Raw genomic sequence first — 144179 nt, forward strand, 5'->3', positions numbered from 1 at the left:
TTTATAAAATTGAAGTTTAGTTGCTGATGCTGTCCTAATGGTCTTTCAGTAAACAAAGCGCTAATCATGTTTTTTGCTTTGCAATCATCACAATAATATAGTTTTAATGCTCTCTAAAGATCGTTACTGTGTGATGGAAGGTAGGCTTCTCATTTAACCTCTTTGTGTCTTTTTAAAGTGGCGGCACATGATTATCAGCTGGACCAGCGTTGGCTAAACTGTGCTCGAATGATGAAATGTTGCAATCATGACTCCTTACGCTGTAAAATTTATCAAACAGTATATATGAGTCCCTTTGGGATTTACATGCTGTGTAATGACGCACTCCCTCCTCGTTCTCCTTTCAGCTTACTTTTGTCAGCAGTTTCATTACTTTGCACTTTTCTACTAAGCAGGTGGAGCTAATCTATCTAGTTTGCCCTTCAGTTATGGTTTACTGTCCGGGGGACTGGACACAAGTGTCTCCAATAATCCCTTAATTAGGCAATGATGGACTATTCATTTAGTATGCAAAGCTGCAAATCTCCCCATCCACTGAGCGGAGCCCTCTGCAGTCATACGGAGGCCAACGCTAATGATCTCAGCAAGTGGCAGCAATCCATTGGAGCGCTGCAGAAAGTGCACATTAATCTTGCGGGTGATCCAGTTGATGAATGACCCTGGCCCAAAAGCCCCGGCAGATCCCACCTTAATTATGCTGAGGGAGCCACACCTGGCAGGCACCGGGGGACATCTTGCTAACTCAGGAACAGCGACTCATGAGAAGGCCTTGCAGTCCACAGGCCGCTTGCCCTACGCAGCTCCAGTCCGAGTGACACTTTAACACCTTGGGAAAAGTGAGCCTTTAGAGCAGCTCCTTAGAGGGCATTATAGCTGGGACTGACTTCTAAAGTTGTGGAAAGGGCAAATGGGTATCATCAATTTAAGACACTCTCCACTGAGAGGTCATTAGAGGAAAATCATTTTTAGGCCAACTTTAAAAGAAACCCATTCAAGACGTTGCTTTTTCTGTGATGATGCTTCCAACAGAACATTTTCACCACTGCTCTAATTGTACGCCATTATTTGGCTATGCCCTGACACGTTTAAAGAAAAAAGCACAGCAGACCAAATGTTGCGTCAGTCTAACATCAACACCCCAAAGATAGCACTCTGACACCGAGGGAGGATGAGTGAAAAAAGAGAATATGATCAAATTGCATGAGTAAACAATAGGAGGAAAAAGGAGAAAAACACCAAATCCTCAGCAAAGTCTTTTATCAGATATTACAAAGACAAGGATACCATCCTCCAACCCAGTGACATCCACACCTACAGTTCTTTATCTTTAAAGGAACATACAAGGTCATGTTAAAATAGTAGATATCTTCACATTTAAGAGTCAAAAACCAGGGAGAGAGCTCATGTCCTTTTAGATATTCATGATGTGAAATACAATAATGCCAGAATTGTTTTTTGTTTACCTTTTTTGGCTTGAGAAGAAGGTGTTTTAGCTGTTGCCACTGAGCAGCAGTGACAACAGATTAAGAAATCTTCTGGGGAGTAGATGAGGTGGAGATTGGAAGAGTCTTGAAATTAGTTTTTGCTCAAAAACAACGGTCATTTTGTGCCGTTTGAGAAATACAGCTTGCTTTTTGCCCTTGTGAGGATGAACTATTTTGCTAGAAGACTACTCTAAATATGCTTCAGATTTAAAAGAACTGCAGGCATGTTGCCAATTACCTTGAAAGTGAAAAAGGCTGTATTAATATATTCTGCAGTTACTGTGGAAGGCAGCCTAGTGGCCTCTCACTGATCCTATGGGGAGTACCCGATCCATGAGAACCCCAAGCTGCCTTGATTTACACCTTCTTAATTTTCCCTCCAGTAATGGTTGACTTGTCCTCATGTCCTCATAGGATGCTATTGAACATATTACCCGTTGATAGAGGTTATTGGATTCTCTGGCACAACAAACTCCTGTCTCTTTTCTTGCAGCAAAACCACTGTGACTTATCTGAGAAGAAAAATGTGTGAAATCTCATTATGTTGTGTTTTGAAATGAGGATCAAATGGAATTTATGCTTTGTCTTATTCATAAAAGTGGGATGTGAAAATTGCACCGTTGTCCCTTTTTTCAAATTTTATTTCTACGTATGTTATCTATCTATCTTCTTTTTTAGTGAATCAATGCGACGCAGGCCAATTGCTGCATCACAAACATCCCACAAATTGAAATAACTGCATCCACATACAATAAAGTTAGGATCCAAAAGGTCAGCTGGAAATGGAACAAAGCCCAAAGGAGTTCTCTTAAGGGCCAGCTGAATTTAATACGCATCCATCACTTTTTATCATCTAATTAGTCCACAGTGTGGCAGCCTGGTAAACATTGGAAGGAAACAGAATTATTGATCAAGTAAAGGATAGTATCTATCATTTCCACCTCTGCATCGACACAACACACTATTTGAAAACAGGGAAGACAATACAGCTGCAGCAAAGTGCGATGAGAATCATGAATGCCATTCAAAATGGAGGCTATTTGTTTGTTCTCCTCTGTTAGGCCATCGACTAATAGACTTGTTCTGTGCAGCAACAACTACTGGGATAATAAACATTATACAAGAACAGAAAAATAGATACTTTCTTTAGAATCTGAATGTGAAATATAATATGTAGTTTTTCATGGTCACAGGTTGTAACCATTTAACAATACTGTGGGTAACTGCAGATAAATACTGTACCTCATTTAAATGAGTCATGATCAGAAATCTGCCAAGAAAAGTTGGATCATGGTTGAATCAGATCATAGTCCAAAACATTCAAATATTTTATCTTACACAGTCTGATAATGTTTATATTAGCAACCCCATGAGATAAAAAATTATGATATGGTGTTTTTGAAGGATGGTTATTGTTTGGGCAACATACGAGTAGTGGTATTAGGTACAATGATTGATTATCTTCCGGAAAAAAAACACCTGGAAACATCTAGCATTTTACATATACAGTAGTAACATACAAATACATACTAGTGCATTTACTACATACAGTATTGGTGCTACATTTATGTTGATGGCAGCAAAGACTGGACTCAAATAAGGTAAAGTCCATCTCAAGCTTTCACTTTTACTTTTATTTTGGAATTTATGATTGCCTACTTCATTACCACTGGGAAAAAAAATCCATGTAATTAGGATCTGTGGTAAGTGTGCGTACTGCCATAACCTAGGGGGGAATGCTCAGAAAACAAAAGCCAAGATGAAACGGTAAATGGATGGGTGGCAATGTTATTAGAAAATATTTTCTTTAAGATAAAGGCCATCGATTACTGCATAAGGATCAACAGAAAATTCGATAATGCCACAACTTCCCTCTTGGGGATGTGACATGATAAAATACACAAACTGTGTTCCAATACATAGGCCTTTAGAGAGCTGAAGGTTGTGGGTTAAATCTTTGTCTGCTCCACAAGTGAGAGGGTCCAGCGCCACAGACATTCAAACTTATGGAGCATTCTGGTGTTATGTTGACACAAGTCCAAACAAATACCTGGTAAACACGACATGTCCGTATGCTATATCCAGACTTTTCAAGGACTGCTTCAGTGTAATGGTACACAATTGGCTGAGTTACAAATGATTGGATAAAACTGGATACTGAGGGCCACAAATGATGTGTCCTCGGAAACTCAGCCAAACAAGGCTACCTTTCTTGGCCACATCTGGAGTAGTCTATAAAATAGGACAGGGCTTTTCGACCCATTGGGATGTCTTTGGTTTTGGAAATGCAAATTTTGAAGAAGGTAGCTCCTGAATTGGGACACAGCTACAATCTTCTCCACTGAGATCTGTAACGTTAGAACAAACAAATCAATACTGTCAATCCCAGCATCAATTAGTCATTCTGACAGTTGACCCTGCTGAGGTATGCCAGCAAGTTCAGCAATTCAAAAACAGCTTTCTAGCAACAGTAATAGGCTAAAGTGACAAATGATTTACTGGGTTTCAAAAAGCCCACTCTGGAATGTTTTGCAGTCTTGCAAGACTCACAACAATCGGACAGTGGATAGTTTAACTATCCAGTCTGGAATATGTGCATGTTCTGCAAGACTTTGCTCCAAAGCAGTTTTTTTAATTAATGCAGGATTAAAGGATTTGTCATTGCATGAATGTTTGTGAAGAATGACCAATGAGGACCAGAGCACACACCAGGGGCACACAGTTTTTCTTAATTTACAAAATTATCTCATCAGTGGAAATGATTGTTGTTATAAATCACAATCATGTGAAATTGTACATTGCATAGGATCAAGCTTAATAGCTAACTAAATCAACAGCTGCCAGCTCCGACAATTAGCATGAAATTGTTATTACTTTATATGCCCCAGTTTTTCCCTGTTTGGCCTTCAATTTCTCTGTCACCTCATTCCACTCTGTCAACAGAATGCACGTAGTGGTTACTCAGAACAGCAGTCCTAACCATTCAAACCTCCGTTGACTGTAAAGCAGATCATATGTAGATCCGATTTGGGTCCTCACAAAAAAGGAACACTGTTCCTGACTTATTCATTTGCTTTGCTGATGCGTCTAAAATGTGTCAAAGCAAAATATTTTGGTCAAAGACTGCAATACTAAATTTGAAGAAGAACCAGGGCCAAAACATCAAGCATGCTGTCTAAATCCATTTTACTTGCCAAATTATGCCAATGTCTAAGTGTGCCAAAGCTGTCACTGCAGCTTATTGCCCATAAATATAAAATAATGACAGTTATCGTTTTGGTTAGTACATGTCCAAGCATGCAGCTGTACTAAAAACAGTGGCAGTATTTTCTTCTTAAATTTTTCCCCCACTGGCATTTTTAATCTCTTTTAGATTAAATTTGTATCAAGACATCTCGATTGATGAAAAGTAAATAATCTCCCTTGGCTTTTACCAATTTTTGGGTTTCTGAATTAAAACCAATCAACAGGATTTTTGCAGCTGACCCTTTTAATTGTATGAAGGCCCATCCAAATTCCTTAGAGTGATATGAGCTCATGCCAGATAGACCAAAACAAGAGAGAGCCTCTTCATAGTGTCAAAAACCATTAGGTCAGGTGACCATTTAATGTTCCAACAGGGTGATGACCTAAGCATACCAGTAAATCCAGGGCTCTAGCTCGGTGTTATGGTCTCAAAGCACTGTGTAACTCTAGTCTACCTCAATTTTCCTGCAATTCCCTCACTACCATTACTCATTACTCACTAAATTATTTACAACAGACATGTTGTATCCCACGATTCAAACAACCCATGCACATTTGTTAACTATTTAATAACTGCAAAAAAAAACAACTGACTCGACCATTATAACCAAACTTCAGCCAGAAATCTGTTAAAAATCTATGAATGAGTATGAATAGAAAAACGTTACAAGAATTGTATTATCTCTATTTGTCCCAGTTTTTCCAGAAATACAAACACAATATATTGTATTTACGCATACACATTTGTGCAACATAAAAACCATTTTAGGTAAGGCATTAATAGTCACGATCTTTTTACTTAACCACTGTATTTCTGAAGATAAAGGGGTTACATAGTTTATAACACTGTAGATATTAACACCAAAAACTCATGCGCTTTAATTTTCAAATGCTTTCATTAACCAAATTCTTTCATTATCGGCATCCAACACAACCAAATACCCATCGAAATGTACAGTACATACCCATGGTGTACAGCTGCAAAAGCAGGAGATATATTTGCAGATTGTTTTTGAGTTTATACATCCCATGTTTTGTTTATATCTCGGGCCCCAGGCTTCAGGTCTCTGGATGAATGGAATTCATGTCTTTGCTTGGCCCATTTTATTGTTAAGATTGCCTTCACATATGCATTAACCAGATTTCTGATTATATTTGGTGTGCTAACAAAAACCAAACGCTTTCCAAAGAGGTTTGTGTGATACAAATCCAAATGCATTTGCCAGCTCCAGAAATAAAGCATGGGAGTCTCACATCCCTAATTGGGCCGTTGAATGTAAATGGGTTGTGTGGGGTGTGTTGTCATAAATATGGGGCTCCTGTTTGGTTTTTTTGAGTTCCTGTGCTCCACAATGTGCATTAAAATTTTTAAAAAAATCTCACATCTTTGAGCAGTCCTTCTACTTGTTTCCCAGTATAAGAAATCTTTCTTTTTCCAATCTTCCTACAGAGAAATTCTTCAAAGAAATTCATGAGGAAAATGCCTTCAAGTATCACTCGAAGGCATTTTCCTCATGAATTTTGTTATCTTCATTAAATATAGACAACAGAACTGTAGAGTTTTGAGTGTTTCAACCGAGTGTTGCCTAGATTCATGTACCCAAATTGTTTTTATTTTTGCTTTATATATTTCTTCATAAAAAAATAAAAATGTAACCTCCCTAAGGTACTTTATTGTGACTTTGTAGTCTATGACTCATTCAGAGGTTGCAATATTGAAATTTATGCAATAGATTACTCGGTCATATAAATATTGATTCACTGTTACTTAGTGTGTTGATTTTACTGCATCTGGGGCCTAAAGAAAAACTGTTCCATTCATGGTACTTTGCACAGTTTCTACTTGTTCGTGGTCCCTCAGTAGTCAATTCTAACTCATGGAGGGATGGTCACTGGTATCCGTTCTGTCATCTTCTGTCTAATTGCAGCCCGATAAACAATCTCTGCTCTTAGCCCCAGTGGAGCAACAGGGTGTGGTACTGGCCACTGCAGTCTGACTTAAATTACACCGAGCACGGTTACAGTCCAGACAGCTGTACCTGCCAAAACCTCCCCACAATGGCCGTTCATCTCAGCGCCAGCAGACAGGCTCAGACTGTGGCAGAGTTCAGAATCAGGTCATTTCATATTAGAGGACCCAGAGCTCAAGGTGATGCAGCATCTCCTGAGCTGTAACTATACTGAGAAAGTTCCAGGAGCCTGATACATATTTTGCATTGACAGCACAGGAGCTTAATGTGTGGTGCATCCTAGATATTTTGGACAGGAATTTCTTTTACAAGCTTTTGGGTTTTAGTGTAAGACAGTCTCTAGCATCCTCTGTGTTGCACCTTGTGATGCTGAATCAGACATTTGTAGGAGCTCTGTGGCCGCATTGGTTCACCACAAACAGTGATGGCAGGGATTGTATGAGATGAAGTTTAGTCCGTAACCTCGTCTGTGTACTGCCTCCGGGCTGTCCAGGCTGCTTCCTCTGCATAACAAGACAAAGAACAATGCATGGACCACCAACAACAGGTGTTGTAACATTTTAAAGGCTAAAAGCCCTGAAAGCTCTTATAATCTGTATCTGATGATGTACAGCACAAGTTAGAGAGATGTTAAAATGATATCAAAAATACATTGTTTTGATATTGTCTATTCACTTGTATTTCTTGTACTTCTCTTCACTTGAATACTGTGGATGAAATTTGACTTCTCTTTGTAATATACAAACAGGGAAATAAGAATAATGACATCTGGGTGTACTGAAACACTGTGGACCAAATGTGTTGTATGAGAATAAAAGATACACACATGTACGGCACAAGAATAAAGTAGACTCGACCTGTGAGATGATATTTGATACGAATTAGATGAATAATTATGCACTGACTGTGAGTGGATATTGTCACGTTTGAAAATCATAATTGCAGTGGAATTGCAGACACATTTGATAGCTGAGGCACATTTTTAATTCCAGGTGTAAATGTAATATGGATAATTCATATCAGAATACAGTCTAGACATGAGGCGAATCTTAAATCGAGCCGCAAAGAGGGCCACTATGCTGCGTGTGGCTCAGAGTCTCATCCCGATGAACACTGAATATGTGCTGGCAGAATGTGATTAGAGTGGTTAGCCTGTGCCATCGTTAGATGAAACAAGGAGATGGGAGATCAATTTTTAACCTCCTGGAGTGAGTAAATTACTGCTGGCTAACTTGAACTGGAAGACTGTAACGTTTTTGATTCTTTAGCTTGACTTAAAACCTGTAAAGACCTTTTGCCGGCAGTTAAGGTAGAAAATGTCATTTGACATTGGCCTTTTGACACAACCAGCAGATTGTCTATTTGACGGAGCAGCTGTCGGGACCTACACTAAACTCCAGTGAGGTCAGATGTCCTGAGTGACTTCTTATTTGTAAATACAGACAGAAGCAATCTGAGCACCCAGCTTCTACAGGGGCGGGCAACGTCTTAGCAATTTATGAATGGCCCAGATAACAGACACAACAAAGGGAAGACGAAATGGGTCAATATGTGCTCTGATAATAGTTTATCATCAGCATTGAGTAGCAGCAGCCATCTTAATACCACTTCACTCGTGCTGTTAACACTGAAACGTTCTGCTGCAACTGCTCCACGGCACAGAGCGTCTGAGCATGCTCAGAAATCTCTCGCAGGCCGACTCTTAGACAGGTAGGAAGTCTGATAACACTGGGAATTTACAAGTGGGGCAGTTTGTGTTAGAGAGCTTTTGCTTCTCCGAGTGGCAATTTACGAATACAACAATTTCAACAAACCCATTGAGCTCTCCTACGCTCTCTTGACTGCCAAACACCCAGTAACCATTTTGCTCCAAACACTCGTCCACGCTTTCCTCCCCCTTCTCCTAGTCACCTGCATTGCTTATGCGCAGGTCTGGTTGCCCGTAACTTGAAATTTCCAACAGAAAGTTGGTTCAGAAATCCGAACTGACAGTCTCTTTACATAATATGATCAATGTAGGCATGCAAACTGTGTTGTGGATCAAGATTCCACCAGGGAAGATAGACATTGAAACTAGTGATGCTGTTTATTAGACATTTACATCTCACTTCTGAAAACATAACTCATATTTTGCCATAGAAATATATATTACTGACTTGATTTGTTTATTTTGTGAGTAAGAAAGTGTATCCGTACATAAAGTAATCATAATTGTCTACTAGCTCGAAGATCAGCATGCAGGGTTAATTGGGATTTTTTTTTTTCCACTGGGTTAAAAACAACAATAAAAAAACTTGACTATATGCAAAGAAAGTCACCATTTGGAAGATGAATTTCCTCTCCATATCGGTAACTCTCACTGGAGGACGTAGATTTTCTGATTCGGTGGGAATACACTGGCCGAATGCAAAAGAGCTCCCGTGCTATATTGTTGCCCTTTCGTGACACTGCAACACATGAAAGGACTTTGTGTCACCCCCTGGTTGGCCTTGCCGAACCTGCTACAGGCGCTTGGAAACGACAGATTTGGTCAAACAGCATATACAATGAAACATATGCCACATTTCAAACACGGGGACTTGAAATATAACAGTGGCTCACTGTTCTGAGAGTGAGGCGTTGCGAATTATTTGTGACCCAGTACTTAGTGTGACAGTGGCTCTCCTGGTGTGTTGGAGGTGTGTGATGAATGTGATTCTCTAATACCGGGAGACATTTCAGTGGCATGCAATTTTTGTATCCTCATACTGCGGCTGCAAAGTGTAGCAGTTAAGGTCTACTGAATATTCTCATCAGATATCATAGTCTGCACCCATGTATACTAAATTCAGTGTATAATACGCCTAAGAAGCAAACCCGTCCTCAGCATAACGCAGAACACAGGATTGTTTTCTGCATGCGCTCTTTTGCCTTGAGAATTGTGTAGAGAATTGACAACCCCACATGACCCCTCATTTTAATTTAAAAACACACTGTTGCTCATTATCCAGTTTGATTCCTATAATGTGCTTTTCGATTAATCAGGGTGAACTTCTTTTTCTGCTCTTTTTTTCCTCAAATAACTTGTGTGATGCTCCACAGAAAAACCAGCAGGGTGCAGACATGAGCTTTCTGTAAAACGCAATCTCAATCAAAATAATCTTTTGAGAAGGAGTTTTATAGTGAAGTTTACACAGTATGAAACATATCACAATGTCATAGGCGCTCACGCATTCGAGCTATGTGATTCCAATCTCCATAAGTGGTCGCGGGAAATGGGCAGAGGCAGCTTTCCACACAACTATCTCAGATTCGGAAATCTGACGTCCATAGCCCTACTCGTGCATGGACAGAGGGAAAAAAAGTGGGTGTACACACTAGTTGTGCTGTGTGGCTCTACGGTGCTTCAGTTCAGATGAGCTCAACCCAGCCGATGCGCACGTCTTAGGACCCCACCAGTGTGAGAGGGCGCAGGAACGGCGAGCGGGAGCCTGGTAGTCACTGGGAAGAGTGGATGCTCTCTGCGCTGGCCGCCGAGTTTTTACACACACAAAGTAAATAGAGAGACGCGTCCAGGATTGTGCGTCCGTTCGTCTCTCGTTGGATTTCGTGGGTTGCCTGGATGGATGTGAATCCACTCCTGTATCGCCGACCGGACTGGACTTGGGGCTGAGCGGCTGATGAGGAGAGAGACCTCACTTTACACACGCTGCTGACCATTTTCTTCTTCTTTTTGTTTCTTTCCTCCCCCCCCCCCTCCTCATACAATGCCAGGATTTCGCCCATCATACTCTTTCCAGTTCAAGCCGGGCTGCTCATTTGGAAGGACGCCAGACCTCCAGCCTCTCAAATCTGCAAGTTCAGTCCAATAAATTGTGACATTGTCTGTCAGCTTTGGAATAAGAAATCGATAGCCAAGAAAAAAAAGGGACGCGATATTCTTCCGGAATTTTTTAACGATCTATTTACCCCGCTATCCTTATGAATATGCGATTTGGTCGGATTGGGTCGGTGTGGTCCAGCTTCAGGCTTTTGTAGCTGGAGCGGCGGCTGATAGTGACTGATTATTGCCGTTGATTTTTGTCAATGCAAGACTCGGGGTGGAAACATGTCAGGCCACTTCTTTGAGGGGATCACTGCTATCAGAGATGGCATTTTGGTCCAGCACTTCGGTTTTCACGTCTAAAGTGCCCCGGAAAATCTTATTCATGTTCACCCTCTCCCTCTCTGTCACCTACTTGTTCTATAGCTTGATGAGCTGCTACAACTCGCTGCAGTTCCCCCTGCAAGAGAACTACGTGTACCAAGGGAGGCTGGTGACGGAGGAGACAACTTTTGTGACATTGAGGGAGAAACTTTATTCCGCTTCCCAGGGCTTCACCGAATACAGCGAGGCCGAGAGAACCACCGCGGCTGCCACCGCAAGGGATCATGCTGGGGCCGAGCAAAGGACGGTGGGGTGGATTAGGACTCAGGCGTCTCCGACTAAAACGGCGGCGGCGGCGGCGGCGTACCACACCACCGCGCTGGAGCGGGAGCACCCGGAATTCAGCACCACGGACAGCGAACTCAGGATAAACTGCACCTCGGATTACGGAGAGAAGAAACTTCCCCAAGCCATCATCATCGGGGTGAAGAAAGGGGGGACCCGAGCCCTGCTGGAGGCTCTCCGGGTGCACCCGGACGTCAGAGCCGTTGGAAATGAGCCACATTTCTTTGACAGGAACTACGAGAAGGGGCTGGACTGGTACAGGTGAGTTACCATTTCACTCCTATCTGGTGGTTTAAGGACTGCTGTTGTGTGCCCGATTCACTGAGACTTACCACAAATCACGCGTACTTTACTTTTGTCTTTGCCAATTTCCAAGGCATGCCATGGCGTTTTGAATTTTTTTTTTGTTTTGTTTTGAATGCGTTTTCAGAGCATCCCAGCGATGCCACATTTCAGTAAGGTTCGGGGATCCGCTTCCTAGAGACAGAGACTTAAAACGTCTTTCGAGACTGGTAGTCCATCAGAGTGAGCCTCGTTTCGGGCCCTCAAGCTTGTCAAAGTTAACGTATTGTTGCGTGGTCATGCGAACTTTTCAAGTCAAGCTGCGGTACTCAGCCCAAATAAAGAAATACAATGTATTATCCTTGAGTTGAGAGTCTTCTTACCAGAGTGTATGGACCTAGTGGATGAACAGTTTTCATTTGAAGTCGTTTTTTTTTTTCTAGATTGTAAGGTGTGTATTTAATGTATATTTAACCCCGTTTGGAAATGCACAGTGTTCTTAAACAGTAGTTCCTTTCAGTAAAGAGAATGACACTGTACCACGAGTCTGTCTCTTATATACAAGGCGATGTTCTGTAAGTTGAAGTTCAGACCTTTAACGAAGTTGTAGTGGGTGTTGGCACAAACACACACCCAGGAGTGTGAGTACAGTTTTAGAATATTTTTAAAGCTTTTAAAGTTTGATTCTAATCTGTGTTTTTTTTAGCCTTTGTATTAAAATAACTTATTTTTTACATAATTAATTAGAATTTTTGTTTTTTGTTTTTTTTTAAGTATTTTGGCAGAGCCATTGTGTGCTCGAGACTGGTTCCTGTATCCACCTATTGTTCAGCTAATTATTCCTCAGTATCCCTCACACTCCCTCATACACACACACACACACACACACACACACACACACACACACACACACACACACACACACACACACACACACACACACACATGCACAGTCATACTCACAGATTAAAACACAGGGAAAGAGTTCTTTTATAGGAGTACATTTTGTGTTTGTGTGTCACGCATTGGACTACATATATTATGTTGTCAATGTAAGTATTTAAAGTAGAACTAGTAAAGTCTTTTTTTTTCTGGTGTTTACTCTGTCTTGATTTCACAGTCAGTACTCTCCTGCTTTTCAACAAAACTTCCAACCCATCACTTACCAGAGCACCTCCTTTGCATCTAATCTAACATGTAAGACTGCTATTTAGTGTTGTATTTACTGAAATATCTTTTATCTCTGCTTTGCAACTGGTTCTCAAAGGAGTGCGAATTGTTTACGCCACCTTTCATGTGTGTGATGGTTGAAATTCCCTTGAAGTCCAGGTTTATTAGCCAGAGAAGAACCTGTTTATCATTGCCATGTTTATGGGAGGAAAAATCAATTTGAGGGTTCATTCATGGTCAGTTGGTCAAGGCTCAGTTGGGCGTTGTTCTCACATAATGATGTTTGACCAGGGGAATTCAAATTTTTTTAATGGAGGCAATGAGCTGATGAGATGAGGCTGACTCAAAGTCCCTTCTGTTTCTCCAAGGAACCGGCTATGTTACGCCGGTGTTTGGGTTGCGGAGCATCTGCTTTCATCTTGCTGCATAGACTTGGGAGCTCTTGGCTGTTCATTTAGCCTGTGTTAATGCAAGCTGTTTCATTACGCTTATGGTAAAAGGCTCATTAGACAGGAGGATGACATGCCTACATAAATAATAATAAGTGTGCTCGTGTGTTTTAGGGCCCCTTAGCTGAACAAATCCCTAAAGGAGCCTTAATTTTATATCTGTCATTGTCCTACAATGTTCACCTCAGAATGTTGCATTCAGGGAGGTAAGAAACCTACAGGCAACATTTTGCACCAGTGGGGAAGATACACCAATACAAGATTTCTGCTTGTTTTCATGGTCAAAGTGAAAGGTTAAGTGGTTGAAAAATAACCATGAGTTGAGCCACTATTTCTGATACCGGAAACTTGTACAAAAATTAATTCAGACCACATTTGTTGTTGTGTTTGTTTCTAAATGATGCATTTTACTGCATAACCCTCTTCTGTCTGTGATGCTCTGGTTAATGTGCACTTAATGGAAGTGAAATTATGATCTGTGACGGATGTTTGCAACAATTTGACATTGGTTTAGTTGAATGAAACCAGTAATCTAATACAATGCGATCCATAAATTCTTAGTAACACCTGCCTCACGTTTTGGTGGATATGATAGATAAACTATGGGGAATGTAACCCAAAGGCATCATGTAAGTGCTAACATGTACTCAAATACACATGAAGTCTTTTCTCAATACAGTAACCCCAAAGATGTCTTTGTGTTGTTGCACTAAAGGCTTAAAATGACTGGAGATAATTATCATTTATAATCTATTCTACACATATTCAGGTTTAGTGATCTTTGGAAAGAATTGGGATCGCGTGGTTGTGTTTGGGTTGGTATGTGTGTTCAAGTTCACCTGGAGCCTGTGCCACTGCAGTACATTGTGTGTTTCACTGAAGGTCATGGGTAGTAGGGTTTGGTCCTCCAAGGATGTTGCCAGTATCCTGGCGAATGTTTGTTTGCAATGGGCAAACGCCAGTGACAGTAAAGGAAACACGTGCTCTTTTGCGTATGCATCGGTGCATATCTCTCGCTGAAGATAATAAAGGTAGTAACTTTCAGATTTTTATGTGCAAAGGCTGTCTATAGAGCACTAATCCTAATAACTGCACTTTATCAAGTTTGGAGTTATATGAAAAAAAAAAAAATCGGCTGTTGATCTTCTCAAAAATACAACAAAAACATTTTTAATTTTGGGAGGTTTGAATCTCTCTTGCATGATTCTCCTGCCCAGCCGGCTCTACCTACCTGCTACCTGCTGTTTATATGGATGGATACCTTCCTAAAAATGATGGAATGTGTTTAATTTCCAATATTATTAGTAGGGCTCCAACTGATTATTTTAATTATCAATTAATCTTCCAATTATTTTTTGACATTCCATTAATAAATTAACTGAATGTCAAAAATACAAAAGGTATCAAGTTTACAATTATATAAAACAGAAAATCAGACAGACAGAAAATCCTCAGAATTTGTTTTTTCATTTTTAAGATATTTATGCTTGATTATTATTTGATTATCAGAATAGTTTCATTATTTTTCTGTCAATCAACTGATCAGTCAATTAACTAATCATTTCGGCTCTAGTTCTCAGTCTTTAGAGAAGGTTTTTTGATCCTTTTTTTTTCATAAAATCCTTCTGCAACTGCTGTACAATATATTACTTCAAAAAATTAAAATATCCCCAAAGTCCTACTTGTACATGACTTAATTTGCATGTTTTTGTGCAAAAAATAGCACAATGCTGTTTTTAAGGTTACAGTAAGTTAGTCTGTTACACTCCATACTAGAAACTGACCACCCCTGACACCTTTTGCTGCTTTTATCACAAAGTAAGCAAAAGTAACCCAAATTACTAGGACTAAAATACTAAGGAGGTAATCCATCATATACTGTAAGTACATCAGATGACATGCTGAAAGTTTTCCTATTCCTGAAGAGGAATAATGCTTTCAGATTGTGCATTCTGAATGTGGCTTGAATAAGGTTTTAACTTCCTGTATAGACGCAGAGTCCATAAACATTGTTGCACAAATCCAGCACACATCTAATATTCACATCAGGATTCCAGGCGTAGTATGGGTCTAGTACAGTATGAGCCTCCATAGACAGGCCCAGATGGGTGATTGGTGCTGCCTTCCTGTTTTCAGCACTCTTGGACAGTTTCTCCAGTGTGTTTTGGGCTTACTTGAACAAGCAATTAGCAATGTAGTGCCATCATTACCGTACACAGAGGACTGTCATCAGCCAATTGGCGCCTCTAATGTTGCTTCTATTTCTGAGTAAAGAGGATGAACCTCCCCCACAAGGATTTAACTTATCTGTTCTCTTGAGCATGTCTCAACCTGGTGCAAACGCCCATCCTGGAAGAGGAAACATTTGATGTGTGATGACCAATGCTTAAGTGGAAAGATAATGAGCCTCGTAAATTGTGCTAAACAATGTCATTGATTATCGGTCATACATGAAGATTTATGCCTTGTGTGGGTGAGCATTCTCAGCAGGAATTCACGCTAGTTAGGGACCGGTCTAATGAGGGCTTATTAGTGAGGCTGGCTGCTTGGTATTTTTGGCATTTCTGCAAAATGCCAAACAAATGGTGTTTACATTAGCATTAACAAAGTGGGTTTTAACGGAGCGACCAACAGGGCAACAATCTAGAAAGAAAAAAAAAATCATTAAAATGTTGAACTGCTGTCTGAAAAACTTTGTCATGTATTAATAATCCTTTAAGACACGTAGAAAACATGGCGTGATCGATTTACAGTGGAATCATGTTGGCAGAGCAGTTATTTTGCTGATACAAAAAGGGTTAAACTATTACGTTACAAAACGGGAAATTATATATTTTTGTGGCACTTCAAAGTTTGAGTCACCTGGAAGATTAACAGTGGCAGTGTCAGCCTTGTTAAAAATAATGCCATTTTGAAAAGCATCCGACTGTCCATTTTATATTGATTCCGGTTGAAAGGTCTGACCGGATCAAATACTACCGCAGGAGGCATGAGGTTTTTTGTCCACTGAGGCTCTGGACAGTCAGCAAAGCAGGAACAGTTATAACAGTCTTTTCACAGGGAATAAGTAAGGCTTTCTTGACACTGAAAGAAACTGCTATGGTGCAACTGTGTTGATATGTATGTATAATATATAATTATGTCATTTTTTCTGCTGAGGCATGAATGTTTCCTCAAGCGTCTTTGGATTTTATGAGCAAAAGCTAAGATTCAAGGTAAAGAAAAGTACATTTCGGACTATATGTGTTGGTATTCTAACTTTAAGCTTTGGTATGGTCAGTGTCCATACCTGCTAGGGTGTAAAGCTGAGCTGATACCAATCGAAAAATCAATACAGGATGCCGAGATACAGCTGCACTGACACAAAACCACCCAGATCCAAACCAAATTCTGTGTAAAATAATCAAAAATCTATATGGCTGTGAAAGACAGATCTTAAATTTCAGGCAACTCTGTCTCTGTGTTGTTGTGCTTCTGGTGTGTGTGTGTGTGTGTGTGTGTGTGTGTGTGTGTGTGTGTGTGTGTGTGTGCGCACGCATGCAACCCACCCCTCTTGTGCAATGATCACCTGTAACATAGATTACCTACTTTAAGACACCCACTTCCTGAAAACAATCCTACATGGAAGAAAGTCAGACTCCATCGTGTACAACAATCAGCTAAAGAACTGTGTTATGCAGAACATGCAACAGCAACGTAAGACATACAGGAGGTATCATTGACTTTGTCATGGATTTGTAAGGGTGGCATAAAACAGAATAATACAGCACTAATGGAACCGTTATCTGATCAAATCCTGTTGAATCAGCTTTGGATAGCAATGCAATTTATCTGAAATATTTCTGTGTTCAACTGTGCTAAATGCATACTCAATGATCTGAGAGAGGTAGATACACACTAACATATACTTCACTTTAAACACACATACTACATTTTGTGCTTTAAGCGAAACAATCCTTCCTGCTGTACAAATTCACTAAAATGAGTTATCTCTGTGCGCATGAGCAGGCCTTTTAAAAGTTTAACAATCACATCCAGTCCACAATAACTGGCCAAAAGCTATAAATTATACTTCACTCATAAAGTTTCTCAGTATAAGACTTTATCAGGATAAAAAATAGATTTATATACTGTACTTCATCAAATAACTGCCACTAAGAGAATATTGAAGCGATAGGAGAACACTGGTAGCTCTCCTGAATACCTTATCGCTCTGTCAGCCCACTGCTAACACACAACAGCTGCCACCTTCTGTAACACTGGGTTTCACCGCAGACTGTATGAATCTGACCCAGTGTTAAAGGATTTATTGCCAAGCTCACCTGTTTATGGAGTGAATACATCATTTATCTAAATCATAGCCCCACAGTCGGGACTTGGCAGCACTAAATTAAAAGCGTATTTTAGGGAGGAAAAGATGAAGCAACAGCAGGTGATAATCTAATCTTTAGTTTGAAGTAGCTGCACGACTTTCATCCAGCATTAATGAACAAAAAGTGATATGCAAACCGCAGGAAAAAAAATAATCCAAGAGGATTATGATGGTCACCTGAAATTTAGATATCGCTGGTGAACATGTGAGCAAATCCCCGGTTCAGCAAAGGTCTGCATGTGCATACGGTTTACTGTGTGTCCTCTGGAAAATATTTAAACACAAGATAAATCAGATAACTGTGAACCAGAACCAAAGTACTGCTGAGATTTGCAAGCTCTAATATCTCTGTGTTATTAAAATGACACTTTAACCCCCTATGCAATAAAAGCTGAGGGGATATGCCTATAAATCTTTGGGATTGGTGTTTTTAGCTTTTCAGGGCTGCGAGTCAGCAATAGCTTCCGGCTCCATGTTGATCAGTCCCAGCAGACATTGTTTTTCTTCCAGCATACTCTTAAACTATTTTACTTTTGTTGCTGACTGCTTTTCAATCATCGTGATGCATCATAAAATGTGAATGAGCCTTGCCATTTCCAAGGACTTTTCTCTTTGTGCAAATTGTAACGTATTCTAATCAATAGATCTACACAGCTATAGAACTTTTACCGCTACCAAGGCCATACAATAGAATGCATTCATGCCTCACCTCAGCTTATCAAAGCAACAGATCCTTTCTTTGCCCTGAATTGTGAAAAATTCACATCTCTTTTTTTGAATTATTAAAGTCTATTCGTGGAGGAAGTGCCAATGTATCATGTCTGATTCAGCTGCTGGACATCGAAAGAGCAGTGTGTACTGCAGCACAGGCTTTAGTGTATCTGCAACCTCCAATTGTAAGACAGGACCCGGTGACAGGAGGTGTGTAATGGAGACATGGATCCAGTGCCGAGCCCAGCAGCTGAAAGTCTAAATCCAGCGTTTATCCCTTGTTTAGCCCTGCTTTCCCTCTCTCAGCTGCTCCATGGGCAGCTTAGCCTCTGACTCTTGCCACCTGACTCGGAGCCCGTGACTCCACTCAGTGGGGAGATGGGAGAGAGCAAGGTGGGCCAGATCCCTGAGTAGGCAGGATGCCATCCCTTCCAGCTGGGCCTGTGTGCTGCTGCAGTGCCTCCCTGTCCTGCGCCTTCCCAACATGGCAGAATCTGCCTACGCCTGATAAGACGGCGCCAAGACTCACAAGGACGCACCTCTGAGTGCTCTGATGCCAGTGCTGCAGTTGTGGAATTAAACTTTTTAATTAGCAGTATACCTCTGCACTGTCAAGAGAGTGGACTGCTTCGGTTAGGTCTTTCTCATTGCCCACCCTCTTTCCACTTGATTAAAATCCCCAGCATCATGGAGCTCTGAGGCTCCAGTTACCACAGGAGCAATCATGTTTGTTTCTTGTTTGAGAATCTCTTTAGATGCAGCATAGCACAGGAAAATTACTCATTATATCCCGCAGCTAGAAAGGGCAGCCTTTTCCTCCTGCTGTATCTCATACACACACACACACACACGCACGCTCACACATGCAACCTTATAAAATCAATGGAGAGTTGGCCCACTGCATTTCCCTGTTATTCCTGTCCACCCGTTTGACTCAACAATACCATGGAGACATCCACCCAATGAGTAAGAAATGACTTCTTATCGTAAAAAGGCCCTCCCCTGTGAGTATCAAACATACAGCTGGTTGTCATGTGTAATGGCGGAGTACCGGTGAGTACCTCCGCAATCTCAAAGGTAAAACTGCACATTCACATATCTTACACTTGATGTTTTTTTGTTACGTTGTTAGTGGTCTTTTGTATACAAAAATCTATACATGATTGAATGAAGTAACATGGATCATGATTTGTATGGACTGTCTGTATTGTATGTACCGTATGTCTTTATGTGTTTAAATATTCAGTGGAAACTGGTTCAATAATTTGATGTGCAGGGCCCAATTCTGGACATGTTGGTGCCCTGGACCAGACATCCACTAGAAACCCTGTGGGCACCGATATTTTCATTAAAATGTTTTGAAACTGTTGTAATACTTTTTAAATGTTTCATTTTAAATTTAATATCAACTTTACTCAGCTTCTGGTCCGTTCGACATTTTGGGAAATGTTATTCGCTTTCCTGTCGAGAATTAGATGGAAGGACTTAGCACTCTCATGGTCCATAAGAAGCTATAGCCAGCAGCTTAGCTTAGCATAAACACTGGAAACTGTGAAACAGCTAGCCCATCTCTGTCCATGTGTCAACGACAAGTCGTCGTTTTGCAAGGGATTATATGGGTCTATGTCCCAGCCAAGATATAGTCTGTCACATAATCCCCATAAAATAGCGGATCATCATTTTTATACTTTTTTGTATAAAGGGAGCTGGATTTTGTCATGTTTGGAGAGAGTCAGGCTAGCTGTTTCTCCCTGTTTCCAGCCTTTGTGCTAAGGTAAGTTAGCGGGCATGTGGCTCCAGGTACATATTTAGCATGCAGACATGAGAGTGGTATCAATCTTCTCATTTAACACTCAGCAAGAAAGTGAATAAGAGTATTTTTCCCAAAGGGTGAATAATGTTAATTTTGCTGTATAGTTTCTATGATGGGATATTGGAGGAAAAATACATTATCAGTCAACATTTTGCATGAACATTTTTTATGTCAGTATGAACATTTTGTCACTTATGTTCATTTGTTCATTAAAAAATGTTTCCTCAATATGTTACTAAATATTATTAGCTGTCAAAATACATTACTTACTAAATGTATTTGCTGTTGCAAATTAGTAGTATAAATGTAAACTATAGGAGAAAGGGTTGCACTAAAAGTGCCATCCAAGTTATAACCACTCCACCACAGATTTTACAGAATGTATTAACATCATCTGGTTTTGAAATTCTTTAAATCTCAGGTAAAAAACTTTATTGTGTAGTTCTCTGTAGATTAGGATTTCAACAAGTACAGCCACTAAGCTGCAACTATCTCAGCACAGCTAATTAGTCCAACCATTACTACACTTCTCTCCAGGTTTCATGTTTTCTGCAGCAAATTTCCTAATACGTTGGTTCAACACGAGTAGAGCACAGTGCTGAATTACCTTTCAGGAGGTTTTTCCTTTCACTGGTGTTTTGTCTCGGCTGAATAGAGACTCCTTTTTTCATTCCATTTCAAGATTGCAGATTGGTTTGATCTTATTCTAGCAATCTGTAATGTAACATGAGAATTTTGGAAGAAGTGATACTGCTCTATCCTTTTTGCATATGGAGAAAAAAAAAAACCTCTTGAGCAGTTAATGGGTATAGCCAATTTCATCCTGCCTTTGGTCTCGGTCAGAATTCATGTGCATTTCTCTTCTCTCACACACACATTCATCTCTTTCTTTTGCATTGCTGTAGCTACTCTGATGCTTTCAAGTGGAAGTCTATTTTACTTATGGTTAGAATTTAATTCACTGTTTTTTTCCCCTTTCATTGCTATGAAGTGGCCGTGGGTTATGGTTCACCATCAAGGCTCATATCCATTTTATTTTGGTGTCCATCAAAAGAGCCAGATAAAATTCAGAGCAGCCTTCTCCTCCGTTGTGGCTGGGATAGAAAGGAGGACTTCAGCTTGTGTTTTTGTTCCACGACACTGGACAGATTGTCTGAAAATGAAAGACATAGCTTCATCTGTTAAATAATTTATTTTGGACCCAAAATAAAGTATAAGCTGAAGTCATTTTATGCTCAAAGGGATTTGTCTCTCCCAAATGAGTATTTGTATGCAACAGAACTGCCACGATGTGCTTCTAGTCTGGAGGAACAATGATTCTGTTCGGCCGAATGCTGGTTTACAGACGTCTTTAAATCTCTGCAAATAAGACTACCTTGGGAAAAATACGCATGTCAATCATACTTGTCAAGATTCCAATTTTCCTTCCACATCTCCTGGAGCGCTTGCGTTACCCATGCCCCTTATTGGCTGCGAGGGATCTGGTCTCATGACACAAGCTGATGCATTTGTTCAGTCAAAGGGAAAACCACGACAGGAATGGTCATGGAGCCAAGATACAGGGACTGCTGGGAGTATGTTTCAAATGTGTGTCCATGAACTGATTGGTGCTTCTGTAGTACGCTATGCTGTAGGGTGGGGAGAATGAAAATGGTGGCTTTCCCCTCTAGTATACGCAGCATTTTCATCTGGCCATTATGTAGATACATGTATATTCAGCAATATGCACCATATGGCTTTTTTCATCCATCAAGGAAGGCCTTGGCCATTATAAGGATTCTCATTTTTCGCCAACTACCTTCTTTTTCAAGGATTTGATGAAAACAAAAAGTTGGGAACATTTATAGAGGTGATCTTTGGAACCAAACACATCTCATGCTCTTTATATCATCTACAGTTCAGCAACAACCTGACAGACTTAATTCAATTATGGCTGTGTGATGTGTTGAGACTCCGGAGGTGTGAGCTAATTCCTCTGTTTACACCCCTGAGTCACTGTCACAAACAAAGACAAACACATTCATTGGCTTCCAGGATCTTGTTTGCTGTGATTGTCCCATCGCCTTTGAAGTTTCTCATCGCTTTATGTTGTTTACTTATTCATGCTCTTTCTTTCCCTCAAATCACCATGGGGTATTCCGTTAGAATAATTTTAGCACAGTGTGAAACAATGTATGAGCTCAGTATTAGATGTGTAAACTGCACTCAACACACTTCTTACATACAGTACATGAGAGATACTATTGTGCTGGACTGACTGGCACTTTGAGGAGGAACTCTTCGATCAGTGAAATCCTGATTTCATAACTCTGTGATGAAACATATTGCTGACGTCTCTGCCACCAGCACTCTCGGTGCATTTGGTGTGTTGGACCTTATTAACACAAGCTGTGGTGTTTGTCAAACTCCCCCGAGACTTGGATTAAGCCGGTGAAATGCAAAAGGATGGTTTAGGGATTATGCTAATTGCTAATTGCTGTATCAGAAGGTGATTGTTTTTCCTGGATAATTTGGATTATTGGCGTTAGAGATTTAGGAGAGAGTAGACGTGTTCTGCCTTTCTAATAAGGTTGTTACCTGCTCTCTACCATGAAACCAACTCTTCCTTTGTGAGGCCTTTGGTATGTGTGATATATTGTCTGTAATGCCCCACATAAACAAACACAATGAAATTAGCGATGAATTGTGCTTCATACACAGATAAAAAGAGGTAACATTTGAGTTGAAGTAGTTCTCATAATACAGCGTTATTGCTGCCCCAAGGCTGATGGGGAGAATTCAGATTGGGCCTTCACAGCCTCTTTTTATCCTGTTGTTATAGAGCCAACATTCAAATGTTTACCATGTTTACCAAAGTAACACACACCAAAATATATATCCAACACCACTGCAGTATTTCTTGAGGTGACATAAAGTGTGAACAAATATTATCAAAAAATAAAATAACACAGTTGGATTCTTATGTAGATTTACCACTGATAGTAATTTTTCATATCATGTTAACAGCTTTGTGCTTGAGTGCCTTCTTAAGCCCTAGCACCCAATGGATGCGTTTTGTCTCAGATCAAACCTTTCCTTTTAAGTGTTAACATACTGCTGGAAACAGACGCATTTTCTATTTCCAGTATTACCCGTTTCTTCATAGTTCATGTTGGATAAATGTCTAGCAATCTTTTTAGAAACTGACTTTTTTCCTCGTTAACAGAATTTGATAGGTACAGTAGCTGACTGTTGTCTGTAAAGCCATAGCTATGATAAGTATTTGGAAAACTTATGCCAAAACATATCTGTAGCTAGCACCATGAACTATGGTGTGGCAACGCTGTAAGCACAATTACATTACAAGAATCAGAAAGATCATATTGATTGCTCCTTCTACCAACCTCTATAGTCTCCCAACCTTTGGTTAGCCTTTAGCGTTTGTTTGCTAAGGAGCGAAAACTTTCAGACACAAGGTGCTGCTGAAAATCTAATACCAATGAATGAAAACAAAGTCTGTCACTGAGATGGTTATTTTCTATATTCCCAAATGTCTTACTCACAAATACAGACAGATTGCATTGTACACCTTAAAACACAGGACAACATTCAGTATGTGTTTTGAGTTATTTGTGAGGGACAAAACTGAAAAAACATAGCGGTCTGCTTTCAGGGTGGTGGATTAGGATCCTTGTCTTATTTCTGACTCTTTTTTCATAAGGTGTGTAAACTGCATCTGGTTATTCATTCACATGCATTTTAAGTACGCTCAGGGTGAATCTCCCAATGGTCGCTTTCTTCTCTAATCGACCTCTAGTTTGTTTCATGTCTACATGACAGGAGGAGGCAGAATCCTAAGTATGAATTGATTTTTGAATAAGCATACATTTACTTTTTAACACCTGCAGAACACACTGAGCTGTGCTGAGCAGCAAACAGACTGTCTTAATTGATATGAGTAATGAACAAGGACATGCTTTCTGTCTTTTGACTCAAGGTCACTTTCCATCACAGTCTTAAGCTGTGTCCTCGGGTCTTCATAAAGGACCAACTTACCATGAAAGTGTATCTGGGCCGAGGTGAGAAGGTAGCCGCTGTAACTAATGGGTTTATTTAATTCAATTTATTGCTTCAGCCGCTGCATCATATGAGACATGCTGGTCATTGTAAGATTGAGGTTTCTTCATGAAAGAAAGAGAGATTAACCCCCTTTTCAAAAGGGCAGAATACACTCTAATGTCATGCTGGATTTTCGTGCCTAGATAGCTGGATGTATAAATCTGCAGAACTAAATGAATATAGGTTTGTGGTGAAATGGGGCTCTCAAGCTTATTTCGTACAAGCCTTCTCATCAGCGTCACGCTGGGGCTATGCTCGCTGGGCTGGGAATCTAATAAATGAGGGCTTTGTCAACATGTCCACTGTTGGATGCAGGGAAGCAGTGTCTTTTGATTTCAATGTGTCAGCTGAAAGGCACTCCAGCCTATTTTTCCAAGCAAATATTTAGCATTCATTGCTGTCTTTTCCACCCATTAAGGATTTCTATGCATTGAGGATGGCATTGGGTTTTCAACCTCGGTATATTATAAGAATTAATTCATCGTTAATACTATTATGTTGGCGACATGTCAGACCATATCTGCCTGTTAACACATTGTCTCCAGTTAACATTTTTCCAAATTTCAGATCCAATCTGTAGAATACAAATGAAGCAGTTCCAGTAGCTAGTGGCTCTGTGTTGTCTCAGCTCAAAGCAAATTGCTTTCTCTTAGATTTGTTTTGTAATACACCTAATTTTTACAGGAATAAACACTTACGCTCTGCACATTGAGTAAACTCAAAAAAAGGCTTCAGGGTTTGGAAAATTAATGTGCCATGATAATTAGTTAAGCAACAGAGCAGTGCCAGAGGAAGGAATTTCACACCTTGAGTTTAATAATATATAGTATAATTTGCCTTGGTTGAATGTGCATATGTTTCTCCATGTTATTTCATGGTCTTGGTGTTGTATTGTCACATCTGAACAGATGGATCATCACATACTGGTGCAGTGTTAGCTAGTTATTTCAAAACAGCTTTGTTTGAGATATTATTTTAGTCAGCATGTTTGTATGTAGGTTTTCTGTGTAGTGCTAGAATGACTGTTCGGGACTCTTACGTCAAATTAAGTGTTATCCAGGATGTTTGCATTCGTCGCGGATTGTCCTTTTACATTTTTTTTTTTTAAGATTTGGCATATAGAGTATCCTCTTTATCATTTTGTTTACTAATGAAGGAATACATGCGGCGTCTTCTTTATGGTCTTTCTGGATTTACACATTTTCAAACAGCAATCAGCATCACAGAGTGCATTCATGTTTTCCCAGAATGCCTAAAAAAGACTACTCAAAATATGAAAATGTTATTCGAAAGCACATTAACAACAAACTCCTTGCAAGAGGATGTTCAACGAACCACTATTTTCCTTGTAAAACTATTTGCTATTCTGATCTTCAGGACCCAGAGCCCTGCTTCTTTCAATCCTGCCAGCTAGTTGATTGCAGGTAATTGCCTTCACCTGGCTTCCCAGGTGTAAACCACTTCCTGATTACATGTTCAGAGTGAAAACCAGCAGGCCTTTAGGTCCACAGGGCTTGGATCGAGAACTACCGCCTTAAACACTCATTTACTTCCAAACCCATCTACTCTAATTGCTCTCCAACAATCTAGCAAATGTTTCCTTTAAAAACATCATTTAGAATTACATTTCTTCATAAATGCATCCTGAACAATGTCAGCAACAATATATATATATATATATATATATATATATATATATATATATATGTTTTAATTCTCTGAGACTTGCCATTCTTTAGTTCACAGAGGAATGCCTCTAGAAGTGCAGTGGCAAATTGTTCTGATTTATATGAGACGGTGGGTTGCACAGACACTTTGACATCACAGAGGCAACCCCCTTGCCCTGGATAAGTGCTAACCCACAGAGTTATGGCTCTTTTTCTCGTCGACTTCATTGCCTTTTGTTTCCTGAGTATTTTTTACAACTTGTGAAAGCTCAAAATCTGAAAAGCACAACAATGTCCACCGCATGTTCTGTCAATTTTTAAAAGGCACCAGAGAAATCCTGCAGTGAAAATTAAAGTAATCTTCCAGCCTCCTGTTGTTTTGATGCAGTTACACAAAAGAATGTCAGATCTTGGAGTTATGAGCATGTAAAACAGGGAATTGATCCCTCTCCACCAACTAATGTATACGGTAGAGTATCCTTGACTGGATGAAGTGTAGGGAATAAGGAGCCTTGTTAAAACAGAAGTGAAGAGTACGGAGAGATTGGGAAGAGTGTGGTTGATATGGAAAAGAGGGACCACCTTCCAATTCACTTGAATGGCATGTACGCATTTAAAAACAGTTTACAGTAGTGGGCGACCTCACAGTCCTCTCCACTACACAGTTAAGTGTGATACCACCACATTAGAAGACAAACACTGCATTTGGTCACATTGTATTTCACATGTAGTCATGTATGGCAGAGTGGATAGAATGATGGTTAGGTTGGTTTCCATTCGAATGTAGCACAAATTTAAAGAAATTCGTCAAAAGACGAATCAATGCATGTGTTCATTCACTGTTATAATGCAAATATTATTAGTTATAATATTTGCATTTATGTTTGTTTTAATGTTTTCAATTAAGGAACATAAGAGTCTTACTATCGGTCCACAGGGATCTGATGTTTTCATTGGCCACTAATTTCAGTCTCTCCGGTGCTTCAGTCAACGTTTAGGTCCCATGCTTCATCTACATCATGATTTGTTTGCGAAGTCCGTTTCCATTGCAGTTTTTCACATTTTGCTTTAGTTGATTACACAAACTTTTCCACCTCAACCAAGCATAAAAACTTTTTTCAAATCTCTAGCGTTTCGACTCAGGTTTCTTTTTTTTTCAACGGGGGGATAAAAACCCACCTATTAACATTCAATTTTTTAATAAATGTGTCTTTAGCCTTTGTAAAGAATGCTTGGCCAACAAAGAGAGAACACCAATTTAATCAATCATACAGGCAATGCTCTTTCTCGGCCGCTGCGTTCCTCCAAGGAACGTCGGTTGGCATTGCCACCCCTTCACACAAGGCAATCTCACTCCACACTCATTCCTCAATGAGCTAGCAAATGCCATCAGAGCAGGGTCATCCCTCTCCATCTTCAAGAGTCTCCTGAAGACTCATCTCTTCTGAGAGCATCTTCTCTCCTAACCCCTCTAAGATGCCATACTCGCACTTTCTGTGCACTTCTGTGCCTGATCTCCTTGTACTTGGTCTTATTGAACAGATTTAGTACGTAGTGCCTACTCCAAAGTCTCCTTACTGTACTGAAGTTTGAGTGTTGTCCCTCACTTGTAAGTCGCTTTGGATAAAAGCATATGCCAAATGAGTAAATCTAAATATAAAATGTTGAAACAATTAAAATAATTGTTTATTATATACTGCAACGATTATTTTTCATCATTTTGCCTGAATTCGAGGCACAGCTTTTTATATAGAATTTTTAAAAAAGTCAGGGTTTGGTCAGCATATGCAACCAAAGTTGAGGAAAAAATATCCTACCAGGATGTGACACATAATTTCTCAAACCCTAAACTCTAGGAAGAAATTCACATTCATTTTTAGCATGGGCAATACTGAAGACCTCCATTTAGTCATGTTCCACTGCTCCTCCATCAGGAAGATTTTTTTTCTCCAAGGAAGTTGACTTTATCTTCACTTTAGTTTACATTGAAATATAGCTGAATTTTCTTACAATGTGCTTTTGTTGTTTTTATTTTTTTATGTCTAAATGCTTGGTCATAATGCACAAAGAGTTCATGGTCAAACAGGAGAGCATCACAATACCACCATTCAACCAAGAAATTTTTTGGATCATTGGCGAAATTTGTTTAGAAGTGACAAATATGTTGATTTAATAAGGTTGCCTAGTTTCGTCAATTGTGTGTGTCTCTGTTATCATGATATTTTTAACTTTTCTTATGGTACTATGAAGAATTTACTTAACTATTATAGTTGCACGTGATTACTGGGATTTTACATATGAGAAATTGGTGCTCTGCCACCAGTCTAAAACTTGTTCAGCCGGCTTAAGATTGTGTCTAAGAACAGAACATGGCTGTAGATTTGTTAAAACTAATTCTACTGATACGCCAACAACACTGATGCAAGTTTGATGAAAAAATGTAAAATGCAATTCAACCGCTACAAAAAAGAAAGCAAGTTGTTTTTGTGATGCAATTTTATTTCATTTAAACAAGAAGAGGAGGGGAAGAAAAAGATGTTTTGTGTGACACGATGCCTAACTCTACAAAATTTTGAGCATGAACAGTGAACAACTGTTTCTGTTGTACTGACACATGATGGTGGACTTCTGTGTTGACCACCCCCTGTCTGAAAGAAGCATCTGGGTGTGATTTCAGACTCCTTTGTGTTAGTGTTGTGGTTTGTTTGTTTTGGAGCAGGTTGGTTGCCTTAGCTGGCCTCTTTATTACTGCATTCCCTAATGCCTTGATTTAATGCACTCTCAGGGGTCAGATATTGTGCTGGCAGCCACAGACCACTTCCTTCAACACCGCCTCATTAATAACAGCAAATAAATCAGGGCACACTATGAATTTCCTCACTTGCATATTGAAGCATTTGGGAGTGCTATGGGGACATCTTTATTACATAGAGGAGGTATATCGCCAAACACTCATCTGTTTACACCTCAATCCCAAGTCCAAAACGTACGGTCCATGTCCAAATTAATTAAATGTACTGTTCCCTGTGGGACACTTACATTTGCATTCCATTAGAAATCCTCAGATGGCCTCAAATAGATTTTTCGAAGATTTATAAGGCCATGTAATGTTCACTCAGTCAGCAGACTCTTCAATAAATGATTATTTCTTCATTTTTAAAGAAGGTAAACAAATGCACACACCATATCAAGCCTTTGATGTAAAGTTTGTATCACATAAAGTAACATCATGGTAAATTTGCACATACTGTTTGTAGCTGAGTATGTGCGATTCAGGTTTGTAACCTTTGCAGATTTGCCTTTGCAGCAGCCTGCTTTCTGCACATATATATATATATATCAGATTTCATTACATCATCCAATGACACGGATGTGGTCAGGCAGAAGAACTGTTATTGTTGTCAGTAGGTGTTTATCTTGATTTGGCCCTGTATAATCCAATTTACCCAGCGAGCACCTTTCGTTTTATTCAAGTGCAAATGTGCCATCAAAACCTTCATGTGTCTTTTGAGATAAAACTTTGAATAACGCCAAAGATCGTCTCCTGTTGCTTGTAACAGTCAGTTTATAGCACAGATACAAACTGTGTTAAAATTGTTATATACAGAAGCCCTGTCCTGCTGTTTCTTTCAAATTAGTGAAATTATTGAAAACTGGGGCCACCTGACAGCTAAATGAGAAATGGCTTAATGACACAGGATGCTCACCATTTCCCAAACCTACATCTGTGTTTGGGTTAGTTCAAGCTATGTTATAAAACCCAACGTGTCCTTCTAGAGGGGATTTTTTTAGGTAGAAATATATAGCAAACGTTGAATCACTGAGCTGAAGATGTACATGTGCAAGTGCGAGATATCTTGCATGTTTCAGTTGTACTTACATTAAGGATGCAATCCTCTCGGCAAAGTTTCTGTCAGGGCTTTTGCTTTACAGAATAGCCTGGGACTAAATAAATAAATAAATAAATGCATGAAAAAAAAAAAAAAAAAAAAAATGCACAGGACACCGGTCCTATGCTTGCACAGTCATCCATATTGTTTATGTACCATTAATCTCCCACAGCATTCTCCCCTTCACTTTTCACATGAAAGCATAAATTGCTCCAGGCTACTCTCATGCAACAACGACTCCTACTGTCTATACTGTAAAAGAGGAAAACAGGAACCAAATTCACAGACTCCCAGGGATTTGAAGAATCACTCTAGAAGAGTAAAAAAAAAAAAAAAATTCATAGAACACCACTGTTCATGGTTGGATAGATTTTATTATACATAATTATGATGTTGTGGAAATAAATTTTGCCTGGGGTAGAATATTAATTTCAACTTCTTCTGGAAATGAAGTATTCAAAGACTCTGCATTAATTACATACATGAACAAAAGAATCTTGTTAATGCTGATAAACATCATCAAACTTACTGGAGGAACTTAATGCAAATAGGATCCTTGGAGAATAATTGTGCACGTGTGTTTGTCTGTGTGTGTGTGCTGTCACAAGGACACTATCCTCTATATGGGAAAACCATGATTCTGTGATGATTCATGCTTTTCTGAGGGAAAACCAAACATGTTGGTCTGTCCAACTGAATAATCAACATCATTAGCCTTTCGTTTTTTTTTTTTTTCCCTTGCCATTAAAAATGAACAAACCCACTATAGCTGCGGAATTTGGCAGCAGGGACTTTGCAAGACATGAAATGTCTTGGTGGAGGCGTGCATTCTCTCAGATGTTAAGATGTATGAATTATGCAGAAAGCAACTATTTCAATATTTATTACTATATGTGATATTCTGTATTCCATAGGTGGAAACAGGCGTGATGTCATATATTTAGATTTCACTGTTACAAGTAGCTCTTGTCGCAAACGTTTGAGTGACAAAAACAGTGTTCAGTTATCAGTTTTCAGTTCTTCACTCACAGTAATCTCATTAGAACTCTGCAGTCAATTTGAGTGGATGCTAAGAATGCAGCTGGGAGAGCGAAGAGTGAATGGATCTTATGTTTTCACTTCCATGCTCAACTAAATTATGCACTGGAGCATTGTTTATCCATCAAACCGGGCCTCGTTCCAGCCATCCACTCACAAAGAATTTCAGAATTAATTGGCACCACCAAAGTAAGACACAGCAAACAGACAACTTTCTTCCTCTGTCCATGATGCAAATCATATCCAATATGGGAAAAAGCAAAGTTCGCTCTCTTTTATGTCTCCTCCCCTTGGTTCTTACGCCAAAACTCGGTTGCTCTGTGGAGTGTTTAACCTCTTCACCCCTGGTTCCCCGAGGCTTTGGCAGGAATATCCTGACTAAAATTAATGCAGTAGTGTGCAGCAATTGAGGAGGTAAATGAAGGATTGTGAATGATGGTCAGATAATTGGGGTCTGCTGCAGCTCTCCGTCCTGCCTGTGATCTGGGGACAGGAAGGAAAGAGGAGTCAGGAAGGTGGAGGGTGGAGGGGCTTACTCAGCAGTGGAAACCATTTGAAGTAGGGACACACTCCCACTTCTACCTTTTTTGCTTTTATAATAGACCCTTCAGTACACTCTTAAGCGACTTGCATAGATATATTGCATGAGGCTTACCTGTTTTGAAAGTTACTCGTCAACTGTGTTATCAGCGGCCCTCATGTAGAGTGTTGTTCGTACTCGAGGGGAAGCGGAGGGGAGGTTGGGGCTGCTAAGTGGTGCACCTTGGCGAGAGCCGTGCTTACCCATGAGCACTCAACACAGTGACACATGCTTTCGCTTTGACTAATAAATCATTGAAGATCTGATGTGCTTCGATGGGAATGCAGTGTCAGTTTTGATACTTGATTAGCATTTCTGTCACTTCGGCTTACGTGTAACATAACTCCAGCTGTGCGACTCAATTCACACTGCCCATGGGCATGACTATGATGAGTCATTCCTCAAACTGACAGCGCGTCGAAGCAACATGTCGACAAATGCGCAATTTCACTGGCTTTTTGAAACAAATAAAATGCGCTGCAAAAGGTATTTGCATACTGTATACAACAAATATTTCATATTTCGAGGAGTGAATTTTACAAGGTCCTTTTTAAAATTGCACAGGAGACGCGATAGCATCGTGGCTTCGAGTTCCACCTCATCTCCAGGGTGCTGTGTTGGGTCTATCTGAAGGATACACAGGCAGTTAGACTGAAATAAAGCCACATTCATGTGTCTGTAATCATTTCAAGACAGTGTGTCATCCTGCATTAAGTACCATTTGAAAATTGTACACTTTGGTCCGGAAGGGATGAATATGGTCCACAACAATGCTCAGGTAAACTGTCGTGTTCAGATGGTCAGTTGATACAGCAGAGCCTGACGTGTTAAGGAAAACATTCCCTGCACCGTTTCATCCATCACGCAGCCCTGACTGCATGTTTATTTTAGTTTATCGTGCCATTCTTAGTTAAGTATAGACACTACAGTCCCAAAATCCCTGAAGATCAGCTGTTTCCAAGAGTCTGGTACCAACAGTCATGACACGTTAAGAGTTGCAATCACATGCCCTGCCCATTCTAGCGTTTCTGTGAACAGTAGCTGAACCTTTTAACCCCGCCTGCATGTTTTACACTCAAGCTTTATTTATATACTGTATGATTCACTGATTAAAGTGAGCTGTTTGCTTACCCAGTAAACGGGAAATTGTGGAGCGCATGATATGAAGTAGCATGCAGTACGTGGTTCACAACCCCCCTTAGAATATTATGTAAACAGTGTGCCTCTATACAGATATGGGAATTACCATCCTGCCCTAGCGTATGTTAACCTACGCTCAGCTCAGTCCTCCCCATCTGTCAGACTCTACTGTTCAAAACAGTGCAGGTGACGAATCCGTCTGTGACACTATAAACTTCAACAGGTCTATTTCAACCATTATGTCCTTAGTAATAATGTCACATCTTATCTAAAGTCACATTCAATCAAACCCTCATCATTTTACATTATTCTGTGTTTAATGTCTGCGAATATTTTACAACAGTTTCAGTCTACAGTGATATCCACCATCTGAGCAAAGTGATCCCTGCCAGCAAAAAGCCCAAGAAAAAAATTATGAAATACATGAAACACCCTCACACTCACACAAAACACTTGCTCACTAAACTGATAAAATAACACCCTCACACTGCTGACCCTCTTTTTTCAGAGTGAATATATATCACATATTGTACTTTGGAAAAACCGATTTATTTAGACTTTTTGAAGGATCAGGATTAACGTAGCAGCGACTTTGGAAGTCAACTGTAGTTTAATTGGGGTAAGTGCTGGGGCCACATTTTCATGCACACCGTTAATATGGTAATGAGGGGATATGTTAATATCCACCTTCATTCTTGTCCTCATTCATCCTGGCTGTACTGATACCTGTCTGTGGTAATGCCCGTTGCATCCCTGATAGAGGCCAGCCTGCCCGGTCACTGTTGACAGTAACAATGTCAAGGCAGAGCCAGATGAACTGAGCCCTTTTTAGACCTCACGGGCTTCTTCTACATAATAATTGTAGAGCAGTGCAATATCATTTCTAGCAAGTATCTAGCCAACAAATCAGTTCCCCAAACCCAAGGTAGAAACTATCTTTAACTGGAAAAAAATACAAACACGATACCATTGTGATATAAACACTAAGTAAGTGTCATTGTAATTTTTTATCATTGCATTGTTTTTTTTTTTTTTTTTTTTAATTAATGTAAATTAAGACAACAGTACAACTGTTGCTTGCTCTTTTTTTTTGCACAGGGCATCTGGTTTATAAGTGTGTTGATCACTGTGATCACTTTGATTCAGGACCGTCTGAACTCTCCTGGAGCAAAAAGTCCCTTTTGAAATGGTGAGATGATCAATGTGTGAAGCACAGTTTTCCATGGCAACAGTAAACTGACTTTTTCACTCTGCTAGCAGGCTAATCAAAATCAGCTCTTGACACTGCACAACAGATTAGCCAAAGAACTACCCTTGAATCAGGGAAAGTAATGAGTCTCCCTGCTCGCGACATTATCCAGCTGAAGAATGTTCGTGTAATTTGCCACTCTGTGATGCAAGGTAAATAGGTCTGGCTGCATATGAATGCAAATGTGCTGAAAATCCAAGGAAATCTTTTCTATTATACACCTAACTGAGTAGATACAGACAAGTCTAAATTGCTGTGTGGTTGAGTGAAATTTTCACATAATAGTGTGAAAAACGAGGGATGACATTCATCAGCAGTTTGGAATCATCATGGAGAGCACTCAGTTGTGTATGTACTTAATACTAATGCCTAAACTGATCCAATAGTTTTAAAATTTTAAAACGTATCTCAAAATAAAACTAGAAACAATTTTTTTAAAAGATTTTGAAGTCTTTGTGGGTACAGACGAAAACCAAGTTCCTATGGCTGTTCACTAAAAGTTCACTAAAAAACCGGATTTTTCCTCTCAAATTATGAATCACCTAGAAAGCTCTACAAACTATTTTAGCAGTGATAACAGCAAAGCAGGAAATGAAAAGTGTGGGTGTGCCTCTTGAAAATGCATAATTATTGTTTTACATATACTATCACTATAGTGCTTAGTAATGAGTAAGTCCTATGAAAAGTATCTATTTTCTAATGACACTGAGACTAAAAATAGTTCCGCTCGAGAATTTCGGTCTCGTTCAATCTTTCAGTCTGTCCACACAGGACACGTTTCAGCCACATTTTCTGTTGTTGTTTCATGCACATTTTAAACCATGAATCTGTCTACACCAAGACTTGAAATCTGTTTTCTTCTGCCTTGCACGTGTAGCTACACTGATTTTGTTTTAGGCTGCAAGCGCTGGTAAATGTGTAGACAAGATGTTAGTCAGGCACAAGCACAGATAGACCCCAGGTGGTACTCAAGTGGATGCCCTTTTGGCCTCTGACTAGATAATGTCTTTTTGCAAGACATTTTTTCATTTCTTTTTCTAATTTCATATTTTCGATTTAAAAATTTGGCCCACGGCATCAATTCACAGTTAAAAGTGAGTTGTAATGTCCATCAGCTACATTTGAGTTCCGATTCTGCGAGACCACACGAGCCCGTACCCTCTTCGACTTCCCTGGTCACAGCCACCGCAGTTAAAACACAGAAATCGAGCTCCCTGCGGGGCAGCAGCATCTGCGTCTCCCTGACCTGCCCTCACTGCTGACAGCCAGGTAACGATAATGTTTGCCCTAAGCCCTGGCATTGTTTTTCACTGTTGTGAAATTAAACCACTTTTAAAAACATCTCAACACAGCCAGCCTAATTTAGGAAATAGCCCACCCCATTAAGGGTCACAACAAGCGAGCTAGTCTGGCGTAAAATAGCGTTGTCAACAAATATGAGTGAACTCCAGTAGGCTAGTTGCTTTGTCAGGCAACTGAAACGAATAAATATGCATTTCGTGTTTAATAATCTATGAATTCATATTTAAACATTGGCGACCTGTCGACCGTCACAAGAAAATGTGCAAATATATGATTAGTCCAATTTACCATAGGCCTAGTAAATTATTGATTCTTACTCCTATTACACAAAATTAACTGGTAGTTGTTGGCAAGTCAAATTATTTTCATTTCAATACAATAGTCCAGGGCCTTTACAAGCTCAGATTTGGAAGTTTAACTCTTCGCCGATTTTGTTTTAAAACCTTATTAACTACACAAAGCGGTTTGGTGATTCTAAACCAGACATGCAGTTACTTTAGCTGAATATCAGTATTTTGTCAGCATTATAGTTACACTAACCTTTATATTCTGTAAGTTAGGTCTACATTACAGCACTTGCAGTAATCTATACATTGTATTTACCTTAAATATTATTTAAAAATTGCCAAATGACAAATAGCCCATTAAAATTTGTCTGCAGAAAAAGTAGCTATGTGGTAGGGTACCCGAAGTTGGGCCACTGACAGTTAAAGTCTGGCGAGGCCTGCTATTGTAATGCATCATATCATACTGTTGGTCATTTTTTTTAAAACCCTTAATTATCATGCACAACATTTATTTTGTTCTTTTAACAATTGCAGCATAATGCCAACAAAGGACAGGCTAAGAAAACAGAAAGGGAGGGAGGGAGCTTCAGCAGGTAGCCCAAGGTAGCAGCTCTCTTTTATCCCGGATGAGGCCGTCCGGCAGTGAGGATGAGGGAGATGTCTTGCCACCTGATACAGAACACATCACCAGATGAAGAAGAAAGGTCAGAGTCCAGAGCAGAGTCATGTTCAGGGACAGCTAGGGAAACAATGCTGTCTGACATCTTAGATCAAGACAAGGGTGAGATGGAGGCAGGATCCTCTATAGCACAGGAAGAGTCTGAGCAAGAACCAACCAGTAATGAAGGAGAGGAGGTAATTGCAAGCATAGCTACAAAGCAAAATGCTACAGATCCCTCCCATGTTGAATCATTTCACATCAGATTCAATGAGAGCCTCATTGCCATGTGCTGCAGTGTGGGCTCCTGTCATATGGTATATCCCAAAAATACTGAGGGGTGGTAATTCCGAAAACAATGGTTCTCTGGATATGTGTGGCTGGAGTGCTCACCTACTGCTGATTCAATGCATTGTTTTAGTTGTCAGCTTTTCCCCTCTGAAGAAAAGTATAAAAGCAGAAAAGCATGGAAGATTGGCATAAGAAAGTGGAACACTGCTCTTGAAAAAAAAATCAAGCAACAGTCAGTCACAGAGATGCACATGACAAGCATGATGAGATGGACCAGTTACCAAAAAAGACACTCGGCACCAAGTAAACGCCCCACATGTCAGTGCTGTCTATATATATATATATATATATATATATATATATATATATATATATATATATATAGTCTGCCCCTGCAGGCTTATTATGAAAGTCAAGATTTGCTGGAAATAATGCTAGAAGTAAAGTGCCTAATAATCTATCTCATAAACTATCTGTATTGCTTGCAATACATGTAAATTTTAGTTTTACAGAAACATGAAACTAAATGTTGCTTCTAATTTTTAACACGGTAAAGGGTGAAACAAGGTTGCATAATCTTTATCTGTCTACAGTAACTGAGTGGTGTTTGGGTTAATGTCAAATTATTCAATGAGGCTTTCACAGTAATTAAGAGTCAGTTTGAAACAATATTTGTTGTACTATTTAAATGTAAACAATGACTGATAAATTATTCATTAGACATTAATCCTGCTGGGATTAGCGCGTTATCGTAGACTATAGGATAAACAATATAGTATTGATTAAGACAATACAATTACTCAGCATGTTTGAATGCATTTACAGACACAGCAACTGGTTACATCTGAATAAATAAAGACTGAAACATGGGTTTCAATGATTCCGTGTACCTTTAGTTCATTTTTATGTTAATCAGCTTCTACAAATGCAGGATCACCAAAACACCGTTCTAGCACTATTCTTTTAGAGACCCGAGAAAGCTTTTATAAACCCTGCTTTTCTGAACATTATTATCATCCAATAGTATTATGTATAATAATGTAAATTGCACGCTCCACATCCATTACAGTCCAGGGCTACTGGCAAGAAAAAGCTAAATACCACAAAAATAACTTGAAATATTTCATTGTATTTAGCAAAAAAATAAGACCACTATCTCCAAAACCTAGAAGAGAGAGGCATCAAAAAGGTGAATCATTTCTTAAATAACAGCATAATGCAATTATTCTTTTTAGCTTATGGTTTTGTTTGTTTTATTACTGTGTGTAATCACTTAGGAGAGTGTGGAAAACCCCACCAGACGAGTCTGGGTCTGGTGGTTTTCTCCATTCCCCTCCAGAGATGGTCGGAGTATTCTCTGACCAACTCTGGGCTTGATCCTTGCTTTAAGGCTTATGGCCTACATTGTATTGAACAGTAAGTAAATCGTCTTTGCCTTCCCCGCTCTGGGCCTCTGAATAAAGACCATGATGTACACGAAAAGAAATGACATTTAAGGAAAAAAATGCTCTTGGGTATGATGTCCTCTTGCGGTAACTTCTGCCTGCATTGTAATGATATCTTAGTATGTCCTTGTTTTGAACAATAGGATGGACATTTTTACACTGAAACACTGTTTGGGGAGACCAGCCTCTGAGGTCAGTCAGTCTGAGATGAAAGTTTGAGATATCTCTCAAATCTTCTCATCTTTAGAACACAGCCACATCATACCGCAACAAAGAAGTCTAACATTTGTGGTAAATCTGACAGTCTTTATATGTAATAGCTGCCGAAATGATTGCAATCAAGCAAAATTACATAATTTATTGAAATTTATGAAGTAAACAATGACAGAACTAAACATTTTCTGATACCAGGCGATAATATAAAATTACTTCTGTCAGATGGTAAAACGATCAACAATGAAAAATGTTTCATGTTAACTGGTTTCTTTTCAACCATTAGGTTTGAGTCTGTATTCGCAGCCATCTCTGTATGGCTGTTGACTGTAGCACCAATAATAGCATTTTAGAGCTAGCAGATGTACATCTGCCCTGCCGTTACAGGCTCTGACAGGTTTAGTGGCACAACTGTATTAACCCAATACTGAGGAAAAGAGCTGAGTGTGCCAGTCCCCAGTCCCATTTTCACAGGCCACTCACACCGGACAAAGCCTCAGACTTTGATCTGCTGAGTGAGTTCTGCCAGAACGTCTTAACTGCCTCTGCCTCTTAACTGACTCTGCTCCTCTGTCTGCTCTGCAGTTCAAATGTGCGCTTGTTTTGAGAGGAACAAAGGAAGAGCTGAAACATTTTGGCTCTTAATGTTTGACTGTCACTGCAGGCAAAACAGTAATTCCCATATAATGGAAGTAAATTCAATAATTTCTTGCCTAGATTAACAATGGGGAAGGTAAAAAAAACATATTTATTAGCTCAGTCGGATCATGATATATGTCTCTGCAAAATGCACTGATAGTATAAAGTCTTTCATAGTGACCACTTCCCCCTAACCTAATGTCACTTTCAAATGTCCTTAAAAATGCAGTTTCAACATTGGAACTTTTGTATACAGTTGTGCACCTCGGCTTCCATCTGTTCTTAAAGTGGCCCATAATGATGTTAATGCCTTTAGAATTAGAGCCTATGCCAAGCTTTGTTGTTACAAATCTCCATTTCAGTGAGGCCGGATCACTCTGTACTATACCTTTACAAAAATCGCACATTTTTTCCTCTTTTTTTAATCAGTGAAAATTAGAGTTTCAAGGTATGATATGATAAAGATTACTCAATACTTTCTTCGAGGACATCAGTCCATCAAAGCTAAGCCGTTGGGGTTTGACCAGCAAATGGAAGCAAAGTCAAAGACGTCCAAACTGAAGGAAAAAATGTTCCATTTCCCCTCATCTTCACACTCTGTCCTTTTATCATTTTTAATGGATTATAATTTCATCAATGAATAATTTCTTTCAAAGGACACCACAGCTATAGAGTTGCAATGCTAAATTGGTTACTGTTAACATAATTGAAGGTCATATATTCGGAGTAATTGTTACTCAAAGTCTGTGTAATTATATCGTTGAATAGCCAATTAAAATCCTTGTTAGAGGTTGAAATATTCCTTTTATTTACCCTCTCTCTGTGGACTTCCTTGCTCTTGTCATTCCTTACAGCTTTGAAAGAGTACACCCCTCTGCGCGCACACACACACTCACACGAGCACAGATATATACATACATACATACATACATACATACATACATACACAAACGCATACACACCAACACCACCACCACCAACGCTGCTCCCACATATGCTCCTGTCATGCTGGTTTAATAAGAGATAGCATAGAATTAGAGAAAAGACAATACTGGGTGTTTGCACTCCCCCATACTGGGGTAATGGCCTGGGGAAGCTGATTAAATACCACGGGAGCTTCTGTCCAACCAGCTTAATCTGGACAATAGAGTATGTGGGTGTGAACACTATTCCATAGTGTTCACACCCGCCTATACTAAGAATGAAATTAGCCACTCGTCCCACGTATTCAAGTGCTTTCTTTCTCTGCAATTTCTTAACATATCTTCTGCCACGCGTGGCAATTATATCAATTGTAGAAAGCTTTACGTGTTAACATTGCACTTGTGTTATTTAGGGAAGCACAGACAAAAAGCAACCAAAGCTACAGGAAGAATCCTCCAAATGTGTCAGTGCCTGCACCTACAATAGTATCAGCGCTGAAAATCCAATCCCCAGGTGGAACTGTGAGAAGGTGGGAGGGGATGTGCAGATCTGAAAAAATCTGTTTTTTATTTGTCGAGCTGTGTTTCAGCACTGAAGTTAGTGGTAGTTTGACATTTAAAGCTACTGAAAAGACTGCTGTAGAACCACTAAAATGCCTCGTAGCAGTACAGGAAAGCACTTTTTGGCTTATTATTACACATTTGTTTGCAGTACAACACAATAGCCCTGCAGTAAATACTCCTTTATATTTAATTTGTGGGGAGTTGTCCCACATTATGAGGCACAACTAGTATTCTAATATGAGGCTGTGAGTGCAAAATAACAGGAATACCTCACAATATTATGCAATTCTATACAACTACACCATTTGACATGAATGTGTGACTTTAGAGGCCTCACATGTGGGCTGCTGTATTGGATTTCATTATATTTAAAGCTACCACTGTGTCCACCTCTGTATACTTTAAAAGGTAAATCTTACCTATTTGCCTAGTTGATGACAACCACATCGTATACGTGTACACTGACCTATACTATACCGACTGTACAGTGACCCAAGGGCTGTTCCGAAGACTCACTCACACTGTGCACGGCTCTCGATGCTATAGAAAGAGCTAGAAAGCTGCAGCTGATCCTCTCTCATTTTAGTGCACTCAGCACGTTGGGCCCATAATGCCTTGAGTGCTTGCCTGAGCTACATGACATCACTCAGTGCAGCCACTCTCCAATTCTAGTTTCTCCTCCACTTTCCGGGGTAACAAGAACAGAAGAACTGGAAGGGAAAAAAGGTGGAAGAAGGGTTTTGGCAGGGGGGAGGCAAAAACAGGCAAAAGCTCGCCCGGGGCAGGACACACCATAGAGGTCTCTCTGGTACACACTAATCTGGCCACCCACTAGTTGTGACCCATGTATTCGCTGTGTGCGCCGCATACTACAGACAAGCCCACCCTTCCATCACTGTCGCACGCTGCACTAATGAGTGCCAGAGGCCACGAGGTCAATGACTAAGCTGATTTGCCTGCTGATAAGTGATCGCCTGGAGGTACTGCAGTGGAGAAACTGAAAAGAAGTCTTCCCTGCATTTGCGAGGAGAGCTCCCTGTTTCCCTTCCCCTTAAAAAAGATGGTAGAAACGATTGCCCCCCCCCCGTCCTCGTTCCATGCTCTCAACAGTAAGATGTCCAGGGAACTAAACAAAGCAAATAACAGAATCACTGTTAATATTAGATTATTCAGAGATCAGGCTGTTACAATTGGTGTCATCACACCCCGGGCATTTTTTAACCTTAAAAAGTGTTTGGTGCGTGAAGACCCCAACTCAGCATGTCATTCACATAGGTACAGTACGTGATAACACGTCCCCATTTGCATGCGATTATGAAGCCGTTACTGTAGAAAAGAGAGCATAGCCGTAATGGTCTAACTTTTAGCATGTAATTACATGGCAATATACTTCCTGTAATCTGAGATGCTATAGTGGGAGCTGTGTGGCAGAATTAATTAAAGAAAAAAGGTGTGTTGACTTGATACACACGGCTGTTCTTTGTTCACATCTCTCCTCCTCTCCTTGTCTTTTTAATGAAGTGTGTTTTTCACCTTTATATAACACACAATAAGTTCTTAAGGGGGGCAGCTATGACTTCCACCTTTCCTTATACGATGTGTTGGACATCGTATAAGGAGGGGGCAATATTTATCCTATACCTGGTAAAGCTGAAAAGATTATTTTCTTGTTGGATTCTGTCGACAGCTCCTTATCATCATGTTTCCAGTTTATCTTGCTCTCTTTTAATTTCACCAAAAGCAGCATCAGGCTGTTGATGACTTTAATCTTCTTAAAATGAAGCCCACAATAAAGACAAAGATGGAGACTGGAGTATATGAAATTTCAGACATCAGGTGGGAATGAGTGTGCGGTCCACTTGTGCAGAGAATCTAAGCTTTGTAATTGTAGTTACAAAATTTTTGCCTTTATTTTGGCAAAGACTTTGGCAGTTCTCAGGAAGACTGTCAGTACCCCTAATCAATAAGGTCATCTGGTGTCAGGGGGAGACAGCCGGGCCCAGAGGCGGCCTGTCCATCAAGGACTAAGGCAGCTATCCCAGGCCACAGGACCATACCTACATCACCTCCATATATATGCATAAATAAAAAGGTTGTTTTAATTAGTTGGTTCCTCCTTGAAGTTTATTCAATTTCCAGACTGCTCAGTGTCATTAGAAGGTGGTTAATGGGGTTAATGGGGAGGGTTAATAATACATCAGGTACACAGAGAAGAGTAGGTTTTTGTGCTCCCACTCAAAGGACTTGCAAATATCTCTGAAAGATTTAATAGTTTGCTCTGAAGCTTTTACATCAGAATGGGTTCAGCCTATTTCACGGGAAACTCGTGCAAAAATCAGTTTCATTAGTTTTACACGGCTTATAAAAGGTTTCTGTTTGGTGGGGTGTTATTTAAGATCCTTAGTAGGGGGAGATCTAATTCAAAATTTAGATGAAAATCAAAAGATAAACTGACAGAATATGTCCAGTGTTTAGTCATGAAGTGCCACTGTGCTGCTTTTATGTAATTATCCAGCAGACTTACTTTTGTAATAGACACTTTAGCTGTGCAGAATATGTATGCAGTAAAAGTTGTGGACTCATTTTGGATTTATTTTGAGCTCTTGATTTATTCTAGCAGGGGGAAGGAGAGAACATATGCCATTGCAGGTGGTGTTTGTTATGAACCTACCAAACAGCAAGTCTATAAAACTAAATCCATCAAAATTTTATGTTTGAATCTGAAAGCATGGCGCAAACACAATTGGAAACATCTTGTAGTTGCAGCTATGAAAAAAAATAAAACAATAAAAATATTAGTTTGTATGATTTTTAAGATTCTGCATCCCTGCCAAATTGATGTACATTCAAAATATAATATTTCCAAATCTGAAAGGAGACATTAGATTTGAGATATATTGTTATTTGTTCCTGCTAAATCTGTTTCTTCACATACACTGGCAACTGGGCCTTTAAAATCCATTTATAGTCAGAGTTTTAACTAATATTTATAGCACAAAAATCCATGTAAAATTCATACTTAGCTCTAAATAAATAATCAAAGTAGAAACATGTATCTTAAGACAATTATTAAATAAGCAGACCAACAGTTCACCACTGGCTGGCAGCATTCAGTTAGGGATTAGGGCCTTAAATTCCTTTAAACTTGAGTCTGTATGAATTTTTACCACCTGTATCGACCAAAAGTGGTTTGACTTGTGTAGGTGTTTGTGCATATTTCTTCTGAAATCTGGCACTCAGTTCCTAAAACTTTAGACAGCTGAAGTTTTCTTGGATTTAGGAACCGGGCCAACATCGAAGGTCCAGGACAGACTGCAGCACCAGGCTCAGGGATCAAAATAATACTGGATTTATTTTTTTTTTCAGTACAAAGCTACCATAGTCTGCATATATTCCTAACATACAGCCATCTTTTCACAAGCTGCTTTAATGTTCCTGTCCATTCAATTATCTTTGGTCTGTGTATATGTTGTTGCCAGCCCATGAATGATACATACACATGTTGAACTGCAGGGGCTTTTTTAATATAGACCCTGCATTTCCTCACTCCCAGGACTGGAAAGGGAAAAAAACCTACAACCGCGTTGACATTTTGGAGTGAGTGATCCACAACAAATGTCCGTTAATGGTGTGTCGCGTTTCATGGAAGTCTGTTGTATTCTTCCAGCCCAACGCAAGTCATCCCGACCATGCCAGCGGACGTGATGCTTCACCAAGCTGCACAAATCAGCTTTCCATTTCTCTCTGCATGGAAGGCGCTGTTTAAGAAATGGTTTCTGGTGGATAAGTGGCTGCTTCTCGTAATGGAAATGCAAAAATATGTCCACGTCCATGAGCAACAAACACATTGTCACAGTCTCACACTGCCAGGATGGTGAATTAATGCCCTGCTAGTGCAAAGTCTACACTGTGCATAGCACCTGCAGAGTGTCTTGTAATCAGTGCTTAGGACTGGAGTCATTAAATGGAGTTTAATAGATTTGAAACAAGACATTACTATGCTCCTTCTGCTGCTCAAGAAAGGACAGTCAATGTGGATTTGACCTCAAGAATCTGTTCCTGATTTTACAGAATATACAGCTTAATTGCTTGAAGAGCAGTGAAAGCTCTACAAATTTGAGGCTTTTGTAGGTAAAACCTCTGGCTGTCAATACGAAAATGGTGGTACTAGATCGCACTGTGTGCGGACCCACCAATGGCCTATTCAGAGCTGGTGACCAAGGACAATAATTGGCAAAATTCTGTTGTACAATTTAACAGGCATTCATAACACAATCATGACAGACCACAAAATTGATATTATACTGTGCAGTCTGACACAGATTGCAATCAAGATTTAGACTGATTTTGCACGATGTGACGTACAATGAACTTGCAACATCACTGTAATTGCACGATGTGTAGGGGCATTTAGATGTGTCCTGCTTATTTAGCCGTGGTCCTCACAGTGGTGGTCCTGGATGCTTCTCTGTACAAGGCAAACTCTCATTTTTGCCCCATTTTTTAGCCTAGATTTGTCAACAGTTTGGCAAATTTGCATGTGGAAAGTCATGCTACATTAACTATTAGCAGTTGTTCTTTGAAATGTATCCATGGATGCACACACACAGCTAGAGCTGAAGCTATTAGTTGATTAACTAAGTAGTCATTTGACCAAAAAAAAGAAAAAAAGAAGAAAGACATAGTCAGGCTTCTTAAATGTTAGGATGTGCGGCTTTTTTTTGTCATATACAATGCTAAAATGAATGTCTTTTGGTTTTTTTGACTGGTTGGTTTGATAAAACAAGACATTTGAAGGTGTCACATTGGGCTCTGGTAAATTTCAATGGGAATTTTTCACTATTTTTCTTTTTAAACCGGATGATTGAAAAAATAATCAGCAGAGTAACTGATATTAAAAATAATTGTCAAAATGCAGCTCTACAAACTGAAGACAATTTCTGATCCCAATGTAATGGGACAAGATCTGAAGTTATATCACCTACTCCATGTACCTCCCCACGCAATGGTGCCCTAGGCAGCTGCCTATGTCGATTATAATACGAACCCCCACTGGGTCCTCACACTGAGACACCTCATGAATATGAAGCCTACCTTCATAGATTATACTTAGTTTGTGTTTGTGTTTACCCTCTGGGAGAAGAAGGATTCATACATTGTATTTTCTTGAAAAACTTCAGGTAAATCATGATAAAGAGAATAATGTTGGCATATCGGAGTAGCATGTAAGAGTATTCTTTCTCAGGTGTCTGGGTACAGCAAAGAAGATTTATTCCATGGAGCACCACTTCCATTATCATGGAAAACTCTGATTCTTTGCAGATTATTAATCTCACTGACTTTAATTGAAAACATGAGTATCTTCCAATTGTACTTTCTGACTCTTAGCACATTTAAAAGGGGAAGATAAAATTGAAGCTTCTGGTAGCAGCTTGCGAGTCTGGTCTCAGTTATCTTGGTGTGTGAAAAGAATTCTTACATGCTCTGCTTTCATGCATTCAAATACAAGCAACACAGGACATTATCCAGCCAAAGGTCCAGAAATACTAATTACCTGCTGTTTACTGGGCTTTGTACACCCCACCTTTCTTGGGATAATCAATAATTACACACAAAAGCTGGGGGAATTAAATCACCCTGATAACCATTAGCATGAAACTGGATGAAGTTCATTAGCAATTCTGGAGGCATAGTGTGTAATATCCAATATCGGAGACAACTAGCTCTGTTATCCCTTTGTCTTTTGTTCTCATCCTGTGTGGAAGGCACACAAGTTGGTCTTCTGTGACAATTCATTACAGCCTTACACAACATGCAGTCTAATATATTGCCTTGTAGGAGCAAGATGAGCTGTTTTTGATGCAATTTTATGCTGTTTGTACATTCTCTCTTTCACAGTATAAAAAAGACAACAAAAAAAAAAAGAGTTGAGAAAACTTCAAATTTCAAGGCAACAGACATCAGCGAATTTTTGAGTCAGGCCATTTTATTTAATTTCAGGCTTTAAGTTCATCCAAGTTAGAATTTTTTCTTATGTTAACTTACTCCAAGATGAGCAATATGTTATTAATTCTTATTAACTGGAAGTTGAATTCACTCTAACTCAAAGTAACTCAAATCTGTATGCTGTATCCACCAGAACTTTCAAGTTTACAATTCCATTTACATCATTTTATTTTATCCTTTATTGTTTTAATATGACGCCCAAGACTCAACTGCCTTACACAAGAAGGATGCAGAAAATGCAGGAAATGTTCACCTACCTTCATCCTGATCTGCACTGTTTTACTTTTGGTCAGAAATAAAAGACCACCTGACTCCTCTGAGACATGTATTTTTACACGCACAACCTCCGCCATCATGTAACTTTTTTCATATGAGAAACAGATTATTTCTGGAGAACTTTAACCTTTATGCAATGCATGCTGGGAAGAATAAGTGAATAAGCAAACAGTGTTTCTAAATAACTTAATTTTATCAGTCCACTGAACAGATTATTGTACAGTAAATTCTGAAAGTGATAATTAAACAATTTCAACTTGAAACGGACAAATTTATACTGTTACAGTGAGTAAATAATAAAAGTTTAATTAATAGAACTTATTATGGGATTTTACAGTGCAAAGGATAAAGTAAACTAAGTAATAAATTAATTTTCCTGTATTCCCCAATGAAAGAAGACAAGATATTAGAATTTTCTTGCTTTGTAATGAATCACAGATTAAGATTTTAAATTATCAGGACTCACACATTTGTTGAATTAAGTGACTAGCTTGATTTTCTGGTATATCATGTGTTTCTTTAATTGCTGATAATTTAGGTTTATACAGCCTAACAACTTGTAATTGTTATTTATGCCAAAGGATATAAGTTGTTGTTTTTTTTTTTACAGTGCAAACATTTCCTGTTTTGAATGGTCACACTGATGCTGCAACGTCTGTGACCTAAAATGACATGATTTGTTTTATGTGTCACATTCTTTCAATTTCGATAAAATGCCAAATGTACTGTAGGGGTGATTTAATGCAAGAAAAAAAAAAAACACTGTAATACCGCACATAAACGGTGAGTCAGATTATTTCTGCACCTCACAATTATCCTGGTGGCTTACAGGTGTCTATATTATCTTTCAATTATTATGTGACAAGTTCCAAGATCCAAGAATTATTACACTTTTCCATCCTTGTCAGAGTGCCTTCAAATGCATTTGCAGTAATTTAAATGGATTAATAACCAGGCCCATTTCACATGTGTAAATTATGGAGCAAACAGGTCTTTTAGCCTAATTTGGCCTAATTTCAACCATTACTTCAATTTTAGCACAATTTAACTAATGGTTTAATAGTTGCGGGCATCTGTTGTGAGATTATTTAAATTAGCTGAACCAAGAGTCATTTGTCTCAGCTTGTGCAGATTTTAGTTGATGATGTCTGAACATCTTACTGTGTGTCACAAAAGCCTGCTCTTATCCGCTGCATGCTCTAACATTACACCGCATGATTGGCTCCCTATGGCGGTGCACGGGAGAGCTCCTTTCAAGCCGTGATGGACGACACAAAGGGGCCGTGCATGCAGAAAATAAATAAATCAGGAGATACGTTAAAAATTAACTATCTCTGCTTTTCCCCCAACTGACCAAGGGCCTTGAAGTAGGCTGGTACCTTGGGATCATCATTTACTTGAGCCTCACTTGTTCTTAGCCAACTGTAATGACAGCAAACAGAGGTGAATACGTACATCAACTATGTGACACTTTATGATTCTCCCTTTCTCCCTTTTCTGGTAAAAAGTAAGCTACTTTATTCTCTATAAAACTGGACCAGATATATTTTCATTATTTTTTATACAGCAGTCTTGTTTATGAGCTGTTTATGCTGCATTTTTATAGTTTGGGCAGTGAACCCCAAATTGTACTCGGTATTACCCACTGTAGTCTTTTAATTAGTTTTGTGGATGCACATTTACATTTAGTGAATATTTATTTTGAATTGCATCCTATTAAATCTTGTCAAAATATCTTATCAAATAGAATAATTATTTGCACATGCTGCTCATTAAATCAAGTAAACTGTGAGGCATAACTGAACGACAGTACAAACACACTTGAAAACACTGGGAAAAACCATACAAAGATTTTGAGCCATGCCAGCAGCATGGTAATGTCAGTCTGCCGGGTAGGTCGGTGCACGACTTTGGCCAAGACTGAAATATCTCTACCACTACCTAATAGGTTCTCATGAAATTTTGTACAGACATTTCATGGTCCCCAGAGGATGAACCCTACCGACTTCCTCTAGCGCCATACTGAGGTTAACATTTGTGGTTCTGAGTGAAATATCTCAAAAACTATTGGATGGATTGCCAGGACATTTGTTATGGACATTCATTTCCCCATAGGATGAATTGTAATCACTTTGGGGATCCTCAACTTTTCACCTAGCGCCACCATCAGGTCAAATTTCTAGTTTGTTCAATATTTTGGTGTATGACCAAATACTTACGATCCCAATAGCCTCAGCAGTAACTTATGGTTTGTGCTAATAAGCAAAGTAAGATGAACACTGTCAACATTATATCTGTTTAGCATCAGCATTAACGTTGTTATTGTGAGCATGTTCACATTCCAGCATTAGGATTTAGCTTAAAGCCCCGCTGTGCCTACGTTCAGGCCATGATTGCCCAGCTGTGCGGAGATGAAAAAAGGATCCAAGGTTCGAACTTCTCCCTGCAGCTCTCTTGTTTTTCGTTTGTTACACAACTATTTGTGGCATTTTTCACGTGTACAACCAAGTGCAACATTATGAATGCCTTTCAGGAGAGAGTGTCTGAAAATGTGCAACATTATCCCCATATTTATACGACAGTGTGGCTGTTTAGAACAATTATAAACACTTTAGATTTCCGGCGCCTTATGAACCCTTAGTCCTGTTTTGTCTCCCGGTTTGTTTATCCTGTACATGACTTGACTGAAGAGAGAATAACTGAAGCATTATTGGTAGACTGTTATAAAGCACCACAACTGATAAGTTTTAACCTTGAATTATTATTTTCTTATCATTTCATTTTTATGTACAAAGGCTCCTGTTTTGTAGTTTCAGAAATATTCAGAACCTGATATTAAGTAGGTTACTACATTCTTAGCTTCATCGGCTCAAGTATATCACCAAACTACACTGATTTGATTTGAATTTAAATTGGATAAAACAGGAGCGTGCACATACTTATCCCACTACTTTCTGTGTGCATAAAGATACAGTCACTGCAGACGTAAGGGATAGAGATATTTGCTCTACCTAGTAAATGCTCGGCTGGTTTTCCTTCTTGTTTTAAATGCCTCTTACTGCTGGTGAACCTATTGGAAACCACCGTCCGTGTAAAGTTTTAAATGTGGAGAACGGTTGCCATATCACCAGGTGTCAGGAGCAGACAGAGGAATCTTAATTTATCACAGGAAAGGCCTGTTCACCTCTTTATCAGCCACTGAGGGGTTATTAAGAACCGGCACTTTATAACAGGAAAGTTAAGGAGAATATATTTCTTGTCATTCATGGTAAATGTTAGTTTTATGTTCACATATGTCTTGCTCACACTGCTCACTCCATTCGACATTTGCGCTGTTCAGCCCTAATTCGTAACCAGGCAGTTTTAAAAACTACCAGAATTGTAAGTACCAACATTTGCACACAAATGGCACTGATCAGTGCACAATTTAGCTGCAGACCTCTTAATCACGGGTTTCTCGCTGCATCTAATCATAGACCTGTGAAATGTAAAAACGAGTTTTTGAAACTTGCTAAATGTCACGACAAACAAGCAACAGTCCTTGTTAAATGTTAAAAATACTGAAGAGATATATTGGAGTTACAACTAAGGGTACACGGTCGTATTAGTAAAAAGTGTCTAGACATATAAAACATAACAAGGTCAACAACGAGAACTGTAAGATAATCAAAGATCTTGGTGATGTGGTGAAGAAATTTGCTCTATGTATGACAACTGTTTAGCTAATAAACTCAAATTGAATGTGTTTCATGTGAGATTTGAAGAATTACAGTACCTACAAAACATAAAACATACACAATATCAAAAATGCAAAACTCTCAACAGATGTCCATCTTTCCCCAAAAGGCCATTTTCCTAGTTGTAGTTCTGCTTCTGAATTTCAAAGCGAAAAAAGATAATTTATTGTGTGCTGGGGGAAGCCTTGCTTCACTCACAGTAAACCTGTGTCTTTCAAGTTTTCTTCTTTGCAGTCTCTGCAGTAAATCAAATGAGCCCACTTCTCTTTTTCGCCTCTCCTGAGACATATTTAGTTTCAGTTTTCTGAAAATCACACAGTTTAGTCAGGGTTCGAGGGTGTTGTTTACCAAGGCAGAAACACGGCTTGGGAGGAAACCTGTCATGAAACAACTATACACTTTTTAAAAAGAATTTTCAAACCAAATGTTTTTATATTTTGCTTTGTATTTTTTGAAAACACCACCATGTCAAGCAGCTACCAATGTTTGCATTGTGCAGCTTCCTCGGCATGTTATCTTCAATGGCGGTATGTGATGACCACAGATAACCTTAAAGCGTGCTTGTCCATGTCTGCTTGGATACTTGATGAGAGACAAAGAGTGTCTCAAGAAGAGAGGGGATGTTAAAGTGGTCACCATACCCTTCCAGTGACACTATCTCAAGTGAGACTAACTGCAAGTGGACAAGAACAGAGTTCAAAAACATCACAGGATAGAAAAGGAGAGATAACATTGATCAAGGAGAAAAATAAGATCCTCCTTCAGAGTCATTCATCATCACCTTGCTGTGCCACTGAAACTCTAGATGGCTCTAAAGGATATAACACTGATTACTATTTAGAATAACAGTATTTCAAATCTGCTTTCTGTATGATACCAGAATGATTAAGTGATTACATCGGTCTATCGCAACATGTCTTTAATTTCTCCATTACCGCAGACCCACTCTAGTCACTAGAATAATGGAAACGCAGCTGGTGCACCACATTCTGGCCCGGACATGCAGTATTATTTTTCACAGCCACAACGTAGGGTATCCGGGTGTAGGGTTTGGTGTTGTCGGAATAAAATCTGATAATTACCCAAATCTTCCTTAAAATATAAGACCTAAGCAACCTCCAATGAAACTTTTTTATATAAAGAGTTGTATCAGGTTCCCTTCTTCATGAATTTTGAAGCAAAAAAATCTACCTCAGCTACCTCCCTAATATATATATATATATATCTCAAAAGTTGTAACTCAAGACACACAAGTAAAAAAATGCACTTGATCCTTTTACCTCATTAATTACTCAAGCACATATCAGTGGAGATGCTTTACCATTACCAACACAAACATAAAAAAAAGCCAGCCCTGACCCTAAGTGTTTCCATGCTATTAAGCATACTGTACATCAGACTCAAGCTTTGAGCAGACCTTAGCTTTTAGCGCCTTTTCACCCCAGGCATATTGCTTACAATGGCAGAACACAGTATTTCTCTTAAAAAAAAAAAAAAAAAATCTTTCTTATTCAAGGGATATTTTGAGCCATTCTATGAAGAAGACTTGTCTGTTAAAAGGTTCCCTGTCCTATAACAACTAAAACAGCGCAATAAATAAATAAAACCACATACTGGTTTGCAGGTTTTTTCCCCCAGTCTGAAGTGAAACCACTGTACTACATCCTCCATTTTGAGGACTGAAAATTTAAGAACACCTCTCATGCTTTGACAGGGCTGTTTACTATAAGACACGCTTTGAGCAGCAGCTAAAATTGTTTGCTTGCTCAGTTCTATTCAGTGTTTATCCATTGAGTCTGCCACCCAGATTAGCTGGAAATCTATGTGCCAGTTTAAAGAGGGGTTAGCCCCACACAACAGTTTTTCCTATTTCACTAAAATGACAAATACCATCGACGGATCTGGAGGCTATAGTAATACGGTTTGGCTTGCACTTTCCCCGGTAATTAAAGTGGCAGGGCAGCTACCTCCCTAATGTCAGAGGGTTTCCGTTATCAGCTTCGCAAGGTGCTATGAAATTAGTCTCTGTGCGCCATAGTCTTAACCGTTCATATCTCCCTCCTCAGACTCTGGCTTGAGTTGCAGTTTTAGACAAGGTTGCCATCCCGGGCCCATGACTCGATCATTAGAAGGTCAGAGCCAAACAAAAAGAGACAGATTGTGCAGCCACCTCTCAACGGGACTCATCTCATCTCGTTTACAGCACAGTAGGTTGCTTTCACAGTGCTATGCTCGGGAATGTGACATGGCTAACACTGACAACTTGAAATGTACATAAAACGCAGCGAGAGCCAGCGTTCCATCCCGCCCAGCGGAAAAAGATTTGTTTTGAGATGCAAATTTTTCATTAAGTGCAATCGCACCTCGGATTTCTGACAGTTTTGTCACATGGCTGAGTACTGCTCCCAAAGCTGCCTAAAGCCTAATGATGCTGCCGTTAATGAGGCAGAGTTTGATGACACACTATTTAACATACAATGAATCTGTCTACTCTACATACAATATGCGCAATATGCAGCAAGCTGGCATGGAAATGGATGATGAAAAGGAGCATTTATCAATACTTTTCAGAGCTTCTCAATATGCATTTTTAAAGCTACACCCAGAGCATATGTTTCGGTTTTTAGATATTTTCAGATGAAGTTAGTAGTAATGAATGTACCATGTAAGCTTCATGTAAAAGGCTTGTTCTCAAAAAAATACAAATTGAAGATATTATATCACTTACCTCTCGTGTTATCTAGTCTAATTTCACTCATGGTGCTCAGAGCACAGAAATTACATTGAAAAAATTCAGCAGCCATGAATTTTTCTAGAAAAAATGTGGGGACCTCATTGTTCACAGGTCTTTATTGCAACGACTATGTGCCAAAGAAAGACTGAGGTTCATCACATCACCTTGTATAAGGGTGGAGGCAAAAACCTCAGAGATGCATATCTCAAAGCCATGAGAAATCAAACTGAACCACCTGCATGGCTAAATACCACAGGGGCTAAGTGAGAAAATGTCTTTTCTGTCATTTTGAGTGAAACCATCGGACACTTGACACAGTGTTCAATGGCCTAGATTCTATGTCAAGTGTCCAGGTCCAAGTATTCTGTAATGTCACCAAATATGACAAAAGTTCATCAGCTCAAAATCTGAGTGTCTGTTTGATATTCCAACTCCATGCCGGATCAGAATGTTGTCAAGTATCTCCCTGACACGGCGGAAGTGAAAGGTCTTCCCAGTTTATCAAACTCTACTTGCTGAGGCAAAGCTGTGATCCCGACATGCGGTGAGCTCCATCCCTCTCATCGCATGTCTACATAATGCTTTCCCACGCCAGACACACTTATTCACACACATGCTGCTCGCTACCAAGAAAACCCACGTACTAACTAATGGCTTGTAACATACTTCTAGCTGACGGCTGGGGTTGCTGTACTTTACACGGCAGGTTTCTGGATCCCGGTTATTCTAAAAGTGACTCTCTGTATGAAGCATACGCATCACACTGTACCATGCCGCATGGTGACTGGGCCCAATACCAAAGCTGGGTGTCATGCTCAAAAGTGCTACATCACAAAAATGAAAAAAAAACAAAAAAATAAATAAAAAGCAGGGTTCCCCCTACAGCTTCGGGGAGTAATTAAACCTGCTGCATATGTAGCAACCGAGTATTTAATTATATCGGTTGTACACTGCGATGCAGTGCTCCTTCTGGCTATGTTGATGTTTAAATAAAATTATCTCTTATTGTCCAGTGTTTTAGCAGTCACTCTGTGTTATTTTTTACGCGTACATGCTGATCCGAGAGATTTAATTGGCATTCAGGAAGCGCTGTCTTTTGTTTCCCATCAATTTTTTAATACTTGTGTCCTAGTCTGCTTTTAACTCAGGAGGGGAATTAGCCCGTTTGTTAGATCTGCCTGACACAAACTGTCCAAAATGAGTGATCCCCTTCGGGTTTTAAAAATAAGAGGTTTTAGAGGTATGGGTGGGGAAAGTGAACAAAAAGGACTACCTCTACCTCCTCCCTATCCAGTTTCTATTCTCTTGACCCTGCTTTTTCTTCCCCCAATTGTCTCTCTAATGTTTCTTTTTTCTCTTGTTTTTGGTTTTATATGACAAACCCCTTCCCTGCCTCTCACTCTCTACACACGTACAAAGCTTTTAAACACTGATAGCGCCTGCAGAGGGCATTGATGCACACACGGGAGGACAGTTGGTGACCTCAGGTGATTTTGAGCACCTGGCTCTCAGAGGGGATGTGCGATGAGCGGCTCCGTAGTTTCTTCTTTGCTTTTAGGCAGACGTGAGCTGCAGACCAACTTCCTCTGACTGCTGATGAATTCTTTTTCTTCTCACCAGTCCCAGATGTGCCTTTGATCACTGTGTCTATTTTTACAGTCATCAAGAAATAAAACTAATAGAGCACATAAGAGACTAGTGTTTTGCAGTATGGAAATCTGGAGGAGAAGTGTCTCTTACTTACTATATCTTAATTCAGATGTTTAACATCAGCCCTATAAATTAGTGATAGTATTTTCATCTGAATTTCTTGTGTCTGGCTGCCTTCAGTGCTTGTTTGAAGCTTAACAGACAGCACATCATAGCGTAATGAAAAAGACAGGCAAACAGCACACAGCTTACTTAGGATATCCATCATAGTCACAGCAGATTTAGGAATCACGGGGTTGTTCCTTGGCACACAGTCTTCTGCTGATTGCTGATTTTATGTATCTGGCATGAAATCATATGCCTCTGCATGCTGCGGTGTTTGACAAAGAATGCAATGACTCTTTGTTTTCCAAAACCTAATGCAGCTTCGTATTTCCACGGATGCATTTAGTCATACCTCATTTGGTTTGAGCAGACTTAACACGCTCAATTAGTTTGTCTGTTTTTGCTGTCATTCATTTTAATAATGATTATTGTCTGCTTCATTCTCAAATAAGATAATTGTGGCTTATACAGCACAACCTTTCAGTGAACTGATAATCACGTTTGATCTCTCCTGGAGAACATTTTCCACTAGACTGTTGTAGCTGTACATTACAACTGACTGTCTCCCCACATGTGCTGATAAACAGTGATTTAGATGTCAAAACTGGCTGTGTTCACTACACTGCCGTGTTAAAGCAGCAAAGGCATATCAGAGCGGTCAAGCATGGCATTAGTTTCCCAAATTCTCTGAATTTGTTAGGTTTTAAAGGATTACCAGGGAGTACATAGCTCATTGCTGGTCTAAAATGTCCAGATTTTGCAGTTGTAATGGTTGATTTTTACAGCCTTTTTTTTTTTTTTTAATCTGTGGCTACTTTTTAATGTCTGTTAATCTATTGAGGTTATATATCACTGCCCAACCCCCATTCCCAAAACTGTTTAGCAGTGCGCTGAAAAAACAACTATGGTTGAAAAACAAATTATGTTGTGGACGGGCAAAGGAAGTCATTTTTTGTAATATTTCTTCTACTTCCTGTCTAGACAAAAATAACATCCAAGACTAATAAAACACTGACAGTAACCATTGGTGATTTTGGCTGAAAAGGGTAAACTATCATTTCATGAATAAGCTTTGTGGCACAATCCTTCCTTTTATGAAGAGACAATATTATTTCCATAATAATTAAGCTTTGGGGGAAAGTATGGTGTATTTCTTTTGGCCACCGTAAAAAAATACTTCCCTGAGACAAAGTAAATACATTTCATAAAGTACATAATGTATATTATCCTTCACAGCCAGACTCATGAAGGTTTATAAGTCAACAGCAACCCATTAAATGCCTTTTCTGAGCTATTGCACATTAATGGTTGTTGAAAAATTCATGGTGTTAGTATTTAAGCAGCAGTTAGCAATTAAGGGCAATGTAGAGACACTGCGAATTAGCTTCAGGCTATCAATGCTATGATATGTGGCCTCAGCCTTATCAATGAACATTCTGTGTCCCCAGTCCCTGTAAAAATAAACAATTTCTCATATTGGTCAGGGCTTCTCATTAACAGGAATAAGTAACATATTGGGATTTTAAAGAACTTTAGGTACTTGTATCAAACTGATACTAAAGGTCTGTTGACTTTATATAACTTTATATGCTAAAACAAAAGAATTCCTTGCCAATAGAGGCATTGTTTGATATTTCATTTTATGGTTTGAAAATTATTAGTGCCTGTTTTTTCTTAAGTCTAGTGGGTCATTACTGCCTTCTCTACCTTTATTTCCATGTATGAAAAAGCAACAAAAAAAAAACTTTACCTAAAACAGCTGTAATATTCTCTCATTTCACTGAGCTATTTTGTTATAAAGAAAGTAATTAAATTCAAGTAATTAAATCATTGATTTGTTACTGATTTGCATTTGTTATGTTCTGAGTATAAGCAGAGAGGCACTAAAATGAGAATATATCAATTTCAAATTGACGCATGCTTCAATGAAATCTTGTTTAAATAAAACTCCAAGTATTGTCCCATTTTCTGTTTCAGGTTTTTTCACCATCTTATGATCCCAAAGGAGGTTCATTTTTTTTTATAGACCTCGATAGGACTCAGTCAGTGACAAGCAACAGCTGAGAGTCTTGTGAGCTAAAAAAAAGTGGAGAATAAATCTTAACCAAAAGTTTTTTGTTTACTTTGTAAATATGTGGACTCATTGTGTAATGAGTCTTTTTAATATGTATTTGTGATATTTACATATAATGCAAGGTATCTGTTTACTCTACACTATATTATTAATATTCTCTATACTATTGAAGAATTCAATCCATGAATATTACTAACGCACATTTTTAAGAATGGTTAACACTTGAATTAAATTACTTTTTTCTTTAAAACGCAAATTTTATTTGTAGCTCATTTTCTTTTGGGGGAAACTTTGGCCCACGTTTGAACTTTACAGGCTGCTGCATTTTTCATGGCCATCATTATACATGTATGTTTGAATCTGTTTTTGTGTTTCTTTCTCTCTCTTAATGCCTTTTTCCTCCAATAAACAGATGGCCCCAGAGTGATCCTTTCTTATTGTTACCATGGCAACCACACAGTGCAGGTGCAAACTTATCCCTCACACAGGTCTTGGTGGATATGAGACTTGAACAGGTTTACACAGGATATGTTATATGAACATACATTGCTCTTTTTTCAAATATTAGCCACACTTTTTTCGAAAAACGGCCACACATGTCAGCAGGCATGTCAGTGCTTTGCATTCACATACCTACTATCGTACGCATGGCTGTCATTATCATTTCACCACACCGTTTCATTTCTCCCCAGATGAAGTGATAAGAGTTTTAAAGTTCATTTGACATGCAGATGATGGACGAGAGGAGTAAATAGGCCCTGCAGCTTTACACTATTTAGACAGGGTCTCACAGTAAAACAGACCAGAGGTAACACCTTCCTCGGAGTCGAAACAGGATATACAGTATAGACTGATTGTTGAACTATTGTTGATCATGAAATTTAGAAATGCAAAAAAAGTAGCACCATTGTTTTCTACCTTTATGTTAAGTGATAAAAGGAAAGAAAGCATATTTAAAAATAATCAGGATAGTTGAGTTGTTATTTTATATTAAAACTGCAACGAGGAAGACAAATATCTCACCTCGTAAATAAGAAAGATTGTTACAGTAACTGAGAGCAGATAAGTCCATATTGATTTCACTGACTTTTGACCCCAGTGGTCTCATGCTTCGACTACTTCACCTTAACTGAACTGCAGTAAGGCTCAGTTGCGACACTGAAGCAGAAAATCCCTTACTAGTTCTTGGAGGCACAAATTCGGTAAGTTTAGTTTTAATTTACAGCAGCCTCAAATACAATGTCTTTTTCTCAATCAAGTGAGCGGATCTTCCATAGATATTCACACCTTTTACTGTCATCACAGTAACTGAAAAATCAATATATTCCCATCTATTAGTGTCATTGGTGCAGTGGATTATTCACTTACGCCAATTAGTGCACTGAGAGGGAAATGGAAGAGGTCCTTTAGAAAAAAGCACACGTCTACCAGGGTACAGCTCAAGGATTGTAAAAGATGATTTTAAGCAGCAGACCTAATGAACACTGGACGTCAAAATAAAACATCAAAGAAACCACACTTCATCACAATTTATCAGCTGTAGACAAACCCTGTCAGACTACCAAAACCTTGTTAGCGTGTGTGCAGTTTAAAGCACTTCCACTATCATCCCACTGCTGTAGTAGTAGTAATGCGTAAGAAATACAGTATTTTTCACCGTGATCATATCCTCTCAGAGGGCCGCATTGTTTTGCTTGAATAGCCTTTGTCTTTGTGTCTCACTTGCTATGTGAACATTCCATTACTTGGTCAAATACACTGTTTTAGAAGAGGAGACAAACATCCATATTTAATGATATTGTTTGTTTCCAACTTTCTTTTCCTCAAGGGCGCCATCGTGGCTAGTGTACTGTATGTATAGCATTAGATCATCCAAATTCAAATGCATTTCTTATGCGTCAACCTGCAAAATTCTGTGCTGTAATGTCACTGAGTGATTAACCTGTTAAACCCCAGGCAGAGTGGAATGACTGCCACACAAAACTGACAAAAGGCATCAATAATTCATTTTCTGGTGAGCTGAATGCTGCAGGCTACAGATTAATGTTGCATTCTTTGTTTAGTTGTAGCTACTACAGTACATAAACTCTGATATTGCACCGGGAACATCAGGTTTTATAACCTAACAGCCACTGGAGCATCAGGGACCCTGATGACTGGTGAAAAGTCGGATTTTGCAGGAGCCAATGCAAAGACAATCATGAATAAAATATCTAGAACTACACAATCATACACATGATAGTTCTCCGTAACATACCTTTTTTTATTAATCAACTCAAGAGAGCAGAAGCTAAGAAAATAAAGCAATCAAGTACACTAACAATGAGAAGCCTATTGAAAAATAGTGTAGGTAGGTGCATTTTAGCAGAACTGTCAAATGAAGCCTAGCACCAGTTCAATCAATAAGAACACTTCAGTTAAATGTCCCGCACTTCCTACCTAATCACTCAAGATTTACCTCTTTTATCCACGTTATTCTTCTAAGCGCCAAATGATACTTATTATCCAGTCAGTTTAAATTTCAAAAGGGCAACATCTCCTCAGTTTAAACCATCTATGCAGTTTAGCTTTAGCAGCTTATTTACAGCCTCTGGTGAACTGATAACAAACTGATAGAATTTTATTTCCGCCATCTGTTTGTCGCTGTCACTCCAGTTGTTGCTTTTCCTTCTTCTCCCCAAAAGCAGTGGCTCCAACTGCAATCCATGCCAGAGTTTTGAATTGTTTGATCAAAAGAAGCTTTTTCAATTAGTCTCTCCTGATTAAATTACCACAGCAGCAGCAGTTGTCACTAATGTAATAATGTCACAGAAGTGTAAATATGTGATCACTTCTATGGCATTCATTATCTGAGAACTGCGCAGAACAGGAACCGAGGGTACGTGTAACACTGGCCTTACTACTCTTTACAAATTGTATAAATTTCATTCACTGTTGCTGTGTCCATATGTTAGCATTGCATTTTAGACTCGAGCAAAGGTTAATGGAGTGCAGAGGAGAGAACAAGCACAAGGTGAAACTGAACGTGCTGCCTGGCTCACATTTTGATCCCTGATAACAAGGTTCATAACACATCATCTTTCTGTAAGAGTCAATGAAATAGTAGCTTCATTGAAAAAGGTTTGAGATCATGTATTTATAAGTGAATCAACCACTGTGCTAATGTTGCTGTTGCTATTGTGCACTAATTGACGTATTGGCCGATCAGTCTCATGTTTTATGCCCTTAAACTGTTATTTTTTCCTGCAGTTGTTTGTTCTGGAGGACCAGGGAGTAAAATAATTGGAACTGCAGGTCAATTTTAAAAGCAATTGTAGAATATTCAAAAGGTCATGAGAGATATTTCTTTATTTTTCTAGTCTACGGAGGCCATGTGTTGTACGGCATCAACAAAAAGTAAGGGGTAAAAAGTGGCCTGCACATCATATCAGCCTAGAGGTCACAACCCTCGCTGTGATACGTACAGGCTACAATCATAGGGAAGCGGCGTACAGAAGACTCGACAATCTTTGAGGCTGCAAAGGTCAGAGACTTTGATTTCGAGCTAAGTGATGTCATGTGCCAGATCTGCAGAGCTGCTCACACTCTGCTGAAGCTCAGCCTTTACAAGAACTCTGACTCTACAGCAGACTAATTGCTATGAAATGGAAGAGACCCGATAACCTAATGCCTCTCATATCAGTCTGTGGCATATTTTTGTCTTTAATTGGCTGCAATGAAGTTTTAGGCCCTGATTCGCTCTGTATTTTGGATGACATTTAACTGCTTTGACTGACATTTTCTTTATATTTTTTTATTCACAAGAATTCACAAGGCCATCCTATCAAGACAGCTATCAAAACACTTCTGCCTATGTGGGTAAGAGCCTCACCATCTCCTTTGTGCAACCTTTGAAATAGCTCTACTCTAGAGGAATGACAGCCGTTTAGACAAGATTTATGCTAATGTGAAAGTACAACAAGTAGTTCATCCAAGTGCAGGGAAGAGCAGAAATGTAGGATAACCTTCTACAAAATAAAGACAGAGAATTCAGACCTATCTCCTCTGTGGCCTCTCAGATATACACGAGAGGCAGACAATGACAGTATGCTAAAAACATGGTTAAAAGACAAAAGCATAAGCATTGTCTTTTTTTTTTTTTTTTTTTACCATCTCTTGACAGATTTAAAAATACTCCGGATGTATAATTGTTATGTAGAGTAAGACGGCTATTTCATCTCATTGTGTGAAGGAGTGCTATTCCCTATAGAAATCCTCAGTTTGCCAATCAGTCTCAGCAGTCTCTAGTTCTAATGACTGCGAGACTCTGACATGTGCAGTCAGTACGATGAAATAACTAAGTGTAGTAAGGAAAGTAATCTGCATAACTCCTTTCTTTGGCATAGCAGACCCTTCCTTCTCTCCGAGAGAAGGCACAGCGAGTAGACTCTGTGAGAGGCTGATTAGTACCACAGTGGTGGCCTTGGTCTGGGATGAGGTTTAAGCGGCTAAATAGACAAAAGATGTACATATGACAATGGATGAAGGCCACAGCCAGTAGCATTGTGTTTGTAATGACGTTTTATCAGTTTTTTGTTTTGTGCGCCAATTTTTTTCCTCAATTCAACTTTAGACATAAATAAAATAAAATGTTTAAATGAATATTCAGGTGTTTTGGGAAAAAAAAAAAAAACTTATTCACTTTCTTGCTGAGAGTTAGAAGAGATTGATACCATTCGTATGTCCACAGCTACAGCCTTGCATCCAGTTATCTTAGCAGAACATTTTGTTACCTTTGGACAGAGCCAGGTTAACTGTTTCCCCCCGTTTCCATTCTTTGTGCTGAGATAAGCTAACAAGCTGCTGGCTGTTCATGGACAGACATGAGAGTGGTATCAATCTTCTCATCTAACTCTCAGTTAAATGCCATAATACCAAGCTACTCTTTTAACTATCTAGGCTTATGATTAGTAACAGATGATGTGACAAGAAAAAGTACAGCATGTTTCAGTCAGTTCATGTGTTGTGAAGTCACATTTTTTTTTTTTTTTTTTAACTGGAGACAAAAACTCCATGTCCAGCCATACGTTCATACTGTGCTATTATTGTTTAATTCACAAGGATAAAATCTAAGAAATCAAGTTACTTATCTTCAAACAGAGTATGCCATTTCAAAGTAGTTAAATGTTTACGATTTCCTGTTTGTTCTCAGTGGACATGACACAGCTAAATGATTTTGACACGGATAATGACAAGAGTCAGCACAGCTGTTAATTATTTTGTTCTCTAAGGCATTGCACCCAGGGTGGTATTGAAGAAGCCTGTTCTTCAGCATTTTCAGAACAGCTTATGTTAATTGAAACAAAACAGTGACAACTAGCTTAGTGCTACGTGCTTGCCAACAGCTGTGAGTGTCTTGGCAAATGATGTATTGAATTCAAATCAAATTTAGAGGTCACTGGAACGAGTTCATTAATGTGCACATGCACTTGGCAAATTCCGGTTTTCTCACACTAAAGCAAATTGTTCATTGTACTCGTGATGAAGTCCAATGGCAGATGATGCAAGAGGAAGATGATTACTATATTTGAGGTTGTTTTTTTATCATGCTATTTTATCTGAAATGGAATGGTCAGGGATATAGATATGTTAGTATGAGGGGGACTGCTTTTCCTTTATGAAAAAATGCGCCAAAAATACACCAAAATGCAATCTGATGAGTCTGTCAGCTGATGGGCAGGGGGATCTTGCTGGGCTTTATGAGCTCCTATTGTGTTTCTCATTTGCTGCTTTAGTCAAAATTGCCAATAGGAACAACAGTGATGTGTCTTGACAGGTATTCAGTTCCACCTCAAAACTACTTCTATTACAGACAGTAGTGTTGGCTTTCAGGGTCTGAACGCTGCTCATTCCAGCTGAGATATAGTGTCGGTGTCATAGGCAGATCCGGCACAGAGAAATGTGTATGCAACCCACAGCCATGTGCTTCTCTTTCATGGTCAGGCCAAATGACAGCCAGACGGGACTCTGTCACTCAGCCTCTAGCGGAGTTAGAGGATTGTCTGGGGCCAAGAAGCACGCACTTGAAAACACGGCGACAGAGAGTGTCATACCACCAAAGCATCACAAAACACTGCGAGTGAAAGTGAAATTTTTAAAGCACAAGAAGCCTTGTGGAGAATTTGGAACACCTTCTGTTATTATTACAAGGAGGAAAGGGAGTTTTTACTTTTACAAATGGGTTGAAGTTCTTAGGGTTAAGACAGAAGGTAATCCATTTGTGGGTAACCCTGCCCCCAAATGGTACTGTCCAGTCATAGCTTACAAATGTAACAATACACAGTAAAACTGTCAAGCTTAAAATTCTGGGAAAAGTACAAAATCAAAAATGTGAGGAATGGATTAAAAAGTGTGTTTATCTGCTCTAATGTAAGCTGCAAATATTAGCACGCCCCGCTAGCTAGCTTACTAGCTACAGTAGTTACTTCCAAAGGTAAGGGTCATGTTAACTAGCTTAATATATTTTTCTGTGGGTTTACAGCCTACATAACGAAAAAGACATCTCTTCAGGACTGACACATCCACTGTGTGGCAGCCAAGATGCTACAATATCAGAATTTACAATAACATTATACAGTATATTTTTTTCTGGTCTTACATCAGATAACATATTCGCCGAACTCATCAGTTATTCTTCATGCTCATATCTTTTTCTCTTGTAAAAGAGAAGCAAACTGTCAAACTCATTCTAAAAATCAGCTGGAAACATTAAAAAGTCAGATGGAGAAGGCGTTTCCAGCCAGCTCATGGAGTTTCAGAATATTAGCATTTGCCTGCTAGCTACAGCTAAAGAATGATCTGCTAGCATCTGTTATCATTTCAGGTAACAAAAGCCATGGTTATTGGAGAAAACTTGCTTTTATTTTTCTTCTTTTTTTTTTTTTTTTACTTTAATTGCAAATCATGGACCCATTGTTTCATTCATTTTATTTTCATGTGGTAAATCTGCCAGTTTTGACTGTGAAGCGCATACGTGTGGTGTGAGAATGGAAAGCCTGACAGGTGTTAAACAACTACATAACTAAGGGGGCTGCTTAGTGAACATTCAGTCTTAAGACCACATAGAAGAGACAACTTTCATTTTTCCTGTCACTATTCCTTGTGATGATACTGTAGCTTTATACTTTATACACTGGACATAGAAAATTGCTGTAATGACAATTACTTCTTTGTTTTGAAACAAATGTCTATTTTTTAACTAACATATTTTTATCGTCCGCAACATATCTGAATATTAAATCGGCAAATATACAGGGTATATAGAGAAGCTGCTTAATATTTGTTTTAACATCTTCTTTTAGATGCCCATGGTGCTCCATCAGATTGCACCAAACAGCTGTTCTGAGAATAACAGGGAAATATCATGGGTACACTCTGTTGCTAAATACTAATCAAAACAACAAAATAAGCGTCTGATTTGATTGCTAGTATGTCAGGGACATCAAAAAACACAGTCTTGGCTAACAAAATGAACCTTTAAGGTAAACAAACACACTAGCTAGAAATTTTAATTACCTCGGAGCAGTTATAGTGTGGCATGGGTCTTTGCCCCACGTTAGCACTTCACTACTTTAAAGACCTCTAGGATGTACCAGCGCCTTGGCTTTTGTCTTAAAAAAGCAGTTTTGAAATGTGTATGGATTTCAACTGCGCTGAAAAGAAAACAAGCCCTATTTCTTTCTAGAAAGCTACCTAGTAAAGTAAATCAAACCCAACACTTTTTTTCTGCTTCGGAGCTCGTATGCTACATGAATAATTACAGGCTTTATTCATGTATAAAGCCTGTAATGTCTGACAACGTGGTCATGAGATTGGATGTGCTTGTCACAAGCTGTGCATTAAGTCATCATGAATACAGAGCTGTCCAAAGGGGACTTGTACCATATCTTTATCAATAATATAAGTTTTTTCTCTCAGACTTCATCATTCTGTCCCAGAAATGTCTTAAGCAGCTGTGTAGAGACCTTTGTTTCCTCTTTCGAGCTACCAGGTTAGACAAAGAAAAATTGCAATGCACATGCAATGTGTAAAAATAAGTACGCCTGTTTGCAAAAATGACATTATCATGATGGTACCTCATCATTCTTGGACATTTGAACGAAATACAAACAGGGGAAAAATGTATGCGGCTTATCTCAACTCCTGACAGGCCTGAGGCTGGTCACTTCAGGGTTTTTGTTTGAGATGTCAACATCCTTAACTGTGAGAAATAATGAACATTCAGAAGAAGAATGAAGCATCTTTTAATAGCCTTCTGTCTTGCTGAGGTAAAAGCCAATGTGGAGACCATTTATAATGAGGCAATCATCAGGTGGACCTTGTGATAATATTGTTTCTCATAATATGCCCTGAAATCTCCTGGCTCACAAACCTTCCCCCAGACAAACAGCAGAACTCCTCTTGTGCTTGTTACAACTGGAAAAAAAAAAAAAAAAAAACAGCAACACATTACATGCTTCTGCAGTGAGTGAATATTAACATGAGTCATGCAGATTGCCAAAGGTTTTGCACAGGACATTCAGCTGGGTTCGTAAAGATTAGTGGTGCCTGTTGACTTGAAAAAGCACATTTGAAATGTGATCATGTGAACAACCTAAGCGGAGGATTAATTGAGGAGAAAATTCTTTCCGACAGGCTTTTAACTGCTATGCTCAGATATAAAAACTGTCCATTAAAAACATTAATAACTCTATACCCATTTCAGTTCATCTGAGATTATCCCTGTGGAAGCCACTCTTAGTTTCATAATTTCTTCAAGATACAAGTGGTGGGAGAGGCCAACAATTTATTTCCAGTTTAAACCATGAAGCATACGTCCTTGTTATGTGAGAGATGACTGTGGTGTGTCATATTAATTATATCAACATCTGCTCAGAGGAACTGCAGGAAGTGGCAAAAATGAATGCACTGGAAATGCAATTCTACTGAAACGGAACAAAAACAACCATATTATGTGCATAATGACAGGGTGAAGAACATCGTGAAATATAATTCAAAGTATTGCCTGCTGCTCTTTTTTTTTTTTTTTTTTTTAAAGATACATTGTAAGGCTAAAAGAAGATATTCATATATCCCATATTTCATTCGAAAAACCATTGCTATTCATCTGCTGCTAAAACAGCCTCCACTCTTCTGGGGAGGCTTTCCACAAGATTTTGAATCCTGGCTGCAGGGATTTGCTCCCATTCAGCCAAAAGAGCATTAGTGAGGTTGGACAGTGATGTTAAGTGATAAGGCCTGGCTCACAGTCGACATTTCAGTTCATCCCAAAGGTGTTGGAAGTGGTTTAGGCCAGGGCTCTGCATGGGCCAGTCAAATTCTACCACATAGACTGGGAAACCATTTCTTTAAGGATCTGTCTATGGCAAACCCCATCTCCAAGAAACTGCTTTCATAATACTAATTTGTTTTTCCTGTTACATTGTGCTAAAAAAATGTACAGTGATTGCTTTGTAAATGTTTTTTCTAAGTGAAGCTAGTACTGTACTGCACTGAAGTCATATGGGAGGTAAATCGGGCTGGATGGTGGAGATTAGGGATGGCATCCTGAGTTCTGCATGTGTGTGTGTGTGTGTGTGTGTGTGTGTGTGTGTGTGTGTGTGTGTGTGTGTGTGTGTGTGTGTGTGTGTGTGTGTGTGTGTGTGTGTGTGTGTGTGTGTGTGTGTGTGTGTGTTTGTTTTCTCCAAAAACATATTTCCATGTTTGCTGGGATTGTCATCTTGAAAAGGGAAAGAGCTTCACCCAGACTGTTGATACAAAGCTGGGTGGACACACACTATGTTGTATCATTGAGTTTACCCTTCACTGGAGATGGCCTAGCCCAAACCCGGTCCAGACTTTAATTAGGCTATACAAAACCAGACCATACTGTGTAGTTAATGGTAAATGTAACATTTATTTCTTAAATGAATAGGAATTTAGAAGGATTTTTTTTATAATCAAATGAGATTAAAGTCCAACATTTGCACGTAGCAATTTACATACAATAAAATACCAAACCTTCTAAACAGAAGGCATTAACCTTGCTTGTTCTTAGTAGTTTTTATGTGCAGAAAATCAAACACACATAATTTAACTGAAGGGATCATTGTCATATTCTGTTGTTCAGGGAGTAAATACATACAGTATGACTGAATTACCGGTATTCACAAAACTATGCTAATAATACAAATAACTCCCACCCGGCAGGTGTAACACTTGATTACTGCTAAATGAAATAGTGGCTGGATATTCCTGCCCTCATTTTCGTACTTCAAACCAAAGCTTCATTTACACTAAATTTCTGACTGGAGGGGGTAATCATACATCACTTCAAGAAACATCTGTTTTCCTTTAACACGTTTTTTGGCATTTGATTGAGGTAGTAAAGTCACTGGAGAGGGCCTTCGTCAGTTGTTCTGAGAAATCCTCATGTATTTATTGCCTAAACAGATTGTTATTGAAGAAAATTTGAAGTCACATTGTGTTGTGAGTGATATCTGAACTGCCATTAGAAGATTACAAGGCACATCTGAAAACAGGGAGCTACAAAGGGCTCTTGTTTGCAGTTTTTGTAAGCCCTCAACTAAAGCATAAGCTTTCAGAAGCCCTCTGTTCTATCACTGCTATCATGAGACTGTACAGTATTGCTTGTATGTGCAAGAGTCATTAGGCAATTAATTTATTGTATAACTTTACACACCCTGGTGTCCAATTCAATTTACGAGAGTAGATAGATAGTGAAATTATATTCTTCAAATGAACTGAGCTTTCTTTCATGTAAGGGGAGGGTCCACAGTCAATGCAGCGTAAAGTTCAAGGATTGGGCTGCTTCAATGGTGTGCACACCAAAGACTGTTTTTCTTGGATGATAAATCAGTAAAGAGCTCACAGTGGTTAATGATGTATAGTAACACAGGACTCAGTGCATCACTGAAGAGAACCTGAGTACTGACAGAGATGAGACGAGAGTTTGTGGTTTCTGTGTGAAAGATAAAAAGGGAATAAAAATGATCGTTATATTGAATTTGACATGTTGTTGAAAATGGCATGTTTCGAATAGAAGATTTTTGGGGGGATTTTATATCTTGGGTACAAGCACCAATACGTGCCTACATTTATTAGAGAAAAATGTAGTCTTTGTAATATAGCTTCAGTGTAAGATTTTTTGCATTACACCGGGATAAGCATTAAAAAGCTGCAATGCAGTTTGCTCTGCCAAATCATCTGATCACAGTGCTTAATTGAATACTGATGTGAAATGCAGGCAGCTAGAGATAGCAGAGCAGGAATCGCAAGTAACTAAAACATGCTACTCAGCCCATATGGACAATTTTCTTTAACTCATTTATACTGTGTCTTTGAAGCGTACCTAGTGTAAGTGTTGGATATTGATTAATTCATGGTCAGCAATAGGTTTGCTTCCTAGAAAATGAAACCTGTCAACATACAGAACTATGCCGTGATCAACCAATCAGGCAGTTTTGTAATTAAATAGGTTTTAACTAAGTACACTTCCGAGATCCATTCCATCAGGACAATGAAATCAGAGCCATTCCCCTCTGGCTACAGAAAATGTTCAGATACAATCAATGCGCAGAAATTTTTTGAGTATAGCAGAGGTTCAGAAAGGCCCGGTTAATTTACTTTTTAACCTAGTAAGTACTGACAAACATGGTGCACGGACAACAGGAATTTAGGTTCAACAGACCCTACAGTCTATACATTGCTTTGTAAATATGCATTTATCAGTACATTAGCATGTGCATTGGGATTGTGGTGCACTGTATGTCTCTTAGTGCATTATCCAGTCAGCAAATTTGCTTTGGCAGAGATGTGGGCCAAATAAACAGCCAAGCTGTGACACAGAATTGGGAATGTGGTTTAGATTCTTGCGGCCAAATCTGAACCATAACGCTGGCGCTACCATTACCAAAATTTACCCAGCTTGGAATAAATGTTGTGGCTCATACCTGGACATTCTGGAGAAGTTTTAATTTCATCCTTCATGTGGAAACTGATAGGAGATACTGTTTAGAATTCTTTGCACAGAGGCTACCAAAGGCATTGTTGAGCAGGTTGAGGTACAGTCTGGATTACCACACTCTTGCTACCCTCAGGTGCAGGTGGTGCAGCTGCTGCAGGCTACATGGTTTCCAGGGCATCAACCATATGTTACCTCAAAGCAAATGGTTCCCATGTTGCTACAGTCACAAGACATGCAGCCTGTTAACTCCCAGCAATGCACATTAAACATTTAAAACCATGGATATTGTTTTCCATGTAAAAATAAAACAGCAATGTAACGTACATCAAATGAAAGCAGTGAAATGGCTGCACATCTTTATCTCCCACAAGAACAACATCTGTTTATGTGTTTAGGGCAGTGGACATCATTTTGTGTTTGAAACCCTTGTCTTTTAAATTGATTGCAAATTGCTGTGTGATGCTGAAGCACAAAAACCATGTGGATGAAGATGACTGAATTTTTTTTACCCGTATTTTTCTTTCATCATGGACATTTATTCAAAGAAGAATTTTGTCCTTTGTACTGATTGAAACTGACATATATTCAAATCCATTTGCATGACAATTTGAGTTTAAAAACATTAACTCTGTCTGCAGCAAAACAACTAATGAAAAAGTAGCTTAAGTCAAGTTAAATGTGTGATTTAATTTTTGTCCCAGGATTTTGTGAAGTATTTTTTATTTAGGTTACTAACACTATTGGTTGTTGAATGAGTTTTTATTGATCTCCCTTACCTTCCCAAAATAGAACAGAATATGTGAGGATAACAATAGAAAAAAAGCCTTTGGAGATTAAGTTTTAATACAGTATTTGGTTTCATTCTATCTATAAACATTTGACACATTTCTCTTTAAGCTCTCCCTTTTACCAGCCTGGATTACACAAGTTAATCTGTATATCTCTAAAACATTATCCTGCATTTGTCATGTGTGTTTATGGCAGATTCACTTTCTGTGTCAAACTATCTCTGCCGGGGAGATTAAGGGTGTGTACTGGGGTTTACTGGAAGTGCTCAAACAAGCTCAAAGGGCTGAGGGCTATACCATGATCCATTCAAGGATTACATCCTCATATCTTCTGCCATCTTGAGTATTGAAAATCAGCTAAATGTTCAATGAGTTGCAGCAGCCATTTCACAGCTGAGGTGTTGTCTGTCCATTACCTCAATGATAAAGAATATTTTTTCTGCAGGTTTTGGGGCTGTAACCAGCAGAGTTACTGCAGAACAGCCACAATAAACAGGTTAGAAGTCCTTCAGAGGCTTTCTGTGCAGTAAATTGAGCTCTTGAGTTGGTTTTCACCTAATATTATGGTTGCAAGTCTATGATTTAGTGAGAGTGGGGCGGCACTTGCCATGCTTTGATCCTGAGAATGATCAAATATACATGACCGAAACCAAAAACACTCAGATGCCATCATTTGGAGCCATTCCTCTATAAAGAGAGACATTTAATGGACTGGTTGTTTAGACATGTTTTCTTTCTGACAGCGAATTAAACCCACTCATATTGCAGAGTCCTTTACATAGTGGACTCTGTCTCTAATGCCTTCAGTCTTTTGCAGTTATGAAACTCCAAGAGGAGAAGAAACCCACTGAGATTAAGGTGTTAGATTAAATCTAACAGTGATTAAATAACCAACCATTATATGGCTGTAGCAAATTAATTTCCCCTGTGTCATGTCTGTGAGCTACTGATATTAACTGTAGTTACTGGAATAAAGCAGCTAACCTTAGCTAATGTCTGGCGTCTGTACAAAAGTCAAAGTAAAAACAGAATGTTTTGAGGATGCTAAATTGTGTTTTTGCATTTCCCAAAAGTGATGGACCCAAAAGAGGCTTTTTGTCGGACATAAGAGAAAGCATTCATGTGCTCCTACAAGTAAACATAGAGATTCTTACATTAAAGTACCTTTTCTATGCTTTCCACCGTCTGCCGTAGTAAATATAATTGTCACTCAGCAAATTTAAGCATGATGTAAGCACGGCAGCTGCGGTTATTTCGTTTGTGTCAAATGAAAACACGCTTAAGGCACTCTGAACTGGTTGTAGCTAGCATTTATATGTTGAGCAAATGGAATATCCTCCCCTGAAAATGAGCCTTTCTGACTGAAGAAAATAGCTCAGCTTTTGTGCACATATGATACTGGGAGATACATATCTTATAAGTGATAGCTCACGTGGCAGGTGAACTATTTTAGGGTTTTTTTTTCCTCCACGCAGACAGTCTGAATTGAGCAATCTCTGCCAGCTAAAGCACAATTTGGATTAGCAAAAGCCCCACTGATAGGTCAGCTTAGTCCGTAATGGAGCAGCTTAGGCCTTGTCTGCATGATTATAACATTCTCAGCAGCCCATTTCCTTGCATCCAGATGTTACAGTGCAACACAAATTTAGATCACAGGGACATAAAATGATGCACCTTTTTAAAATATCTTTGCGCATATGATGTATTTTGACAAGAAATGTAATTGCAACTGTAATTACATTACAGTTTCTAATAAATGACTGATAATTTCTTGTGTAAAACAACTGTAAAACATTTCAAGCGATACTCATTTGTCATTTATTTGCCACATTCCATTTATTGTAAAAGTTATTATCTGGGATGTGATTCCACTCTTTCATCTGTGTGCTGAATCAAAGCATCATAATGTCAACTTTAACAACTTTTTAACCTACTTTAGATACAGCGGACATTTCAGCTGTGACACTTCATTTACAAATGCTGGCATATGAAGAATGCCTCTTGGTTAATTGATATTTAGCAGCTCAGTCGTTTTTTTTTACACTTTTTGCATTTAAATAGCCATTTCTAGTTCTAGTTCAAAAACTTCTCAAACCGTTCAGTAGTAATTTATTTTTAACAGTTCAGTTTGTTGCTGCACTTAAATTAGAGCTCCCTCTAGACCGTTCCAGCTGTTGAATCACATTGATGACGAAGTTAATTACTACCAGTATATATGTGTAAACTAGAGTGCACTCACCTATGCCAAGGATTCAAGGGTGTATTGTTAAATAATTGTACATTGTGATTCTCATCAGCTTTCTCAGCCCGATCAATAAACTGGTTCAACAGGCCAAGACAATGTTAAAGGTTTTAAAGGTTCAAGTGGTGTTGTCAGTGATGAAAATCAGATGAAAAGGAGAATCGTTTTTCTTGCAAATGACGGTCCAAATGTTTGTTCGCAGTGCTGTGTGTTAAGTGTCATTTTCAAAGTGCAGTCTGGCTGTAGAAGTCCCCCAGGCTCTGCTGATAACGGGTTTCACTCTCAGGACTTACAATACAGACACTTCCACTGTTAATATTAAAGAAAGAGCTCTCAAAAAATTTAACATGTGCATAATACTATATTTGCATCAACTTGTCCCCATCACATTAGTCAGGGAATTAATCAGAGTTCATTTCTTACTGAAAGGTATTTTTAATATGAGTTTTCTTTACAAGTTTCAAACATTACAGGGAAAGCTTATGAGCAACACACACAGGCAGCAACATTGTTCCAGCAGATTGCTGCAAGGCAGCCTGGGGCTCAATGAATGCAAAACATCTAGGCACAATGAATGCATGCAAATTTTAATTGTTTGGCACTGGGATTATCCTTCACAAGTTCATTGGGGTAATCTCTGGTCATTTCTTTTCAGTTTTTGAAACAAAAACAAAAAAAACCAAGATCTTATATGGAATACAGTTTAACAGAGTACCTGTTTAAGGTCACAATTCCTTTTTTAAGGGTGATTTACTTTTTTTTTTCTAAAACAATTTAATTAATTTGGAATCAAACAGTTTAAATACATAAATAAGAATGAGGAATAACACAGTATAACCCCTTATAATTGAGTGAATACCTTAGGATAGACATTTTAATGTAATAGCATTAGAGATTTATGTTATGTACACTTCTTTAGGTGCCCCAGGCCTTAGCTGATCAGTTTTGATGTTCCTGTTGTTTAGGAGGGAGTTCGTATTTCCCCCGTCACCAGTATGAAACAACAGTGTGTGCAACTTAAATTCTTGAATGGGTTTCATTTCAAGCTAATCCGCGTTGGTTGACAAAGCTAGACAAAAATAAATGTACGGATTGATCAGCTGATGTCGATCTGTCGAAAAACAGTAATATGAATTCAAAAACCTCCATGTGCTTCTAAAATAAGCACTGATAAGTCACACTTTAGCCTTTCCCCATATTTACCGAAGACCCATTTCCATCCCCTTTCTCTTCTATCACTTCAGCCAACATTAATATTTTACAGTGAGGAGTGGGGTGGGCAAACCTGCCCAGATGACCTGCCACAGCAACCGAAACAAATTGCACTTGTGCAACTGTGTTTGATTGCTATTTAAGGTGCCTTTGCAGCAAAATATGTGAGAGATCTTTGTGCAAAGAAGTAGAGACAGGGAGCAGCTAAATCTCTCATACAAAAGGTAATACACTTTATTACACTTTATTTCATGCCTCTCTCCTTGTTTTTTTCTTTGTCTGTTGAGAGACACATTCTCAAGCATAGGAATAGTATGTGTGAAATATTCCTAAGTGTCGAACTATTTAATATATACCCAGAGCCTGGATGATATTTAAAAGGATTAACACAAACAGGCAGGGTTCAGTGAGGACTCCATTCCCAAGAACAACAGTCTGGCAATTTCTTAACAGCATCATCATGCTCTATAGTAACTTATCACACATTATTCACACCATGTTCAAAAAGTAATACACTGTTTACAAAAGGTTATAAGCGCGGTATCATACGGTGGTGGAGCGTACGAAATCATCCGAGATCACACACACCAGCAGGCTGCCAAACTCATCCAATAGAATAGACTCTCACCCGCTCTCAAGAGAGAAAATCATTTCCGTTTGTCACATGTAGTTGCTGACCCATTGCCGCAGTAAACTGCTGACCAAACACTTCACACACATTTAGCTGTTTTAAACTCATTTTAATGCCCTTAAAGTTGCATCACCATTTAAATAGCAGGATCAATACACATTCCGCTGCTATTCCATGTCAGTGTGCTGCTGCTGCACATGTGCCCATTATAACAAGGGGTCAGGCATGAGTCACAATATATTGGTAGCACTCCTGGTGATGGGAACGCTACTGCAGAGGAAACACAGAAGAATTATAATTCAGGGACTTTTTTATACAGTTATTAGTCCACTGCTGGTCTGCATTAAATCCCCTCAATGAATCGATTTCGAAAGAAAAAAAATTAAATGGAGATGAACAGGAAAAGGCACTGTTGATAAAGGCCCATAGTGCTAATGTCACAGAAAATGGAAAGAGTTTGTGCAGCCTCTTCCTTTGGGATGCCACACTGACCTACACTCCCATAATGAATTGGAAAAAAATGGAGAAAAACGTTGTTGTGATAGATAATTTCTTTGAAAGGTTCACGTTCAGGCATCATCAGCAGTTTACGTCTTCTCTAGCCACTTATTTACCCACACAGTATGGATGCCCTTCAGTCTTGTCATCTTGTCAGATGTCTGCCAAGATTCTCATGCAGCCAGGTCATGGTATTTCTAAGTGCTATACAAAGGCAGCTGGACTTGCTTGAGGTGCTTGAAAACGCTTCACCTCTCATCCCAAAGGATTCTTCATACTGACATTGAGCCTTTCGGATGAGAGGTCAATGTTTTCAAGAACATCAAGCAAGTCCAGTATCTTCGTATGGCACTTCAAAAACAACTTGTCAGATGTTGTATCACCGCAGGCCTGGTATGCGGAGTGTAATTGGAAATTAAAAATGTCAGATGCCAGGAATGCTCTCATTGTGAAAATTACACTTGATAAATTTACACGTACTTTTGGACTTCACTTTCCTCCGATAAACCTACTTAATACAAATACAAAATCTCATGAATATGTCATGTAATAAATGAGCTTACATGAGCAATAAAGGAGAATTTTTGTAAAATGTTGCTACACATGCTGCGGTCAGTTCGCTGCAGAGTTTTATCTGTGGTCAGCTTCAGTAATACGATTAGATTCTACAGTACCAGCTCAGGCAAGGAAATCTATCATGTTCAAACTGTCATATTAATTGGTTCTGCTTAACTGAGCCGGATCTGCAACATTTCCAGGATGTAAATTTTAGCCTTTGACTTTGACGTATTCAGGTTTGACTTCCAATTACGGAAGACGCAGAGATGGATGAAAAACTCTTTGTTGTTTAATATAGAAAAAAGGTAGAATGCTTTATATTTTTAAACTCATACGATACTCTTTGAACCATCATAGCACATTAAACAATACATAGTTGGGACTTTGTGTTTCAGGTAATAGTTTTCTGCTTTTGTTTAGTGAAAGTGGCGAGCTCTCATTTTCTATGGGTTTGCTTGCTGTTGCTGCAAAGCGGGGATCAGCACATCCCAACTGCTTGTTTTTGTAGTGGCAACATCAATAACAGAATATTGAGGGCAATTGTGATCAAATTGTATGAGTGTAGCCTGAAGAGCTGTCACCAGCTCATCTAAAGGCAAATAAACAAACAGGCAAATAACAATAAAAGAAGAAAATCATCTTTCAGAGGAGTGGCAGATTGCTGTTGTTTTATCAGAGCACAGATGATCCATTATGTAAGAATATTATTTTAGGTTTAGGGTCTGTGCTGTATATTTAGGTTTGTGAGGAGAAATCAGTGCCCTTTTATAGTCTGTAACATTAAAACTAGACACTGAAGTTGAAAACAGCAATATCCTTTGAGTCTTTGATTTGAGATAAAATTGCTTCCATTCTCTCCACGGACTTTAATACAGTTAAAAATAGACATATACACTGTTATGGACTAATGATGCATGGTGATGCAGCATTCCAAACATCTTCCCAGTTTCTCTCATCGCCGCACTTTATTTCATGATGTTTTATGTCCAAAGGGCATCTGAGCACAGTTTCAGATCCCGGCGCTGCAGTCTGGTGATGTGAGGAGAAGAGAAGTACCTGGCTTGCCCACCGTTGGAAGGGGGACAGTCTTTAGGGGATCTCGGGAAGAGAGCGGGGAATAAGGTTTTGATCAGGACCAGCTGTCATTTCTGTCCTCAACTATTCTGTCAAAGCCCACAGTCCTGAAGCAGTACGAGTATAATGGGCTTATTTAGAGTGGGGAGGCTGTGTTGTGTTTTGATTAGTCTCACCATTTTATTCTTCTTGCCATTCAACGGACATGGTTTGCTTGTCACTAAAACTAACTGAGCTCACGACACACCAACAGTAATAATGATTATAAATGAATTTAAGACAGGATAATTTGGCATATATCCCACCACCAGACTCTAAATGTTTAAACATTTAATCAGTGGGAAATGAGAGAGATGGACTCTGATCCATTACTAAGATCTTTTGCGAAACCTAATCAAGTTGTTTTTGTGCCTAAACCTAACCAAACTGTGATGATTCCACAACCTTAACCACGTGCTTATTATTGTTACTATGAGGACAAAGTCTGCTACGCCTGCCGCTAGTAGGCTCCAATGGTGCGTATCCAAGGCCTTTATGGCCGGTTTAGGTTGAAGGACTTGTTGTGCACAGTACATGATATCAGCTATGTCCAACCGAGCCACACCAAAAGTCAAAAGACAAACAGAAATATAGAAATCTCCCACATGAGAAAACACAAGACTGTTCAAACTTTGGCAGAAAATCTTGTGTTCACATCACTCATAGAGGTTGAATTATAAAAAATGGGTTGCTTCAAAGGTCCTGAGCACTTACGTTTATGTTTACCTGACAGGCAACCCTCGTGAAAATGCTAATTTTGGCTGCGGTTGTCTCTCAGAAGCAAAGGCAGAAGTAGCTTGAGGTTTTCATAGCTTATTAATACAAACGGGGTGGAGAAAATATTAGAAACACTTCTCAGCATAAAGCAGCACAATTCAACAGCACCACAAACCACAGCCCCCAAGACAACCCTGTCTCCTAGAAATCCCATTTCCATAAACTAAACAGCAACAGCAAATAGGTTTTGAAGGAAACATAATTGTGACTGGATTACGTGTTCTATTAACGTAATGAGGCTGTGTTGTTAATTTATGTATTTGACAAGTCGCAAATGTGTTGATACTGAAAATATCAGTAAAATGTTCACAGACAACGTATGTACGTAAAGTTAGATTGTGAAGGCGGAAGATATAATGAAATATGTTGCTGCTTCATGCTCATTAAAGATTATGTTAGAAAATATTACAGTCATAGGCATGGTTTTTCGCAAGTGCATGGAGCAGCAAGGTTTTTCATCTTTTCTGAGTGACAACTTGCTTGACATTAAACAGAAGAAAATATTCATGTAAAGGACAAAATAATTTAGCTTACTGTAGGTCTGTGTATATTACATAACTAGATCCAGTGGATAGCTCCAAGGCAAGCCCACCTAAAGGATCCTTCCACTACACTCTGGTGAAAAGGTCAGATTGAGATGGAGAAAAACAAAAACAAACCAAACTCTCCACCATTACTTGAGCCTGATCTGATCACTGCGAATGGCAGCGTACTCTGTATTTGTTTTCCTCCTAAAATGTGCACCTTAACCGTGACAAAACAATGCCTCCCACTCCATAACAGACCCACTAGGACCCTTTGCTCTGGCCTGTAGGCTTGTTTTTGTGTGTGCCAAACATGTGCGCATCTACTTGTTGAGAGCAGGGTTACGAATGACTCATTTGACCGACCGTTTTTTCTTTTTTTCCTTTTTAAATTTTTTTAATTATTATTTTCTCCACTTCTCAGTAACCCAGTGTCTTTGTTCTTTGTGCTGCTGTCACAGACATGAGACTCCGGGTGTAATAATGGGATTACTCATTGCAAACTGACCACAGTATCTCTCACTTCAAATGTCCTGACTGACTGTTGTTGATGAAGAGCACCCTCAGTTAATATTTGAGGTCGGAGTCAGGGTAACACCGCAATACAATTACCATTTGTTTGCTATTGTGTGTCTGTACTGAGAGTTCAGGCTCTGGTTTAGTGAGAAAATGATTTTTTGAGTCTTCATGAATTGAATTTTGAATTTTCATGTCCAGACAACTTTTTTCAAAAAAATAGTTAACACAAAATTGATGATTAATGAAAGGTTCATCTTTCAACTTCCCTTCATTAAACTGAAATAAAATGTTTCTTCCACAAAAGGCAAATATTCTAGCACCGCCATTAAAGAGGCATTACTCTACATCTACAGAGTCAATACCGACAGAACACAAAACATGAGACATTTCATTACTTCAAACTTCAAAATCATCATATTATTTTTTAGGAATAATTTAGAGGATCACAGCGGTCTGCTCACATCTCTGGTACCGTCTCCAGAATGTGCTCTCCAAGGACTCGGGGAGCTTATAATAAGTGGACTCCTTTAGAATAATTGATTGGATTTGACATGACATGGAAGAAGCTTGGGGGATTGATACTCTGCGGCTGAGCCATGATCAATCCAAATGAGAGTATGGGAGAGCTTTTATTTCTCTGTCAGAGTTTATTAGAAACAACTGAGCTTCTCTGGAGAAACCCTATCCCTCCAGAAACAGCTTGGACCTATTAGTATCTGGGAATGTAAATTAGTGTCATCCCTCACCTCATCATGCCTCAAAATATTCCCCATGCACTAGTTTGACAGAGCATAATGAAACATCGAGCTGAATGCCTGAGCATGTTCCACACCACTTTTGCAGTGGGCGTTAAGGCATGAAGAGTTATGATTATCTGCGAAGATTGGTTTCTGTCTTAACAAACACAGAAATTTGCTGTGATTTGGTATCCTGCACGTTCTGAATGACAAATCAACCTTTAGAGACGACTGGGCATCCTCTGGATCTGAATTTTTTGTCGAGTGGGTGTGAAATGGATTTCCTTCCGAAGTTATAGTACACGGCCTCGATACAACTAGTGGAATGTAGTTTTAAAGGTTGATTTTCTGTCTATACATATGTTGTCTGGCTTGGATAAATGTTTTAGCTACATTTAATGTATCTGGCTTTTGTGAGTATTTTTACAAATTGTACAACGGTAATGAGAAGGCATTCGGATGTTTTTAAAGGAAATTTTAACTATTTTATTTGCAGTGAAGTATCACAGTCACATTCTGCACGAGTTGCTATTAATACTTCTGCATGATCTGCTATAGATGTCAATGCAACAATGCTCTTGCAGGCATACCGTAGCATGCCTCTCATGGTAGAGATCATTAATGGTTACTCCAAGTATTAAGCACACGTATCCTCATGCTTCTGTTTGCTATTTAAATGAAGCTTTGGACACGTGTTGAAATTGCAAGAAAATAAATGTTACATGGTATGTTCACGGTCTGAGGGTAGTAAACAGCAGATGGTTTGCCGGGTCTCTTTAGCGCTATGGATTTCATTTACCAACCCACCTGAATGACCTGTGTTGAGCTGAACAGCTGATGCAGAGAAGAACAAAAGCAAATTAACTTAAGTTAACTTGTTCACTCCGGTTCCACAAGGCCAGAGAAGTCATTTGCCATGCATGGAGAAAATAGCTTGTTTATCAGCATTAAGGTTTTTTTAACCTGCCTCACCATCCCATAGACATTTTAGACGTACATGATCCATGACTGATTCCCAATCAAAACCATAATAACAAATTATTTGGCATGTGCAGTTTCCATTGTTTTGTAATTAAATGTGTGATGATTAGCGTTGAGCCCAGTGAGGGCAATAGCTTGTTATGTGCACACCTTCAAAAAGGTAACCTTGAACATTGTACATCTGTCCTGTCAATTGGATATGCTCCAAAGATGCACAGCACATTACCAGTGAGATGCTGCAGCTCATGTCCATGTAGTAGCATACCAGTTGTTTCAAGGTGATTCGCTGTGGTATATTTGAGCGCTTTTTCTTTTTAATCACCATACATGGTGATGCTGCACCCTCAGACCGCCTACTGTACTTTGTAGTGAAGTGGCAGATGAGGCTGAAGTCCTTGAAAGGTTACAAAAATCTTTAGCCATTCATTACTATAAGGGAGGAAGTATGGAAAGAGATGGAATATAATGAAAACTAATACTCTTTCGAAGTCACTATGCTACCTGTAGATATGTTTAATATCCCATTACAGGCCCAGAAGTAACCACAGTTCTATACTGTCAAGAGACAAACATAATCCGGAGGGAAATTACCCATCAGGAAGGCAATACTGTTACTGAGATGCAATTACCAGGCTACTTGTGAGACTTTCAGCCCAGTATCCATGGGTGCATGTGTGTGTGTGAGTGGTCGATATGTGCATAACAGCTCTCATGTTTTGCAGAGTAAATTGGATTCTTTGCTGGTGAACAGTTAATTTAGAATATGTCCAAGATGCAAATGATTGATGTGACTATATCGTTACAACTGTAGGTTTGTGGTGCAGGGCAGCCTAATGGGAAAAATATTGCAGGGAGAAGGAAATAGCTTTTATCCAAGAATTATAGAGAATTTTCTTTTTATATAGAGAATTTTCTGCAGCTAACTCTGAGTCTCCAGATGTAATGATTTGGATTTTGGTTGGCTGCTTTATACATTAATTTCCAAGCACACATTACTTAATTTGGAGGGGAAAAAACAGTCTGCATGCTCGGATTCTGCTTCTCTTTACATCATATTGTGCAGCTTCTGAGCTCGTATTTGTTAGTAGTTAAATAAACGGCGTGTTTCACAGAGGATTTAATGTACCAATTTAGCACTGAATTGCATATCCTGCAAACAAAGAAAACAGCACGGATTGGAATGAACACCAGTGTAAACATTTGATAAGGATTTGCTTGAGGCAAATGCTATGCTTTATTATTGATACAAAAATAGAAACTGTAGAAACAAGACTTGCTTCTGAGCGTATGATGTACTTGCCTCTGCACCGTCTCATCCTACAACTCATTCTCAGAGACCGAGTTGTTTGTGGCAATTGGCAAATGGCGTCCTGTTTTCCCCAAGATGGATTTCTGAAGTCGGGGACATTTCTATTGTATTACAAATTATCAACTTGAATCTGATAATTAATCACTGCTGCCTCCATTGAAAAGCCCCTAACCTTAAATGTAGTACAGAAAGGAGAAGAAGAGAGCTGCCTACACCCATTGAAGGGGAAGTGCATGTGCATTGGAAATAGAACTGCTTGCACAGAGTGTGAGCCTAGCATGCATAATAAATGTATGACAAAACAATACCCCAGGCACCCCAGTATTAATGATATGCAGTGAACTCATTATTAAAGTTCCAAAACAGCTCCTGGAGTAACACAGATGGAGTCAATTAAGCAATGAGCATACTTGCTTGCCTGCCGTTTCATCTTCTTTCTTTTATCTCCTGCACATTACTCCATGGATGTAATTAGCTGTATGTTTCTCCTCACAACATAATGTCCAGTGATAATAACAGTTATTTTCACTTGTAATTTCAAATAATGTACTGCTTAATAAATGTACCAAATTTGCTTGCATTGTGTCCTTGGGTATTTCACTTGCACTGCAAGTGCTCAGGAAAATGCCGTGCTAAGCTGCTTTCTTTCCTTTCTCTCTGTTGTTTGTGTTCCCAGAGACCTGATGCCTTCGACGCTGGAGGGGCAGATCACCATGGAAAAGACACCCAGCTACTTTGTGACTAACCATGCCCCAAAGCGCATCCACTCGATGGCCAGGGACATCAAGCTTATTATTGTGGTGCGTAATCCTGTCACTAGAGCCATTTCAGACTATACACAGACATTGTCCAAGAAACCTGAGATCCCCACCTTTGAGGTTCTGGCTTTTAAGAACCGGACGCTGGGTCTCATAGACGCCTCATGGAGTGCGCTGCGTATAGGAATATATGCGCTCCACTTGGAGAGCTGGATGCAGTATTTCCCTCTCTCCCAAATGCACTTTGTCAGCGGGGAGAGGCTCATTGTGGACCCCGCGGGTGAGATGGCCAAAGTGCAGGACTTCTTGGGACTGAAGCGGATCGTCACAGACAAACACTTTTACTTCAATAAAACTAAAGGATTTCCGTGTCTGAAGAAGCCAGAGGACAGCAGCACTCCCAGATGCCTCGGCAAGTCTAAAGGGAGAACTCACCCTAAAATTGATGCAGACGTGGTTCGGCGGCTGCACAAGTTCTACAAACCCTTTAACATGATGTTCTACCAAATGACTGGCCAGAACTTTGAATGGGAGCTGGAGGACGACAGTGAGTCTCGTAGCTCTCAGGACTAGTAGACTGCGGGATGGCACGGCACAGCCACACCACCAGCCTTCTCACTAAAACTACTATTGTCTCGCTTCGTCTTCAGAGAGAGTGCTTGAGCACGCCAATAAGTCATGGCTGTCTTTGCAGTGTCTGTACCCATTAGCAAGAGTTTACTGACATGCTTTTTCTCTCCTTTCAATACTAATGTTGTTGATGATGGCAAATCATTATTGTATATACTAAACATAAAATATATTTATATTTGTGAAAAGGAGATGATTTATTCCTTTTGTTTCTAAAGCATAGAGCTGATATAAAAATCATGTTGACTATGGCAATGCATGCGATGAGTTAAGTGTCCTTACCTCATGAGCCCTAAGGGTAAACTCTGCCTGTTTCTTCTCCCTTTACCTTCCTACACTTTCTTGCCCTCACACCCACTCACCAGCATTCAGTACAAAAAGATATTCTATTTCCATGGCTAGGGCCATGAAGTGCTCTGTATTATTTCTTTCAACACTTTCCTGCTGCTTTAGAAGAGAGAGAAAAGAGAAAAGATGATAGACATATAGTACAATAATCCTTCGACATGTGCTCATCTTTTCAGTTGTCCATGTTCTGAGTGGAGACAATCCTTTTTATGTCAGTCTAAGTTTACCAAAGTGTTAATTTACTCAGTGTCAGTATTCTGGTTGCTCTGCACTCATTAACTGCACACATATTCAATAAGAGAGCTGATGTACAGTGGCCATCATTCAATAATTGGATTGTTTCACTGCATAGTTGAACATTAGCATACTGATGACCATGCACTCAGATGTGGTGCAGTATCAGTGGTTTTGGCATAATTTGACAAGTGAATCCATGTACTATAAATTGCAAGGGTTCGCTTACTGTGCATCTTGACAAAAACTATTTCCTGTTACCAAAATATCAGTAAACTCTTACAGTGCTCGACTGTTTGCCTCGCGACCCTCCTCTTGTCAAGGTAATACATGTCAAAGAGGGTGAAGAAGAACAGCGGAGGACTGATCAGAGGTTTGTTCACAAACATCTGCTGCAACGCGGTCTTCTGTCGTTAAAGATTAATGGCGTGTTAAATAAACCGCTGCTGCTGCTGGAGCAATGTCAATGTCGAAGAGAATTCTCTGTCACGGAAAAGCTACATACATGCCCAGGTAAATTACCAAGCCATTACTGTATGTGCTTAACTTGAATGAGATGATGTCTGCCAAGGAAATGTGCTGTAACCAGAGGTTTCCTACCAAACACTTGTGATCAGCAGGACTAACTAGGCTGATGCTTGTGATGAAAATAACAGGGTTTTGATGTGAAATGCTCCTTTACTTGTGCAATGAAATAACAACATGACCCATCCTCTTTTCTTTATTTTTTGGTTTTGCATAACTCGCTGTGCGTCTGTCTTTTGTCTCTGGACTTTTCATCAATTGAGACAATCAATACAGTCAATGAGTCAATAAATACAGTCTGCTACACATCACTGGTTGCTAAAGCTATGATGCATTGCTCTGTTAATCCCCCCTGTTCTCTGGCCATGGATGGCTGGATTGGTTCACTCTCTGCAGACCTCTCTGTCACCCTGGGGAGGCTGGCACCAGCAGCTACTTACACAGAGCAATTGATTCAATCAAAGTAAGCACTATACTGCCCTTTTGTAGCGCCAAGCCTGAACACTTACCTCAGAGTCTCTATTCTCAGAGTCACAACTTCCACTTTGAGGCTTTTCTGTGCACCCATCCTTTGGTGTTTCCGCTCTGTCTCTCTTTTACACACTCTCCTTCTCTTTCTTTCTCTCTCCACACGCGCGTCATCCTCTGAGCTGATGTGGCATCGTGGTGGCATGCTGTTTTCACAAAAGGCGCAGCTCTCTGTATAAAGATAACTGAACTGCAAGCAAGACATGCTAATCATACATTTAAGAAAAAAGCCTTTATCATTATTTATTTATTCACAATTTTCCCTAAGCCTTAGAACATGCATAATCCACCTTCCAAACCAGAAAGTCCCTCCTATTCAGTGTAGAGATTGCTCAAAGAAATCCACGGAAGGCACCCTACAGTGTTATAAAGACAGATGAGGACTCTATTTTCACCCTATGAATATGAACCTAGAATATGAATCTAGCTGTCATTTGCATTTCCAGGATCACACTCATGAGGGAATTCCTCTCCAAAGTTAAAACTTGGATCCCACCTCTCATTAACAGAGTTACACACACACACACACACACACACACACACACACACACACACACACACACACCTTTTTCTTTTGTACCTCTTGCTTGTTTTAAGTGCAGGCGGAGTACTGTGATACAGCCTGCAAGAATTACAGCACATGAAAGACATGCTAAGCTGTCCTTCATGTGTTCCTCCCGGTGTGTTTAGGTGTAGGTGCGGTTGGGGGTGGTGGGGGTGGGTGGGGTTACGCTGTGTTATGTGGTTCATCAGTGTTTGCAGCATCAAGCAAAGAAGACTGCGGTGATAAACGAGCATCGCCAGCTCATCCAACTTTCACATTATAAGTGTCATCATTTCAAAAAGTACAAATTCATATTTGTCAGTCTTTACTGACAATTTGGCAGAGAACTGAAACAGTTATTCATGGATTGAAAAGGCAACGTGTGTGTTGCTGGAAATGGTTTGCATTTGTGGCTTGTGTGTTTATTTTTGGTTGAAGGGCTATAATCTGTGAATGAAATGTGCTCTGAAGTGTATTCCAGTCTTCTGTTATATGATCTATAATTATATACTGCTGAAGGGCATAATGAAAGGGTACAGCAGAAAAAAAAAAAGAAAAAAAATACTGGTTTGAACCAAACCAGTGTGAATAGTTTTGCTCTGGAAGCATGTGTTTGCAAAAAAAAAATCAGAAGTAGTGAAGTCTCCATTACTACCAACTAATTGGTTTTTAACTTTTTCATTTGAATGACTGATTACCAGCTGTAAAAAGAAGCACAATTGTTTCAACTTCTATAACTAACTTTGCAATACTCCACTCCGAATTAGTCTCTAATGTAGTCTCTAAATGTCCTAATTTTAATGCTCACTGACATCCAAATTCCTAAAAAAAAAAACACACAAAAACAACGTGTTTGTTCATTTTTAACATACAGTAAGCTTTTAGCAACAGCTGCGAAACACTGCAAAACAAATATCCACAAAATGGAATAAGCTCAAAATGAGATGCAACTGTACACTCTCCCTACGCGCTCATCTTTTTCATCCATAATGAAATCATTCATTTATCCATACTGCAATTGTATCTGTATGGAAATGTTCCCAAGGTGGCTTAGCCACTCATTGAATTTAGCTGCTACCCATGCACCAGAATCTTATTGATCAGCAAATTAAGGATTAAGCACAATCCCCTCCTCGCTTAGTGCAGTCATCTTTTTTCTCTATTTTTCAATATATTTGTCTTCAGGTGTATGGAGGGGTTAGGAGAGTCAGAAAATAAGGACAATGCATCTACCGGTTGCCAAGGACAACCCGCACGTTGATGACTGAACATATTGAGATTCACGACCCAAACATAAACGTCTATCTCCTCTGTTTCTTCAGCAAGACTCCTCATTTCCACGTTTGATACATTTTCCATGAATCTTAAATTTATTCAAGTGTTGCCCTGCTTTCTGGTTTGGAGATGATATTCCATCTCATTTGAGAGCTGAAACTGATCTTGAAACTGAGGACTGAAGTTGCCATCACAAAGTCCGTAACAACAGCAATAAAATAATTTTAAGAAAATGCCTCCAATTACACATGGTTCCTATACCCTCAGATCAACCCAGTTCCTTCCATTTCCACAGACCAGAGTCACTACTAGAAGCAATCATGTCATCTGATGCTGTTTCCTGAATCAGGAACTTCTCCTTCCACCACCTCAGGAGAGGAAAAGCATCCTCTCATAAATATTGACTCATAACCCATTCTCCGCTCCCTACTGATAGGGTGATTTTCCTATACTCTCTGAGACCTGCCTCGTCTAGCAAAAGGTCCAGTGTGAATTTTTTACAATGACAATGATTTGAGCCATCTTGTGTGTTTTTGCAAATGCCTAGCCATGGCTCTATTACTCTAAAATACCTTTTAGAGCTTTCTGATCAGTATAATTACAATTTCTGATGCTGATGATGACGAGAGAGTGTTCAAAAACAACTAAAACATAACAGTTTGATTCCCAGCAAGTTTGTAGAAATATAGGCTGACTCATTATGAAACTGAAAATACAGGAACACTTTGCTAGTATGCTATTTTTACCCTCCTTGTGTCGTTTACTATTAATTCAGATTTTTGCGTTCTGTTAATTAATGAGATGCTGTCTGTTCATTGCAGGTATGGTGAGATGTTTAAAGGTCTGCTTGAGCAAAGATGATTTCAAAAGAAAAAAAAAATGCCACTCAGTTTCACTGCGCACAGTTACCATCTAATCACCAATTAAACAGTAATCACTGAAAGATAAACATGTTGATAATGTAGACCAATAAATCAGGCATATATAATTAATGTATGTTTAATAAAATTGGCAGAAAATCACATTGGCTCCTCAAACTGTGCTATGATTATGTGCAGTAATCCAGTTGCGACTGAATTATATTAACCCAGTAGTCTTCCCCCTTACAACCTCCTCCTTTATTAATACTTCCAATATCAACATAAACTCTCTCTCTCTCTCTCTCTCATTCACATACACACACACACACACACACACACACACACACGCAAGCACACGCAAGCACGCAAGCACATGCACTCATTTGTATTGACATAATGGATTCCCTAGCCCCTAAACTTAACCATAACAACTAAATGTCTAACCCTGACCAAAACCCAATTCTGGCCTTAACCTTAAAACCAAGTCTTAGCCCTGAAACAGCCCTTTGAAGGGGTCTCAGAAAGTGAGGACCGGCCTAAATGCCCCCACTTTCCCAAAATGTCCTCACTCCAATGGTCTAAAACTCAAACTGGTCCTCACGGTGTGTGGCCACAAGTGTACTAACACACACAAACCCGAACATCCTTGTTTCACTATATTCGTGGGGACCCGCCACTGTCATAATACATTCCCTAGCCCCTTACCCTAACCTTGACTTAAACCTAATTATAACCCTAACCTTAAAACCAAGTCTTAGCCCTCAAAAGGCCATTTAAACTTGCTGGTCCCTACAAAGCTGTTGGACCCCACAAGTATAGGGAGCTCCTAGTTTTCTAACTCCACAATTATATTAAAAAAAAAACACAAACACACACAAACACAAACACACACACACAAGAGCTGGTTCACTTTTGTGTTGTGTGGTAGGTGTGAATGAGCCAATGACAAATGCAGCAAAACAAGTCAACAAGATGGCTGGTTAAAGCTGCAATGTTCAGTCTTAAGGACTGATTAAAATAGAAACCACTTGGGTTGCCATTGTAACCTCTTGGATTTTAGCTCAATGGTTTTGGTATAAATACACAAGGGTTTTCTCCAAAGCAGTGTTTGATTTGACATCGATCAGTTTTAATATTCTTAGACTGAATTAAAAAAAATGAATAAATCTGTAAATATTACTATATATGTCTTGAGAGAAGCTTGCGGAAACTGCTACACAATGTGTAATGTACCCTAAAAGAGTACATTACCAAAAACTATTGCAAAATGTATGCTATTAGGATGTATGTAAAACAGCACCTTCTGCCACCATGTTTCTAATATAAAAGCTGGGTGAACAATGACAAAGCCTCTTGGTTGAAATGTGGAGATACCTCAAGACTACAAATCAGTCCAGTTTTTGGTTTCTTTGCTTGACAGCTGACTGTGACACTGTAAAACACGCAAAACTGTTCTAAACCAGTAAAACATATTCTATGCAGCTATGACACATATTGAGTTGAATTTCAAATTTCGATAGCTATGCCGTGATTAAAGACGTAGGTTGTAAGCTGCCTGGGATCAGGACCCATTGCTTTAATGTTCATGTCCCTTTTAAATCCAGTATGTTCAAGTTTGCCCCTGAAAATTCTACCCTTGAAATCCCAATTTGCCTCATGTACAACTAAAAACTACTGGGTAAAGCAAAATCGTGGACTTTAGTCTACATTCGTAAAAATACTGGGCAGATTGGAGGCCTAAAATGATCAAACCCTCAGTAGTACACAATAAAACTGCAATTAAGAGCAAAGCATTTTGCCATTATTTCATGACCCCTCAACTTAAACATGTTAGTAACTTTTATTTTTAAAAAATAAACAAAGGGAATATATATATTTATCATGAGTTCTCCTTGAACGGCCTCCCCAGACTACATGAATTTTTTTTTTTTTTCTGGTTACCAATTTAAGATTACACATCTGACTCGATCAGTTCTTTGGGTGCTATTGTCACCGGATAGGACATGTTTGACACTCATGACGATGGAGGAAAAAAATGAGATGCAGTGCAATGACAAGAATAACTTGGAGGAGATCACAGTGTAATGATAATTATTGCTTCCATCGAGTAAGAATCAGGCTTGTTTTTGCATTCAAAGAAAAAAAACTGTCTTTCTAGGAAGATGAAAGGTCAACCTATCCTCCGAAGAAACCTTGAGGTAGTTGATACAGTCACATACAGTTGCATGGGACTTGAAAATGCAAACAACAGGCTACTAGGCTGAACAAAAGCATATAAAGAAAAAAAAAATTAAACTCTCACTCTTTAGGGAAAAATTAAACATTTCTACTTCCCTAGCTTCTTGGTTCCTAATTCTGGTCCTCCAGGGCAAGTGTCCTGCAGGTGTTTGATCCTCCCTGACATTAACAAGCCACACCTGGTCTGTATCTACTTGGCACCAAGTGCGACACATTAACTCTCAAGGAGGACAATCAAAAGAAGGATCAAAGACCCGGAGGATACCAGCCCTTGAGGAGCAGAATTGAGTGTCTAGACTTAAGGCCAAAACAGGGAGTTCTCATGAAGCCCAGCACTCCACACGCAGAAAAGCTCCTCTAAGGTCTTGGTCACCTTGAATTGACAGCCTTTACAGCAGAGTAGAAGCACCAGGCAATAGACTAGTTTTTCAAGTTCTTTAGTAAATATAAATGCACTGCAGAAAAAGAAACTCTGTTGAACTTGAAGGCTAGGCACCAGATTGCCATGGAAAATTTAATTTGTGTACTGTCTGTTTATTTTCTGTCCCTCTGTTTGCTGTGAGCATATAACCCGTTCTCAGATAGGATTAGTTCCCCAAGTGATGTCTAATAAATTACTTAAGTAGGACATTCAAATGGGTGTAATACTATCATTTCTGCAAAATATTATTGAAGAGAGAATAATAATTCAAATTGCATGATTGAGCTTTTTTATTCATTTAACTTATGACAGTATGAACAGCCTTGAGGCAATTACATCAAGACTGGATCCAATGAGATTATTATCTGTTTTAATGAACATAGACTTCAGAGTTACCTGAACGACAGTGATGTATTTATGAACTGTTGTGTTGGAAAATCCAAGCCAGAGGACAAACAAGCAAACATCAGTGTCATAAAATACTAAATTTTGGAGCTACTTGTGTTATAAAAAGCCCAGATACCACCTCAGTGACAGTGCATTCAGACCCATTCAAATTTTTTTCACATTTGGTTATGTTGCAGCCTTATGCTAAAATCATTTCAGTTAATGTTCTCCCTTCATCAATCTACACGCAATACCCCATATTGACAAAGCAAAAACCAAATTAAAAAAGGAAAAAACTGAAATATCACATTGGCATAAGTTGATTAGACCTTTTACTCAGTACTTAGATGAAGGACCTTTTGGCAGCGATTACAGCCTCTAGTCTGTGACAAGCTTTGCACACCTGGATTTGGTGATTTTCTGCCATTCTCCTCTGCAGATCCTCTCAAGCTTTCTCAGGTTGGATGGGCACTGTCGGTGGACAGTCATTTTCAGGTTCCTCAAGAGATCGGGTTCAAGTCAGGGCTCTGGCTACTCAAGGACATTTACAGAATTGTCCCTAAGCCACTCCTGCATTATCTTGGCTGTGTGCATATGTTCATTTTTCCTGTTGGAAGGTGAACCTTTGGCCCAGTCTGAGGTCCGGAGAGCTTTGGACCAGGTTTTCATTAAGGATATCTGTACTTTGCTCTGTTCAGCTTTCCCCTCAACCCTGACCTGTCCCCCTGTCCCTGCCACTGAAAACACCCTGCAGAGCATGATGCTGCCACCACCGTGCTTCACCCATGGGATGGTATTAGGCAGGTGATGAGCAGTGCCTGGTTTCTTCCAGACATGAATTGAGGCCAGGCCTTGAATTGAGGCCGAACAGTTCAATCTTGGTTTCATCAGAACAGAGAATCTTGTTTCTCACAGTCTGAGAGTCCTTCAGATGCTTTTTTTGCAAACTCCAAAGGGGGTTTCATGTGTCTTTCACTGAGGAGAGGCTTCCATATGGCTACTCTGCCATAAAGCCAAGACTGGTGGAGTACTGCAGTGATGATTGTCCTTCTGGAAGTTTCTCTCATCTCCACACTGGATCTCTGCAGCTCAGCTAACATGACCATCGGGTTCTTGGTCACCTCTCTTACTAAGGTCCTTCTCGTTGCTCAGTGTGGCTGGGCGGCCAGCTGTAGAAAGAGTACTTGTTGTTCCGAACTTCTTCTATTTAAGAATTATGTTGGCAACTTTGCTCTTGGGAACCTTCAGTGCAGCAGAATTTTTTGCAGCCTTCCCCAGATCTGTGCTTCGACACAATCCTGTTTCTGAGCCCTGCAGGCAGTTCCTTAAACCTCATGGCTGGGTATTTGCTCTGATCTGTATTGTCAGCTGCGAGACCTTGTATAGACAGGCGTGTCCCTTTCCAAATCCTGTGCAATCGATTGAATTTACCACAGGTGGACTCAATTCAAGGTGTAGAAACATCTCAAAGATGATCAAGAGAAATGGGAGGCACTTGAGCTAAATATCAAGTGTCACAGAAAAGGGTCTGAATACTTATGTCAATGTGATATGTCAGTTTTTCCTTTTTAATAAATTTGCAAACATTTCTAAAATTCTGTTCTGGCTTTCTCATTTTGGGGTATTGAGTGTAGATTGATGAGGGGAAAATGACATAACAGAATGTGAATAAAGTGAGGGCGTCTGAATACTTTCTGAATGCGGTGTAAGTCTTCATAAACAAACTGAGTAAGATTAGTAGGATGAATGCCGAATCCTTCCTAAAATGATCAGCAGCGTTGTTTGAGTGATTGTTGAAGTCACTGATGGTAAAAACAGAAGCATCTCCAGTCTGTGATGAAGAAATTAGGACATTTCTTCTAATAAATTAGAATCTCAGCAGACTGTTGTTGGATACTGCTAAAATGGGAGACAATTGCATAACTGGTGCCATTCGAAGTTGTAAAAAGAAACAAAACAACTCCTCAAATGAACCAGATGTAATATTAGTTTAGGGTTTGAGACAACTACAGTAGTGTTTACATAACAAAAACAGTGAGTATTGAAGAACTATGATCTTAAACAAACAAAAGAAACTAAATTGAAAAAAAAAAACGGCATCATAAATACACACTGGGACTTGCCCTCTCTCTGACCTTTCTTCTGTTTTCAACTTTTGAAAAAAGAACCTTGTTTTGAACCTTTTCAAAATGAAGTCACTTTTTGACTCAAGCTTTTCTTCCTTTGAAAGCTGTTTATTATGATCCCTCACTACGTTTTCCTCCTCTCTGTCTGCTCCCATCTCACAGCCTTGCCACAGCTCAGCTACTGCTCTGCCACAGTGTCTGCACTGTGTCTGCACATACATCTTATTGTGTGTATTTACATAAATACACACAATAAGATGAGATGCAACAACCATGGAAGACACCAGGTCTAGACTAAAGTGTTGATCTCTGCTTGCCTCCATAAAACTACATTACAACTTCAATATATGGATGGTCCAAAGAATCAAAAAATGTAGCTTGACACTACGTTTTACAGTAATCATCAATACATCAATACATCAAAGTCTAATATAAATTTGTAACAAGGCTTAGTTTATTTAGTTTGTTACACTGGTTGGTTTAGCCTGACTTTTAATCTATACACTTGTGAATGTAGTTCAACAAATGTGGTTATCTAATAAAGAAATACTGAGAACATGATTCAGAGGCCACCCTGTACCCTATACACACACATAAACAGAAAGTGTCACGATTTGATGTGTTATGCGGTATTTAATGTGTTATATTAATATTTTAAACAATTAATCACAATTATAAAGTCGTGCCAAATTACAAAGATCTTTCCAGGAAATTCCTATTAATTTACGAGGAAATAAAAAAACAAAAAAACATTACCAGAAAGAAAATTCTGGTGGAGAAACACTGAATCATTTTATTTATTTTACTTTACTGACCTGAAAAGTCATCACATTGTATGTAAATTCCCTAAAGTTGCTAAAAACCCCCAAATTCCTACCAAGAGGTTGAAGATGTTTGAGGTCTTTGAGATTTGCGGGGTTGCTTGATATGACTCATTATAGAAAAAAAGGAAGATAACCAGCTGTATCTTTGGGTAACATTTAGTTTAGGTTTATAATCTTGTGAAAACTGTATGGCACACTCAACCTACAGGCAAGTACTGATATGAAATTTCAGTTCTGTTGCAAATTCAGTGTGACTGGTTAACTTTGAAGTGCTGTTCAAATGAAGAATTGATACATGAATCAACCCATCTCTAGAGTCTTCTCTAAGTACTGTCTGACTCCCTGCCAATTAATAACCCAGTACAATTTTCTGCAGAGACATATTTCATGTGTATGAATCACTCCTGAAATTACTGCAGGGACCTGCTGATAGTTTAGCTCTTCAAAACTGCGAAAACAGGCTGGTGTAAGAAAAACACTGAGTGAAATATCAAAGGTTTTAGGAGAAATTGCACTGTTTTTCAAACTTCTGACATTTAGACTTAAAAAATACAGTACTTTTTTATTTACTGGGGTCAGTTAAATACTCTAAAATACCCGGAGCAATAAAGGGCATTTCATTCCAGCCCTAACAGTTCTTTTATTGGCTGTGACCTCCAACAGTTGAGGATCAGTCGGCGCAGGCCATCTGGTCAAGGGCTTCACCAACAGATGCATTATTTTTCAAATCAATACCTCCACATCCTAGAAAGTCCTGATTTGAAAGAAGACTAAATTTGCTATCAATCCATGCAGGTAATGATCTCATTAATTCACTGTTGATTCATTTTCAGCTGAGTGGATATTAACCTTTTGCTAGTAATCATTAATTTTCTGTGGGAGAGGTGTGGTTTGTTGTGATTGGAGCTACATAAACAAAACAATTAACATGAGAGGTCTTTCATGATGTCCAGCTGACTTCTTACACTCTAATGATCGATTTATTGATCCTCCACCACCAGAACTGCTCCAATGTCTCTCCTCACACAGGGTACGTTCTGCCCCCGATGCGACAAGGGGGATTATTTGTGTTGTTTTGTTTAGTCATGCATGTATTTTGAGGACAATTATCATGCTCTGAATACTCATAACTTTGCAGCAGGCAGTGAGGGATTACTGTGCAGCACCTGGTCACTGCTTCACAGTTTGCCTCTGACTAAATGCACTGACACTAAGGGCCAGTATTATTGATCATTTAAAAGTTAAAGAGTTCCAATTAGACCATTGTTATCTACAGAAAATGATCTCTCTCCTTACCTATGATCATGTCTTTACAGACCAGTCGTGGGCTACTGGCCACATCTGCTTTGATGTTAATTTCCCATTATTTTCCCACATTAGTTCCTCATTTCCAATCAGAATTATTATGAGATCCATTTCCTCAGCAATTTACCTTCCGAGAAAGCATTCTTGTTATCTTCTGTAGACTGAAACTGTTGAATTGACACTGAAATGTTTTTAAAAGGTGGATCAGGATTTTTGGAATACTAACCTATCAATCGCTAATAACGCTCCATCTTTAAGTTCCACCACTAAGTTTTGTGTTTATCTACGAAGTTGACACCAGGCCCCTTTTTAGTATTTTATGTTGAGCTTTTACAACTCAGCCCAAGTTCTGCCAAACTGATGTTCACCATCACTACATCCAGTCCAGTGCCTGCACTGGATGGCTTGTACATGTAAGTGATTTTTTTTTAAGTGATAGTAATTGTTGTCAAAGTCACTAAATGATTTTCCTTCCATCCGCATCTCTCCCTGACAAGTCAGTTCACCCTAAAGAACTCAAATATTCACAATCAAGTGAATATACGTGCACACTGTGCATTTATCCCGCACCAGAATATCACATTCATTTTCACTGACTCCTGTGAAAAGCAGCTACAACAGGAGTTCAGTAAATCCTCCACCAAACAAGGAGTTGTTTTTTTTTTTTTTTTACAGAAACAAGACAAGTGGAAAAGAAGGGTGCATAAAGTGAATGTGCTCAGAATGGTAAGGCCTGATGTGTTGCAGGAAAGATATGGGGAAGGCAACATACTTGTGTGTGGGAGAAAAGTTCTAGAAGGAAAACGTTAATTGAACAAAAAGGGATAAAGCAAATAAAAAGTATTATCATTCATGTCACTCTACTGCATAAAATGTTCAAAACTGTGCAAAGTACAGAGGAGAGGAAAAATACAGTGTGTCTCAGCTTAAATCAAAATAGGAAGGAATCAGATGACAGTGTTTGGGTGGAGAAAGAATACTTTTGCGTAGGTAGAAGAAAGAAGTGAATGTCTTGCTTTACAGCAAGACTAAAGGGAGCCAGACACTTTCGCACTTCAGGGACTCGGTACCCAGTGGCCCATTGTCTGGCACTAATAAGGCGATTTTGTGTGGGGGGAAAAGTGTCAAAAGTATATGCATTCATTTTAAAAGTTGGTTTATTGTTTTGTTTTTTTGCAATTTAAAAAAAAAAGGACTGAAATATTTCAGAAAATTAATGGCAGAATTGGTACATTATAAAAAATATAGTGTGGATTAATGCAAATACACACTATAATTGTGTCAAACGTATCTTAACAATTGAGCTGATATAGTGATTTTAGTGTATAATATACCCTTGAATTATTTTAAGATATGATATATTACATAAATATCATAACAGATGGGCAGAGAAGTACAGGGGGGTAAAATATTGAGTAAAAATATAAAACAATGGTGGTGGGTTGGTGCTTTAAAATAGAGGGTATACAGGTAAAATTAAAAGCATTAGGAATGATAAAATATGTGTTATTGTTGTTGAAGTTGTATTTAATCTAACTTCAGTCAGCGCTGGACAAGAGAGCTGACAGCTGCATCCTTTCGTCATTTCACTCGTCCATCTGGTCATGGCAACAGTTTACATTTCCTATCAACACGAATTTTCCCCCCTAAATGTTACTAAATGATATACTATCCACTCCCGCACCAGCTCTACCTCTGTCAGTCTGGAGATAAAGTTTGAAGAAGCACACATGACCCGTCATGTGGCAGGCATAAATCTTGGGATGACGAAGAGCATCATGAGCCTGAATGCAAATACAAGCAGAATCACGATTGTAGGCCGCGAGAGGTGCAGTATTTCTTAGACCAGACAGTTGCAGTGTTGACCTTTTTAACCAAATGTATTCCTCCACTTTAAACTAGGACTTGTTACATATTCTTAAATTAAAAATGTTAGAACCATTGTTCAGTCAGGACTTAATATTCTTCTTTCTGGTCTCAAAACTTAAGTCTAACATTCAATCATCCTGAATAGCTTATTCAACTGTGTTGACCCTCTACAGGATAATAATTAATACAATTACAAATGCATCTTGTATGGCCAAATATTATGAAAACCAATGGAACATTTATTTATTTAAGATAAATATAAATAAAATATTTTGTGCTGAAAAGCTAAATGGTAATTGTGTTTAAAATGATGCACAGAATTTTAACAGTTTTATATGTGATGGTGCAGCCATTACATAAAGACTGGATTGGTTATATTATTTCACAGCATTTAACACGGTTTCGCTTCGTGTACACTGCTAAAGCTAAAGCATTGGAACAAGCAGATATGCAGAATATATTGTGACAATGTGGGAAACTTTTTTTTGTCTGGTCAGGCGTAATTAAAGAACGGACATGGTTACAATCAGTATTACATGCCTAACTGTAGCCTTTAACTTAATCCTTTCCCAAACTCTACATCTAACCTTAGTCTGAGGCTCAGATTGATTCCCACAAACCTAGAAGTACAAGAACGCACACTGAAAAACCTTTACCGCCAACGCAACATGCTGTGTCCAATAAACATGCACAGATGCATTAATGTGCATATGTACTGTACTGTACTTTACATAATGTTCCCAACTGCAGTTTTTTTTTTTCTAAAGGGTTTTTTTGCTGTTGCCTTCTGCCTGTGTTTGTTTTTTATTCTATCTCCTATCACCTCTTTTAACAACAGCCTCCTTTGCCTTATTTCCTGTTATTGGTCTCTGCTGATGTTTTTTGTGTGGAATGCATTTTAAATAAAACTTTGATTAGTTTTCATTCAAACAATATGGCTCTTATTTAATCTTTTAGTGGGTGGCAACATGTCAATATGTTTGTTCACCGGACTGAGTCTGTCGCAACCACTGCATCCTGATGCTGACAATGCATAAATGATGTAGGACTCAAAGTCACGTCAGGTTTTCGTCTCAAGCAATCCAACTCCTAACAGCGCAAAACAGCGCAGACCAATGCTAATGCGAAAAATATGGTTAGTGCACGGAAGCATCATTAGATAACTAAGACTCCTACGTCTGTGAAACGCATAAGGGGTCATATAGAGAATATTGTTTCCAGTATTTAGAATCATTCTGTATTTCGCAGTATAGAACAATATGTTAACGGAATGACAATGAGAGATATCAAAGGAAGGAGAAAAAAACTTCTTTAAAACAGACATATAAAGACAATACAACTTCAAATACTGAGCAGTTGTTTATGTGTCTTTCTTAGATGCGTTCAACTGGGAATAACGTTTGAGCAGGTTTAGTGTAATGAACCTTCTTGGGATTACACAGCAGCATGCAGGTGTTCCCAGCCTGCTGTCCATGCTGTCACACAACAAGCAAAAAGTCTCTGCCGGAAACACAAGTTTGTGTAATATACAGCAGAAACCACCCCTCAAGGACTGTGTTTACAATCGAGAAAGAAGAGGAGGATTCATATTACCAGAGACGCACATAGTTTCAGCAAACACACTGATTAGGCCTTTTCTTGAGAGAACAGGAATGCCGGAAAGCATTGAGATGAACTCAGGCAGTTTTAGGGGCTTAAAGGTAAATCTTTTTGAACAAAAGCCCTTTAAAATCTGGTAAAATATCCTTTGTTCCTGAAGATTGTTTGGACACTCTACCTTCATTTGAATAGTGAGAAAAAGGCTTATCATTTAATTGAATAGGAAATTGACAGCAGCAGAAATCACAGCTGATAGTAAGATGAGGAACACTGTGCTCAAGACACAAAATAGCTGCATCCCATAAGGATCTAATAGAAAGACCGAGCAGGTGGATATTCGCTGCGGAGGGATGAAGTTGAGTTTTTGTGATCCGCAGCTAGTGGAAACTCCGCTGAGGCAGATTCATTTGTTACCGAAATATGTGGTTGACTGGCCAGAGGGTTTTCACTGTATTACTACAGCATGTGTACCTCCCAATTATAATTTAGATGCATAGCTCTCAGTGTCTGAGTCATTGATCTGTTTCAAGAGGAGGAGATCTGCTATGCAGAGGCTAACAGGCTAAAAGAATTCTCATTCTGAGCATAAAGACCCTTTGGTGTTTCGGTGATATGCAAAAAAGGCACAGAGCAAAGAGAATCTGACCCTAAATTTAGACAAAATTAATTTCGAGAAAGTCAGTCTCAACTGAATATAGCTCACCGCTAAGAGCAAATGTCTAAAGGCATTTACAGTGTTGTGACTTGACTCAAATGGAAGCCTGAGGCCATGCACAGACCAACTAAAACATTCTGAAAACTATTTCAGCTCCTAAAAAATAAAGAACCCCTCAACATCACACCTTCAAATGTGTTATATTTTCTGATTAATAGAAAAAAAACAACAACAACCTGAAACAAGGACAACAAAATACATTATTTTGGCACACTTTATGCATTTATTCACCCTAAAGGGCATGGTTAATAATTATAATAATAGCTCTCTGTGTCGTGATACAGAAATTAATAGCAGCTATCCGTGTGGCACCACAGCTAAACAAACACAACCCCTAAAACACAACACCAGGCCAACATGCAGCCTTTCACCTTTCTATTTTAACACCGACTCCCCGAGAGGATCTTCTAATTTTAAAAGTGTTTGATTTGGCTCAGAATCAAAACCCCACGAATCCTCCTTCAGACGAGCGCACACATCCACATCCTGCGGTTTGGTGCCTATTTTTGTCAGAGTCATCATAGGTAATATTATATTATCTCAACAGCTGAAATGATCTCATGTTAACCCCTTAGCATGTAACAACTGCTCATACCATATTAAATTCCAGGTACATTGAACTGATAAGCAGTGAGCAGGAGACTCTTCTTTTAAATGTGATCCATACACATCATGCCAATGTATGTTTTTTTTTGTCAGCCAGTGTTGGCAGGATAGCTGAGATGAGACAGAAGGTGTTTCCAAGTATTTCCCCTCATCACAGCAGGAACTGTTTGACTTCTTATCAAGCTTAGACAGAAACAAAAAGATGATATGCAGATTAGAATCTTGCTGATATCAGGCAGCAAGAAGAAGAAGAAGCCATTAGACTTGTGAACCGTACTGTACAAGAAATGGTCCATGTGCATGGATTGATAAAAGCAATTACACTTTAAAGGATCTATACTTAAGTTCTGCTTTCGCTACATAGCTTACATTAGCATTACAGCTGTTTACTTACCAGTCTCGAAAAAAAACTTCATTCCTTCACTCGCTGTCTCCAGCGGTGGAAAAGCAACGCCAGCGTTACCTCTTGTTTTGCTTCTATTTTATCACTTCTTTTCTTCTACTGAAGTTAGCCTGCTAACCAGCTAGCCCTGGCCTGGCCCTGAAGCAGTAGCGCTGCTGAATGACGGCTGAAGGTCATGGCGAGCGACCATCACCACCACCTGCTGCCAGCAAGAGACCACACGCGGCGGCAGGGGAAACTTGCATATAGCACCTTTAAAGTCATTTTTGGCATGATGCGCCTTTGTGGAGCTGGATATTTTTGGCCAGTGACAGATTGTGTGTTTCAACTCTTTCTAGTATTGTCGTATTTGTACACTTGTCTATGTATGTAAATTAATTGTTTATTTACACTTGTGTTTGCAGACTCACTTGCCTCAAATTGCCCCTCGAGAGATTAATTGAATTTACCTGATTTGAAATTGAAAAAGTACTGCCAACACATGTGAATACATACAAATATGTGTGGGAAAAATGGGGAAAAACTCTCACGAGGTTAATGGGGGTTAAAATGTTAATAGCTGGAAGATAAATATTAACAAAAGTATAACAAAAATTGAATAGTCATTACATTCTGTGGAAAATCAAGATTAAATGTGTTTCTCTCACATGATGAGTGGGTGTTCACAAAATTAATGCCCCCTCTGGTTTCATTAATGTGTTACAAAGAGCTAAATTATTTGACCACTACTCCAAATTACAATATACTTAGATTGCAATAATATTCTATTGAATTGTGGATAAACCAAAAAACTGTTGAAGAATGCAGACATAAGGTTGAAGAATAGAAAAGATTATTACATATTGTTCACTGATCAAATTATCAAATATATAATTTTTTTTTTTTTTTTTTTCCACAACATTTCTGTGTCTATGAATAACAGTAATGTTAGCAGTGGACGTGTGAATTAGTGTACAGGGATGTTTAAATGTTTAATTTTGTCCTGGAGCTTAAATCAAATGTTTGTGAAGGGAACCATAACAGTCTCCCTCTGTTGTTTATGAGGCTTAGATGCAAGTTCAGAGCTTTTCAAGACACAGAGGATAAACTGTCCTGTGCATAAGATAATTTGTTTAAACTGTTTCTGTTACAGTATATTTTTTGATTTCAAGGTGGAGATTTTATCTGCCTCACAAATCAAGATTATACTGAGCGACAGAGGAAAACTCATCCAATTTCAGTGGAAGAAGTGTTGGTTCTTTGGATGACAAAAAAAAAAAATCAACTCTCGTTGGCTGCAGCGCCTTAGCTATTAGATGTCAGAGTGGATCAATATTCTGACAGGGTGTGATACCCTCATTCCCATCTCCTCCAACAGACTAACAGACTGCAAACAAAAAAGCAAAAAGAAGAAGGAAGTCAAAATCAAATCAAATTCATCCCCCCACCCCCCCCCACAAAGATAGGGGGAATCGCTGTTTTGTTGTTAAGACAGCGACTGCGAGGCAAATTTATTTTCACTGCTTGCTTAGTGTGTGTGCATCATATTCAGCCGTTGAAATATAAATGTTGCTGTGTTGCAGAAACTCGGGTAGACCGGGGCACAAGATGAGGGCCAGAAATCAAAACCCACGTGGGACTTCAGGTTCAAGGAAAAATGCACGGGTGAGGACCCCTTTAGACAGTTCTGGATCGCCTGCAGCACAATCAATTTTGAATGCTGTCCCGAGACACTCAGGGAAGAGATAAACAAAGACGGCCCTTTAATTGGTCATTATGAGAAACTTTTTCTCATTTGGATTGTGCTTCACCGAAGATCTCAAGTAAATGATAACATGATGCATCACTACGATATTAAATTCACAGTAGTGCTTCATAAAAATGCATTGAAAAGTGAAAAGTGTTATAGTCATTTTCTCCTTGCTGATGAGCAGTCTGAACACATGACGTTTGGTCAAACAGGCTCTGTGTCTGCTTTTTACACTATTATTATTATTATTATTATTTTTTTTTTTTTTCATTTTAAGAAAAAAAGATTACTGCTAGGGTTTGGGAAATTCAAGTAAAGTCGAAAATTATTTTTGCCACACCGCAGAGTAGCACGCATGAATATTGCAAAATTTGTAGTCTGACCATGAACAAAGTTAGTTTTGTGACCTTGGCAGAGACATTATCAAAATACTAAACTCTAAGGAAAACAAACAGCGATCACGAGTTCACCTTGATGTAAGGATAACACATCTCCCGTGGAGGAGGGACTGCAATTAACAGACAAATGTTTAAGCTCTTGACACATGTGACACCTTATATAACTCGTCATTAACATTCTTCAAAACCTTTATTATTTTGTTTAATGACCTGCATAAAAGATCCTAATGTGTGTGTACTGCGTATACAAAATGAGTTACGTATATATCGCATTCTCTCCATGGCTCTTCACATTTTCCAATTGGAACCTTAATCAAATATTTAATGATGTGTCACGTCTCCACGAGACTTTTTCGGTGCTTTGTTCACCGCAGGGATCACTAGAATGGAATGAATATCATGTCATATTTTTCCAAGCGGGAAAAAAAAAAGCTTTGAAAAAACCTTTTGAAAGGCTGAGAGTCAGTCATTGAAAGCTTGAAATCTAATTTAAAAGAAAGGTTTTGCAAGATTGATACAAAGTTTTGAAGGCTTGCATAATGTTTTGATAGGCTGAATAAATACTTCAAATCTCTGCAAATATTATTTTGTGTTTGAGTTTTCCTTCTTCACAACTGCAGCGCTCTGTTTACAGTGTTTCTCCAGCACATTTTCAGAGGATAAACTTTGTCACTGTTCTCCCGGTGTATTTCGTTTGTTTTCCAGGTTTGAATCCTTGTAAAGTGTGATCTGAAAACTGGAGCACATATGTTGGGATAAAAGTTCTGAAACACTGAAACTTGAGCTTCAAAAGGGCAAATCTTTTTTTTTGAAACTTGTACATTTGTACTCGTATTGCAGACTGTTCTTTCTTTTTGTATTTGTGGAGGTCAAATACAGAGAAAATTGGGTGTGTTCCATACAGAGTTTGAGGTCTATACAATGCAACTCCTTAAAAGTTTCACAAGTAATGGCAAACACATTCTGTACCGCGTCCCACTACAAGAGGAGTTAGATACCCACCCACCTATGATGCTCAGGAATTTTCCATAATGCCAAAGTCCTCATCCAAACGGTGTGGAGTTATTAGACCTGTGCAGATCCTGGCACTGCTCACCTGACGTGATCTCATGGGATTGCCTTTAAATAACGTCACTTCCGGGGACATTTCACATGTCATTTCTACGCATTTTAAGCTTTTTCGCATGTCATTTAATCCCGCGGATTATACGACGGTTAAAGGCAGTTAAAGGCATTTCTGTTCGGGTTAGGGTTAAGTTTAGAAGGGGGGGGGTTAGGTAGAGAAATGACGTCGCATGCATTGACACGTGAAAAGCAAAATATGCGTAGCGAAGACTTTCAGGAAATTGGTGTGTTATTCATTCACCATTCGGTGAGACCCGGTTGTTTCATCAAATTGCTCATAATACCTTTCAAATGCCACTTCAGAAAAGACATTTTTCATTTTTTTATGTCAATTCCAAACCCAAACCTCCAGCCTAAAATGCATTTTGCCTGTCAATTCACAGAGCAGTGATGAGCCCGAATTTGTCAGTCTTCAAGAGGAAAGAGACAATGCTACAGTTCAGTTTGTCAAGGATCACTTCATCACTCTTATAAATGAACTTTGCCACTTCTTATTGTCTTTCAAGATGTAATTTCAATGTTTGTTGTTTATTTATTTACTTTATTTTAAAATATAATTATATTCAAATTGGAATTTTTTTTTTTGAAAACTGTAAATTTCTCTGTTTACATATTCAAGAAATATGCCCAGTATCTGATAAACAAATCCCCAGAGAGAATACTGATCACCATGCCAGCATATGTGGAGACTGGTGCTAATCAATTTGCCTTGAGCATGCCTTACATTTTTTAAAGCTGCAATTTCAGCTGAGGTTCCCGTTGTATATGTAAACAACTTATCTAAACATGTTAGGATTTTCAGCAGACACTTTGATGAGATTCCCTGACGAAAGTGCCAGAGTGGGAAACTCAGGCACTCAGACGCTCTCGCGTCATGGTTCCGGCAGTAAAGAACGAAGCACCAGCCCCACTGTTGCAGTCAGTGACATGGCCTGTCTCAGGTACCAGTCAAGGGCCTACTTTTTTTTAACACACCTTACAAATACAAGGATATATTAAGAGCAATCGGTTATTGAAGTGTGTTGCCTCTTTTGCTCCCACAATATGCAGTCGTTAACCTATCCTCTTCCTCATACAGGACCTGCATCCTCAGCTGCGTTTTGAAGTTAATTGCTAGTAATTGTGCTGATTAATACACTCAAATACACTGTGAACACACCTCTCTACTTTTTTAATATCAAACTGGAATGTTCTTGACTGTAACTTTGTTTTTCATGTCTGTGTATTATGTTTTATGTGTCTGTGTATGTTGTTTTATGGTGTGGAATTCATGTAATGGATGCAAATCAAGTACAGCAGCATTCTTCAGAGGATGTATCCTGAGGGAGCAGCAGCTGGTGGCACCTCTCTTTTTCGCAGCGGACATACAGTCTGATCGTGAAGAGAGAGAAAAGGCAGTAATCGGATTCTACAAGACTGGAGGTTTGTGATATTTATTTTCAAATATAAACAACAAGAAGCTTTTCCACTCACAGTTTCGCCATTGAGATCTATAAAAAATGCAAATGGATTTATAAGGGTTAGTGCTGCTGCAAGCATTGTGTTGGTAATGTAACGGCAGGTATATGCTCCCTCAAGACACATCTTCTGATGAGTGTTGCTGCACTCGGAGTATTTATGATTTGCTTCCATTCCGTGAAATACACACAGGGATCTAGCTCCCCAGGCTTTCCTCGCATTTAGGTGAGCGGCTCCTCCTGTGCGGTGATCCCTACAGAGTGATTCACTGTCCCGTCTTTCTTCACGTCCTCCCGAATCCCTCTAAGTTGGCCTGTTTTCAACCCCCCTGAAACATTATTAATCAGCAGGCCTTCACCATTAAGCATAAATCACGGAAGCATTACATTTTCCGGCCGTTGACGCCTTCCTGCACCGAAAATGAAAAAATTCCAACAATGAAGTGCCACCTGTATCCACAGTAATGGACTGGAACTTTATCTTCACAATGTGATGTGAACAAAAGATTTTAGAGATTTGTTTTTATCACAGACCAATATTGGACGAGCTCTCATGTGCTTTCAGTATTAGATTGCCAAGGTTCAGTGAGAGTGAGTGTGTGCCTGAGTGTCGGTGTGTGTGTGAGCATTCACTTAGCGGTGGCCTTTAGAGCAGGTTCCTTCCTGGCTGTAGCACAGTATTAATGATGGGAGTGCAGGTTGGTGTAGTTGATCCTATCTATGGCGCTCATTCATTTTACCTTTCCTGTCACAACGCCGCGTGGAGAATACATGTAATGAATAATATACCAGAGGACTAACAGCAGGGTAATTACAGGATAATGAATGCACCTGCATTTTTGCCCACAATGTCAGGAAAAAAACAACTTGCAATATGCTGGAAATCTCCGCTGCTCATCCCAGGAGTGCACTCACTCACGCTATAGGAAACACATACGGGGATGCTGGTGCTTTATAGAGCACTGACCAGTTTGTGTTTTAATAGATTCGGCTGGGCAATTGTCTGTCAAAACCGCATTTGTCAGTGCACTGCCTCACCACTGTTATTTGAAATGATGTATTCGCCTAGTGAACATTTTTCAGCTCAAAAAATCCATTTGTGTATTGCAGCATTTATGTATTGATGAATAGATTGCCAAAGGGTTACCAGGAACCATACGACTGTACAGCAGGGACCCACGGCAATATAAGCCAAAACAACGCAATAAAACTATATTGGCAAAGATATTTAGCTTTATTTAAGCGCTGCGTCCTCTGGGTGACCAGGTCACTAACTTAAGAGCTGTCCTAAATCCTTACATCACTGCTATGTTTAATATAATGTATGTCTGACATACTGTGAACACACTCCCAGGCCTTCCTAATCAAATATACTACATTAAACCCATCTCCTATGAAACCTCTCTCAAGTCTTTTATAACCATCTGACATAACTACATCAATAAAAATAAAGCTAGAAAACATGTGCCTTGGTTTGTTATTATACCATATTAAATCACATAAGAAATAAAGTCTGTCTTCTGGTAAACACTGCTAGACCTAATTAATTTTTGTAACTTTATATGCCCACAGAGAAATCCACAATGTTTGTATGTACATAGTAAAGTTTTTTTCGCTATGTTTCCTTGACACTGGGGCATCTGTTTGACAAACAAATCCAAACAGAGATATGATGTCCCCGGTATTCACTTCTTCCGAATCAAAGCGGTTGCCTCTTGTTCACAGACGGAACACATGGAATAACGATTTCAGCCTTACAATGGGCTGAAATATGACAATTTGCATAGGAAATCTCCATAAGGAATAGCACCAGGCTTGGACACCCTTCTTTAAATATGCTGGTAGAAGTCTTACGAATGCTGTATTAAAGGGAATGATTGACTGTAGCACTGAAAATTGACAAAGTGACATTTTTGGGTCAAAAGGTATCATATGTGTTTTATTTGCTGATTGATCTTTTTTGTGTTTTATTTGCTGAGCTTTCTTAAAACTCAAAATCTTTTAATTTATTTATCTTTTTCTTCAGTTGTTTAGTTGTTGCATCACTGTCTATGGAATACATACATACATGCACAGATGCTTTTCCACGACTTATTTATGTCATTGTCTGCCATCATTTCCTCCAGTGTGGTATGTGCCATGTGTGTCATGCGTCAGGGATCTACATTAGATGTGTAGTTCTTGCAGCCACTGTGTATTGCTTTTTATTGTTTGGCTTGCCTGTTTTTAAAAGCATAATAAAAATACTTTCCAAAAAAACACGCGTCTCTATGTTCTGTTCGTAACACTGTAATAAAGGTTTTAAGAGTAAAAAGCAAATCACTCCAAGAAAAGACAGATGATATCATAAACCCAGGACAAATATTAAAGATTTTTATAAAAACATATTTCTTCATAGTCTGTAGTCAAGCATGTTTACAAGTATTTTCCAATAATATATCAAAAAACTGTGTCTAATATCACAGGCCTGCCATTCCTTATCAAAAGAATGACGTTCAGTGCCTGTTTGTAGACAAGAATATACTGTAGAGAGCTCGTGTGTGCTTCAGTGTCTCTTCTGGTCGATTTTTTTAGTTTAGAAAAGAAAAACACTTAAATGATTTTTAATGTTATACTACAACACAAACTCTAAATCTTTAAAATGACTATCAGCAGTACTGTCTGTACACTTCTCTTGTGGTAACAGTTAATGATCCAATAGCAATTATTCAACCACCACCATAAAGGGCTGAAGAAAGAGCCAAATCACTGTGGCTTTTTAAATCGATGCATATTTCTTTTAGTGCAGCAGTGCAGCAGCAGTAGCCGTCATTATGGGATGTGAGATATGGATGTGTTGAGGCCTACTGTGCACATTTTGCAGCATAATTTGCAGCAAACATATAGATCATGCGGGAGAAAATGACTGTACGCAACCTATGTTCCTATGGATCCGTCTAATAGAGTGAAAGACAGCATCATTACCCCTGAGAACAGTCACTGCTACACACCGGCCACGTCGAGACACTGCTGAGAAATTGAGTGTTTTGCTTTGTACTGGCGGCATAGTGTGCTATTCATGTTTAAAGTCCCATTGATTTAATCCCTGTCACTGGTGGATTTTTTTTTTCTTTTTTGGGTTTTTTTTTTTTCTTTACATATTAAGCAGTGCCCTCTCTTATTTCCTGATACACTGTGGCTAATCCATGTTTGCTAAAATCAGAGTGGACTGACAGCCCTGTTTTGTGTTTCGCTGTAGGATAGAAAAAAAAAATCTCTCACTAATGGAGTCATAATTGCTCATAACCTTGCCGTTCTTTCATGCCGTACCCTGGTATTTCTATTCTACAATGTCACAATGATGTTTTAAAATGTAAATGACTTCAATATGGTTGATCTTTAAAGAAAGGCAGAAAATTGCCAGTAAGCGAAACCAAACCTGTGTTGCCAAGAGCATGTGCTCTACATGAGGTGTTTGTGGCTCGGTGATGGAAATTTTTTTTGTCAGCAGTGTGAAGGACATTCTCACCATCTGTTATTGTGAGAATGCAAACCAAAATCAAATACAAAAAAAAAAAAAAAAATTACCGTCCCCTTGAAATGCCATGAAAGTTTTGTAAAGACGGTAACTTGATAATATATCGTAATATATAAGATAAAGTATAAGCTTTGTCTGTGGTGATTCAATGACTTTTCCTCTAGAACCATGATGTTGACATATGTGGTTTTGAGTGAAACGTATCGGCAACTACATTTATTAGGTGGTTTGCCGACACATTATTGTCCCTCTCGGGAGGAATCGTAGTAACTTAGGTGGCCCTCTGACCTTTGATCTAGCGCCATCATCAGGTCAAAATTTCTACTTGTCCAGTGCTTTGGTTAATAAAATTCCTACACAACTAATAACGTGCCCATCAGCGTGGCATGCTGATTAGTTCAGCGTTAGCATTTAGTTCAAAGCAACGCTTTGCTTCTCGAATTTTGTACTCCCCTGTATTCTGCACTGTTACTCATCAATGACCTCCCTAGCAATGAGTGCATTCAGTAAATGACATACCTGAAGTTAGGTAATGTGTGCTATAGTCACTCAGATTTCCCCGGTTTTGTCAGAGAACATCTGACAGTTGACAGTGTCTTCCTTCTCACGCCCAGAAAAGGGAGACAGAGCTGGGTGTTTATTAAAAACTGACTGCAGTATGTGCATCAAACACAGTACCGTACTGTAAGTAAGAGCAGAAACTCTGCGGTGTTTCCTGCATGTAAACCCGGCACGAACCCCCCCTTTCAACTGGAATTTAGCAGGAAAATTATTCAAGACCACGTCCCGTTTCAGGAGCAGTGATGACAGTGTCCTGTCAGGTTATACAAACAAGGCTTTCATTAGATAATACTGTTTTTAGGGAGAGGGGACTATTTTTCCACAAAGATCATCTACGTCACATCAACATACAAATACAACAACAAATACATTCAAGTTAATTATATACGTTTTGACTTAAAAATGAAGACAGGGTTTTCCTACATATTTGTACAGTTAACAATTAAAACCACAATTATCATGAACTGATATACAGGAAGTCATATACTATATTCTGCTTCTATTCTTCCTGTCTGAAAATATTGTTTTTGTCACTCCACATGCTGCGGGCAACTGCTCACTTTGTCCAAATCAAGTTTGCCCGTTATAACAATACACCGAGCATGTGTCAGATTATTTCATTTCGGCCGCTTCCAGCTCCCTGTGATTGGAGTAAGATCAGGTGGAAACTACTGGGACACGGTGACTGAGGACTGACCTTGTCCAGGACAATCTTTCAAAGTTATTGAACTGGGATGGTGCTGACAGTTGAGAAATGCTGGGCTACGCCACTGAGGATATATCATTGGCTAAAATTGTCTTCACATTGACCTCCTTGAAGAGAATGAACTCATTCTCACAGCGGCCTGGGTGGAGGTCCCGAGAAGTGGAGATGGATATGGGAGCACCCAGAAACAGCGGTGTGTGTGTGTGTGTGTGTGTGTGTGTGTGTGTGTGTGTGTGTGTGTGTGTGTGTGTGTGTGTGTGTGTGTGTGTGTCTGTCTCACTGTCTTGTATTCAACCCATAAAAACCGGTGACCAAATAGTTATATAATTATTGCATCGTGACGTTAGAGTTTTGAAGAAGTCATGAAATTGCTTATGCTGTCAAAATGTGTTTAGGGTGAAGACCTGGAATGTTCTCCCAGGCCTTGTTGGTGATTGCAGAGTTTACACCAGGAAATGCGGCTTGTCATCAGTTGGCAGTTTATTGGCCTTTGAAGCACATCGTTTTGAACACTGATATGATTCCCCCTTTTTGAAAGCTGTGGCGTCAACAGCAGTGCATTTGCAAATGGGTGAAGGCAAGAGAAAGAAACCTGCGCCGTGCTCTCTCAACTTTGCAGTATATCATAAACTTTCGCTTGCTAAACAAAGATAACTGTACAGCCATAGAGCACACTTCCCGTAAATCACCGGGCCCCTGCTCTCTTGACACCATGCTGTGAAAGGATCTATATGGCCGTGTTTGAATGCAGTCTAAACACATTAAAGTTTCACGACTCAATATTTGTACTTATTCGGCATTTTGTTTAGAGTAATCATTTGTCTAGTATTTCTGAATGATAAAAATCAATGCAGTTTGTGAAGGTAGTGCGAGAATGGAATAGTAGTATCTACACCTTTCCCTTTTAACAAGATACCAACACTTTTAAAGCAGTGAACAGTAATCTAAATCAAGATGGCTAGATTATTTTACAGGATTACAGGAGCTGCATTCAAAGACTGTACATATTATTAATTGAGATTAAAATAAAGATGAGCAGAAGAGTAAATGGTGCAGTAGAGGATGTTGATGATCAAAATACAGTCGTGTTTTGATTGGCACTAATTATATACTCCATGAGAAAGTGAGTTCAGAAAACAAACAAATGAATGTGTACTAGCAGTATTTGGCAAAGCACAAATAATGTGTTGATACATTTCATTTATCCACCCACTTTTTTCAGTGTTATTTAGGGTTTTAATTAGAAAACCTGTGATTGTGTAGGAAACATTCCCCACACAGAAACACCATATATAAAACAGAGCTGTGTGTTTGTTTCTGCCTGCTGCACAGAAAGAAAAGGGACAAAGGGAGGATTTCTTGCTCACATACTTTGTGTTGAATACTCTACTTTTTTGATGACTAGTTTAGTATTACTGAGGCCAGTTCAGTTTTTCCTTTTCTTGTGCCGTCCGGGTCTGCTCCACTGCCCCGCTGATGGGAGTGGGTGAACACTTTCTGTCCTGAGTCTCTGCAGTACAGCAGGGATGTTGTTTCTCCACACCGCTTTGCACGACTGATCTTTATTAATACAACTTGAAGACACTGGACAGAGGGACTGTAGCAAGAGATAAAATGTATTCCTTCTAGGGAGGATAAAGGAGATTAGGAGATTTAGATTTTACTTATTTAAAGTAGAATTTGCAAATAAACAAACACTAGAGGTTAAATGATACGAATGGAGCTTTACCAAAAGTTAAAAACAAAATGTTTGATAGGCACTTTTTATCTCCAGGATTATTTTTTCCCTACAGTAGATGTTGAGTTTATAGCTTAAGGTAGTTAATAATAACAATCAAAATCAGTGGTTTAGTGCAGGATTCGTGCACATACACAGCTATGTGTTTTTTCAGTGGACATTGAGTTTCCGTCTCAAGTGATACCGATGCATATGCATCCTCTATTATTATTATTATTCTATTTTTAAGAGAAATTATACACCAAGAGGATCTTGATTTGTTGAGCTGAGCGCTGGAAGACTGACAGGAGTGGCAACACAGAGCAGTCAGCTATCTCAGCTGGCTGAGGATGTTAAACACCGCTCACTCTTTGAAAGTCAACAAATGATAAAAGGGATGGTAATGAACAGTTTTTTTCTGATGGATGAAAATGCTGTTTTTCACCATAACACCAATAGTAATCCCATTACTATTACTAACAAAGGGAAAAAAACATCACTTATGATTTTCTATTTCATCAAACAACGCAGTGACCCTCTTGCCCTGAAGCATCCCGCATTCATTATGTTTCTCCACTCATTTATTCCGTTTTTTTCTTTTATCACCTGTATGTACCTTGTTACCTCACATTCTTTAGCCCTTTTCACCCAGTTCTTGTGCATAGAAAGATAGATCCCAACTAGAACTGATATTGGGGGAACAAACCATTTGGTGTATTCAACGGTCATATATGTTTAGAACATGAGCTGTGATAGAATTAATTAATTCAGCTTTGTTTTGCACTTGATATTTGATAATAGATTAGTTTTGCTTCTGCCTAAAACACTGCATGCTCTACAAAAAAAATGTAAATAAACCTAGTTCTTTTACAGAACTTTTGAAAAGAGTATTGCATTAGAGAAGGAAGAAAATAAAAGAAATGTATAGTGGGATGCCTGAGGTAGAAAATAGTTTTTAAAAAAAATACTGTGAGGAGGATGAAAATGGAAAATACGCCTGTATCATTCATCCTACATGTAGATGTGCTCTTTAAAGACTCATATTTCACCGAGGGCAAATATAGGTTGCGTTACTCGCAGCAGAAAATTCTTTTACGAGGCTGACCATAAGTTATTTTTCATTAAGTGAGTCATTCATGTTCACAGCTTAAGTCAATGAAGCGTCAGGCATACTGTACACCCACACAGCTGCTTGTGTCGATACTGAGCCTCTGCAGATGGCGTAATGCAAAATCCTGAGTAAATCCATGAGTCCAATTAAGATGCACCAAAGACACCCCTTGTCCGGATTTGTTTGTGATAAGACAGAATTTGAAAAGTAAGTATTGTACAAAACTCTGAATCCTAATCTAAAGATAAGCCTAAATCGGTGATGTCGCAACACATTGTGTGACATCTGTCCAGGAGCACAGCAGCAGGCTTATGCATTTATTCTACTTACTAAAGAAACAAATTAGTAAAATTTCTCTCCAAAAATTGAGGTTTTTCAGTGGTTTCTAATCCTAGGCCAGACTCTCTGGGGAGACAAAAGAAAATTCTGCAAAAAACCTGAACACATAAGGAAGATAAAAAACTTTAAGAGCAGTATTTCAAAAGGTGAAGGGTGCTTCCGTAGTGGCCTACACCACTGGCCTGACTCAACGGGATGGCCTTGTGTTATGTTAGTATCACAGCAAAGACTGTAAGAAATAAAATTAAGGTTATATATCGTAACTCCAGCTCTCTGAGTCCTGGTGGAAGGGTAAGAGCACAATGGCCATAACTGTAAACAGCCTCTTTTTATGGGTCTGTCTTGATTGGCCACCAACAGTGTTAATGCTAAATAAAGTGCAATAAAACCCATTAGAGGTATTCGCTTTTGCTCACAGAACTACGGGGACTATGCATAACCTTCCTGTCTGTATCATGTATTACTAATTGTATCTGTTTGTAAAAGAACAAAACTTTATTAAACTTTTTGTCTTGACAAAAAATGTGCCATAGTAAAGATGAATGGGGGCATGTGCGCTAAAATTTCTCTTGTTTAAAATGACTCCAAGCTCTATGATAGGGCCAGCTCTGTTCTTTGAAAAATCATTACTGGGAGTCAAACAAATTTAACGTTGCTCTGCCTGTTTGAGATAAATAACTGTCAAGTTTCAGGACTTCTGACATATAGTATAAAAATGCAATCAAACGAGAAATATAGTTTGGTAAATAACCATTATAATTTTTCCACAGATGTATTAATAAATAATGTGCGGCTAATACTCAACTCTATTTCTTTATGCTTGTATTTTACAGTAACATGTATTTAAATGAGGTGTTTCCCTCGTTTCTATTTCATTATGGCCCTTTTCATGAGCGTGGTTCTCTATCGATCAACACAAATGAGGCTGGCCCTGGTTTCTGAGTGCAAAAGAAAAGAGTAAGTCCTTTGCAATTAGTCACTTTGCCTGACTTGAAGAGCAGTATTTCATGTTAGCGTACGGGGTAGCAAATTAACACTAGCCATCAGGCAAATCAAATGCTGCTGAATCTTTGGCAGTGACAGGAAAGTCTGTCAATTCTGCCAGGCACACTGGCAGGAAGCCAGCCAATTTTTTCAACACTATTTTCACCTTTTGAATTCAATTTGGAAGGTAAAATATTATCTTCTCCAGCAAAGAAAGCATAAAATACAGTATATTTATATAACTAACGGTGTTGAGCCAACTAGAGTCACAGCACTTTAGTGAAGAACAATAGCGCCTCTAGTCAGTAACTTGAAAATAAGACTGTGTTTGACAAAAGTGTTCCAGGGTCTTCTACACATACAGTGGGGGAACAATGAAACCTTCGGTTGGAACCTGCTCTTTCATTTCTTGTACTACATTTAAACTTGTGTTACTATCAACCTTGAACAACCTCAACAACATCATTCAACAATTTACCTTTTGTCCCTGGCTGTGGAAGTGTTTACAATCCGACTTCTGTTTGGGAGGGACCTTCACATTACTGACACCATGACACCTCCGTGTAGTTTGACACTCACAGATTTGATCTTCAGTTGTACAACCCATAACAGGATTGCAATGACTCCGGGTTTCTACCTTTATAACACCATCAAGGAGCTGGCCTGCAGATTAAACTCGTGAAAGCCTTAAAAAGAGGAAGATGATTTCCTTTTTCAGACCCAGGTAATCTACAGTAAGTGTTACCTTACATAACTGCCCCCCCCCCCCCGTAACAGTTGGCATGATAAACATTTCAAGGACAACACATCCTCTGCCTCAATATGTTATATCTCTTCTTCTGTTGTCTATATGTGTTTGTGCCTTTTTTGTTATTCTGCTGTGTCTTTGGTATGTACAGCCCTGGTTGAAATTATTGACTCCTCTGAATTTTAAGTACAGAATTTAGAATATCTTTAGAAATAAATGCAAATTAACCAATTTGGTACAATCTAAATATTTAATAAAATGTCCAAAGTTACTGAACGACAACAACAACAAAAATGTTTTCATATACTGAAATATAAAATACGGACATAAAATGTACGCTTGGGGCAATTGTTGGGACTCTTTTGATTAATTTAAATTAGTTCCTCAAACAAAATAAAAAACAAATAAGAGTCACCTGTGCTTAATTTTCCCTTTCACATGACCTGAATCAACCGATGAATGATGGTTTTACCTCACGAAAAGGGGCTGATTGTTTCCCATTTCTTATTCACAATGCCGAAGTCAAGAGAGCTGTCTGAGAGCATCAGAAATGCTATTATGAAAAAACAGAACAAATCCAAAGGCTGCAGCTCAATCGTCAAAGATCTTGAAATCCCTGTTTCAACAGTTCGTATTGTTAACAGCGTCTTAACAGTTTCACAGTCATAAAACTGTTATCCACGCCTCTGGTCACCATGCAACACACTATTGAAAGAAAGGCACAATAAGGCACGATTAATGTTTGCAAATACTTTCACATAAGCCCCTGTCTTTCTGGGATAATGTTCTATGGACTGATAAAACTCTTCGGGAATGCAGTGAATCAGATTGTTTATAAGCAGCGAAATGAAGCCCGTAAGGAAAAGAACACCCTACCTACCGTATGACATGGTGGAGGTTCTATCATGCTGTGGGGCTGCCTTGCTGCCTCTGGTACTGGAGGCATTGAAAGTATGAAAGGAATTGTGAGGTCTTGGGTCTTTCAGCGGGACAGTGACCCAAAGCACACACCAGGCAGCACAAAAGAATGGTTGAAAAGGAAAAGATGGACTTTCTTAAACTGGCCAGCAATGAGTCCTGACCTACATCCCATTGACAACCATTGGAGAGAGCTGAAATATGCCAAAGCAAAAAGGACTCCTGCAAACGTAAAGAGCTTGAACACTTAGCAACGGAAGAGTGGCAGAAACTACCAGCAGACAGGTGCAAGAAGCTTCTGGATGGCTACAAGAAACGTTTAGAGGCTGCCATTGTTGTCAAAGGTTTTGCAACCAAATATTACTGAAGGGTGCCAATAACTGTGTCTGGGGTACATTTTGTCTTTGTATTATTTCACTATTTTAATTTACTTTTGTTCAGTAACCTTAGACATTTTATTGAAATATTTTGATCATACAAAATTGGTGAATTTGCATTTATTTCTGGAGATTCTAAATTCTATCCTTAAAATTCATGGGTGCCAATAATTTCCATCAGGACTGTATGTTGTTTTATTTTGTCCAACTCCACCACAATTACAGTATGTTGGCCCTTTTAAGCAAATGATAACCTTTATGGAACCTCCCGTTCATAATTAAGTCTTTATATATGGCAGTTTTCTTAGTTAAGGTTGCAAAGTGCTTCAACAGAAAAAGGTAAAAGACACACGTTGTGTCCATGAAAACAAGAACAGAGTTCATATATCATCAGCGAGTTAAAGGAATGGAATAAAAATGGTTGTGCTTGTTTAATCGGTCTAATATCAAGGGAGAGGCTGTTCCGAAGTTTCCATGCACAGATGGCAAAGGCGCCGTCCCATTTGAATTTTAACCTTGTCCTCAGGACAACCAGACCCTGATGAGGGGACCGAAAAGATTTCACATTTTTATAGAAGGACAGAAATTCAGGAATTCCTGCAGGAGCTTCCATGTAGATCCTTGCATCAAAACGCATCCCTATAATGCCTACTTTACCCCAAGTCTGGTGACAGTGAAAGCATTTTCGATGCAATATTTCATAGATGAAAGAAGCAGGAATGAACAAGTTACTTAATGTCCATGGGAAGTCTGCAAAATATATTAAAACAGCCAAATAATAGCTAGATTTTAATTATGAATTTTGCATATTTACGAAAGGTTTGCTGGCAACAGCGTTGCTTCAATGCCAGCAACCAACTAATGCGTTATGCTTCTTTCAGGTAGCCAAATGTTTCACAGATATTCAAGGCATTATTGGAAGTAAACAAATTATCAGTATGCATGATGGCAAGTTAGGGAGGTCCTGCATCGTTGTCTGTTGCAAAACTCTCTCTCGCTCCCTTTGTAACTATCCAAATAAATGGTATCAGCTGTTCCGTTTCTTGCATTTGACAGCTCCTATTGCCTAAGGGCAGCGGATTCCCCAGTAGAGTATTGGGGAAAGCTGTGGGTGTAGTATATAGTTACTTTTTCCCTACAGCTTATTCATAGAATTTTGGGGAACTTAATCATAAGATGTACTGTAGGTTTTACATGATTCAAGGGTTTGATAACTTACTTTTCAGTGCAACATTGTCATGTAGCTCACTCCCCTATGACTCTTGATAAAAACTTAGATTTGGAGAAGTTTAAATATGCAGTAAGCGTGATGTGACATAAATACTCCCGTCAAGAGTCAGAAGATCTTCTCTGATGACTGGAAAAGAAACAGACTAAATATAGTTCTTTTAGCAGAATCTCATTACGGTCACATCTTAAAAACATCTTTTTTTTCTTTCTTATTTTAATTGAAATGTTCAGCTGATATTTTCTGACAAGTAAAATACAGCTGCTGTAAAGAGTCACTGACTGCAGTGTCCAATGATCTCTGAGTTTGAATTGCCATAACAATTTAAAATAATTAGTTGTGAAGATTGGTTGATTATTGTACTCAATCTTTATTGACAAGCAGGCCGGTTACTTACTGGCTTTCTTTACACTGTAACGGTTACCTGCCAGTGACAAACTCAAACGTGACAATTCTTTTGACTCTCCTCAACGTTACATTTTTCCCCCAATTTAAGCATTTTAGTTTGAACTTACACATTAAATACAGTAAGAACACTATGCTGAATGGATTTTTATGTACAGTAATATTATATAAGGAAGGCTAAACTAACTTAGTTAGGGTTTGAAGTATGAAAGCCAAATTATGTAACAGATATGTGAAGCGTAAAACCATAATTTTATGCCTCTTTAGGCTGATTATTAACCATGGTCAAAGACATTAAGATACTGCACTGTATGTTTGGAAATTGTCAAGCGCACCATGTTGAGCCAAATTTGTTCAGCCAGAGACACTTAGGTCGAAAAAGTGACCAAAAGCTGAAAGCTGGATTCTCCCGAGTAAGCTATAATTTACAAGTTTTTCTGGCATAGTAATATTTATATGGTAAAACAGATGTCAAAAAGTCAAAGACAGTGTTCACAACTCAATTTTGACCAAATTTATAGTAACCGCATTTTGGTGTTGTAGGGCAGTGATGCTGTTTTTACCTACAGTTTAATACCGCAGCATTAATTTCAAGTGCAGTCAAACACCTGTGATATAGGTGTCCACATAGATTGCCCGGTTATATTTATAGCCATATAAAATGCAATTATTATTTCAAAGTTCATAACAATGGTCAATGGGGAATAGGTAATGTAGTAACTTCAAATGGAAATTCAATTGTAATGGCTTCAACAGAAAAAAAAAAGCTTTTTCTAACATTATCTAAAAAACTGTATCATTTCCTCTTGATAATAGCAGATTTTAGATGATTTGCGTGTTTAGCTTATTTGATCAAAGTTCAACTCAAAACTCTGATATACAGCATGGAATTCTTTCCTTATTATCCTGAGTTATGAAAATTCATTAGGAAAAGTCAGGAGCAGTAGTGTTGTTAGGCTATTCAGTAGTTGAAATGTCCATTCGTCCTGAGGCAACTCCTCCCAATTCCCACATAACCACAGATAAGGCAGCTTTTAAAACCAGGGTGTCACGAGGTGTCAGATTGTTCTTTGAGGCAAGAGAGGCGTGATCCTGATAAGTTAAATTTGATTTGTTGCAGTGATCAGTGTTCAAATAAATATTTGACTTGTATATCTGAAATGTAGTCCCAGGGCTGTAGGCCGTCAGCCACCACATTCTTCTGCAAGAGAAGATCTTATAATGAGAAGAGAGAAGTCATTACACTGCACATGAGAGCTGAATGTACTTTCTTGCTTCTTGTTTTATCAGAAAAGTGAGTTATTTAGTCTGGCTTCAGACTACAAGATTTTTGGGGTGACTAAAGACCTTAAGCGTGGAGAGAATTTCATACCAAGGCTGGAAAATTTGACATCCGATAAGTACACCACAGTCACACGGTTCTAGCTGATCCAACAACAACAACAACAAAAAAGCAGTGAAAGTTGTCAAATTTAGATTTAGATAAATTTTTATCAAACAAGTCAGCCGTCAACTGCTGGATCAGTGTTTTTGGATACACTGCATGCTTGCAGATGAAAAAAACCCTCACCACTGCCAGTAATCACTCTACCGTTCGAATACAATTTAGGATAAGCGTTTGGAGATGGCTCAAGATCTTTTAATGTCTGAGTCCTACATGACAGCAATATTAAAACCTATAGAACAGTGGCTAAATGAATGATTATTCAAAGAGCATTTCTTTGCACTGGTAGAAGGATGTAACTCTTTTATAATCTCTACAAATTCTACAGCGTCCCATACATTATATTCGTGATCAGATGCTACAAAGATAATGCCAGTGCAGTTCCAAAGTGTTTGAATTTGCATCCGGAAATGAAGCTGTTTGAAAGGATCAATCACTTTTTTTCTGCTAAGTAACGGACACAAGGGGCTCCCTGTAACTCACACCTCCCACAGTGTGATGCATCCATACAACAGTTTGTTCCAGAGGCAGGAGCACTTGGTGGAAGCACCTCGATGGGCTGCTGTAAGATTTTGTGGTGGATATGTACTGAAAATTATGATGTGATACAGTGGGGATTTCTGTTTGGTTTATAAATGTGCATGCTCTCTCCAGCGTCCACTTGATATTTGAAATCCACAAGCTACTGCGGTACACCTGAAGCCCAATTTCAGTCTGTTTACCTTGTTTTACAGACAATGCATTAGTTGAAAATACTATTGATTGGGTGGGAATGGACATATGTGACAGAAATATGTGCTTTGTCACCTTTGTTTTCAGATTCATTGTCAGAATCAGTATACTGGTATACTCTTAACACCACTGCTCAATTCATTGTCCATTGCAATAGCAGTGGCTTCGTATAAGAGGTCATGCTGTAAAATCAAAGGAAAAGATCACATATTGTCACCATCAGTAACTTCACACATATTTATGCCTTTTAACCTGTTCATGGGAAAATACAAAACCTTTCTCACTTTGCTTGCTATATTTTATCGCTTCCCGTCGTCAACTGTCATCAGAAGAAAGCTTCTGTGGTGGCGGCCCAGATAGTCAGCAGAAGTAAATTCTCAATAGGGTATAGCTAGCAGAAGTTGAGATTTCAGACACCTACTGTATTCATTATTTACATTTTGTATTACTACTAACGGATGTGTTATCTGTGGTATGCACATTCTGTAGCTGTTTACACATCTGTCATCTCAGAAAGGAGGAGGAGCATTGCATTTCTGGATTGCTTAGCAAAAAGAAGTATGCATGCCATACATGACACGACATTTTTCATTAAACATGTTTTTCCTTTTTTTTGTTTTTGCCTTCTGTTGCACAGGTTTTGGTTACCACCTTCATATGTGGTCTTATTCTTCTTTGTTCTTATTCTCTAATCTTCAGTATTTTGAGATTCAATAGGCAGCCCTATGCCCATGACACAATTTGCCAATGGTCTCAACTGCTCACAAATCCCACTACATAGTATATTACATTCACAGTTTTGTAGTGTAATATAAACTTCAGGTTGTTTTTATGTATCTGCAGATATTTACAACGGACAGACATACCAATTCAAGTCAAATTTTTGTTATAAAGCAACTTTCATATTTCATTTGAGGAGTGCAAAAAGGATTTGTCATCTTTTTGCTCAGGAAAATCAGAGACGAAAATCCCACCCGCGTAAAGTAAAATGTGCCCCCATTTCTCATATAAGTGTCCCAGTGTCAGATGAGAGAATAATGACTACACTATAATGAGAACAAATTAAGGGACTCTAGCGGAATAAAGCTTTTCAACAGCTCAACTTTAATATACTATGTAGGGGAGAGAAGAGAAACAGATTTGGCGGGAATTGTCAGATTTTATTGTTGAGATTATGTTTATGGGGGGTCGGTAGAAATGAGAATTACACTATAAAAAAGTTCATGGCATCAGCATCTAATACTGCTGCAAAAACTGCTGCACTAAATAGAAGTATTGATTGCACATCTGTTTGTCTATAGTGCAGCTAATATTTAACAACTGTTTTCTCAAATCGCAAAACTCCAACTGAACTGAGCGAGGTGTGTTTAAGAAAATGTTTAATTCTCTATTGTGCAGCACCAACTTCAGATTTTCTTATGTTCCTTGATAAACAGCAGAAGGACCGCAGTGGAGACTGTGCAGTTTTATTTTTAGCATTGGTCTTTCAGTCCAGAATCTCTTAAAAGAAATGCACTTGAATGCTTCTTTTTTTTTTCATCCTTTCTCTTGAGTACATGGCTTTGAATGAGTCTGTTCATTAGCATTTCATACTGCAATCAATGCTGCCCCTGGAGGCTTTTAAGGTGATGCAATACACAGACTCATATTATTTGCTCTTTGTCAACTGAAGCTTCATTAAAAAACCTAATTACAGATTTTAATTGGAATCCTTGGATTACAATTTTATATTATCAATATAATAATCACATCAATGTATAACCTTCTATGTCAACAAGTCGTCAGAGTGGCAACGTTTAAAATCCGATACATACAAAACCGATCTTCCATATGTATCTTTTCATTTTGAAATAAATAGCAAAAATTGTTTTTAACAGTAAGGTTAATTGGAAAAATATTCAAGGTAATCCATTATTGAGCTATGTTAATGTAGTATGCAGCCACTGTGTTAGAAGTTTGACATCACTTACAATCATTGAAACTGACTGAAATACCAACACTTGACCATGACACTGGCCAGACTAAAACACTGTCAGAAGCACAATGAGTTTCTATCACAAACTTCAAATGCTGAAAAATATTTTTTGCTTTTTTTCATAAGTGCACAGTTTTGGTTCTTTGCTAGATCAGGTATCTCTGATCTCTGATCAGTATTTCGTTTTACAGTATATGATTTTACAATTAATCTTTTTTTTCGTCTTTACTGGGGATTAGCCAATTACTAATCCAGAGAATATTAAATGTGTAATTCATGATGGATTAGAAACAATAGTAAATCTTAATCTGTTGTTAAGTTTTGTTTGGAATCCAGCAAACTGAAAACAGTGCCATTAGTTTTAATATTTAATTCAAAGGCTGAAGTGAAAACCTGTGTGCATTCCTGCTGCTGTAACAACACGCTCGCTTTTCCAACAAACATCTTATTTAGTGAATTATGTTTAGTGTAATGGGTCAGACTCTTTTATATATCTAGATATACATATATATGTATATACAGCTCTGGAAAAATTTAAGAGACCACTGCAAATTTTTCTGAAATCAGCATCTCTACATGAATGACAGCCACTCCATTCCAGTGTCTGTTGAATACCAACACAAGCACACGACCCTCTATTAATGAGGTACTGATTAGGTGATCATCTTAACCAAATCTTATTTAATGAGGAAAAGTACAAAAACCACTGCTGTGGTCATCGTTATCCTCTCACAGAAGGACCAGCTGGATGGCAAAAACAGTGCTAGTAGTACCTCAAAAGTAATTGGAATCAAAAACTAACTGCTGACCATGCCAAAAGAAAAGTTTTGAGTGAGGAAAAGAAGGGTTCAATCCTGGCTTTACTGGCAGAGGGATACAGTGAGCGTAAGGTTGCTTCTGTCCTTACAATTTCTAAGACAGCAGTTCATAAGAACAAGGTCAAGCAGCAGACATTGGGAACAACAAAGCTACTGACCGCAGAGGGCGAAAACGACTCTACACTGACCAGGATGACCGTCAACTCATTCGAATGTCACTCAGCAACCGTAGGATGACATCAAGTGACCCACAAAAAGAATGGCAAATGGCAGCTGGGGTGAAGTGCACGGCGAGAACGGTACGAAAAGGGCTCCTTGGGGCGCGGATCAAGTCGTGTAAAGCTAGAAAAAAGCCCTTCATCAATGAGAGGCAAAGGAAAGCCAGGCTGAGGTTTGCAAAAGACCATAAGGACTGGACCATAGAGGACTGGAGTAAGGTCATCTTCTCTGATGAGTCCAATTTTCAGCTTTGCCCAACACCTGGTCATCTAATGGTTAGACGGAGACCTGGAGATACCTACAGGCAACAGCGCACCCACTGTGAAATTTGGTGGAGGACCTGTGATGATCTGGGGATGGTTCAGCAGGGCTGGAATCGGGCAGATGCATTTTTGCGAAAGACGCATGAATCAAGCCAAGTACAAGGTTATCCTCGAATGAAACTTGCTTCCTTCTGCTCTGACAATGTTCCCCAACTCTGAGGATTGGTTTTTCCAGCAGGACAATGCTCCATGCCGCACAGCTAGGTCAATCAAGGTGTGGATGAAGGCACACCGGATCAAGACCCTATCATGGCCAGCCCAATCTCCAGACCTGAACCCCATTGAAAACCTCTGGAATGTGAAGATCAGGTCACAAGCCATCAAACAAAGCTGAGCTGCTTGAATATCTGCGCCGGGAGTGGCATAAAGTCACCCAACAGCAATGTGAAAGACTGGTGGAGAGCATGACAAGACGCATGAAAGCTGTGATTGAAAATCAGGGTTATTCCCTTTTTTTCTGTTGAAATCAGGGTTATTCCACTAAATATTGTTTTCGGAACTTTTCATTAGTTAAAACATCAGTATTGTGTTTAAAAATGAATATGAACTTGTTTTCTTTGCATTATTTGAGGTCTGACAACACTGCATCGTTTTTGTAATTTTGACCATTTGTTATTTTCTGCAAATAAATGCTCTAAAGGACAATATATCTTTATTTGGAATTTGGGAGAAATGTTGTCAGTAGTTTATAGAATAAAACAAAAATGTTCATTTTACTCATACCTATAAATAGTAAAATCAGAGAAACTGATCATTTTTCAGTGGTCTCTTAATTTTTTTCCATAGATAGATAGATCTCTCTCTATATATATATATTACATAACAGGGTATCAAAATGAGCCATTGTAATTTTTGTATAAAAGTATGCAGAGGCATAATAGTCACCATGGATAAGCAGTGAGGCATATCAGTGCGGTCTGCATTCTCAAGACAAGTAGAAATTCTTACAATAGCACCAATAGCATGCTGACTGGTTCACTGCATGGGTTTATTAAAGGGAATAAACTAATCTATGGAGTTCGGTGGTACAATTTGTAGTGAAAGTGGTAGAAGTTTACCAAAAGTCACACAGAGCAGCATTGTGTCCACTGCTATCATGAACAGTCTCCTGTGAGACAGCGAGCGGCTGGCTGTAACCACTAATTTCCCCTATCGTGGCACGAGTGTGTCAGCCTCTAATGTAATGAAACCAGCCGAGTGCAGAGCACTGTATCACACTGGCAGTAGTGCCAGAGATAACACTGTGAGGCCAGCTGAGACGCTTACCCCTGTCGCAGAATCTCTTAAAAAAAAAAAAGTCATACACACCCTGCATTTCTGCACAGAGACAGCCAGCCATGCTGATAACAGCTGAGAGTTAAACACTGCTGCATATTTTAAGGCGGAATTAGAGAATACAGCAGCTGAATAAAGCCGGCAATAGATGCCTGAGGCGTTGGGGCAGGGCCTGCCAGTGGTCTGCCAAGCCCCACGTCGCTTCGCCATGAGCTTCGGCTACAGATGATCCAGTTAGGTGTATGACTTGTTGATTTGTGCCAGCAGGGAACACACTGATGAAGTGTTTCCGACCTGCTGTGTAGTTTTTTTAAAAACGGGAGATAATAAACATATTGGGGGACTAGACATTACCTGTTTGTTTCATGATTATTCTATATTGGCCTCCTGACGGGCCAAACCACTTTCTCCCACTTTTTTCTATCATCATGGGGCAAATTTAAACAATTAAAAGGCCCTAACTTCACTAGATCAAAGTTCCACTGTGAAATTAAGTCATAGTTTATGGTAGACATTTGAAAATACCAGCAGTGCATGTGTGAGATCTTTTGTGATATTTTAGCGGGAATTAATGTCATTAAACAAGGTTGAAAACAGGCAGCATCAAAATAACGGACCTAATATACCATCAGAGCTGAATATTTTTATAACAAATGTTCTTTGTGTAGCTCCGTTTCAACAAAATCCTGAGCCTCAGTGCAGATTGACAGTGGATGTAGGCTGTGTGATGAAATTTATTCAGCCTTTAGGGTTGAGGCACGTGTCTCCTAACATGTTTCCCACCTTTCACAGATCCAGCAGAGCTTCTTTGTCACACATTCCTTACCATTGCCTCTAAAACATCTTTTGTCATTTTCTATATATTTTCTATACCGGGCAGTCTTATGCAGTGTTTTATAACCTAAATGCACACCCCTTAATCCTGAATATTTCAATCAATTTCAGTTATACATTAAATATTATCCCGCTTCCCAATGTGACAGCAGTGGGACACTAACACAGAAAGATTTATTTGGTCATTAAATTTGTACCTTACATCCAAAATGAGTCTATTTTCAGATATAATTAATTTGAAAACAAGCTACAGACCTATTAGCATAATTATTAAATTTAATCAGAATACATAACCTGGCATGATATTGTTTTATGAATGTAAATAGAGCATTGTTGTTATTGTCGTGTGAATTTCTATTTCTGAAATAGATGGGTTTTTAAATGGTTTATGTAACATAAGAAGAAGGAGAATTTTGTTTAATACTTCATTTTACATCAAAAATTGAAAATCCTCAATTTGGAGATATGCTGTTCCGCATGACTGTATGCACGTCTTACCTGCATCTCAAATATACCTGTGCAGCTCTCAATTCAGCGATCAGCTCTGTCTACAACTTTTCTGCAATGAATGACTTGCTATTTTTTATGTAAAAGAATGATTATGCAAGTGTGGTCTCAGTCACACTCTGCTCCCTTTGCTTTGCTGATACTTAATTTGTATGCAGCCACTTTCATTGCTTGCCCCTAGGAGAGCAGAGGTCCATATAATGGTTATTCCAAGAGCTCTGCTTTGAATATTTCAAAGGGATGCAACACAACACAGAGAAAATTTAGATCAGTACAGATGGATTAATCAATGCTTTGGTATTTCACAAAGGAAGCCTGCATTAAGTTCAAAGAGGGAAACTTGTTAGCCAAACACAAGGGGATGCTGTATTATCTCCACAGTCTCTACAGTCTATGCGTCAGGTATTGACATTTTTATAGACTCGTCTGTATTGATTTGTGCAAAATGTAGGGACTTTAATTGAAGAAAGGAGTCATAATAAAAGGGAAAGCCAGTTCACACTATGGTTTGTCTCTCCATCCACATTGCCCTGCATTGTCAAATACAGTACATCGGAGACAGAGCTACAGTAAGTGCTAAAAACATGAAATAAGTACATGTGTCTCCTCTTGTATGTATCATCCTCAGAGACTCACCTCTCATGCTCAAATGAGATCTTGTGCTTAATTATGCATGTAATATGTTGTCAGAGGAATTGTCTCCAAAGTGTGTGATCCGGCATTTCCCCTGTCATCAGTGTGAGATAGGATCTGTTAATTGCTCTAATAAGAACTCTTTCTAATGTCTCTCTGACGTACAGTATATGGAGAACTTTGCTGTCTCATACAAGGCTATGTTGGACAAATGCATCCGGTAGAGTGAATTCAAAACACAGTGAATGTCTGGCGCTGGGGGTTGATGCATTTGTGAATATGAAATGCTGGAAAATGCGTTTCATGTTCCAGGGTCATAGACCTGGAATATGACATTGTTTTAGATGTCATATTCCAGAAAAAAAACATCGTTTTAGATGTGTTTCTCACATCGTATGTGAGCAAAACATTATTATATGTAGTTTTTCAACAGAACAGATAATATTGGATGCTAGGTTGAAATAAACTGGCTCACATAGGGAATTTAAAAGTGAGTCAAAGCTTTTAAATTGTACTCTTGATTGATGGCAGATCATTGTATTCGGAGTAGTTTTGAGAATGACTGCGGAAAATATCACAGAAATGTATCTGAGATGATTTCTTCATTTCATTGCTCTGCATTCTTCCACTGACACTTCTGTCATAGCAAGCGCAATCCTCAGGCTGAGTATGAATGAGAGGTTATTGTGTGAATTAATTTGTGTCATAAGTTAATTTGGATCGACCCGTGTTGATAATTCACTTAGTGTCAGGTGGATATCTATTGTGTTTTGAGTTACTTTTAAGCTTAGAGATAGGATTAACGTTGGAAATGGGGTTAGGTAGGATTGCAAATGTCAGTGACATTTTGTTCAATATTTATTTTTGTCTTCTGATAGGGGGTTTCAACATTGGACTACAAAAATAAAGTCTTTTTTTTTCTGCAGCCGTCTGATGAACTTGACCTTTATACTATTTATAATCTAGGCGAATGGTTATTTTTTTCTCTACATTTACTAAATCTCATCTTATTGTGTGAGAAACTTGTGCCTCTGATTTGTTATTGCTCCCAAGCAATAAACCCCACCTAAGTATTTCCATCTAAGGAAAAGGATGAATTTATTTCTATATCAAGTGTGAATCAAAGGATAAGGCATCTTCAGAACTTATGAAGCTCCTAAACAAGACTGTGGTGTACCTAGGCCCCGGAGTCAGATTTGTTACTCTAAACACGTCATACTGGAGCACAACAAGGCTGCTGAGCCTGAATGCTTAATTTGCGGCCAGTGGGATGCTTTATCCAGAGATATAAACAAGTGCAGGCCCTATTGCATGCGCTGTCACGTGGGGTGAGCATGGGCTGAATTGTTAAACAGTATATGGAGCCTCCTTGTTAACCCCCAGAGCCAGATTGCAAGCATTCATTCAAGAAAGACTCCAGACCTTGAAAATCAAGTTGTGCATAGCAATTGATATCATAACTCCAAGGATCTGGGCAGAGCTACGCATCAGGTTTTTCATAATCTTTGACTCTTAGCATCACAGCAAGAATACCCTGTGAATTCAAATGACCTGGAGCAGACTGAAAAGCCACATTTAACATCGGCACTAGTTAAAAATGATCTCCTGCAACTGGAAATAAAAAGTGTTTATTAAATGTTCCAATTAAAGCTTTTTCAATCAATGCATAGTGTGCTAATTGTATGAGGATGGCTGACATTGTCTTTGTATAATGCTAAGCAAGCCATTTAACATCTTGACAAGTTATCTCAACCTAAGACAAGGGTTTGAAATCGTACTTGTATTTACAGAGAACATCTTTAATAGAGTTTATTAAACCAGGGGCACAAGTGTTTGGAGTGTGTAATATATAAATACAGTAGGGTAAAGACTTGGGGGCTTCTACCCTAATTCATTTAATTTTCATATGTGTCAATAACAGCCTGTATGTGGTACTTTCTGTGTGATTCATAACTGCAATAGTAGTAATCTTCATTTGACTGTGAGCATTATTTATTGCCTACATGACACATGTCTTAATCTTTTATCGTGCACACATTGTTGTACACCGCACGGTCTGCAGTATTACACTAAACGGCAGAACACCAGTGGTTCAAGATAATAGGTGGACAGGGAGGCATAAAAATGCAGCTGATTTCTTGCGTGGGAAGAAGACATTCAGCCTCCACTACAAAATTGGAACTATACAGAAATATACAGATGTCTTCAAGATTCGTGTTTAAAATGTTCAGACGTTTATCCGTTTGTCAAGCCTGGGACTAAAATTTAGTTTTTATCTGCATTGCAGCGCTGACCATCACCATCAGTGCGCTAATTGTGCCGATGCTGAAGACTTCCGGTGAACTTAGATCCAATCATGTTATTCCAAGAAAAGTAAAATCAGGAGAGACAAGGTGAGAAAGTAAACAGACGGAAATCGGCTGTTATCGATATTCTTTCTTTCAGCAATGTTTCTCAATGGTTTAATATCGTTTTAAGATGCTTGTAATGTACAGTGTTGCTCAAGTAATAACCTTTGAAATGTGATCAGTTTAGTATAGTCTTTCGATCAGATTTATTATTGTGTTTATAAACATTACTGAAGCAAATAAACCTTCATCAGCATCAGAAAAGTATAACTTAGTCGGACTTATCATGAAGAAATAAATATAACATGTAAGTACAATGTTCAATATTGAGGCTCAGTATTATTTCAGGCTATTTAACATCTATTTAACAATGGACGTTTTAAAAGATCAAGGGGTATATGGGGCACATAACTCCGCAGACAATACATACAAAGGAGTACAACACACAAACTATGAGAAAATAGAAAGCAATGGAACCAAATTATTCATGACTACATGACTGGCCCCTCTTTAAAAAAAACATTTCAGCTTGAGTTTAAAATGATTTGAGTCATGATCCATTTTGAATTCTGCGGGTAAGCAGTTTGATCGTTAGCATATTGAAACAAGGATTTACAAAAGGGCATCCTAGGGTTCCCCGTAGGCACGGAGCCGGAAACCCTGAGATGCCACTGCCACCACGATCCCTTTTTTTTTTTTTTAGGTTTTTGTGCATATATTTACAATGAGCAAATTTAATACGAATGACCGAAACTTCATGGTAAACTATCTGCTGCCCAGTAGCAAAGCTGTTCACATTATGGAACAGGTATGAGTTACATTTGCTAGAAACATTCATTGTGAACTTTTACAATATAGGTGTCAATTTAATATAAAAAAAAATCAAACTGTGAAACAGAAATAGTTATGGTGATAATTGTAGCTTTCATCCTCAAACAAATTAAACCCCACATTTTATCACTAGGCACAGGTGACAGAGAGGGAACTTGCTGGAAGGTTTTGGCAGAAGGGAAGGCAACCATAGTCATTTTTAGAGAAATGTCTTTTTAAGACATTGCATTCAAGCAGGCCGGTTGAGGCAAAGCAGTCACTTTGTTGAGCCAACAAGGAAACAGATACATTCTCAATTAGAGACTGCATCCATCATATTTTGTCAGTCCTTAAATGCTATTACATCAGAAGCTCAGACAGATTCTGAGGTAAAAAGGTCTTCAGTCCAAAAAGCACTAAATTATTTATCCTGCAGATCACATGGAATGAGTTCTGTACAGTTTTAGCATGTGCCTGTCTACTTTAACTGTATCAAAACCATCACATTTACATTTGCAAAATACATCCCTGAAATTTCTGAAATGTGTGTTGCATCTTTTCATTGTGCTTAAAAATGGTGGACATGAGTATAATGTTACGACATTCCTGGACACCCTAATGGCTGATGGGAGGGTGTTTGCTGTGCAGTCTGGCTCTGCAGGACACCAGTCACAAAAAAATGTTCCCTGCCAGCAGTTGAGTGTGCTGGTTTTCAATCCAATCAAACCTCACCCTCTAATTTTAATACTGGCATGCTTTCAACCAGACAGAGAGGAACAAATCAGCTGGTGTTGAATTTGGCTTGGATTTAAACCTACGTATCTTCCAGGGCACAGCTCTGGTCACCACTGGCTTAGAGGAAACATGGCAGCACACCTCAGTGATCCAAGTCCTATCCATGTACTATGGATTCACTGAATGTAAAATTTGGCACATGAAAATTTCGTCTTGGCGCCGTCCCTGCTGCTTTCGATGTGCTAAAATTCAACCAAACTCTGTGTGTGACACTGCTGTGTGGATATTCACATTCATGAAACTTTATTGTCCATCACAATGTGAAAAAAAGTTGTGAGTGCAAGATTGGAAAATGAAAGTCATGAAAGTCATTAGTCCAAACTAAAAGCCTATTCCAAAAATTCAATGCAGGATAAAGGATTTTAGTATTATTTATCTTTTTTTTTTTTTTTTTTTTACTCAAAATATTCATTTTACGAGCTGTCCAGAGTATTTATCAGCATGCATATTTCAGGTAACAATTGTAAACAACATCTGGGAAAATCAAATGCTGAAGAACTTTGGTTGCATAAAAAGAGTTTAAAATGATAAAAGTTTAGGCCTGGGTCCACAAATTAAAACTTGAAGGTGGCCTTGATTTCAATATTTATGACCTCCAAACTGCATATTCCCTTGTGTGCCTCCAAGGTTGGAACCAGTGTGGTGGCGTGCGTGCTCATAAGTGGTTCTCAAGTGTAGTTCCAGAGGTGATGAAAGTGTTGAGGGTGTTGTTATAGTTACTGTTGAGTATAAAAAGCTTTATAGTTTCCACTTGTTCAAGGCTGTTGAAATGATATCCGCTGTACTTCATATTTTTCACCTGTAGTATTGGAACCTGCAAGGTTTAAAAGAAAAATATTTTCAAAAGAAAAGACAAAAGCATTTTATCTGCACTATGGAAAATTATTGCCTGTAATATTTTTTTTAAAAAAGCACTTGATTAGTTATTATTGTGTGCTTCGTGTCTGCTTTCATATTTAGAATCAAACATTTACTATAAATTAAAGCTGCGCTGCTCAAAATTTTTCAATCAACAATTAATTACATGTCTATTTGTAATCTGAAGGGTGTCGCTCAAAGTGTTGAACCCACAAAGAATTATCGCACAACTCTTCAGTTCCTCTTAGTTCTAATGAGCATTTTAACATCTTTCAGGTCATTGCATTGGTTTTCGAGCCCGCAACGTTACCGTTTTGGTTACCTCTCAATGCTCTCACCAACACCAGCAGCAGCGGACAGCTGTTTTCAGACAGTATGATACCTGCCCAGCACCAAACAGCAAACAGACAAAGTTAGCGGCTAGCTAGTTAACACAGGTGGAGCATTTAACCGCTAAAGAAACAGACACTTCCTTCAAGAGACGGTGGAGTGAAAAAAAAAGAAAAAGAGCCAAAAGGAGAATAAATATAGGACCTACATTCATCAATATGCCAGAAACATGACCCCAAGTGGAGGCTAACCTTGCTCCATGTCTGCTGGATGTGCCAATAGGCACTTTTTTTGCTAAGACGTTAGCTATAACAATTTCATGAGCTGATAATATGTCGGTGTTTTTAAAGCTTGATCCACAACCCTTCAGTGGCAAAAATCAATAAATATTACTCTAAATGACATAAAATGCCATTAATTTGGTAACTGTTTTGACAGTATTTTTTACAGTATATTATCTATACTATGACATTTAATAGACTAAGTTTTCTACTAGTAAATGTAACATTAAAGTGGCCATTTGTTAAAAAGAATGAATAAAGAGTGCACCAGTCTTTCTAAGGATTTGTCAATTTCAAGCAGAACAGTTAAGATGTCGTAACAAAAATCCATCAAGTGTTTTACCCAGAAAAAAAACACAAAATAATTATCTTTTAGTTCCAATGAGAGAAGTGTTACTTGAAACCGATGTCTGTTGTTAATCAGCAGGAGATTGTTGCTACCGCAGTGATGTGAAAGTGTACATCTTAAAACAGAATAATATGTAGGGAAAGCCATCACTTATCTGGGTGCCCTGCTGTCCATAAAGAGCAAGTAATTAATTACTGTCACCTTTAGAGTACATAGCCATGATTGCTCATGTGAGGACACAATCACCATGCAGGCACACAGAGCCGAGCAAATACTATTTCGTAACAGCTCCGTCTACGCTGAACAATAGGGGAGTATTGTTCATGTAATTTGTGACTCATCATTTTCAGTCTTCAATTCATCCCTGTAATTGACTGTATATTCTCTCAGACTAATGCATTTCATGGGAATATTATTTTCTAGGTTTTTCTTTCATATAAAAACACTCATGTGTTTGTTGGAAACCTAATATTAGAGATGTGATCCTGAGGCAACCGCTCTCTAGCAGTCTCCTGATTTCAGGCCCGATCTGACAGGCATGTAAAATATCTGTTTACATTATAGCTTGACAACAGTGTGCTGACATCTCCATTTCCCATGTGACCGCATGAAATAACCCTGTCAAAAATATATTACAATCCATACTTATGACATTTTGCTCTCCTCAGTCACACAAGGTCATCGGGGTGAGGCTGCAGACATGCTCTGCGGTGAGGAGCCTTTGGCGCAATTTTAATGACATCTATGATTATTCACTTTTTCAAGGTGGAATAGGTGGAATATAGAAATCTGTCTCTGCTTGAGTCTGAGTGAGCAGGCACCACTCATTCCACCAATGTTTTAAAAAAAAAGAAGAAAAAGAAAAAAGAAAAAAATTCCTTAACAGCATCTGACTCTTTGAGCTTCCAGTCAGTGTGTATTAGATTTATCACTTTCTTGTCCCTACACCTTGTTGATGCCTCCAGAGTATGACTACATTGGTATGGGAGGGGAGGCCTTAGCTGTGACTATGACATCTTTCTTGGTGCATTATCTTCACACTCAATCTCCTTGGGGTAGATGGAGTGCACAGAGGAAGTGCTTCCACCGGTTAAGTCCTAACATGTAACCAGACATTGCTTTTAGGGGTAGGCTGTTAACAGGGATGACAATGCTCTTTTATAGCCTTCAGACTGAATATTCCCTGCGTCTCCCGCTGCAGAGGCCATGTCATTACAGCTGATAGCTCCATTATTTTTTGGAAGAGTTGGCAGGACTTTTTATGTTTTGTATTTTCCCTGCACTTAATGGCTGTCACTGTTCCTTACCTTTACTGTACATACTTTCACGAGGACCTTTTTGGTTATGGCAATGCTGCTTTTGTTCACTTTTTGTACTCAGAACTCCACGTTCAGGTAATTCAGGTATTCCATATTACTGAGATCATAAAATTCACACTTTGTGAAGGTAAGAACCTTTTGTTTCTATGCTGAGGACACAAAAATAACTTAGTTTTGGCTGTTACTTATAGAAGTTCAGAAAAGGGTAAAGTGCAACATGGTTGTGTTCATAGTTTGTGAATATCAAGCTTCACTTTAAGCTATTTCTGCATTTTAAGACAACTAAATTAACAGCATGTTGCTGGGTTTCCAGTGCCACAAAAGTTTTAATGTTCTACAACGTTGAACAGCGAAATACGGAGCTCCAAAGTTTACATTATTGAATGATCAAATAAGTAACTATGAAATGAATAATCACGTCAATAAATTTTGTAAAATAAATAAACCAGTAATTTGTTAAACGATTTTAAGAAATTATTAAAACTCAAATCATTATTATGAAATGTTATTTCACAATTCTTAATTCTTAAATAATAATAATGCTTTTTTTCTTGGGAATCATTTTAATTTTATTACATTTTTTTTTTTTTCAAATGCCCTCTTTCATTATTACATAATGGCATTTTTCACAATGACGTTTGATTTTATGTCACATTTATTAATTTTCATGACAGTGGTGTTGTTACCAGCACCAGTAAGCCAATTACATGCCCCCTTCCTCTCAGCGAGCGAGCTTAACAGCAGTTACCAAATTTAGCCAGTTTGCTCCTTTTAGCAAGAGCAACCACAGTGTAATTCTGTATCAACCAACTAGACCGGCTGCTGTGAACAAACTACACGGACACAAACTCCTACTTTCGTTAGGCTTACTACGGCTGCACATGCTAGCTACGTAGCCCGCTAACAAGCTACAGTAGGCTGTGAGCGCAGATTATAACTCAGCATCAAAGCGAAGGGCTGGTGTTAGCAGATTCAACTAGCTCCTCGGCCACAGACGACCACAGAGAAAGACAGTCTGTGCTCAGTATCAGACTAAGGAAAAGGGTTAATCCATGAATGAATGGGGAAAAAAAAGTTATATGGACATATTGTGTATATGCAAAATTCAAAATTTTTATACGGCTATGTGGTGTATTTTGGTTTTGGCATACATGAGTTGCGAAAGGGCTGCTTCATAAATAACTGACGTACATGTTTAATGATGGAGTAGTATATACACTGTGCCAAATTGCCTCGACTTTCCCTTGTTCCCTTCTCTCTGCTGCTCCATCCCTCCCCTTCTCTGCTCCAAATTACTTCCGCAAGGTGGGGTGAAAAAGCTGTAGAATCCATCCCTGGTTATCAGGACTCTGCTGGTTTTGTCTCTACCCACCTAATCAGAGAATTCAGCAGAGTAGGTACGACTGAAAGCAAAAAGTACCCTGGGCCTCAGGATAGGGAAATAGACTGTATTTCACCAAGTGCGTGAACCGACAAATCAAGTCATCAATGAATGAAGTGAAAATAATTTTTCATTATGTGAGGAGTAAAAAATAATGTGACAAACAGTATTAAGATAGACAAATTAATAATGCAGACAGCATGTAGAGGGAAGGGGGGGGGGGGCATATGAGAGAAATACATGGAGAAAAACTCCATTTGTCTGGCCAACGTTGTTTAAATCTACAGCATACAAATCAGCCCAGAATCTCATTGTTGGAAAGAAATGTGGCCACATATAAAGTGAAGTGAGAACATTTCCCCTTATTATACAATTTTGCGCAGTTAAAGTTTGAAGGTCATTACATTAAGAATAAAAGTGCTGGTTACTTCACATCATTTTGAACTTTGTCAAAAACAACTAGAGAAACATAACTCTCCCCAGTAGAGAACTAGAAAATGGGGGTTTTGGTCCTGCTTTTTTGGTCTGCCTTATGAGTTTCCCTGAGGATAAATGGCAATGCATTGATGTCAGTGCTTTTCTTAGAAGGAATCCTGTATTCAGAAAAATACAGGATTTTTTTTAAAAAAAAAAAAAAAAAACGGGACTATAATTACAGTTGATATGAAGGACTCTCTTAAACACTTCAAAGATGGATGCCATTTAAAAGCTTTTTTTAATGAGAAGCTTTATTAGTACAGTTACATGTATTAATTGGTTCCCTGTAAGCATAAATGAGAATGACAGGGTAATTAAAATGTGTGGGCTTAATTTCACTAAAGATAATACTATAAGATACATTCAAAGTAATTTATTAAATAACTGAAATTATCTTGAAGCAGTTTTAGTGCTTTCACCTTTAAAGAGGTTACATGGGTTTAGTGACACCGTCGGTGGTTTGACCAACCTCCTCCTAGCCTAGAAAATTAGAAATTATATAAAATTAGAATTTATATATTTGGAAATCTGTCTGACCACCAGTTTTGCAAATGGACTCAGATACCAAATAAAAATCTCATCTTTTATTGATTTATTGATGCCAGATACTCAATACTGAATGTTGGAGTAGCTCCTGAATTGTTAAAGTGAACATTAAAAAATGATCAACAACCACAGACTGAATCTAGGTGTACCAGCATGTTAGAACATGCAGAATGCTGCACTATTCCTAATGATATTCATTTGAATGTTATCAGCTCATCTGTTTGTGTATCTGCTGACAAAACAGGGTGACATAAATTACTGTCCACACATTTCAGTGAAACATTTCATTTAAAAATATCCCTACAGTAATGTAAAAGCAGTGATTACTATTACCACTATTTATGCAAGAGACAAAAATAAACGAAGTCTGATATGCACAGTACAAAATATGTTGGACATTTGGCAAGAACCCATCTAACATTTCCACAGAGTGAGTCCAGCTGAGTTGGGACTCTTTTTGCAGCACCCAGGATGTGTGACTTGTGAGCAGACCTCAGGGGAAAATTTGACAATTAAGGCTGCTCACGTGATCTGCAGCTGCACCAGCCGAAGGAAAGTTTGTTAAGCCAATGTCCAAAAATCTTAATGCTGTGCAGTTGTGCCCAGAAACTGTCACCATTACCATCAGTAATGCTTGTATGATTATCCATTGTTAGATTATCCAGTCTGTGTTTTCTTTTTGTTTTTTCTTATTATGTTACAAAATTTCTCCAAAATCACAGAAACTATTAATTCCTCACTTCTAATGTCAGTAGTTTTTGCATATTATCCAATCCCATAATCAACATTTCCCTATGTATTGTTTTATCTTTAATGTAAATGCACTCTGCCTTGTTGACCTTTTTCCTTTTTGATTCATTTAAAAACCATATTTCACCTCACTTAATACTAGGTTGTAATTTTTCAGTATTTGTGACACTGATATACTCTAATGATCGTTATCCAGGCATAATTACTTCTAGAAAAGGATTCAGAGGTCGGACCCTGCATTGAATAGATATGAAATGACAAGCAAATGCAAGCAAAATACTTTGGCATGAAATTACATCATAACAATAACGGTTTTCCATTTAGAGCTACAATGCCATTTGAATGTCGTTGTAGCACATTTCCTTTGTACCATCTCAGTGCTCTCAAAGAGTTGAGGAAGCATGGGCTTCTTTTCATATGTGCTGAAAAAAAACACCTTCAATAAAAAGAGAGACGGCTCACTGAATACTATGTACACTACATAATTAATTTTTTTTTTTTTTTTAATGTCTGCTTGAGAGGTTTACTTTAATTCTTGCATTACTCATTTGAAAAATGATTTTCATTTATGGTAAATAAAAATAATTTAACCGGGACCTGTGGCTCTCCATGGCGCCCAGTGTCGTAAGATGACTATAATATGAAAATTGTGTTTAATGTTGCAAATAGATTTTGGTAACCTGCTGCCTTTAGCTAGACCAGGCCGGGCCTGCATTTACTCCTTGATTGCCGTGGTTTGTGAACGATTACTCAATTGTCCTATATTTCTCATTAATGTGTGAAAAAATAATTAATAGCGATCATTATTTCAAGAGTGAAATTAAAGTATAAGGTTGGTGTTATCTTTTCTAGTCTTTCTATAATGTTTACAGTTATCATAAGATTTTATTGAACCAAAGCCTGTTGTTTACTACTGAAGACATTAGTCTTTAAAAACTGGTCACAAATATAGTGGTACAGTTAGTATAGCTATAGCTTATAAAACAAACTATACTAGTTTAATAGTTTCATGACTAAAAAAAAATGCTAAGCAATCTCTCAAAACAGTTGGGCACTGTAGCTTTTAGCACACATGACTCAAATAAGAGTAAATAGTACATCTATAGGGAACTATTTGCAGCTGCGGATTAATACACATTTGGTGCAATGCTACATTCGGCGGCAGGGCAGGGTATGCGGAAGCAACTCAGAATAATCTACAGTGTGTGTGTTCGTGGTAATGAGGGAAAATGTCACCCACTGAAGCAATGTGCCACATTAATGCGTTTTTAATCATTTTTGGACAAGAGTGGAGATCTATGGCACAGAGGAATAAGCTACTGTATGCTAGACTTTGACTACACAGATGGTGCTTGTTAATAGGTCAATTCACTGTTGGTTTTGGTCTTTTCATAGGATTTCTTGACAATAAGAGAAATTAGGAGTATCACTGGTCTTATCCTTTAATACTGTACACAGTTTTACCAATCTGTTTCTAGCGTCTCTTACTGCCAAGTTCACAAGGGCTGGAATGCAGCATTTATTTTAACACCAAGCAAGCAAGGCCAACTGAAAACCAACACGCCTTGTACATGTGTGCATGTGTAATGGAAATAGAGCTGAAGCAAGAGAGAGAGTCACTGAGCGCTTTTGTTGTAAAGTCCATTCCAAATCATGTGTCACTTCTACAGTCAGACTCCTGCTCTGTGCCTGGTCAGACCAGTATGTTGATGTCAGATATGCCAGGGGTTTTCTGTGTGTGATTTAAAGTCTGCCAAGAGGTACACAGAGGGGAGCGTGTGCCATCACTGCTGGATCCAGAACCACTTGTTTCACACCACATAACAAACCTGCTACCCCCTGCAGTGGGTGCTGATCCAGCCACAAAGCAACTTCTCCCCGGCTGCCGCACAGAGCATTCCAGGCGCTCCTTTGTGCCAATAGCTATCAGACTTCAGACTGTACAGCGCTTCCTGCCCACTGGCCCCAGCCTCGGCCAGCCCAGATGAAGCAAGATGCCTGCACATGCTGACTATCATAGACTCTTTATGCTCTAGGCGAATCTATACAGCCGAAGCTTACATGACTCATATGTCCTCAATGTGCATATGTCTGGGATTGTTAAATGTACCATCGTGTTTTCTAAATATATGGTTTCACAATCTAAATTAGTTTCTGTTCATGCTATTCTATGTATGTTCTATGTATGTAAGATTAATGAATCTTTCAGGAAAGTGCGTTTTATGAACATACCCCTAGATACCTTAACACATCTGTTTATTTGCGTGGCTTCTTGCAGAGCTGATCATGAGAATGATAATGGGATAATGTGAACATACGGGCACTTTTTTGTTGATGTTATGCCATTTTCTCCCACATGTGGTCTTTTTATACACTATTTTTTGTCATATAATCCTTATATATTACCAGTTTTCTTCCTTAATATATTTTCACCTTTTTGCTGTAATAAAAATTTCATGTGCTGATACTGGGGCTGCTAAACCCAATACAGTGTATTTTTGTAAATGCATCATATTTCTAAAGTACGGAAGCCCGGAGAGGCAAGCGTGAAAAAAAATGTTATGCCAGGATCATTTTTCAATGTTTTTTTTTTTTTTTTTTCAGCGTTAAAAACAAGCCCTGAGAGGAAAGTGATTTTTTTTTCCTTTTTTTTCAGTCGGGATTTAAACCTTTCGGTCAGAAAGCCTTGAAGGCAAACGTCTCCCATGTGCAGGAGCTGCACACTGTCATGTGCATCCCTGAATGACAGGCACACAGAGAGGGCCTGAAAAGAGACAGACAGGGACGGTAAACCCTTTATGGATTTTTATGACGGTCCACCGGCCCACCAATGTGGCGGCCCACCGGGATTTCTCCCGGTGCTCTAGAAGGCCAGTCCGACTATGATTCACAATAATCACTCAAAATCAGCAGGGGGAGGCACATAGAAACAGCTTCTCATGGCTTGCAACTCTCTGGCTCTCTCTCTCCCTCTCTGTCCCTTGACTTCACTGTCGTTTCCCTTTTGTCTGTGGATTGCTACAGTTGGGGTGAAACGGAATTAGGATCGAAAGTTCTATTTACAACTACGAAATGCAAGCAGGCTAAGAAACCGAACTAAGTCACGTATTCTCTCAGTCTATCGATCTCCTCCAGCACAGCCCCCCTACACACAACGAATAGCACTTTCCATGGTTTCGAAACAACAGCTAAGCAATAGTCAGTGGGAAATAGACGAATGAAAGAACGGATATCAGTAAATATTGTACAAAATGTATTTACAGATTCCGATAGTGACAAAGAAGGATCCAATCAAATAGGTGCCAGTCCTAATCTGGGAGGTCCCGGATCGTGTTCCGACAGGATCCGGCCCAAATTTAGCCATGACTTTTACGTTGTCATGGTAATAGGGAGACTTCACCCGTTACGAGCGTGATGTTTTGCCAAATTAAATTTTTTTTTTACATTAAAAGAAAACTAATGAAAGGGATATTTGGACACTTGCAAAGCGAATAGGATAATTTTGTACATTCAGCACTTTGGATACATTTTGGTTTTGGCCATTTAAATTAATATGGTTATTATTCATATTTATGTTATATAATATATATTATATTATATGAATATTGCAACTATAGTGGGATGCTTATCCTCAATCAGTCCTTCAGCTGACAGTTGATCTATTGGTACTCAGACAATTGGTTGTCAAACTTTTTCATGTCAAGGACCCTCAAATTGATATGTAACAAGTGGTGGACCCCCTTTTAATAAGAGGGGTTCTGAGATGACAGAAGAAAAAACTGAAAATAATACATTAACTAAGTCAATTAATTTAACAAGATTCAAACCACAGTCTCCTGGGTGAAAGTCCTGTGTTTGACCCATTCATCCACCACAACCTGCTTATTATGTGGACTCTCATCTGACTTCCTGAAGCCTGTCTGCCAGAAAGCCTTTGCCGATTAAAAAAAAGAAAGACATGACAGTGATGTTGCATAATTCACAATATATATTTACCTTGTGTTTAGAGTGAATGGAGAAATTAAAAACCACCTGGAAGAAAACATTAATGCTTTTAGTCCTATTTAGACAGGGGTAGTGGTGCACTTCAGCCTCCTGTGGCCGAAATGATTATTACAAAAAACAAACACATAAAAATCATGACTTGCCTCTCATGGGTTGTTTTCACAAATAAAAAAAAATTTAAAAAAAAAAAAAATCGCTCGCCTCTCAGGGCTTTCATACTAATTACTCCTGCACCATTCCAGTTTATACAAGACTTACATTAATGTTTCCTCATCTCATTATCATCTAATCTATAATGTCAAGGTTGTAACAAAGAACCACAGAGTGAAGCATTATTTAAAATGCAGTACATTTGAAAATCAAAACAGATTAGCTAAATCTAATGGCAAAGAAAATAGGTAATGACTCCGGGGCCCAAAGGCAGGCATCCGTTAACCATAATAGAGAGTGAGAATCGATATGAAAAACCTATTGGTTTATTGTGATATCAGTCATATTTACTTTACTGCTCCCAAATGGCTCTCAGGGACATTCTGGATATGCATCTGTGTGCATCTGCAGATTACTTCAGCATGTATCATGCAGAACGTATTCTGATAGCTATCGCGTTTGCTCTGAGAATGCCCCTTTGTTTACTTAAAGTGCAGTTCTTACAGTACATATTTACAGTCAGTTAATTACCGAAGGCTGTAATTGACGTGCGTCATTTAACGCTCCTCATTTGATGCTTCCATGGTTCATTGCAGGCATATGATGAGTGTGATGTAAAATGTCAGTGGCAGTTGCAGCTGCATTTTCCCACTACGCTGAGTGATCGCATCACATTTAAATATCTCCTCTTGTATTTGTAGACAGCCTGTAGACCAGATTTACTACACGGTGTTTTTATTTGTATTGGACATCGAGCCAAGAAAAGTCAATGAGCCAAGTCAAGTTTATTTGTATAGTCCAGTATCACACGCAATGTATCAGAGGGCTTTACAGGTCCACATTTCTAATCAATCAATCCATTAGTAATTTTTTATTCATTTTTAAGCGGGATTCCAAATTAGAAAGGTTGCATTTCATACATAAAAATAACACACAGCATTAATTACATTAAAATCATGCACTCATACAAAATGTAGCATCAAAGCAGCCTCCACTACCAGAGATCTGATGTTCAACGTGTGCGGCTTTTGGCACGATTTAGCAGTGCATCAATTATGCAGTTCTCTACCTTATTTTAGTCAACACATACATTTATTCTTAAGGTTGCTTATCACTCCCTCACATGTGGGTACATTTATGCTGACAAACATACGACTAACACCACAAAGTCTTGGCACAGAAAATAACTCCCTTGTGGCATCATTGTAAATGACTGTCTCTTTTTATACCTACACCATGTGAGCAGTGTACAGTAAGCCCCAAACAGACAAACTTCCACATCAGCTGAGCACATCTGAAAATTTGCCTACGAGTGCGTCACCATGCATATTATTATATATTATCTGGACTATCTGCACTAAAATCCTCCTGAAATATGAGATGGATAACTTGTGCTATGAAACTCCTACATGCCACATGTACAGGGGAAACTAAGTCCGTAGTATGTTTGTGCAAATTTATTTCACGAGCACTTACAGGGGAAGATGTTAAAAATGCACCTTAATGTTCAGAGCTGTCATTAGGAGACCACGTGACACTTTGCTTCACCCACTTTGCCCTCTTCGTAGACATGTTTTCGGCCTACTTAGTAAAGCTTTATGTGAAAGCAATGCGATGAGTGGGAATGTTTTCATTTCCTGCTCGGGATTCTTTTGAATTTTTTTTTCTGCTTAACTTGACTGAGCTGATATTTTTGTCAATGAAATATTTATCCCGGCAGTTGAGAATGTGCATTACAACTAAGTAAGAAGGTAAAAGAAGGTGAGTGCTGCAGAGTATATGCGGTAAAAGATAGTGTATGGGCTGTTATTCTCACTGATGATCCTGGAGAAATTGTGAAAAAAAAAGTGTCAACTTCACATCAGGTCTAACCCCCCCCCACACACACACACACACACACCTAAAAATATTTAAAATACCAACCATCTACCTCTTCTGTCAGACTTCTTGTGGCAGTAAATATCACTGTACTTCAGCCTTTGATACTGAATGAGAGTTGTCGTTATTTGCACAACTGCAAGAGGTTGCTCCTTTGTAAAATAGCAGTCATTTTAAGCACTTAAACAAATGACTCATGCTGTAATTTCTTCTGGTGAGCACTGTGTCCTCTCTACTCATGACTAAAAGGGGGGGGGGGAAATGTCTCCAGGGACCCCGTCCATAATCCCACGTGATAAAAGTAAAACATCATTAGCATCCCAAGAAACTGGCACAGACACTGAAGTGAAGTCGCATGACGCTGTTGATGTAGTGCGTGACCTTGACAAGAAGGGACCAGATGGCTCACCACAAACAGCTAAACAGCAGTCGAACATATGTTTGTATCATGGTCTGATCTGGAGAAGAGCCAAGAACAGGAGATTTCTATGAGACCCCTAATTCTGTATTTTCGAGAACCTTTCATATAAAAAGCCAACAGCAAGGGAAATCCTGTAAAAGCACGGCGAAAGATCAAGAAGAGTAAGGGTTCTTAATTTTTTCTCATCATGATTACCTTTACATTTCAATGCCATCTTTCCTATTCTAGCAATACATCTTCACTGTAGCTTTTCCTGCACAGATCCGACAGAAAACTTCTTGAATTTTGTATTTATTTTGATCACAGGTTATGATCAATTCAGATCATTTAAAACACTGACATAGACGCTGGTATCTTGACAGCTAATTAAGTCTATGTTTATGGTTGCAATGTTATCCATAACTTAAGATCAATTCACACAGTTCATTAGTAAAATAAAAAGGAGGTAGTCTTGTTTTTGCAATTCTTTATCAGTACTTGATGTATTTAATCATAATCTTGAAAATGTTTTTTTTTCCATTATGGTTATTTCCAGACCAGATGTTTTCCATGGCATGAATGTAATTTCCATCAATTTCAACCACGTCCACTTATTTGAAATATGCTTTGTCAGAGATACTCGACTTGATAGTTTAAGAAAACTACCGATGATGTGCGTAGGTTGCATTACCTCCGCTTTATAAACTATGCACGATATTGTTTCAATTTATGTGCTGTTCATTTACTGTCATTAACCTCAATCAACCTGAATTTTATCACTCATTAGGAGGAGCTTATAATATAGGAAGTGTAACTAAGGACACAGATATGATTCTAGAGAACTAGGAGGGGGTAGAAATGATTAATTTGTTTACGTGCAAAAAAATGTGTGAGAAAGCAGTAGATGGAGACTTCGGCCCCGTGAGCACGAAGATGTATATTGCAAGGCAGGTGTGAAGAGGGTGAGGGGGTTTAGACCTGTAAATAGGGCAGCACTGTGGAGCGAGATAGTGACATCATCTGGGAGAAGAAAAATGGTGGTGGATCAAGCACATCCACAAGGGGAGGCAGCCAGGTGCAGTGTCTCAGGAGAAGCACGGTCAGTGGGTGAAAGGGGGGGAAGGTGGAGAGGAAGAAAATCAGCTGGAGAGAGCCAAGAGGAAAAACTGCAGTCAATGAATCATAGTTGCCGCTTACAGTATGATGCGTTACCTTTTCCCCAAAACATAAGCTCGCTCCTGGATCCTGGCTTTCGTGTCCATGAATAGTTTGACACAATTATAATATGACAAGTAGTTCGTAACAATTGTTTTCAAAAAACCTTACTGAATTAGTTAGAACTGACTGTTCGCTGTAGCTTTAGACCTATTCTTTTAGCCTGATATCATCTATTTAGCTATCAAGAGCATATTCAAGACTCCTTTATAAGGCTCTTGTTTTAAAATGAATCAGCTTGAAACATGAAAAAGTCAGCCGGGGACAATATTTTCAACCATTTCTTGAGGCTATCATGAGTTTAATTAGTAGCTAGCTAATAACATCTGCTAAAAACAGTTGCCATTTCAGCTGACAAAATCCACAGTCGCAAGCTAAAGATGAGAAACCTGATTTTGTCCACTACCATCTGAATATCCAAGAAAGGCCTTTGCATTTTAATACTAATTATAACGGAAATAGAGAAAGTGTGAGTTGCTACAGTTATTAAGTACTTGCTTGCTTGTTAAAAAAACTACAAAATCACGTAGTAAGTAAATGAAAATTTTTTCATAAACTGATTTCAGTTATCATCAGAGTTTCCTAGAAAGACTAACAAAAATGTGCCACACTCAGTCACTTTATTGTACAGGCCAGGGGCCTCAATTATAACCATTGCGTACGTGCAAAGCGGGGCCAATGGATGCCTCTCACACATTTAATTTCACTTCATATTACACATTACACGTTAAGTCTGGCTTGCCTTTCCCCTGATATTTAGCGTGAGTACACCAAGTCCTTTTAACATCAACCACATTAACTAGGCGAACTAATCAAATGATCATCATCAGTTGTAGGAATCCAAGATACCATCAAATAGCATTTAAGAATTGCAGAACAGAGCATCAATAGTTTTTAATAACATATTATAATATTGTGCAAATACAATGATTTTAGTTTTCACATAGTTTTTGTGTGTGAAATCACTGCAGTGAACGCGACTGCGCTGTCAGGTCCACAGAGTGCACTGGAGACACCGCCACACACGCTTGGCCTTCTCCAGCCACCTCACACGACGCCACCTGTATTCATAATTAACTGTGATGTGGTTTCATCAGCCATGTACATATCTATAGCCTAGAGATGCTTAACAAATACCAAGAGTTGAGCTTCGGCGTCTCTGCGCCTCTGCTGGTCGGTCCAAACTCTGACGGCGTGCAAGCGAGCGTTCAAGGCACCCACCGCCATGTCTCATCACTTTGTTTAACCTCGGAAATTGTCCTGTCTGTTGCAATAACAGCTGCTGCAGCCATCAGCCCTCGGACTTGACAACAAAGTTTGTAACTGCCTCTCCACAGGAACAATAGCTGCTTATACCATTATTCATGAGGGATTCGCATTGACCATTTATGGTAAATTGTTGTTGTGTTTTTAATGGAGCGTGAGGCTTGCCAAAGTGCGAACATTGTCAAACTGAAGGGGATTTATGAAGGGAAATTGCGTGGAAGCGTGCATGCACATAGCTTTATAAGTCTGATTACTTTTTTCCATATGCCATTTTTACTGTTTTATAAATGAGGCCCTTGGTCTGTGAAAATTAGGTAGA

The 144179-nt window shown here is 38.8% G+C and overlaps 1 protein-coding gene across 1 annotated transcript; it reads left to right on the forward strand.

Moving 5' to 3' along the window:
• The first annotated feature begins 10827 nt into the window (after positions 1-10827).
• On the forward strand, positions 10828-81758 carry hs3st4 (heparan sulfate (glucosamine) 3-O-sulfotransferase 4). The gene is made up of 2 exons (XM_040123587.1): positions 10828-11432; positions 81104-81758. Exons 1-2 carry the CDS (start codon positions 10828-10830, stop codon positions 81756-81758), a joined length of 1260 nt encoding a protein of 419 aa, XP_039979521.1.
• Positions 81759-144179: the final 62421 nt, after the last annotated feature.

The sequence above is a fragment of the Xiphias gladius genome, chromosome 3 (genome assembly GCF_016859285.1).
Source record: "Xiphias gladius isolate SHS-SW01 ecotype Sanya breed wild chromosome 3, ASM1685928v1, whole genome shotgun sequence".
Classification (NCBI taxonomy): domain Eukaryota; kingdom Metazoa; phylum Chordata; class Actinopteri; order Istiophoriformes; family Xiphiidae; genus Xiphias; species Xiphias gladius.

Bases quoted from the DNA above. Each gene is read 5' to 3' on its own strand.
- hs3st4 (XM_040123587.1), top strand. From the start codon at position 10,828: ATGGCATTTTGGTCCAGCACTTCGGTTTTCACGTCTAAAGTGCCCCGG. The intron at 11,433-81,103 runs GTGAGTTACCAT...TTGTGTTCCCAG, and splicing joins AAGGGGCTGGACTGGTACAG to AGACCTGATGCCTTCGACGC.